Source organism: Sarcophilus harrisii, chromosome 4 (assembly GCF_902635505.1).
Source record: "Sarcophilus harrisii chromosome 4, mSarHar1.11, whole genome shotgun sequence".
NCBI lineage: Eukaryota > Metazoa > Chordata > Mammalia > Dasyuromorphia > Dasyuridae > Sarcophilus > Sarcophilus harrisii.
This window is the reverse complement of record NC_045429.1, coordinates 28,007,332-28,136,798: the sequence shown is the minus strand read 5'-3', so window position 1 is coordinate 28,136,798 and position 129,467 is coordinate 28,007,332. Positions and strand designations below refer to the sequence as shown.

Genomic DNA, 129,467 nt, shown 5'->3' with positions numbered 1-129,467 from the left:
CCAGAGGAGGACTAGCTCTCAGGAAAAGCTCCTAATGGAACTGGAGAGAGCTTGTTCAAACCCTAGATAATGGTGTTGGAATTCTTTAACCTGGGAAAGAGAAGGCTTGGGACTTTCTTGCTTTGCTTCTCTACAAGAGATTTTTCTCTTTCGGAGAAGCATTTCTTTAGCCCCATTCAGGTTTCCCTTCTCTCACCCCTCTCCTGACCCCTCCCCCCCTAGAAAGCAAGCTTCTTGAATTCAGCTTGTTTTTTTTTTTCTTTTTGTAGGCCCAATCTCTAGCACAGTGTTTGGCCCAAAGTAGGCTCTTAATAAATGCATGTTGAGCTGAGACTTGATGGCTGAGTTTTGAGATTAGCCTCTTTTGGCTGGGTTCCAGAGGACTAGAAGGATTTGGAGCATTAGTGGGTCGATGGGTGTGTGGATGGAGCCCCAGAGACAGACTTTAGTCCGGTTGCTTCCAGATAGCCAGGAGAGTCAGGGGACTCCCTGGCATGGAAGCTGTCCAGAGTAGTTTGGCCTGATGCCTGAGGCCCCTTCCAGCTTTGGGCTCTTGGGAATCTCCCTGAAGGTCCACTGAGTCCAACCATGTCACTTTATAATGATGAAGTCAGAGAAAGAAATAGGATGGCTAGTATTACTTCAACATGTAGCATGCTGGTGCTCTGCCCTGTGTTGCCAACTGCCTCATAGAGAGGAACACATATTACTTCTGCTTGACAAAACAGGTTTGGAGGACTGGACCAAGCCTAGGGCTACCTCTAAGAGGACTGGGTACACAGAGTGTACCCTTCTCTCCCTGGGCCTCCAGCCCTGCCTCCTGGCTTACACTTCCTTGGCCTGTCATTGGCTGTGCCAGGAGGTGGGTCTTTTCTGTCTCTCATTGGTCCCCAAAAGGATTTTCAGCTCCTCCTCTGACTTGGAGCCACTGGCGACTTCCCTATGAACTGACCTTAGGGGGAGAGCTAACAAAGAATTCATCACTGACCCATGGCCAGATCTTGTGACAGTATATAAAAGACAAAGAATGCACCCTCTTCTAGAGTGTCCTGGCTCTGTACACTCCTGGGAGAAAGCTTCACTCAGTACTATGGGCATTGGCTTGGGCTCAGCCTGGCTCCTGGGAGACCTCACCAGCATCCTCCAGATCTCAGTCCTGCTGGGCCTGGTCCTACTGCTGCTGAAGGGTGGCCAGTTGTACTGGCACAGGCAGAGGTTGCTTCGAATCTTCCAGAGCTTCCCAGGCCCTCCTTCCCATTGGTTCTATGGGCAAAACCTGGAGGTAAGCAAAGCCCAGAAGGAAGTATGGAGGGAGTGGGTTTTGAGGAAGGTAAGGAAACTGAGGCTCGAGGGGACTGAAATAACTTGTTCATAGTCATATAGTTGACAAGTGGAAGGAACATGGACTCAAGGCAGGTCTACTTGACTTTGGTAGGAGGAAAACCTTTCTCCCACTACAGCACAGTGAGGTTCCCCTGAGACTCCTGGTTTGGAGATCTGAGTTTCTGGGATCTGTTGCTAAGAATGAGGATCAGCTACACTAAGCTGTAGAGAACACATGAATTTTGTAGCTAGGATGCCAAAGACCACAAGTCCACTGGAGCAGAATCAAAGACACTCAAACTTCCCTCCTACCTACAATGAACAGCAAGTTGTTGATCTCCAGAAACTGAATTAGGGACTTAATTAACTCTGTAACCTGTAGCTTGAATGTTTGTGGGTTAGGGCCAGAACATGGCCAAGCTCAATTTAGTCAGTGAATAACATTTATTAAGTGCTTGCTGTATGCCAGCCACTGTGCTAAATTTTGGCAATATAAATACAAAAAAAGTTAATGTTTTCCCCCAAGGAGTTATAAAGTCTAATGGGAGAGAGGGGAAGAGACAACATACAAAAGGAAGTTAAAAAGGGGATGAGGAGAAGTTAAAAAAGAGTGCAACTGGTATGAAAATGAAGTTCTGGATATCCTGGGCTGTCCTTGAATAGAGCTTTGGGAACAGTTCTACCATCCACAGTCCATTCAGAGGTGTCCTAGGAGTAAAGGGTATATTGAAGTGTAGCACATGGACTGATGGGATCTCACAGGATGATGAATTTCTTGGGGATAGAATGAAGATGAGTAATCAGTTTCCCAGCTATCACTACTACCCATATCACAAAATGACTGAAGGGAACACTGTGGAAACCTGAACCAATCTGACTGGTTTGATTATTCCACCCTCTCTTCCACTTACTGTCTGCATGCTGTGGATAAAATGAATTGGTCTTTATACTCCAGACACTTATTGTGGACTTTCCCCTCAACAGTCAAGGCTCAATTCCCACCTTAAATGTCTCAAGGAAGCCTGCCCTGATTTTCCTAACTAGCAGTGACTCTCCCTTCTGAACTCCCCAGTGCTGTACTTGTGAATCTCTTAGAGTCCGAATCACACAAGGTTATAGTTTTTGGAATTGTAAATGTCCTTAGAGATCAATGAGGTCATCATTATGTTAAAGATAAAGAAATTGAGTACCACAGAGAGGAATCTGGAAGACCAGTCCAAGGTGCCACCAATAGGTGGCAGAGCCAGAATCAAGAGACCTGAATTGGTTTCTTAAAGATTTTCTCTCTCACTCTCACTCTCATTCTCGCTTTCTCATTTGCTCTCTATCTCTGTCTCTCCCTCTCTGTCTCTCTCTCTGTTTTTCTGTCTTCTCTTCCTCCTCCCTCTCTCCCATTCTTTCCTACCATTACTGAATAAAAAACACACCTAAAAATAAAACCCTCATCATATACGTGTCTAGTCCCTATATGTTTGTCTCTCTGAATTTTACATTGACATCTCTTGCATGAGGTGAGTGGTGAGCTTCACCTTCTTCAGTAGTTTGTCATTTCGCTGATGAGTGTCCCAAAGGCTTTCAAAGTTATTTAAAGAGACCTGTCTTTGCCACATGGGACATGTATAACTTTGGCCAAAAGCATTTAAACTTTCTGATCCTCTGTTTCCTTCTCTGTCAAATAGTGACAACCCATCCCTATTACCTGAGGAAAAACTCTTTATAAATCTTAGAGTACCATGAAAATAGGACTCTTTGTTATTTTCTTTTTTAAAAAATAAATTTTATTTATTTTGTTAAATACTTTTCCATCACATGTAAAGCAAATTTTTAGCAATCATTTTTCAATCTTTTGAGTTCCAAAATATTTCCCTACTTCCCACTCCTGCCTCCTCCTTGAGAAGACAAACACTGATTTTGATTATGTGTGTGAGGATATGAAAAGCATTTCCACATTAGCCATGCTGCAAAAGAAAACAGAAACAAAATAAAATTAAGAAAATAAAGATAAAGTTTAAAAGTCTGCTTCAATCTGCAGTTAGAGCTCACCAGTTCTCTATTTGGAGGCGGATAGCAATTTTCATCATATTTATTTTGGAATTGTTTGTATCATTGTCTCAATCAGAGTAGTTAACACTTTCACAGTTGATCGTTTTTGTAATATTGTTACCATATACAGTGTTCTGCTGGTTCTGCTCACTTCACTTAGTATCAGTTCATATTATAACTCCCCAGGTTTTCCTGAAACCATTCTGCTCATCATTTCTTGTAGCACAATAGTCTTCCATCACAAACATCTACTATTCCCCTTCTTTACAATTCTTTGCTACCACAAAAAGAGCTGTTATAATAATTTCTGTACACTTTGCTCTTTTGGGATACAGATTAGCAGGGGTATTGCTGGGTCAAAGAACACACACAATTTTAAAGCCCTTTGAGTTTACTTACAAATTGTTCTCTAGAATACTTGGACTAATTCACAACTACACTAACAATGCATTAGTGCATCAACTTTTGTCTGTATCAGCTCCAGCATTTGTGATTTCCTTTTCTGTTGTGTTAGACAAACTGATAGATGTGAAGGTACATCTCAGATTTGTTTTAATTTGAATTTTTCTAAGCAGCAGCTATTTAGAGTATTTTTTCATGTGACTATTAATAGTATGGGTTTTCTGAAAACTTTGTATTCATGTCCTTTGACCATTTAGCAACTGGGAAATGGCTCTTTTTTTTTTTTAATTTGTGAATTGTGAATACGTCCAGTCATTCTGGAGAGCAATTTGGAACTATGTTCAAAAAGTTATCAAACTATGCATACCCTTTGATCCGGCTGTGTTTCTACTGGGCTTATACCCCAAAGAGATATTAAAGAAGGGAAAGGGACCTGTATGTGCAAAAGTGTTTGTGGCAGCCCTCTTTGTAGTGGCAAGAAACTGGAAATTGAATGGATGCCCATCAATTGGAGAATGGCTGAGTAAATTGTGGTATATGAATGTAATAGAATATTATTGTTCTGTAAGAAATGACCAATAGGATGACTACAGAGAAGCTTGGAGAGACTTACATGAACTGATGCTGAGTGAAATGAGCAGGACCAGGAGATCATTATACATTTCAATAACAGTATAATATGAGGATCAATTCTGACGGAAGTGACTTTCTTCGGCAATGAGATGATTCAAATCAATTCCAATTGATCAGTGATGAACAGAACCAACTACACCCAAAGAAAGAACACTGGGAAATGAGTGTGGACCACAACAGAACATTTGCTCTCTTTCTGTTGTTGTTTGTTTGCATTTTTGTTTTTCTTCCCAGGTTATTTTTACCTTCTTTCTAAATCCGATTTTTCTTTTGCAACACGATAACTGTATAAACATACATACATATATTGTATTTAATATATACTTTAACATATTTAACATGTATGGGACTACCTGCCATTTAGGGGAGGGGATGGAGGGAGGGAAGGGAAAAGTTGGAACAGAAGTGAGTGCAAGGGACAATGTTGAAAAATTACCCATGCATATGTTTTATCAATAAAAAGCTATAATAATAATAATAAAAAGAATAATTGTTTTTTTAACTTTCATTTTTATTCATCTCTCTGATCTTTAGAATTTCTATTTTGGCATTTAATTGTTCATTTAAAATTTGTTCTACTTTTCTCTTAGTTGCATGGCCATTTCATTGATATGCTTTTTATCATTTACCAATGTGTGCATCTAGAAATATAAACTTTCCTCTCATTACCATTTTGACTTCATCTCACAAATTTTGGAATATTATCTCATTATTGTCATTCTCTTTAATGAAATTATTTATTGTTTCTATGATTTGTTGTTTGATTTACTCCTTTAGAATTAAATTATTTAATTTCCAATTAGCTTTTAATATATGCTTTTACAGCCTTTTATTAAATGTAATTTTTATAGCATTATAATTTGAAAAGGGTGCATTTAATATTTCTGTTTTTGTATGTGTTGTGTTATGAGGTTTTCATGCCCTAATACATGGTCAATTTTGGCACCATGTACAGCTGCCAGAAAGTATACTCCTCTTTATTCTCCTTCAGTTTTCTTTAGAAGTCTATCATATATAACTCATCTAAGTTTCTATTCATCTACTTTATTACTTTCTTATTTATTTTTGGTTAGATTTATATCGCTTTTAGAGGGGAAAGTTGAAGTCTCCAACTAGAATAGTTTTACCACCTATTTCCTCTTGTAATTCATTTAACTTTTTTCTTTAATTTGGATGCTTTTTCTTTTTGGTATTTAGTATTATATTACTTCATTGTCTATGGTTTCTTTTTAGTAAAGTGTAGTTTCCTTACTATCCCTTTTAATTAGGCCTCTTTTGGTTTTTGCCTTGTCTGAAGTTGTGATTGCTACCCTTGCCTTTTGTACTTAAGCTGAAATATAATAAATTCTGCTCCAATCCCTTATTCTAATTCTCTGTGTCTCTCTGTTCCAAGATTGTTTCACATAAATAACATGTAGTTGATTTTTAATCCATTTGCTATCCATTTGTATTTTATGGATAAGTCCTTCCCATTCCCATTCACAGTTATAACTCAACTACATTTCTCTTCAAAATATTTTCCCCTATACACACACACACACACACACACACACACACACATATGTATGTATATTTTTTGAACTAATTTACATGTGAGAAAGGTTCAAGCATTGCCTCTCACTCTCCCTGCCATTTTCTCTTGTAATGTAAACATTTTTCTTTGTCCACTTCTTATGTGACATAATTTTCCTTATTCTTCCTCTTCCTTTCTCCTTCTCCCAGGGTATTCCTATTTCTGTTTTATATATTTTTTCCACAATACCTCAACATAATTACCTCACTCCAGTACCCTCCTTTTATGTAAGATCCTTCTAATTAGTCTGATGATGACAAAGTTCTTAGAACATGATTATCACCTTCCCCTAAATTTCTGTAGCTACAATTTAGCTTTTTTGAGTTCATTTATTTTTCTTCCATCTTATCTTGTTATGCTTCTCTTGAGTCTTGTATTTAAAAGTGAGATTTTCTATTCAGTTATCATTTTTTTTCATCAGGAATATTTGAAAGTTCTCTATTTCATTAAATATCCATTTTCTCTTTGAAGATTATACTCAGTTTTTCTGGGTAAATTATTCAGATTCCAGGTAACTCTTTTTGGCACCCAACAAGAATACCTTTGCTTTTGGCCCTAGGTCTCTGAACTTTCAAAGACTTCCAGATGGACTTCAATTTCTGATCTTCAGCAGAAAGCATGTATTTTCCTTTCTTGTTATTCTAGGAATTCTAAGAATGAAACTTCCAGGTTTTACTTATCCTTTCTATCTCCCCCAGCGAGGGTTACAGGGTCCTCCATAGAGTAGGGATGTAACTAAGATAGTTGAGTTAAATTAGTCTTTTTTAAATTTAAATTTTCAGTTCCAAATATTCTTCTTCCCATTGAGAAAGCAAAAAATACGATATTTGCAGAGGGCCACTATTGGTATATCCATGTACAGGAAGGGTCCAGTTCAGGTATTACTTGAGACCTGTTCTCTGTAAAGGCTACTCACAGTTCAAAACATTGGCTCACCATCTTCCCTGACAGTGACTAAAGACCTGCTTGAGATAAATTTAAGGAATCTTGGTGGACAATGCATCTAATTGGAACAAGGTATCACAAAGTATACAATTTATGACTTTGTTACATAAGTAGTTCATTACTGCTAATTGCTCCAATTTGTGACTCTGTTAGATAAACAGATTATTACTACTAGTTACTATTTAATGTTACTGTCAAGCTAGAATGTCAGAAATGATGTGTACCTGTAACCTTGGAAAGTACACTATGTAGAGTGAAAAAAATTGTGTTCTTGCATATTAGTTTAGAGAGTATATAAACCCTGGCTCTCAGATTAATAAACGGAGCTGCCTGAATGGTTTCTGCCTGACTCGTGTATTTTCCTTTTCATTTTCACACTCATCCTATTCATTAGAGCTGGTCTTCCACAGATACCTTTATGCATATCAAGAAAATTAGATTTTCAATATGGATAGAAATACATCAAGTTGGCCATGGGATGTATTCCAGTCTTAGGGAATGGCATGAGCAAAAATGATGAGAAAGGAAAGTGAGCTTGGCTCCAGATGCTGAGGGGTCTGAATGTCAAATGAAGTTCTATCTTTATAGGCAATAGAGTTTAAGAGTTTTGACCAGAAAACTGATCTGATCCTATATAGAACGAGATTGTTCTCGTTTGTATATAGAACGAGATTCTGGCAGCTGGTGCTGGCTGGGTTGAGAAGAGAGGCAAGAATACTCTCAGGAAACTAGGGCAGGCAAATGCCAGCAAGAGGGCATCCTAGAGTGGTGGCTGCAGCAGTAGAGAGAAGGGCCTGGAGAAGGGACATCAACGGTGTGTGAGAGAAGAACTGATTTTCATACTTTCCCAGATCTCCTTTTCTTAGTCTAAATTCTTCCATATTTAATTGCCAGCCTTTGGATCCCAAAACTCTGAGTTAATAAAGTTAATCAAGACAGCTCCAGAAGGCTGATATCTCATTGGCTTGTTACATCTCCAACCAGAGGTCACTCACTCACTCAACAATTATTTATTAATCATCTTCTCTGTGCCAGTCCCTGTGCTTGGCTGTACATATATGAAATCAAAAATAAAACTCTTATTCCTCAGTGAGTTTCCACTCTAATAGAAGAGCCAGCATCTTTATTTATGTCTATCTATATATGAGAAGCTGAGGGGTGGAGAAGGGAAAAGGGAAGTAAGGAAGGTAATCATATAGAAAGTCATGCTTGCCCTGAGTCTTGAAAGAACAAATAGATCTTTTTTGTTTTTAAAAATCAAGTACTATTTTATTTTTCCAAGTAAATGCAAAGACGATGCTAAGTGAAGCGAGCAGAATCAGAGATCATTATACACGGCAATAGCAAGATTATGGGATGATCAGTTCTGATGGACGTGGTTCTCTTCAACAATGAGGTGATTCAGGCCAGTTCCAATGGTCTTATGATGAGGAGAGCCATCTGCACCCAAAGAGAGGACTGTGGGAATTGGGTGTGGATCACAACATAGTATTTTCATCCTTTATTTTTTTGGCGGAGGTTATTGGGGTTAGGTGACTTGGCCAAGGTCACACAGCCAGGAAGTATTAAGTGTCTGAGGTCAGATTTGAAATCAAGTCCTCCTGACTTCAGGGCTGGTGCTCTTTCCACTATACCAACTAGCTGTTCTATTTTCATCCTTTTTGTTGTTTGCTTATATTTTGTTTTTTTTTTTTCTCTTTTTTCCCTTTTGATCTGATTTTTCTTGTGCAGCATGATAATTGTGGAAATATGTATTGAAAAATTGCACATGTTTAACATATATTGGATTACTTGCTGTCTGAGGAAGAGGGTGGGGGAAGGGAGGGAGAAAAAAATTTGGAACACAAGGTTTTGCAAGATTGAATGTAGAAAATTACCTATGCATATGTTCTGAAAATAAAAAGCTTTAATAAAAAAAGAAATGTAAAAATAAATGAGTAGAATTGTCAGTTAAGAAGAAAGGAAAAACAGACAAGATAGAGGAAAAATAGCCCTACCTTCCCTTCCAAATGGAAAAAAAAGACTATATGTCTGGCACTGTACTAAGTGCTAAAGATACAAAAAGAGAAAAAAGACAGTCTCTGCCTTCAAAGAGTTCCCAGTCTGATGGAGGAAGACCATGTGTAAACAAACGTGTAAATAACTCTCTACAAATTATAGACAGGATCAGTCAAAGGAAACTCAGTCTCAGTTTTCTTGTCTGTAAATCAGGGTAATTATAAGAATCTACATTCCAGGGTTCTAAGAATCAATTGAGACTATGCTAGTTATTATTATTATTGTTATTTTATTACTCAATATATTAATATCAATTAATTAATTGAGTAATTAATCACTCAATATATAATATATAAAATATAATTAATTTAATTAATTACTCAATATATTAATTGAATTTCCAATTGAATCATCAACTTGATTGATCAATCCCGGAGGTCCTGAATTTGGATTATGTACAAGACTCAGGACTAGGGGCTAAGCAAGAAGCAGAGGGCACAGAGAACCAGGAGGACTGACATCTCCCCTCATAGCGAATGAGGGCTGGAATCTGCTGAGATCACAACAAATCCCACAGGTTGTGTCACTTACTGGACACATTGGAGCCTCTCCCTTCACCTATGGCTGTTTCTTTTGCAGCTTCAGAAGAAAGAAGAATTAAAGCTGATTGTGTCCTGGGCAGGGAAATTCCCTTGTGCCTTCCCCCGATGGTTCACTGGGTTTTTGGCCAGTCTCCTAATCTATGACCCTGACTACATGAAAGTTGTTCTGGGCAGATCAGGTGAGAAGAGCACCCCTATATGTCCTTTTCTCATTTCCTTCTCCTTCAGGACACTTCGAAAATTCCATCTCAATTCTCTGACAGGTGTCCTGTCCTTATCCACTCCCATATTTTCTGCTCAATCCCCACTACTCCATCCCCTCCCATTTTCTTTCCCTTTAACCTCACAGGTAATTGCTCCAAATTATGTCTCCATCTGGCCCTGGGGAGTATCTCCAAATAAAGGGGAGTTTGGGAGGGCTGCCTTTCCTATCATGTGTACCCCCTTTTCTGTTTTTCAGATCCAAAAGCTAATTCCACCTACAAATTCTTGGTCCCCTGGATCGGTATGTTCAAGCCCCCAAGTTTTGGGGGGCCTCATTTACTATTTGTGCTCTGTTAAGTTCTTGTTTTTCCCTATACAAATTCCACCCACATGCCACCACCTTATTCTGGCCTTGCATTAATTCTTGTTAGACTGTAGACCCATTCTGCTAACCAGCCTCCTTACCTGCTGCCTGTTCTCCCTCCAATCCTGCCTCTCCTTGCTCAGAAGCCTTCATCGGTTTTTCACTGATGATGTGGGAAGATCTAATAAGATCATATCTGTAAAGCTCTTAAGACAGTGCCTAACACCTGGTAGGTACTTGACCAATGCTTGTTTTCTTCTTCCTCCTCTCCTCATTCTAGAGTAAAGCCGACAGTACATAGACCTCCCATAGAATCTAGACACACATCCTTTCTAGACTTCTTACATGGTCCCACTTTCCCCCTCACATACATTGCTACGCTAGCCAAATGACACCTTTCATTAAACCTTGGACACAACCTGGGATTTCTATTTAAAGCACTTTTATCCTTCCCTTTTCTTAAAACACCCTTGCTTCTCTGCCTGTCTCCCTCCCACAATCCCATGTTTCTGTTTGTAAAAATGCACAGGGCACAATTCTTTTATTTATTGATTCATTTATTCTACAAATATTGCATGCACTCCCACAGTGTTCAGTTTTGGGGTGTGTGTGTGTGTGTGTGTGTGTGTGTGTGTGTTTGTGTGTGTGTGTGGGTGTTGAAGAGGGGATATAGACATGTTCATGGTCTCTGTCACAAAGAGAAATCACAGTTTCTTAGAAAGGTTATTTAAAATTTAATGGCCAAGTCACAGGATGTAAGAAGAGTTGAAGGACAGTGTTTGGGAGGTACAGAGGAGGGAGGGAATGCCGCCAGGGTAAAAGAATTTCCCCTGGGGGAAGGTAACATGATACCTGCCCTTGAAGGGTAGGGATTTAATGGAGAAGGGGAAGGATTTAAGGGTAAAAATGTCAGTGGGGCCAGTGGTAGGGGATGTGTTCAAGCCCTTGGAGAGTCCTCCCCATTCTTCTTCTTAGACCATTAAACTTGGGCCTTTTGAGGCCTCACCGGCCTCACCTTTGACCCTTTGTCTGTATTTTCCTGGCCAGGGAGAGGCTCTGATCTTGAATGGGCCAACCTGGTTCCAGCATCGGCGGGCTGCCGGACGCCTGCCTTCCATTAGACATCCTGGAAGTCCCATGTGGTACTAATGGCTGAGTCTGTCCGAGGGATGCTTGAGTTCCCCGTGGGTGCCTCCAGGTGGAATATAGACCCCTCACGGCCAATGCACACTGGACACAGTTACATCAACCCACAATGCCCTTTCCTTTTCATAAAAATTCGAGTTGGAAGGGGACTTGGGAAGAAGTTAGAGCACTCCATACCTAGAGATGAAGCCCCATCAATTATCCAATAAAAGAGGCTGCCCAGCCTCTACTTGCAGACCCAGTGAGGGGGGTGTTTGTTAGTATAACCCTTTGGGCAGTCATGGTAAACCCCGGAAGTCCCCATCTAACCATACACTGAGGCAGGGGAGCAGGGTTTGGGAAGAGGCCATCCACTCTCCCTTCCTTCCAATGAGTTTTCATGGTTTCAAGCTTCTTTGACCCATGGTACTCACTGTTCATGGACTGTCCTGTCCTGGGGAGGAGGAGGGACCAAAAGGCAAAGGCAGCCAGTGTCCAAAGCCCCCAGCCAGAGATGTTGGACTCAGGGTAGGTACCTGGGACCCTGAGCTGGAAGAAGGGAAATGGAATTCAGTCATGGTGAGAGAGTGGAAATTGCTAAGGCAAGTAGGGAGGTCCACATCATTTCCCAAAGGGAAATGGAAATGTCCAAGGAAGGACTGTGGGAGCTGAGGTAGACGGTAGGAAGCAAAGAGCACCATTGGGACTGTGGAAATGGTGATGGAAAGAAAGGACAGTATCACCAGACCCCTTGGAAGTGGAGAGCAGGCATTTAGGCATGAAAGCTGAGGGGGCAATGGAGCCTGACACATGTATATAAGCCTAAGGTCAGACACAGACCAGGTCAGCTTGGGGATAGCCATGGCAGGAGAGGGATTCTGTCAGCCCTCTTCTCTACTTCCAATCTAAGGAAGAAGTTAATATTGAATCAAGAGGAACCTGTTATAATAGCCAAAAACTGCTTCTCCAATATAATCACACGGCTTTGGGGGCTTGACTTTCTGAAAAATCTGTTGTTTTGGCTCTTTAGTTAAGGAATCTTTGGTAAGCATAGCATCCTGCTTGGGTTACTCACCCAGCCTACATTTGTATTGCTAGGCTGAGTGGGCTGCTCGCTCCTCCTCCTCAGGGTTCTGAAGGGGTTAGATTTCTGGTATTGTTGCTCATGAACCCCCATTAACTATCAGACAATTTTTTTTGGCTTTTAGCAAAGACATTTATTAAGACATTAACAAGAATAGAAGTTACCAAAAACATTCTCCTCCCTAGTCTGGGGTACATTCTTCCATGAATATACGTAGCACCCATGGAGAGAGTGGGCACAATCTTAAAACACAAAAGTAGTGAAGCATATATGCAAAGGGCATATGTAACAAAGGGGCAACTCACAACTCTTGGTTGCAGTTAGTCCTTTGCTCCTTTCAGAGAGGTTTTCTCCTGGCTTTTGAGGCCTTTGAGGGTCAGTGTCTTATAGAGTTCAAAGCCAACACTTTGGGGGCTCACATTCCCTGATGCCATCTTTCTTCAGTGACAAGTGCTCCTGGTGCAAGGTGGTTTTTTTATGCTCCAGTCTCTTTGATTTCCAGTCATATGCCCTTACTGGCTGCTACTGGTTTAGTCTCTCCAATGACATGGTCAATGGGTAGAGTAAGAAAGAAAAAAATTCTCAACTCTTTCCCACAACCATCATCATCAAAAGTCAGTACCCTATAAGGACCTCAATTCCAGTTCTCAGAGATTATAAAAAAGCGAATCCTTCCTTTGACTGATTCTGCTGGATTTATCACTGCTTTGCTATTTTTATAGGTAGCCTAAAAGGTGTGACTAGACCTTTGTAACTATTTGTAAGATGCTTCCTGTATGATTTCATCTGTATTTTGTCCAATGGTCAAAATCCCACAACATTCTCAAACAAATTATGGATTTATTTATACTCTATTTATATTTTGATAGTTGATTCTATTGAGGCATCTGGGCCTTTTGTGATTCCATTAATGCAGGCAGAACTGCATTAATTGTGTGTGTTCCTTACACAAGGAAAGGGGCCAAGTACTCCCCCCACCTTTTTTTTATTATAGCTTTTTATTGACAACATATATGGATGGGTAATTTTATAGTATTGACAATCACCAAACCTTTTGTTCCAATTTTTTCCTCCTTTTCCCCCACCCTCCCAGATGGGGTTGACCAAATACATTTAAATATTTATAAAGTAGAAATTAAATACAATATAAGTATACATGACCAAACTATTATTTTGCTGTACAAAAAGAATCAGACTTTGAAATAGTGTACAATTAGCCTGTGAGGGAAATCCAAAATGCAAGTGGACAAAAATAGAGGGATTGGGAATTCTATGTGATGGTTCATAGTCATCTCTCAGAGTTCTTTTGCTGGGTGTAGCTGGTTCAGTTCATTACTGCTCTATTGGAGCTGATTTGGTTCATCTTATTGCTGAAGATGGCTACGCCCATCAGAATTGATCATCATATAGTATTGTTGTTGAAGTATATAATGATCTCTTGGTCCTGCACATTTCACTCAGCATCAGTTCTTGTCAGTCTCTCCAGGCCTTTCTGAAATCATCCTGTTGGTCATTTCTTACTGAACAATAATATTCCATAATATTCATATACCACAATTTATTCAGCCGTTCTCCAATTGATGGGCATCCCCTCAGTTTCCAGTGGGTCAAGTACTTTTTCAAGCCTGCAGAGAAGTGTTGAAGAGAGTCCTTGTCTTCTCCTCTCCCCTAGCACCTCTTCTCCCACTGTTCCAAATAGCTAGAAGGGAATTGAATATCCACAATAATTGCAATAGGGCCCAATATTGATTGCTATGTAGGCAAGCTCCTAATTGTTATGCCCCTATGGACTACTCTAACCTGGTAGCTCCACTTTGAGCTACTCTTCATGCCTGTTCGTCAACGGCATGGCTAGGCCACATTTACCCGTCTTTGGGCACCAACCCGGATCCCATGGAGATAGACCACCAGTAGGTAAGGGTGAAGCTAAAGAGAACTTTATTCTTAGATAGCATATATTTATACCCTGAGGTTCTGGGGGAAGGGGGAGGTCCTCTAGGAACCTGACATAATGGGATTGGTCCTAGAAGAAGGAGGGGGGCGTGCTAGGCTTTGAGAGCACTAAGGAGGAAGAAGTGGTACCTGGGGTCAGACACCGCCTCCTGGGGCTATGCCCCACCTCCGCGTAGGACTCCCTGCGTCTTGGTACCTCTCATCCCTCAGGTCCTCTCACATGCCTTGAATTGCATTCCTTGCTTCTAGAGGCTTTTGAACCCTTACACTAATAATACTTATATTTGAACCAATTAGTCAATAGTCACTTATGAAATTACAAAAGCAAAAACTAGCTAGATTGGGAAACACATGAGGGGTGGATCATGAAGCTGGGGTTATGTTGTGAAAGATTTTAAATGTCAGACAATCCTCCTCCTCCTCCTCCTCCTCCTCCTCCTCCTCCTCCTCCTCCTCCTCCTCCTCCTCCTCCTCCTCCTCCTCCTCCTCCTCCTCTCCTCCTCCTCCTCCTTCTTCTTCTTCTTCTTCTTCTTCTTCTTCTTCTTCTTCTTCTTCTTCTTCTTCTTCTTCTTCTTCTTCTTCTTCTTCTTCTTCTTCTTCTTCTTCTTCTCTCCAGAAAGCCTGAGTGTAAGTGATCCACCAGCCTCAGCCTTCCCAGCAGCAGGGACAATATGTGAATACTATCTCCCAAAGCCACTAGAACGTAGTGAACAGAGGAAGAATATGTATGGCTAGATCTAATATTTTGGAAACTCATTTTGGTGGTTGGGTGGAGGACGGAGAGAGAGAGACTAGTTAGGAAGCTATTGCAATAATTTAGGCATTGAGGACCTGAACTAAAATAGCTATGTTAGGAGTGGAGATAAAGAGATAAATACAAGATTTGATTCAATAGTAGGATGGGTAAGACTTGGCAACTGATTCAATATGGTGGGAGGTGAAAGACTGAAAAGTTGGGGATGACTCTTAGGTTACAAATCTAGATAACTGAAAGAATGGTAGCATTCCTGACAATAATAGGGAAATTAGGAGTAGGGGTGGGTTTTTGGGAAAAGATACTGAATTCAGATTCGGACATGTTGAGTTTAAGACACCTTTAGGACATCCGGGTGGAGATGTGTAATGGAAAGTTGGTGATGTGAGACTAGAACTCAGGAGAGAAGAGGATGATTAAGAGTTGTGGTGAGACTGAGAGATATAGGGACTGAGGAAACACCATTGGATCTGACAATTTTCTAATTTTCCTAAGGGTGCTACTTTCTGCTCAGTTATCACAGCATCACAAACTAAGTGTCATCTTAGACTCCCCAGTCTATGTTTTTGTAATATCTCTATTAATACCTCTATGCTATCTTTTCTATCATTCTGGCATAGATCTTATTCACCTCACGCTTTGAGTGTTGCAATAGCATGCTGATTGTTCAGCTTGCCAGGAGGAAAGGGTTGGATCAAGAGAAGGGCTATTATTATTGTTTGAAAGGATAGGGGAGACCTGGATAAGTTTGTATGTGGCAGAGAAGGAAAAGTTGAAAATCAGGAAGAGCAGGAAGGAAAGAATGAAGGGGAAGTTGCTATGGGAAACAGAAGGGGACAGAATGAGATTAAGGGCTTGGCTCTGACAGAGAGAAAGGCTACCTTCTCCCCTAAAACTGAAGGAAGCAGAGTATAGGGAAAATAAGAAATAATGTTGGAGGGATTCAAGGAGTGGAATGGGGTAGGAGAGAAAGCTCAAGGCTGATAGCAAATGTTGAGGGGAGGTCCTCAACTGAGAGGAAGAAGGAGATGGTGTTTCAGGAGACCTACAGAGAGATGAGGAGGCTTGGTACATCTGTTCGAGGGAACCATTCAGAAGTGACCAGGAAAGAGTAAGAATACTGTCATGTAGCAGGGTGGGCCAGGGTGACATGGGAGAACCTTGTTGGGTAGTGTGCCTCGATCAGCACAGTGACCTATACAGAAATCTCTACCTCTTCAAGACTGAGCCCATCAAAACACATGTGCACAAGTGCATGCACGTGTGTGTGTGTGTGTGTGTTTGTATGTGTAACTTCAGGTAACATCTCCAACTCTGTATAAATTTTGAACTGATAAAATCAATGAATTACTGAACCACTGAAAGGATAATGTGCCCTGAAAAATCATAATTCACTTCAAGTGGTGTACCCTCCCTAAGCATATCCTGTGAACGCTTCTCTCCACAACCTGAAAGACCGGGACAGCTTACAGACACAGGACTAAACAAATGAACTTGATTAAAAAGCTATTTACTAAATGAGTAATCCGTACAAGGCCCAGAGATAGCTCCTCTCCAAGAATTTATAATCTAGAGGCCAAATTAACAAACATCTTTGATTCAAAGGAGACCAGGGAATCCTGCTACCTATTGTCAGTTATTCTCAGGGTAGTGTGATAGTGTTCCTTCCTGGATATCTGCAAGTAGACTGAATAATTAAGCCTTAATCTGATGAGGCTTGAAGCAGATGTTTCTCCATCCCTTGCCAGACCTGGTATCCCCTATTCCAAAATCCTGTTCTGACATCCCATTTTATAAGGTCTCTTCTTGCTCTGACATTCCCTGTTCTATGTTCCCTCCCAACTCTGACATTCCCTGTTCTAAGTTCCCTCCCAGCTCTGAAATCACTTTTTCCTAAGGCCCCTCCTAGCTCTGACATTCCCTGTTTTAAGTTCCCTCCCAGCTCTGACATTCTCTGCTCTAAGGCCACTCTCAGGTCTGACATTTTTTATTTTTTATGGTTTGTATTTTATTTTTATTCCTTTCCCTCTTATCTGAGCTTTTAGGATCTGGGGCTTTGTCTCTAATCAAATACAAAATATCTAGACAACAGATAGTGTGGAGCTTAAGAAGGGGATGATCCTTTTCTTCTGTGGGGATGGAGGGTTTTCTAGGGGGGCTGTGGCAACCGAGCTGGGCTTGGAAGGAAGCAAGAGGCTTGGGAAGGTGGGGGGAGTAGAATACATTCCAGGCCTAGTGGATGTTGTCAGCAACCTCAGGAGAAGGGAGGAGAGGTGGAGTATGGGATATCCATTTTGCCAGGGATGGAGAACATGGGAAAGGGGATGATTTGCCTGTAGCTGGGGAGCCATGCATGCTGAGAGCTGCCTTCTTCTGTGCAGAATAAATGGGAAAAGCTCGTCAGCCAAGGCTCAAACCTGGAAGTCTTTGATGATATCAGCCTGATGACCCTGGACACCATCATGAAATGTGCCTTTAGCCAAGAGAGCAACTGCCAGATGGAGAGGTCAGTGATGGCCGGATTAGCCACACTCCCCAGGCAGCCCAGGTGCTACTGCTGGTCTGGTCCCTGTTTTCCCTTCCTTTAAAGCCCAGCTCCTTCATCACCTCCTACAGGAAGCCCAGCCTGCTGTACCTCCCTTACTGCCAGTGACCAGTGCTGCCCCTCTCTCCAAGTCACCTCCCAGAAATAATTGGTCTAAGTTCAATTTTCTTTGTCTAGGCTCTCTCCCCAATTTCCCTGCCCTCGGACAAAGAACCCATTTTTTTTACCTTTTATACATATCCCCAGTACCCGGATGTCAAAATTTGGATAAAATGCCTAGAATTGAAATTTCATTCTGACAGTAAGGAAGGGGACAAATGGCTGGACCTCCACAACCAGTTCCCTGGAATCAAAGCTTCCAGTCTCCAACATGAAAATGATTAGGTCTGACTTGAAATCACCACCTCCAATGCTCCAAGCCTGTTCAAATTTTTAGCCAAAATGTTGACTGGCATCGGGAAAAGACTTTTACACCGGGGTCTTTATGCCAATGAAATGATAATAGCAGAATGGCTAGCATTTACACGACACTTTTAGGTTTGCAAAGACTTTTATATGTTACCTGATTTCATCATCACAGGCCCAGTCTCTGTCCCTGCCCTTCCTGCCACACAAAGTGCTCCTTCCCAACTCTGGCTGGTCTGGGCCCTTCACCCACCCAGTGCCATTCTTCCCCACAGGAATGGACTATTCATTCCAGGCTGTGTGGGAACAGTCAGCCCTCCAATTTGCCCGCCCGGTTTGCCCTCTATCACAATGATTTCATCTACTGGTTGACTCCCCAGGGCTACCGGGCTCGCCAGTCTGCTCGCCGGGCCCATGAACACACAGGTACTGGTTGCCCTTGTCTGCTGTCTGAGAGCAAAAGTAATTTGTGCATTGAGGGATCTCAGAAGGGATAAGACACCAACCAGTGAAGAACCCCCTTCTCCACTATCCCTGGCAGGTCCTCATCTAGCTTCTGCCTGATGGGGATGTTAGGGACTCCCAGGCTGGCCTATTGCTTCTCATGAGCTGACAATGGAACGCTCAGTTCTAGGTTCTAGGCCAGATCTGTACCACAGCCCTTCTGATAGTTGGAACCAGGGATCCTAACTTTGCTGAGTCTTCTTTCCTCCAGGATGACTATCTGAAAACAGCTGATCCTCTCATGAGCCACTCGACTCTGAATCTCTATTGAGAGGCTTAGTCTTCTCCACCTTCCTCACTGAGCCTAGTACCCAGTACATCCAGGAAAAGATTTGTGGAAGGCAGGGTTGCAGAAATGAGGTGTGGCTCATTTCCCAGAGTATGACCTTTGTCTCAGAGGGAACACTCTATTCAAACAGTCCTGTCTATTGGGAAACTAGTTTTGGATGAACAGCAAGAAATCTTTGCTAATAACTAAACCATGGCAATGTGTCAAGTCTGTTAGGGTGTGTATTTGTGTATTTGATGGGTCTTGGCTCGAAGATCCTATCATTCCGACACCACTTGTGAAACACCACTTGTCTCACTCATTAACACAATACCTGGTGATACTTAATTAAAACTTTTTTCCTATTGATTCATTGAGGTCCCATAATTGTGTAAGCCATAGCTCAAGCCAATGGCATGAGATACCTCATTGGTGGAGACTGATTGGCTGGTGCTCTGATTTTGCCTGAGGGCAAGAGTTTGAGAAAACAGATGCTCCCTCTTCCATCTCCCAAGTTAAAGAGAGAAGATACTTGCTTCCAAATTCTCTTTGGGATCTCTCCACCAATGAGGAGAGTCTCATGCAACTGTATTTTTTTTTTCAGGGTTCAGATGTTTTTTTTAAATTTAATAGCATTTTATTTACAGGTTATATGTATGGGTAACTTTACAGCATTAACAATTGCCAAAGCTCTTATTCCAATTTTTCACCTCTTACTCCCCCCTCCCCCAGATGGCAGGATGACCAGTAGATGTTAAATATATTAAAATATAAATTAGATACACAATAAGTATACATGACCAAACCATTATTTTTCTGTACAAAAGAATCAGATTCTGAAATATTGTACAATTAGCTTGTGAAGGAAATAAAAAATTTGAGGTATAAATATAGGGATTAAATTAATGTAATGGTTTTTAGTCATCTCCCCAGAGTTCTTTCTCTGGGCGGCTGGTTCAGTTCATTAATGCCCATTGGAAATGATTTGTTGATCTCCATTGTTGAGGATGGCCAGGGCCATCAAATGGTCAATAATAGATTGTTGTTGAAGATATAAGACTTCCCTGGTTCCTGCCATTTCACCAGCACGCCTTAAAAGTCTCCCAGGCCTTTCTGAAATCATCCTGTTGGCTTTTAAAGAACAAAAATATTCCATAATATTCATATGCCACAATTTATTCAGCCATTCTCCAACTTGGATGGGCATCCACCAGTTTCCATTTAGCCACTAACAAAAAGGGCAGCCCAAACCATTCGGAATAACAGGTCCTTTCTTTTATGATTCTTTTGGGATATAAAGTCCAGAGTAAATTCAAGGGACGGGTATGGCCAGTTTGATAACTTTTTGAGCATAGTTCCAAACTACTCTCCAGAATGTTTGGATTTATTCACAACTCCACCAACAATGCATCAATGTCCCAGTTTTCCCACATCCCTTCCAACAATCATCATTATTTTTTCCTGTCATCTTAGCCAATCTGACAGGTGTATAGTGGTATCTTAGAGTTGTCTTAATTTCATGCAACTGTATTAAGACCCCAGTTACATTTGTACATTCTCATATAAACAACTTCATGAACATATAGACACATGTTCATACAAACATATTAACTTCATATTCATTAATAAAAAAGATTGCAGTCCATTAAACATCTGCTGTGTGCAAAGCACAATGTAAAGTTTTTGGGAGGTAAAGGAAAGCAAATGCTCTTTGAAATTCAATTCAAATCAAGCCATTCTCCAATTGATAAATGGTCAAAGGATATGAACAGACAATTTTCAGATGATGAAATTAAAACTATTGCCACTCATATGAAAGAGTGTTCCAAATCACTATTGATCAGAGAAATGCAAATTAAGACAACTCTGAGATACCACTATACACCTGTCAGATTGGCTAAGATGACAGGAAAAGATAACACCGAATGTTGGAGGGGATGTGGGAAAACAGGGACACTGATACATTGTTGGTGGAATTGTGAACATGTCCAGTCATTCTGGACAGCAATTTGGAACTATGTTCAAAAAGTTATCAGACTGTGCATACCCTTTGATCCGGCCGTGTTTCTACTGGGCTTATACCTCAAAGAGATACTAAAGAAGGGAAAGGGACCTGTATGTGCCAAAATATTTGTGGCATCCCTGTTCGTAGTGGCTAGAAGCTGGAAACTGAGTGGATGCCCATCAATTGGAGAATGGTGGGGTAAACTGTGGTATATGAATGTTATGGAATATTATTGTTCTGTAAGAAACGACCAGCAGGATGAATACAGAGAGGATTGGCGAGACTTACATGAACTGATGCTGAGTGAAATGAGCAGAACCAGGAGATCATTATATACTTCAACAACGATACTGTATGAAGATGTATTTTGATGGAAGTGGATTTCCTCGACAAAGAGACCTAACTCAGTTTCAATTGATCAAGGATGGACAGAAGCAGCTACACCTAAAGAAAGAACACTAGGAAATGAGTGTAAACTGTTTGCATTTTTGTTCTTCTTCCCAGGTTATTTCTACTTTCTAAATCCAATTCTCCCTGAGTAACAAGGGAACTGTTCGGTTCTGCACACATATATTGTATCTAAGATCTACTGTAACCCATTCAACATGTATAGGACTGCTTGCCATCTGGGGGAGGGGATGAAGGGAGGGAGGGGAAAAATTGGAACAGAAGTGAGTGCAAGGGATAATGTTATAAAAAATTACCCTGGCATGGGTTCTGGCAATAAAAAGTTGTTAAAAAAAAAGAAAAAGAAAAAAAAAGAAATTCAATTCAAGAGGCATTTATCAAGTGCCTATGATATACTAGGTACTAGGGACATGTACAAATATACAAATATACATACATGACATATACAGGGTAAATGGGAAGTAATTTCAGAAACAAAGTAATTGGAATCCCAATCTCAAAGATAACCTCTCATCAAAGAGTACACATATACACATGTACAGCATTACTCCTAGAACTCCTCTGTGGAGAGGACATAAAAGCATGAGTAGAGAAGATGATAGCATGATTTCAAGCTATTGAATCCAACCCTCTCATTTTACAGTTGATGAAACCATGGCAGAATAACTTGCTCAGGGTCATACAGCTAGAAAGTGTCCAAGGTAGGATAAGAACCAGATTCTTCTTGATTTAAAATCCAGTGCTCTCTTCCCCAAGGAAGCAGCACAAGGAGAGTTGTGTGTGTGTAACCCAATAATGCATGGGCACAGAGCTCACAGCTTGACAAAGGAATTTGTTCTCTGACCACTTTCCTGCAGATAAGGTGATTAGGAAGAGGAAGGAGTATCTCCAACAGGAAGGGACCTTGGAGGCAGTCTTGAAGAAACGACACTTGGATTTCCTGGACATCCTCCTCTGTGCCAGGGTGAGAGTTGGCCAAGCCTGGGAGTTGCCTCTAGGTGGGAAGAAAATGGTTTCCCATCCTTTCTCCATTCCTCTTCTTTTTTTTTTTTCTTTCTGCTTTTGGTGCTTCCCTTTCCCTATGTTGATGCCCTGAGAGGTATTGGGACCAGAGTGAACTTGGGTGACCTTGTGGGAGTGTCCCTTCTTATCAGAGGCATTATGTAGTTGATGGGACTGGCTACATAGGATATCTTAAATCATCTTCTCGCTGTGATTCTTTCCTCTTAGAACCTTGCCACAAACAGGTTCGTTCTGATTTAGTCACAGGAAGGGAAAGTTTGAGTTGACTTGGCTGCCCATGCTTTGATAAAAGAAATCTCTTCTTCATGACCCCCATGGTGCCGATTGGCAGTCCATCCATTATTGGGAGACTCATTATATATTTCTTCCTTAGTGAGTTACCCAAGAGGAATTGGGTCTTTTATAGATTTCTTTTGAAATTTCAAGAAAATCAGTGGATCATTTAGGCCATTAATTATTCTCACCATTTATTAAAGTTTTTTTTCCTTTTTATCTTAATTGGTTTTATCTTTTACCCTGAGCTCCATTCTTGCCCCTAGATGATTTTTTGGATCTAAATGGATTTTCTTGTAGCTTTCTTAAATTCAACATCTCAAATAGAACCATAATCTGTATTTCAAACTACTTCTTCTTTCCCACTTAATTCAGTAAGCACTTATTAAGTATAAGGTAATTTAATACAAAAAAAAAAAGTATATTTGAATGCCTGAAATGGGTGCCATCTCCCCTCAGAAAACTTCTTGTAAGCCATCATTGTTCCACTTTTCGGTAGCTTTTAAAGTTCCTGCCTTGGGTTTCGGGACTTGCTTTATCCCCCAAGGGTTTTTTATTTCAGGGCAAAAGTCTGGTTCCTTCAAGATCTTTTTAAATTTCCTTCCTTTTCCGGGACAAATAGCGGGGCACATGGCAGACTCTTGATAAAGGCTATTGTTCCCCGACATTAGTGGTCTTCTTCACCAGGAAAGAATGGAGACAGCTTGTCGGATGAGGAGCTGAGGGCTGAGGTGGACACTTTCATGTTTGAGGGTCACGTACATTTCCAGTGGCATTCCTGGCTTTTCTATTCTTCTTTCCAGAATCCTTGGCCCAGGAGAAATGCCGGGAAGAGATCAGGGGCATCCTGGGAGATGGGAAGTCCATTACTTGGTGAGTACCTCTGGGATCAGGGTCTGCTTTTTTCCCCTGTTTGTGCTCCAGAGGAGCAAATTTTTGGTTCCCCAGCTGTCCTTTTTCTGGTCTGAACCTCTCCCCATCCCTCCCTCTATCTCCACTCTCCCTTCCCCCCTCTCCCCACCCCCCAACCCGGTTTCCATCCTCAGGCTCTTCAGCTCATGGTTTCCTTGTGCTTTCAGGGAGCACTTGAGCCAGATGCCATATACCACCATGTGCATCAAGGAATCCTTCCGCCTCTATCCTCCAGTACCAAACATCTCCAGGGAGCTCAGCAAGCCCATTACCTTCCCTGATGGCCGCTCCCTACCTGCAGGTAATATGACACACCCACTTGTTCATTCTACTAGCTCATGGGGCCCTCGATGTGTCTGGAAGATTGGACTTGACAACCTTGAGGGAACAGTGGTGAAAACTCTTCAAAAAGTAAATCCTAGGACCTTCCAGGTCCCACAAAGTCCCCCCACTGAGTACTCCCCTATTTAAGAGCACCTAATATGTGCCAAGAACTATGCTAAGTACTTTACAAATATTATTATGCTTCTTTTATACCTGAGGAAATTGAGACATAAGGTCATACAATGAATATCTGGAGTCCAATTTGAAGTCAGGTTTTCCTGACTTCAGGCCCAGTACTCCATCTGCTGCTTCACTCCAATGCCACTCATAGCTCTAAGAAAGGGTCCCCTTCAAGGGAAGAGGATGGGGAATTATTGGGAGGAGCAAAGTGAATCCTGAGAGCCACTGACTAGAGCAAGGTTGGGAATGATTACCCTGTGTGTTAGGGGAAATGACTGGGAAAACAAAGGTTTAACAGTGAACAGGCAAACTGATTTCCAAATGGAGGAAAAATCAGGGATTTTCCAAGTTAGGAGTGGGAGAATGAACTGATGAAACCTTTTGGAAATCAGAAAAGAGGGTCCCAATTTCTCCCCAAGTGCCCTAATCAAAAATAGAACAATAACTAACTAACCAATTATGAGACCAGGTGCAGGATAAGAAATGAGAAATCGTTTTGGAACCTTGGCTTTTTGTTCAGCATAACTGAAAGGTCCTTTTAGTTAAGGGTTTCTAAGGGTGTTAGGAAGATTCCAGCCCCCCACAAAGGGCACAAAAAAATCAACTTAATTCCAAATTGGAAACACAAGACAGAAAATGGATTAGATCTGTAACTGAATAGAAAGGGAACCAAATTGGCTCCAGAATTTAGTCACAAGATGGAGTCAATGTGGTCAGCCTATTCAATTCCCACCACCCCGTGCTATTTTAATGTCCCCCTGCCTCCCTGCAGCCTGAAGAAGGAATATGATCTCTTGTCTTCATTTGTCTGGAGGGCTATCTCATGGTAGATTGAATTTTTTTTTTAAACTAGATTTGTGTAGTATATATGTATCTCAATCTGATGTGTATCTTTTTTGTTTGTTTGTTTGTTTGTTTTTGGCAAAGCAATTGGGGTTAAGTGACTTGTCCAGTGGACTTATTCTTGGCGACAGGGTGGGATATTTTAGATATGCAAGTTTAGATCTGACATCAGGAAAAACTTCCTCCAAATCAGAGAGATCCAAAAGAGGAAAGGGATATCCTCCAGGTGTATTAATTGAGGTGTTCTAGATTCACAGCTGGTTGAAATCTTATAGAGCACGCAATCCAACCTGGTTCCTTGCCTCTGCAGCTCATGGAGTGTGAGGGAAGTTGGTACCCTTTTCAGGGTCATTGCCTCTTACTGTTGCCTCTCTGACCCACAGATTACCAGCCCAGTCTCAGAGGTTAATAGTAAAAAATAGTAAAAGAGGTAAATAGTAAAAGCGTTCCTCTAGTCCGTGGACCTTGATCTCTGGAGTTTACTGATCTCCTGTCTAGACAGAGACAAAGTACAGGGGTTGAGGAGAAGTGACCCTGAAATCTAGTTATAGAAAACCCTTATCCTAAGGATGTCCTGTGTCTCCCCCAATGTTTTCTCAACCAGCACGGCTGACACTTTCCACCCTAAGAATGTCTCATCTTTTTTCAAATTAAATTAATGCCAATAATTGGGCAAATTGTTGATCAATGTGTGTTTGCCATTGGGGTTGGAGGAATTCTTGTATAGGGCAAGAGGAAACAGGTTGAGTTGGGAGGAAAGAACATTAATTGGAAAGTTTAGGGTTAGTGTTGTGGGATTGTGGAGGTCTAAAGACTGGAGGGAGCCAAAGTCCATTGGTAGCCCTGAAGCCAGCCTAGTAGAGTGGAGAAGCCTAGATGAGAGCTGGAAACTTGGGTTTAATGCAGCCTCTGCCCTTGACCACTAGTTGTGTTACCTTATATGTCATTGCTATTTTTTCACTTTCACATTGGGTGAATGCAATGAAATTTTCTTGCAGTGCCAAGTCCTATGGTCCCATGGTGTTCTGAGGCTAAGCAGGGATTTCCAAGGGCCTGATCACTTTTATATATATATATATATATATATATATATATATATATATATATATATATATCTTTTATAGCTTTTTATTTACAAGTTATATGCATGGGTAATTTTACAGCATTGACAATTGCCAAGCCTTTTGTTCCAATTTTTCCCTTCCTTTCCCCCACCCCCTCCCTCTGATGGAAGGTTGACCAATACATGTTAAATATGTTAAAGTAGAAATTAAATACAATATAAATATATATGTCCAAACAGTTATTTTGCTGTACAAAAAGAATCGGAGTTTGAAATAGTGTACTATTAGCCTGTGAAGGAAATCAAAAGTGCAGGCAGTCAAAAATAGAGGGATTGGGAATTCTATGTAATGATTCACACTCATCTCCCAGAGTTCTTTCACTGGCTGAAGCTGGTTCAGTTCATTATTGCTCCATTGGAACTGATTTGGTTCATCTCATTACTGGAGATGGCCATGCCCATCAGAATTGATTATCATATAGTATTGTTGTTGAAGTATATAATGATCTCCTGGTCCTGTTCATTTCACTCGGCAGCCTGATCACTTTTCTAATATCACCCAATCTGGTGCCCTGGCTACCTGTATCCCTGCTTCCCAACTCACAACCATGACTGGAGATGGTAAGGTACCAGTGGGATCTGGCTAGGTCCTAGAAGCTTTTATGACTATAATACATAGGAACTGGAGCCCTCCTGACCAAATAGCCAGGCTCACTGACTGCCTGGCTACTGCCATGAAGCTAGACTTTGTGCCTCCCCTGCTCCCAGTTGGGTGGACTGAGGGCCCAGTACCTATGAGCTACTAAGTAGAACAGCAGAAAAACTATTGGACTTGGATCAGGTAAACCTGAGTTTGACTTTTGCTATGGCCACTTTGCTGAACAAGTCACTTAACTTTTACCTTCCTCAATTTCCTCATCTGTAAAAGGAGGATGCTAAAGGGGTTGAAAGGGCTTTAGTAACTTAAAAGTGCTTTTCAGATGCTGGCTATTATTATTGCTATTGTTGGGGGCGTCAGTGTCTCAAGTGCTGCTTCTTTTTGCCTCTCCAGGAATACCTGTCTCCCTTAACATATATGCCCTTCACCACAATCCCGCTGTGTGGCCGAAACCAGAGGTGTGTTTACCCCCCAATGGGATGGGCTCAAGTGTCTGTTATAATCGATGGGGAAGAAGGGAGGTAGGAGAGGCTGACTGACAGAGGAAACCCTGGGTAAATAAAATGGTGATGAAATTAAGGCATTGTGAGACCTGCTGGGTTTGCCTCCCAAATGTGGAGGAAATTTGAGGAATGGAGAAATATTGGGATGAGGAGAATAAGAAAAGGGGTTGGGTGTCTGAGGCTGGACTTGGATATAGAAGGAGGGGAGAAGCCATGACTGGTAAGCTAGGGGGATGAAAGAAGTAATTAATGTAAAGAAAAGAATTGGGCAGTAGGGGCCATGGATCAGGGAGGGTCATGGAATCCTAAATCTAGAGCCACAAAGGCCCACTCCCCTCATTTTACAGGTGAGGAAACTGAGGCTTAGAAAGTGATATGACCACTGAGCATCAGAGACAGGAGAGCCATGAATCTGTAGGTGAGGGAATCAGCTCCATTTCATGATTGCCTCTGGAGTAGCCCAGGAGTAGGAGCATAGAGAGTAGCTTATGGGGGTGGAGGGGTCATCCAGAGAAGAGGACCTGCAGGGCAGAATGAGGGAACTGAAGGGATTCTCATTTAGGGTGTAGCAGCTAATGAGATGTTGAAAGGGCCAACCAATATGGAGCAAAGCCAATGTGGAGGCAGGTGGGGGGTGGCAATAGGGAGTGCAATGAATGGATTGTGGAACCAGGGAGGGGCCAGGTAGCTCAAAGTCCCTACTTAAGAGTAGCCTTAGATTGGAGCTGAGAGAGGCAGGATTGGCGGCTGTAGTTGGGAAGAAGAATTTCAGACTTCACAATCTTGGTCATGGTGTAGTTCAGAGAGATGCAAGGTCTGAGATCAGTGTGAATACTGAAAAACTGGAGGATGAAGAGTAAAGGGAGAGGGAGGAGAATGCTTGGGAGCCTGGTGAACAAGTCCTGGTACCATCCAGGGGTTGGCAGAGGATGGCATCAAATCAAAGAGAGGGAGGTCCAAGTAGGATCCAAGGATGGCAAAGGTTGGTGGTAAGCAGGGCCTGAGCTGGCAGAGGAGTGGGCCAGGGGGAGAAAGGCCCTCCTTCCTTCCTCCCATTGATGCTGGCTCTGATTGGCAGGTGTTCGATCCTCTGCGGTTTTCGCCAGAGAACTCAGCCTTCCGGCACAGCCATGCCTTCCTTCCCTTTTCTGCTGGTGGCAGGTAGGTGTCTGGGTGACCATCTGTGTGTTATGTACATCTGGGTGTGTGGGCTCCATGCACCCATGTTGAGATTCCCCCACAAGTCTGGCCCCAGCCCCAAACCACTTGTTTTCTGCTGGCTCATCCTCACCTGTTGATCCAAACTTTTCATTAGCTTCCTCTCTCTCTCTGTGGCGGCTGCCTGTTTCTTCCCTTTCCAATCCAGCTCCTAGTTGGGTAGACATTAAATAGACATGGCATGGTGTAGTTGAGACAAGGTGGCTAGGATTTGCTCAGACACAGGGGAGATCAGTAGAGATTGGAAATCAGGGAAGGCTTCCTGGAAGAGATGGGCCTTGGAGAGTGTGTGGGAGGGGAGCAGATAGAGAGTAGAGTGACCTGGAGTCATGGAATCTAGAGGAAACCCTGTGTGAATGTTTATGGTAGAGGAAATTGAAGTGGGAGGAGATAAAGGGGAATTGTGAGCTGGGGTTGGGGGCAGGTTTTAGAAGAGTTCTGCTGAGCCTGCCTTGCTTCTCTTCTCCTTGGCCCACGGTCCTTAGGAACTGCATCGGGCAGCAGTTTGCCATGGCTGAGGTCAAGGTGGCTGTGGCTCTGACCTTGCTCCATTTCCACCTGGCACCTGATGACACTCAGCCCCCAGAGCTCACCTTCAAGCTGATCCTCAGGTCTACAAATGGGATCCACCTGAAGCTGAAGAAGCTCTGAGGAGGCTGCCCTAAAGGAGGAAGATGGCTGTCTTCCTCCCTCCCCTCATCTTGACCCAGCCAGCCAGCCCTGCCCAGGCTCACCTGGGGGGAAGAGAGCTTCATCTACCTGTCCTACCCCAACCCTTAACCCAGTCAGCCAACCAGCCCTGCCCAGACTCAGCTTTGAGGAGGGAGGAGCTTCATCTACTTGTCCTCACCACCCTTGACCCGCCCAGTCAGACTCTGCTGTGGGGAAGGATGCTTCATCTATCTGTCATCTGTCCCTTTTCTTCTGTTTACCCACAAATATTTTTATCTGTAATAAAAATTCGTCACCCAGAGCACAGTTCTAAGGCTTTCTGTGGGCAATGCATGGCTGTTGTTAAAGGAAAGAAAAGGAGAGAATGATTAAGAAAAGAGAACAGAGACCCCAGACCATGGGAAGCAGAGAATGGAGAGCTGTTGGCAACCTGAGCAACCTTCCAAGGATAGATGGTCCCTTCTCTGGTTTTGGCCAATAAGAGTCACTTGGAAACTATCACCAAGACTTGCCCATCTCTTGCCTGTTACCTTGCACCTATAATATTGTAGAAATCATGTTCATGTGGGAAAGAGTTGGGAGTTTTAGAGCCTGGCAAAACCAGTATAAGTCAGTAGTGTGAAGCTAAAAGCCCACCTCCTACAGGAAATCTTTCTGATTATCCCTTAATGCTAGATTATTATTAATATCAATAATGTTGAATATTTCCAATTTATTCTCTCCATGGCTTGCTTATACAGGGTTGTTTGCATGCTGTTTTCCCTGGGAGCTCCTTGAGGGTGGGAACTGTCCCTTTCTTTGAATAACGATGCCTTAATATTTTTAGTTGACCAACTACAGTTGGGAGAACATTGGATTTGGAATGAGAAGAGAAAGGTTTGAATCCTGCCTCTGTTATAACCTGTGCACTCCTGCCCTCTCTAAGTCTTTGTTCCCACAACTATAAAATGAAGTGCTATGTGGCCTTGATGATCCCATGAAGCTCTGGAGCTGATGAAAAATCCAGAAAATTGAAGTGAATGTATGTAAACCTACAATGAATTCAACCTGTTTGAAGTTGAGGGAGATATGTTGGGGAAAGAAAATGCTCAAAGTTGGAGGTCAAATAGCAACTTAAGAATGGGCTTGAATGAGGACAGGTAATTAGTGCCAGATGTGGAAGGGGGCATTCCTAATCAGACCCAGAAGTGATGAAGAAATTCACTGATTGATTCCAAGCTTGGTTGGAGTTCAGGCCGGCAGAGTTTCTTTATTGGTGTAATAGGCAATGAAGCATTGCTCTCTCTTTAAGATGTGCCACAAAGACTGTATGCCACATCATTTGTTAGGGTGGGTCCAGGAGGTAAAAAGGGGCTTGGCCTCTGAGGCAGGAGGTTGTGTCTGGCAGGAGTTAAAGGAACTACTAAGAGGTTTCTTGAGATGGCAAGATCTTGCTTGATCTCTTCCTGGGATGAAGCACTAACTCCAGAATCCTCCTTCCTGTCTGAGGGCTCCACCTATACAGTTCTGAGTGGGTTGGGCATGTTAGAGAGGCAGCATAAATAGACAGCCCTGAGCAGAGCTTGCTCTCTTGCTCTTGCTCTCCTGTGCTTTTATGCTCCTGTCCTCTTGCTTTCTGCTACCCCCGAGAGGATGACTGAAAAAAGACAGAATGGTTGCACCTCCTGGTCCATCTGTCTCTGTGTGATCCAGATTGGAGCCTGAAGGCAAGTAAGCTGGCCTAATTGCTAGCCCACCAACGAGTGTGTAGATAGAGTAACCTTAAGGGACTCTACAAGTGGTGACCGAATAGGGACTATGTGCCTAGGACCTCACCATGTAGCAGGTCTACAGGGTATGAAGGATATATTACTTTGCTCTAATGGGTGGAACGTTAGGTACGGGACAAACTATAGTGAGGGTCCCAGACCAGGATGTGCTAGGGAAAGAAGTTTATAGAACAGTAAAGCAAGCAGGATTGGAAATTTATTTTTAAAGGTGGGAAGTAATAGGTAATCAGATGGCTTCCTATGATAAGGAAATGCTGGGAGCCATCCAGGAACAGCATCATCTCATTTATCAAGCGATTAAAAGCACTTTAAGAGGTGCAAGCAGGGGCAGCTAAGTGGCACAGTGGATAGTGCACCAGCCCTGAAGTCAGGATACCTGAGTTCAAATCTGGTCTCAGACACTTAATACTTCCTAGTTGTGTGACCCTGGGCAAGTCGCTTAACCCCAATTGCTTCAACAACAACAAAAAAAAAGAGGTGCAAGCAGCACTCCACTAAAAGAAGATAATGAAATGCAAACAGAGAGTCATTAAATAAATGAATGTCATAAAGCAAATGAGGGTCATAAACTGGCACTCATTAGGACTAGCCCTTCCCATAAAATGGAGCACATGGAAGTTAGCTGTGGGAAAGAATCAGGAAGTAAACAAGAAAGGGAAGGAGGTGGATATGACACCAAAGGAAGTAATAGTGAGAAAGAGGCAGGAAGTAAAGAGGAAGAAGCAGGAAATGGATATGATGGAACAGGAGGAGGAAGGAAGAAATAAACAGAGGGACATATGTCCTCAGGGAAAAAGACTGTGATAAGAGGAAGGAGGAGAAAGTGAACAGAGGGAAGGTTGCCTCTGTCTCAGAGGCATGGATTTCTCCCCCAATCCCCATTCTCCCTGAGGAGATATATCTCCTGTCTGCTCCCTCTGCACTAGACAAATAATACAGAAAGCAGCTTTGGAAGAGATGATAAAGAGATGTGAGATCTAAATTCCTCATAAATGGATGCAATTTCACAAAGGATGCAACTTATAAAATCATGGCTCTCGCTTATAAATCTGAAACAGCAAGGTGGGACCCCACATGTCCTGTAGAGGTCTCTTTAGTAGACCAAAAAAGTCCTTTTGCAGTATTACATCAAGGTAGTAAAATTTTGGAATATATGTATATGAAAAGACCACAGAAGATATTACCAACCATATTGAAATGCTGAGAAAACTTGCCCTTGAGGCAGTAAAAAGAGCTTCTCATCTAACAGGGAAAAGACCCATACCGTATTTACCCTTGGAACCAGAAGCTAGAGAAGTCATGATGCAAACTTATTGGCCATGGGCGTATTGTGCTCAATGGGCTACATTAAGCTAGCATACTACTTGCTTACTTCTTCCCTTGTTGTCACATATTATGGTATAGCCCCCTTGTAAGACAATTGTTGATGAGCCTGTACAAGGCACAAATGTCTTTACTGACATCACTAAGAGTTGCAAGGCCTCAATTTATCATGAGTGCTCAAAAGTGATTCTGGTGTAAGAGACTCCTTATGAATCCACCCAGGAAAATGAGCTTTTTGCTATCCTCCATTCTTGTAAAAGATACCCTGAGCCCATTAACATCACATCAGATAGCTTATATGCTGTCTGAATGGTCAGAGGCATTGAGGATGCTAAATTACCACCTCAGAATTCTTCAGTTGTTAACCTTCTTGTTGAATTCCAGCTGATTTTACAGGTTAGGAAACATCCCACTTATATCCTGCATGGATACTCTCACCAATGATGTGCAGAGGTATATTTGCAGACAATGAGGTAGTGGACTGTGCTTTACAATGCTTCCTTCTCATGGTCACCACACCCCCTGAACGTGCCCATGGCCTTCTCCATTTACATGCTAATTCTCTACGTCACCTTTATGGCCTCACCTGGGAACAAGCCCGATAGATAGTGAAGCAGTGTATTCAGTTTCTCCTTCCTCCACCTAATAAAGGAGTTAATCCCCGGGGTTTAACCCCCAATGATTTGTGGCAAATGGATGTGACACATGTGGGCTGTGTGGCCATCCATGTCTTTATTGATACCTTTTCTAAATTCCTTTGGGCCATGGTGGCTTCCTGTGAGAACATTCCTTTGGTCATTAAATATTTGTATAGTTGCTTCTTCTCTCACAGAGTTCCTAATACTATAAAGACCAACAATGGTCCAGCTTATACCTCTAAGCAGATGGCCACCTTCCTCGCCACATTCTCCATTAAACATGTTACAGGGATTTCCTATAACCTACAGAGTCTGGCCCTAGTGGAATGGGCCCATCATTCTCTTAAGGCCACCCTTATTAAATAGAAAGGGGGAAACAGTAGACAGAGTCCTCAATGGCCCACACAGGCGGACTTGGATAAGGCCTTATATACTTACAATTTTTTTGTGCCTGGATAGTAATAGCAGGATCTCTCCAGGAATGATTCATTTAGCACAGTCTTATAGACAGAACAGAAAACTAGGCTCCATGAAAACAGCACTTTAAGTGCCAGAGAACATTCAAAAGGTCCTTTGGAAGGATGAAGAAGGACATGGGCAAGGTCCATTCTTAGTACTTTGGAGAGGGCCAGGATATTTATGTCTTGCAGATCCTGATGGGGAAGGCTGCTGGATTCCAGAAAGAAGAACAAGGAAAGTTGATCTTATTAAAACAGGGGCTGAAGAAGAAGAGAAGGATATGACCTAAGAGACTACTGAGGGTGAAGAGATGACCACCATTGCTAGAGTGGCTTAATGACTGGATCCAACATACTTCCTTTCTCATTTCCTTCTATTGTATTCTATGGGTTCTAGATAGCCATTTTTGTACTGTTGCTTCTTTTGCTTTTGCCTACTTTGCTAGGATGCTTTATGTGTATTCTTAAAAATTCTTTAGAGGTGCTTAAGGAAGAGCTTCTCATTCATCAACATGAAAACATTCGGTCTTATTAATAAAAGGGAGGGAGATGTAAGGGGCAATGCAGTATTGCTCTCTCTTTGAGAAGTGCAGCAGAGCCTATATGCCATGTCAGCTGGTAGGGCGGCCCCAGGAGGTAAAAAGGGGCTTGGCCTCTGAGGCAGGAGGTTGTGTCTGCAGAAGTTAAAGGAACTGCTAATAGGTTTCTTGAGATGGCAAGTGGTATGTCCTTTTGCTAGATCTCCTCCTGGGATACAGCACTAACTACAGAAGCCTCCCATCTGAGGGGTCCGCCTATGCAGTTCTGAGTGGACTGGGCACAGGCAATCCTGGAAGAAAGGCAGCATAAATAGACAACCCTGAGCAGAACTCACTCTCTTGCGCTTGCACTCCCACACTCTTGTGCTCCTGTGCTCATGTTTTCTGCTACCCTCACTGAGAGGATGACTGAATAAAGACAGAGTGTTTGCACCTTCTGGTCCATCTGTCTCTGTGTGATCCAGGTTGGAGCCCAAAGGCAAGTAAGCTGGCCAAGTTGCAGGCCCACCAAATGGGTGGGAAGATAGAGTAACCTTAAGGGGTGCTCCAATTGGGACCCAAAATTCAGAAAGGATCTAAGCTAATTGTAAAGCATCAGGGTAAAAAAGTCACAGAGCAGTTTGGAGCTTTGCTCAAATGTTATGGGCCAAAACTCTGTATTTGAAACAAGGATTCTTACAAGGTGCTAACTCAGTGGAATTGATGAGACAATAGTTATCTAGTTTAGCATGGTGATTAATACTTCTCTTTTCAGTTCAGTATCTGTGACGACTGTGCTAGCACCCAGGACACCCCAGAATCGGCTGGAGTCAGGATAAGTAAAAGTCCTTAGTCTTTATTCTTGGTCTTTAGATGCAGGATTGAACAGGATGGAAGCAGAATCTCCCTGACTGCCATCTCCCTAGTCTGCTGCAAAGAGTGACTCTGGCTAATCTTACTCCACCCCCTAGTCCCTCCTACAATCCTCTGTATACACTAATCATTGAGCCAGCACAGGATAGTGGGAATGACCATTTTCCAAGCATATGCCCATAGAGTATTGTCCAATCGGTAGTTAGCCTCAAGTGCTCGGCAGTCCTGACCTCAGTGCATCGACTCAATAGTTTCAGCCCTCTACAAGTATCAGTATAGTTGAATTAACCTTACAACAAATAATGGTTCCTTAGTGATATAATGATTGGCTTATACTCAGTATGATGAATGGATTTAACTGTAATAGAGCATATAAGCTGGGACAAACTTAGCCAGGGTGAGACTGAGAGACAGATTCATTCCATTGTCCACCTTTGTGGTGGCTGGAGTCTGAAGCACAAGCCCTCAGATTCAGAGAGATTCATTCATCCCATCTCACACCACTGTGGATGGCAGGGCTCTCCTGCTTAGCTTCTCTACTAAAATCAAGACTCCAGAAGGCCTCTAAGAAAGCTAGCCCGGGCCCCAAGCAAGTAAATTAGATTGTGAAGGAGATAATAAAGGATTTAGACTTTAACACCTGGCTATTCTTATAGTGATTATTCTACTGAAAAGAAGGCTGCTCTCAAGACCTCCAGAAAACCAACAAAAAACATTACACTCAAAGGGTTATAAAACTGTGCACACCCTTTAATCCAACAGTGCTACCTCTGTGTCTGTATCCCAAAGAGATCATTGAGAAAAGGAAAAGAATCCACATATATCAAAACATTTGTAGCTGCACTTTGTGCAGTAATAAGAAACTGGAACCTGAGGAGATGCCCATCAATTAAGCCATGATTGAATGAAATTGTGGTATAGGAATGCAATGAAATACTATTGTTCTATAAGAAATGATGAACAGATGGATTTGAGAAAATATTTACATGAATGCTTTTGAATCAAGTGAGCAGGAGAATGTTACATGCAATAATAGCAAAATTATATGTGATGATCAAATGTGATAGACTTAGCTCTTCTCAGCCAAGACAGTTATGTAAGATAATTCCAAAAGATTTATGATGAAAAATGCCATGCACATCCAGATAAAGAACTATGGAGACTGAAAGCAGGTCAAAGCAGCTTATTATCACTTTTTTTTGTTCTTGTTCTGATTCTTCTTTCACAACAATAGTAACATGGAAAACTGTTTACATGATTGCACTTCTCAAGATTGCTGTCTTGGGGAAGGGAGAGGGAGAGAGAAAATTTTGGAACTCAAATTTTTACAAAAAGGAATGCTGAAAATTATCTTTACATGTAATTGGAAAAGTAAAATACTATTAAATTCAACATAAAGTATGAACAGAGAAATAATACTTAGAAATCACTGCAGTGGGTCAAGAGTTTGACCAAATCAGAAGCTTCTAGCATCATCTACCTAACAGGATGAACATCCATCAAAACAGTGGAAAAGTGTAATTCTATCTGCCTTTGCATCATTTAAGTGAAGGGTAAAGAATATATTGAGAGAAGAAGCGCTAGAGACATCATATAACTTGCCAGAGCTGAGCCCAGGACTTCAGATGAAGTCTGACAAGGAAGGTTGCCTCCTTACTTCTGGAAACAATGTCCATCCAAATAGATAAATCATATTGATAACTCATGTTAGATTAGATTCCATATGAAATTAATAGTGCAATAATTTTCTTACTTTCAATTTTATTAAATTCCCCTTTTATTTTCAGAATTTCAAATTTGGTATTAATGGGTGGGTTTATTTGTTCTTTTTCTAGATTTTTTTAGTTGTCTGCCTACTTCATTGATCTTCTCTTTCTTCTTTATATTCAAGTAAGCATGTAGATATATAAAATTTCCCCTAAGAGATACTTTGGTTGCATTCCATAAATTTTGGTATGTTGTCTCATTATTGTCATTCTCTTGGATGAAATTATTGATTGTTTCTATGGTTTGTTGTTTCATGCTCTCGTTCTTTAGGATTAGATTATTTAGCTTCCATTTAATTTTTGGCCTATTTCCCCCAGCCCTTTATTACATATAATTTTTATTGCATCATTATTTTAAAAAGGTATATTTGGTATTTCTGTCTTTCTACATTTGATTTTGAGGGTTTTGTGCCCTAATATATGGTCAATTCTTGTATAGTATATTTTTCATGTACTGCCAAGAAAAAAAGTATATTTCTTTCTATCCCCATTCAATTTTCTCCAAAGGTCTATCACACATAACTTTTTAAAAATTCTATTTACCTCCTTTATATCTTTCTTATTTGCTTTGTGGTTCAATTTATCTAGTTCTGATAAAGGGAAATTGAGATCAACCACTAGTATAATTTTTCTGTAAGAAGTTTCTTCCTGCAATTCTCTTAATTTCTTCTCTAGGAATCTGGATGGTATACCACCACTTGGTGCACACATGTTTAGATATTACTTCATTATCTATGGTACCCTGTAGCAAGTAATAGTTTCCTTCCTTATCTCTTTTAATTGGATTAATTTTTTGCTTTTGCTAGATTTGAGATAAGGTTTTTGCTACCCCTGCTTTTTTTTTTTTACTTCAGCTGAAGCATAATAGATTCTGCTTTGTCTTTTACCTTTACTCTGTATATATCTCTCTGCTTCAAATGTGTTTCTTATAAACAACATATTGTGGGATTCTGTCTTTTGATCCAGTCTACTTTTGCTTTCATTTTATGGGAGAGTTCATGCCATTCACATTCACAGTTAAAATTACTAATTTTGTATTTCCTGCCTTCTTGTTTTTCCAAACTTACATTTTTCTCTTTCCTTTCTCTCTTTCCTTCCTCACTAGTGATTTGCTTCTGACCACTACTTTCCTCAGTCTGCCCTCACCTTTTTCAGCCCCACCTCCTTCCTTATTCCTTTTCCCTTCTACTTCTGTTCTCCTTTTTATTAGCCTCCCCCTTTTCTTTCCCCTTTCCCTTTCTACTTCTTTATAGGATGAGAGAAGTTTCTATACCAAACTAAATATGTATCATATTCCCTCTTTGAGCCAAATCCAATGAGATTAATGTTCAAATAATGCTCATCCCCCTCCCTTCTTTCCCTCAAATGTAATAGGTCTTTTTTTTTTGCCTCTTCATGTGATGTAATTTACTCCAATTTACCTACCCTTTCCTCTTCTTCCAGTACAATCCCTTTTCTACTCCTAGTTTCTTCTTTATATCATCAGAATAAAGTCAAATTATATCTATACCCTCTCAATATGCCTTCACAAAGATACAGTTCTTAAGAGTTATACATATTTTTTCCATGTAGGGATGTAAACATTTTAATCTTAAAAGAACATATTTTTTCCCTTCCCTTTTTATGCTTCTTATGCTTCTCTTGACTTCTGTATTTGAAGACCAAAGTTTTTGTTCAAGTCTGGTCTTTTCATCAAAAATAATTGAAAATCCCCTATTTCGTTGAATACCCATCTTTTTTTTCCCCTGAAAGATAATGCTTAGTTTCTCTGGGTAGTTGATTTTGGCTGCAGTCCAAGCTCCTTTGCCTTTTGGAATATGATACTCCAGGTCATTCAATACTTTTAAGTGGAAGCTACTAGATCTTGGGTAATCCTGATTGTGCCTCCTCAATATTTGAATTGTTTCTTTCTGGCTGTTGCTTTATTTTCTCCTTTATTTCATAATTCTGGAATTTAGCTATGAAATTTCTTGGATTTTTCATTTTGGGCTGTCTTTTGGGAACTGATTGGTGGATTCTTTCAATGGCTATTTTACCCTCTGGTCTTTGGATATCAGGGCAATTTTCCTTGATCATTTCTTGAAATATGTTTTCTAGGCTCTTTTTTTCATTGTGGCTTTCAAGTACTTCAAAAATTCTTAGATTCTTTCCCTTGGATCTATTTTCCAGGTCAAAAGTCTGTTGATATGTGAGGTCCTGCATCTTATTGAGTTGTCTTTTACTAAGAACAACTAATTGTTAGCAACCATCACTCCTTTGAGAGAGTGCTGTTCCCATGACCAGCAGGCTGGCAACCAAGTGTAGTATGGAAGGCTGGCTTGGACTGACCATGTGTGTGTGAGCTGGTTGACCAAATCTTTGAAATAATGTTCATATTTCTTCATCCAGTGGTCTCCAAATGGCTTTGCAGATTTAAAAACGATTTGATTTTCCTACTTGTAATTCTCTTCAATCATATATGGATTAAGTATGGTCATCCAGTGGATTAGTAATGGAAGCATAGATCTTAACACATTTGTGGTATTAACTGCCAAATTCTACAAAGTTCTTCCATCTTGGAGGCTCTGGGGACATGACCAGTTCAGAAGTTTTTCCATCTTGTCTGGGTTAGTGCTTATGTCTTCCTATGGTACTGTGTAACCCACATACTTGATAGAAGGGCTCCCAAATGGGCATCTGTCAACGGATGACTTTCTGCTAGCTTTTTTTTTGGTAAAACAGTACCTTTAAATCAATCTTTTATATTCTTCCAGTGTCTTAGATAGGTAGATAAACAGAGAGAAAGAAGACAGAGCATTTAGTTTGTGCCAGATATTGTGCTAGGTACTGAGAATACAAACATTAAGCAAAAAGAAAGTTAGAACTTGTCCCTGAACAGCTTACATTCAAATGCAGATAGACTCCATATAAAAGGGAGCTGAGAAGCAGGCTTGGGATGATGAAAATCCTCATGGGAGAATAAGGTGAAGCACTTCAGTGAGTCATGAGCTTTGAAAAGAGCAGCAGTGAGAAATAAGTTAGCATGAGAAGAAGATTGCTGGGTGGTGGTGGAGAAGTCATCTGTGGAGTGATAGACTGGTCTTTTTAATAACAATGAGGTCTCTAGATACACCGGTAATTTGGGGGTGATTCATGTTTAGCTCTTTTTCTGGCACCATTTCTTAAATGGAAGGAACCTTGAGATTGTCATTGGGGACACTCTTAAACTGGTTCCAACTGGACAGATGAAAGCAATTTCTTTGAATTCCCTCTGCCATAGGAATTGGATAGTACCTGTTGCTCCCTGGTGGCCATTATTGATATTGCAAGGTGTGCCAGGAAACTGATACACATCCTACAAGCATTTATCTATCAATCAATCAACACTGTGTTAGGTATTAGGGATCTAGAGACATATTGCCTTTGGGAATGGTTGAGAAGATAAAGTAAGCACTGGAGAGTCTAAAGCTTCTTGAGTTTAAAGGAAAACAGAGAATCTAAAATGAATTATTAACTCAGGGGTGGATTCAGATCTTTGTGGGAAATGAGGGAAGGAAGAGATAGGGAAAGAGCTGAATTTCTCCAGGGGGTGGCAAAAGTATTAGCAGCTCTTTCTTGGCCTTTCCTCTATTAGTCATTCAGGTTTCCCCCAGGGCATCTTGGGCTCGAACCATACTGTTCATTCTTGTTCTAGAAGCAGCACCAAAATACACTTGTGCTCACCCAAGCCAGAGTTGGCTCTTCCTGGCTTTTCATTCATGTCTCTTGTTTGAAATTCCCTTCCCCTTGCCAGGGTTGCCTTACTTCTTGGTTCTTCTGCCCCCAAACCCCATTGAAATCTGAGGTGAGAGACACAAAGGGGGAAGACTAGGGAATTTGGCTGACATAATAATAAGTAAAATAAATATCCAAAGAAGGCATTATAGGAAGACTGCACCTTAAAGATAGGAAAGCTTTCTGTGTTTATGTGATGAGATGTAAGAGTGGGAATTAACTAATTTGTTAGTTAACAAAGATAACTAAAAAGGAAGTCATATAACCAGAGAATGGTAGTTTGCTTAATTAATTATGGGGATGGAGTGTGGTACAAGCACAGGACTGGAAGAAATCTGTTTTCAGATTTCCCTTTGATATTTATTTTGCCGTGTGACCATGGGAAAGACATTTTGGGCCTCAATTTATTTATTTATAAAATGGGGAAAAAAATAACTGGAGTATTTGTCCCTTGTGGAATTGCCGCGCAAATTGACTAACTTGTAATGTCTGGGCTAGCTTTCTGGAGGTCCTTCGGATGGGCCTTGGTCTCAGCAGGATAGACACCATGAGAATGGTCAGGCATTGACCAATGAGTCTAGAGTCTTTATTCTGTCCCAGTCTTGATCTTGGTGGAGGAGTGCAGGAGGAAGGAGAGCTACCAGGAGGATGGTCAAAAATAGAATGTCCCTTATCTAGTCTTTCTCAGCCCTTAAATACCCAATTACAATTACATCATGACAGCATAATGATTATGTGGGAACTAGAAAATCATCATATCATTGTGCTAAGTACTAAGTATATGTGTACTAAAGAACCATCATCTCATCAATTCCACTGAATTAACACCTTGTTGTAAGTATCTTTGTTTCAAGCATGCTTCTTCACAGTTCTGGCCCTTTACACTAACTCATCATCACTCTGATCCAGTTTTTTCTCAAATTGACACTCACCAGTGTGTTTGGGATAAATCTGGCTCAGAAGCATAAAATTCTGAATACGAACAAAAAGCTTGAAGGTGTCAAAACAAGATGTCAACTCTTAGTTTTTAATGTCAACTCTAGTACGGTCTTATGAGTGCTTTGATCGTAACCTGGAGAGTATACTTTTTATGTGAACTAAAAAATAAAGACAATCCTTATCTATTGAAAGGCAAAATATTAGGGAGGACTAGAAGGATTTGGAGCATTAGTGGGTCGATGGGTGTGTGGATGGAGCCCCAGAGACAAACTTTAGTCTGGTTACTTCCAGATAGCCAGGGGAGTTAGGGGGCTCCCTGTCATGGAAGCTGTCCAGAGTAGTTTGGCCTGATGCCTGAGGCCCCTTCCAGCTTTGGGCTCTTGGGAATCTCCCTGAAGATCCATTGAGTCCAACCATGTCACTTTATAACGATGAAGTCAGAGAAAGAAATAGGATGGCTAGTATCACTTCAACATGTAGCATGCCGGTGCTCTGCCCTGTGTTGCCAACTGCCTCATAGAGAGGAACACATATTACTTCTGCTTGACAAAACAGGTTTGGAGGACTGGACCAAGCCTAGGGCTACCTCTAAGAGGACTGGGTACACAGAGTGTACCCTCCTCTCCCTGGGCCTCCAGCCCTGCCTCCTGGCTTATACTTCCGGTCTTTTCTGTCCCTCATTGGTCCCCAAAAGGATTTTCAGTCCCTCCTCTGTCTTGGAGTCGCCGGTGATTTGCCTATGAACTGACCTTAGGGGGAGAGCTAACAAAAAATTCATCACTGACCCATGGCCAGATCTTGTGACAGGATATAAAAGATAAAGGTTGTACCCTCTTCTAGAGTGTCCTAGCTCTGCACACTCCTGGGAGAAAGCTTGACTCAGTACTATGGGCATTGGCTTGGGATCAGACTGGCTCCTGGGAGACCTTGCCAGCATCCTCCAGATCTAAGTCCTGCTGGTCCTGGTCCTACTGCTGCTGAAGGGTGGCCAGTTGTACTGGCACAGGCAGAGGCTGCTTCGAATCTTCCAGAGCTTCCCAGGCCCTCCTTCCCACTGGTTCTATGGGCATCACCTGGAGGTAAACAAAGCCCAGAAGGAAGTTTGGAGGGAGTGGGTTTTGAGGAGAGTAAGGAAACTGAAGCTGGATGAGACTAAAATAACGTGTTCATGGTCATATGGTTGGCAAGTGGAAGGAACACAGACTCAAGGCCTGGTCTACTTGACTTTGGTAGGGGGAAAATCTTTCTCCCACTACAGCACAGTGAGGTTCCCTTGAGACTCCTGGTTTGGGGATCTGAGTTTCTGGGATCTGTTGCCAAGAATGAGGATCAGCTACACTAAACTGTACAGAACACACGAATCTTGTAGTTAGGATGCCAAAGACTGAAACTTCAGGTCCACTAGGAGCAGAGTCAAAGACACTACAACCTCCTTCCTACCTACAATGGACAAGTTGTTGATCTCCAGGAATTGAATTAGGGACTTAATTAACTCTGACCTGTAGCTTGGATGCTTGAGGATTGGGGCCAAAACATGGCCAAAGTCAATTTATTCAGTGAATAAACATTTATTAAGCACTTGCTGTATGCCAGGCAGTGTGCTAAATTCTAGCAATAGATACAAAAAGAAGTCAGTCTTTGTCCCCAAGGAGTTTAAAGTCTAATGGGGAGAGAGAAAGAGCCAACATACAAAAGGAAGTTAAAAGGGGGATGAGGAGAAATAAAAAAGAGTTTAACTGGTGTGAAAATGAAGATCTGGATATCCTGGGCTGTCCTTGAATAGAGTTTTGGGATAAGTTTTACCATCCACAATCCATTCAGAGGGGTCCTAGGAGTAAAGGGTATATAGAGGTATGAGCACATGGACTGGTGGGATCTCACAGGATGATGAATTTCTTGGGGATATGATGAAGATAGGTAATCACTTTGCCAGCTATCACTACTACCCATATCACAGAATGATTGAAGGAGACACTGTGGAAACCTGAACCAATCTGACTGGTGTGATTATTCCACCCTTTCTTCCACTTACTGTCTGCATGCTCTGGACAAAATGGATTGCTCTCTATCCCCTAGACATTCACCATTGTGGACTTTCCATCCAACAATCAAGACTTGGTTCCAACCTTAAATGCCTTGGGAAAGCCTCCCCTGATTTTTCTAGCTAGCAATGAATCTCTCTTTTGAACTCCCATTGGGTTGAGCATGTGAGTCTTTTCGGGTCTTAATCACACAAGATGATATGTCCTTAGAGATCAATTAGGTCATCATTATATTATAGATAAAAAAAAATTTGAGCGTCACAGAGAGGAATCTGGAAGACCAATTCAAGGTCATATAGTTAATAAGTGGCAGAGCCAGGATCAAGACACCTGAATTTGTTTCTTAAAGATTTTCTCTGTCTCTTTCTCTGTCTCTCTATGTGTTTTTTCTCTCTCTGTATGTGTTTTTCTCTTTCTGTCTCTCTCTGTGTCTCTTTGTCTCTTTCCCTCCCACCTCTCTCCTCTTACCATTACTGAATAAAAAACACACACCTAAAAATAAACCCCCCATTATAAACATACCTAGTCCCAATATGTATGTCTCTCTGAATTTTACATTGATATCTCTTGCATGAGGTGAGTGGTGAGCTTCACCTTCTTCAGTAGTTTGCATTTCACTGATGAGTGTCCCGAAGACTTTCAAAGTTGTTTAAAGAGATCTGTCTTTGCCAGATGGGTCATGTGTAACTTTGGCCAAAATCACCTAAACTTTCTGATCCTCAGTTTCCTTCTCTGTCAAATAGAGATAATAACATCCCTATTACCTGAGGAAAAACTCTTTATAAATCTTAGAATACCATGAAAATGGGACTATTTATTATTTTCTTTTTTAAAAAACAAATCTTAATTATTTTGTTAAATACTTTTCCATTACATGTAATGCAAATTTTTAGCAATCATTTTTCAAACTTTTGGGTTTCAAATTCTTTCCTTACCTCCCATTCCTGCTCCCTCTTCGAGAAGATAAACACTGAGGATATGAAAAACATTTCCATTTTAGTCATGGTGCAAAAGAAAACAGAAACAAAATAAAATTAAGAAAATAAAGATAAAGTTAAAAGTCAGCTACATTCAGAGTTCACCAGTTCTTTTTCTGGAGGTGGATAGCAATTTTTCATCATAGTTATTCTGGAATTGTTTGTATCATTGTCTCAATCAGAGTAGCTAAGACTTTCACAGTTGATCATGTTTATAATATTGTTACCATGTACAGTATTCTACTGATTCTGCTCACTTCACTTAGTATCAGTTCATATTATGTCTCCCTAGATTTTTCTGATACCATTCTGCTCATCATTTCTTATAGCACAATAGTCTTCCATCACAAATATCTACCATTTCCCTTCAATTTACAATTCTTTGCTACCACAAAAAGAACTGCTGTAAACATTTCTGTACATATAGATCCTTTCCCTTTTCCTTTGGTCTTTTGGGATACAGATTAGCAGGGATATCGCTGGGTCAAAGAACATCCACAATTTTATAGTCCTTTGGATTTAGTTACAAATTGTTCTCTAGGATGATTGGACTAAATCAACAACTACACTAACAATGCATTAGTGCATCAATTTTTTTCTGTATCAGCTCCAGCATTTGTGATTTTCTTTTCTGTTGTGTCAGGCATACTGATAGATATGAGGGTACATCTCAGATTTGTTTTAATTTGCATTTTTCTAAGCAATAGCTATTTAGAACATTTTGTTTAAGTCTATATTTATGTGAAAAGTTTTTTGTCATTTTATTCACCTAATTCCTTGGTTTTTCTTAACAGATAGACTTTCAAGTATTTCATATTGTTTACAGTTATTTTAAATGGAATTTCTTTTTCTTTTGCTGGAATTTACGTAGTGTACAGGAATGCTGATGATTTGTGTCGGTTTTAAATAAATCCATATAATATATTCTGCAAGTTTCCTGAAGTTGTTAATTACTTCAATATTTCTCTAAGCATACCATCATATCATCTGAGGAGTGCTAATTTTGTTAACTAACAGCCTCATCTTTATTTCTTAAATTTCCTTTTCTTAATACTAAAGCTATCACTTGTAGAACAATATTGAATGATAGTAGTGTTAATGGGCATTCTTGTTTTATTCCTGGTCTTATAGGAAAGACTTTAAGTTTATTTCCATTGCACACAATGCTTGCTCTTGTTTTTAGAGAGCTACTACTTATTATTTTTAAGAAAGTTTCATTTATTCTTATGCTTTCTAGTGTTTTTAGTATGAATGGGTGTTGTACGTTGTCAAAGGTCTTTTCTTCATGTTTTGTTATAATCAGATTTTTGTTCTTTTTATCATTGATATGATCAATTATGCTGATAGTTTTCCTAATATTGAACCAGGCTTGCATTCCTGGTATAAATCACATCCAGTCATAGTGTGTGATTTTTGAGATTTTATAGCTGTAATCTTCTAGATAGTATTTTATTTTTAAAAATTGTTATCACTAAGACAATTTTTCTATCATTTTTTTCCTCTATTTTTGCTCTCACTGTTCTAGGTATTAAAACCACATTTATGTCATGGAAGGAATTTGGTAGGACTCTTATTTTCCAAATAGTTTATATAATGTTGTGATGAACTGTTCCCTAAATGCTTGGTATAATTCAGTTGTGAATCCATCCAATGCTGGGGATTTTTTTTTAGATAGTATATTTATGATTTACTCAACTGATTTTTCTAAGATAGCATTATCTAAGTATTTATTATATTTACTCTCCTGTTAACCTGGAGAAATTTAGTTTTTTTTTATAAATATTAATTGATTTCACTTCAATGGCCAATGGCATATTAAGTAGGCAAAATGACTCCTCATCATTACTTTAATTTCATTTTAATTTGTGATGAATTTATCCCTTTTCATTTTTATACTAATAATTTGGTTGTCTTCTTTCTTTTTAAAATAAAATTAGCCTATGGGTGATTGATTTTTTTTAGTTGTTTATAAAATCAAATTCTAATATTATTTATTATTTCAATAAAATTTTTAAACTTTCATTTTTATTCATCTCTCCTTTGAGGTTTAGAATTTTCATTTTGGCATTTAATTGGACATTTAAAATTTGTTCTAGTTTTCTTTTAGTTGCATGGCCATTTCCTTGATCTGCTTTTTCTCTCTTTTACTGATGTGTGCATTTAGAAATATAAAATTTCCCCTAATTATTATTTTGATTTCATCTCACAAATTTTGGAGTATTAGCTCATTATTGTCATTCTCTTTAATAAAATTATTTATTGTTTCTATGATTTGTTCTTTGATTCACTCCTTCTTTAGAATTAATTTATTTAATTTCCAATTAGCTTTCAATGTATGCTTTTACAACTCTTTCTTAAATGTAATTTTTATTGCATTATGATTTGAAAAGGGTGCATTTAATATTTCTGCTTTTTTATATTGTTTGAGGTTTTTATGCCCTAATACCTGGTCAATTTTGGCACTATGTACAGCTGATAGAAAGTATACTCCTCTTTATTCCCCTTCAGTTTTTTTTTTCATAAGTCTATCATATTTAACTCTTCTAAGTTTGTGTTCATCTACTTTATTACTTTCTTATTTATTTTTGGTTAGATTTATCTCACTTTTAGAGGGGAAAGTTGAGGTCTCCAATTAGAATAGTTTTATGATCTATTTCCTCTTGTAATTCATTTAACATTTCCTTTAAGAATTTGGAGGGTTGGGTTTTTTTTTGGGGGGGTTGGTATTTAGTATTTACTTCATTCTCTATGGTTTCTTTTTAGTAAGATGTAGTTTCCTTGCTACCACTTTTAATTAGGCATATTTTTGCTTTTGCCTTGTCTGAAATTGTGATTGCTACTCCTGCCTTTTTTTTTTTTTTAACATCAGCTGAAACATAATAAATTCTGCTCCAATCCCTTATTCTAATTCTATGTGTCTCTCTGTTTCAAGATTGTTTCACATAAATGATATATAGTTGGTTTTTAATCCATTTTCTATCCATTTGTATTTTATGGATAAGTTCTTCCCATTCCCATTCACAGTTATACTTAACTGCACATTTCTCTCCAACCTATTTTTTCCCTGTTCATCTTTCTCTTTTTATCCTGTTTGTCCTTTAAATTATTTTTTTTATTTCTGACCACTGCTTTCTTTTTATCACTATTCTTTCTCTTATCCCCTTCCTCTCCTACTTATCTGTTGGGTAAGATAGAATTTCTATTACCAATTTAGAATGTTATAACTAAAGTTAAAGTAAAGTGAGACACGAAGTTCTTATCATCAACAATTTATTATCAAAGAATAAATTTGCCAATAGGTTCTCAATCTTTTCAGTAAGACAAGATTCCAAATTAAGAATGATTTTTATAGACAAAAAAGAACTTCCAGAATTAGAAGACAATATCATAAATAGAGAAAACAATATGATTGTTTACAAAGTCAGAAACTTAGTAGATGTGGAGAGCAAAATAATTGGTTAGAAATTAAGAATGTGAGGCTAGCAACCTTTCTTCCCACTTTATCATTAGTTTATTTCTCTTCCATCTTACCTTTTTATGCTTTTCTTAAGTCTTGTATTTAAAAGTGAGATTTTCTTTTCAGTTATTTTTTTTCCATCAGGAATGCTTGAAAGTTCTCTATATTATTAAATATTCTTTTTTCTCTTTGAAGACTATACTCAGTTTTTTTCTGGGTAAATTGTTCAGATTCCAAGTAACTGACCCCTCTTTTTGGCACACAACAAGAACACCTTTGCTTTTGGCCCTAGGTCTCTGAACTTGCAAAGATTTCTGGATGGTCTTTGATCTTTGATCTTCAGCAGTAAGCATTTATTTTCTTTTCTTGTTATTCTATGAATTCCAAGAATTAAAGTTCCAATTTTACCTATACTCTCTATCTTCCCCAGGGAGGGTCACAGGATGCTCCACACAGTAGACATTTAATTAAGGTCGTTTATATAAAGTCCATGTTAGCTCCCTGGAGGGCCTCAGGACCAGTCAGAGTCAGGATTAATCAAAGTCCTGGGTATTTAGGGAGTGAAGTGAAGGAGGCAGGTAAGCTGCTATGCAGCTCGTCAAAGATGATTCCTGGACTCTGGAGGCTGGAGCCTTAAGTCTCTCTCATCCTAGTCCTGGGGCAGAGTGACTTTTACCTCTCTCCCTCAGGACTCCAATCCTTGCCTACATTTACCTCACCACTACACATTCAGCAAGTACCAATGGTGAGGAGAGCCAACACATCACCATCTCATCTAAATATATGTATATTATCTCACATCAAATAGGCAATTAGCCTTAAGTGCTCTTTTGTCTGATTCAAGTATACCTTTTCAGAGTTTCAGCGCGATACATCTCTCACTTTCTTTTGTTTTAGAACACAGGTGGTCATGCCCTCCCTGACTTCTCAGGAAGGGAGGTGAGAACCCCAAAAAGGTGATCACACCCTCCCTGAGTTCTCAGGAAGAGAGATGAAAAACACCAAAGGGAAGTGGGGAGTCAAACCAAATATTGTTAGTGGGTTTCTGGGCTGAAGGGTCTTACTAGAAACAAGTATATATAAATCCATCAGAATGGGAGGTATTACATAAGCACATAGCAATAAAGCACAGGCTATTAGTGATGACTCTCCCATTGTCAGTGCTGGCTCAATGTGGTGTAACAAACATGAATTGTACATACAAGTAGTGATATAACAAACAATATGAATCAACATGGTATTGTAAAAGATTTCCAGAAGCCCTAGAAGGAGGATATGTAAATAAGAACCACACATACCCCTCCTTCAGCAGCAAAGAGATAGTCCAGAACCAAGCTATTGTTCATTGCTGCATGTGTCAGGGAATCCAACGATCCCTGAAAGTTTTTGAAGTCCTGCAACAGTCTTATTATGTGTTAGGGAATCCAATGATTCCTGCAGATTTTGAAATCCTGCAACAATCTCATCATGTCTCAGGCAATCCAATGATTCCTGCAGATTTTGAAATCCTGCATCAGTCTCATTAATAATATTTGATGTCCATGAGTCAATTGCCATAACTGCCATGCTCTTTCAGTGATGGGCACAGTAAGTGATGGAACCATCCAATGTTTCTTGGGTCTTTTCCTTTGTTTCAAGGGTCTTCTCCATCGCTCTCTGATGGACAAGGTGAATATGGCTTGTTGGCACCATCTGATTCCTACTCCATCTGTAGAGCAGTTAACCTATCTGGTCCCTTTCATTCATCACTTTTTGGATCTCTCCACATCACCTGGCAATTATCTAAAGATAGTGGCGCTGCTTGCACTGGACATTGCCCTGCTGCTGGGTTATAAAACCTGTCTGCCGAAGCCAGTGCATCTTTATTAAAAAATCAAGAAGTTAATTGTATAAAGAGATAAATTTAGAAGTTCTCCCCCTTTCTTTTGTTTTTGGAGGAGCATCTTGATGTCTCTGTTTCTCCTCTTTGCTATTGCCTGTCCTTGAGTATTAAAAGGTATGCCAGTGGTGTGTAAAATCTGATACTGTGCATAAAAGTGTGCAAAATGTTTACAAGTATATGCAGGTCCATTATTTGTTTTTATTACTTGTGGCACACCCAAAATTGCAAAAGCTTGTATAAGGAATTCAGTGAACACTTGGGCTGTCTCTTGCTACTGGAATTGCAAAAGTAAATCCTGAAAAGGTGTCTACTACAACATGAAAAAAAGACAAAAGACCAAAAGATTTATAATGGGTCACATCCATCTGCCAAATTTCATTGGGTCTCAAACCACAAGGGTCCTTCCCTGGAGGGAGCATAGGATCAGGGAAAGGAAGGCTGTACATCTTGCCTTTTACTATGTACAGCCTTTTACTATGCTCCTAGCTTCCTCTTTTGTTAGCTTGAGCAGCCTGGTGATATTTAGAATGAAATTCCTGGGCTGCCTTAAATAAAGGACTATGATTAGAAAGAGATCTTCCTTTGAATTTCCATCAAAAATAGGACCTGGAAGTCCACTATGTGAGTGGACATGCAAGCTATAAATCTTACTTGGATATAAATTAGAAGCTATAAATTTTATTTGGGCTGTGGCAATTCTTTGTACCACTCTTACTGAAGAGGCCAAATCACATATTATATTTATATCTCCTGGATAATAAGTAATACCTAGGATGATTGCATGCAATTCATTCTGCTGAGTGGACTGAAAAAGAGTTTTGACTACTCTCTTTATAGTTAAGTCACGAGAGTATACAGCACAAATATTATGTTTGGATGCATCTGTAAAGATAGTTGGTCCTTTAAAAGGAATCTTAGAAACCTTTGAGGGATAAAATTGAAACAATACTTGATGTCTATAATCCAAAGAGGCCATTCTCTAGGCAACTGAGTAGGAGATGGAAGTCCAGACTGAAAAGTTCCCATAGTTTCCATCTGTTCATTTACATTTCTTAAATCGGTCAACATCCTCCATTTTCCAGATTTCTTTCTTACCACAAATACAGGGGAATTCCAAGGACTTAGAGAAGGTTGTAAGTGTTCTTGGTCTTTAGGGGGAGAAGTAAAGGAGGCAGGCAAGCTGCCATGCAGCTTGCCAAAGATGATTCCTGGACTCTTGAGTCCAGAGCCTTAATTTTCTCTCTTTCTCATCCTGGAGCAGAGTGACACTTACCTCTCTCCCTCAGCCCTCCAATCCTTGCTTACGATTACCTCATCACCACACATTCAGTAAGCACTAATGGTGAGGAGAACCAACACGTCACCATCTCATCTAAATATATGTATATAGAACCATTATTTCACATTAAATAGGTAATTAGCCTTAAGTGCTCTGCTGTCTGATTCAAGTATACCTTTTCAGAGTTACAGCCCTCTACAGGTTGAGTTAAATTAGACTTTTTTAAATTTAAATTTTCAGTTTCAAATTCTCTTCTTCCCATTGAGAAGGAAAGAAATATGATATTTGCAGAGGGCCAGTATTGATATGTCCATGTATAGGAACTGTACAGTTCAGGTATTATTTGAGACCTGCTCTCTGTAAAGGCTACTCACACTTCAAAGCATTGGTTCACCATCTTCCCTGAGAGTGATGAAAGACATGCTTGAGATAAATTTATGGTATCTTGGTAGACAATGCATCTAATTGGAACAAGGCATCACAAAGTATACAATTTATGACTTTGTTAGATAAGTAGTTCATTACTGCTAATTGCTTCAATTTGTGGCTGTTAGATAAGCAGATTATAACTACTAGTTACTATTTATCGTTAATGTCAAGCTTGAATGTCAGAAATGATAGTGGAAAATACACTATGTAGAATGAAAAAAATTGTGTTCTTGCATATTAGTTTAGAGAGTATATAAATCCTGGCTGTCAGATTAATAAACGGAGCTGCCTGAATGGTTTCTGCCTGACTCATGTATTTTCCTTTTCATTTTCACACTCATCCTATTCATTAGAGCTGGTCTTCCACAGATACCTTTATGCATATCAAGAAAACTAGATTTTCAATATGGCTAGAAATGCATCAAGTTGGACCTGGGATGCATTCCACTCTTAGGGGAATGGTGTGAACAAAAGTGATGAGAAAGGAAAGTGAGCTTGGCTCCTAATGTTGAGGGGTCTGAATGTCAAACAAAGTTCTATCTTTATAGGCAATAGAGCTTAAGAGTTTTGACCAGAAAACTGATCTGATCCTATCTTTGTATATAGAACAAGATTCTGGCAGCTGGTGCTGGCTGGGTTGAGAAGAGAGGCAAGAATACTCTTAGGAGGCTAGGGCAGGCAAGTGCTAGCAAGAGGACAACCTAGGGTAGTGGCTGCAGCAGCAGAGAGAAGGGGATGGAGGAGGGACATCAAGGGTATGTAAGAGAAGAACTGATCTTCATACTTTCCCAGATCTCCTTTTCTTAGCCTAAATTCTTCCATATTTAATTGGCAGCCTTAGGATCCCAAAAGTCTGAACTGACAAAGCTAATCAAGACAACTCCAGAAGGCTGATATCTCATTGGCTTGTTACCTCTCCAACTAGAAGTCACACATTCATTCACTCTACAATTATATATTAATCATCTTCTCTGTGCCAGGCCCTGTGCTTGGCTCTACATATATGAAATTAAAAATAAAACTCTTATTCCTCAGTGAGTTTCCACTCTAACAGAAGAGTCAGCATCTTTATTTATGTCTATCTATATATAAGAAACTGAGGGGTGGAAAAGGGAAAAGGGAAGTCAGGAAGGCAATCATATAGAAAGTCATGCTTGCCCTGAGTCTTGAAGGAACACATAGATCTTTTTTTGTTTTTAAAAATCAAGTAGTATTTTATTTTTCCAAGTAAATACAAAGATGATGCTAAGTGAAGCGAGCAGAACCAAAGATCATTGTACATGGCAACAGCAAGATTATATGATGATCAATTCTGATGGATGTGGCTCTCTTCAAAAATGAGGTGATTCAGGCCAGTTCCAATGGTATTGTGATTAAGAAAGCCATCTGCACTCAGAGAGAGAACTGTGGGAACTGGGTGTGGATCACAACATAGTATTTTTATCCATTTTTTTTCCTGAGGCAATTGGGGTTAAGTGACTTGCCCAGGGTCACACAGTCAAGAAGTATTAAGTATCTGAGGCCAGATTTGAATTTAGGTCTTCCTGACTTCAGGGCTGGTGCTCTATCCACTATACCAACTAGTTGTCTTATTTTCATCCTTTTTGTTGTTGTTTGCTTGCATTTTGTTTTCTTTCTCTTTTTTCCTTTTTGATCTGATTTTTCTTGTGCAGCATGATAATTGTGGAAATATGCATTGAAAAATTGCACATGTTTAATATATTGGATTACTTGCTGTCTGGGGGAGGGGGTGAAGGAAGGGAGGGAGAAAAAAATTGTAATACAAGGTTTTGCAAGAGTGAATGTAAAAAATTATCTATGCATATGTTCTGATAAATAAAAACCTTTAATAAAAAAATGTAAAAATAAATGAATAGAATTGTCAACTGAAAAAAAGGAAAAATAGCCCTAGCTTTCCTTCCAAAAGGAAAGGAGTAAACCAATAAATATTTATCTAAATCTCGTTTAATATTTACATATTAAGACTATATGTCGATGATGGAGGAGAAGGCACATGTGACTTTCTAAGCTCCTCTCATGCTCTCACGACCAGTTATTAAATTCAGTCTCAAAAATAGCACTTGACTAGTAAAACCCATGAAGTTTAGAAGCACAACAACTTACCAGCTGAAGATAATTTGGAAGATCTCCAGGAAAGGTTTGTCCTGAGGGACCATGAACAGATCAGTGGCAGACAGGGAGAGACTAGCTTCTGGAGCAGATCAGGGGCAGGGGTGACCTCTGGGGCTAAAAAAATTATAGAGACAACTCTGCTATAGGCTGACTTCTCTGCCTTGATTACAAAGCAGTAAACCAGCAGGGAAATTAAAGCCAGGGCAGAGGGTACTCTAAAAAATGACAGAACCTAACAAGATCTGGCTATACCTACCCAAAACTGGAAGTGAGGGACTCAGTACAGACCATAACACAGCTCTACAGCCACATTCCACAGTATGGGGTTTTTCCTTGGGGCAGTTACAAATCTGCACTGCAGATGGACACAGCCCAGGGCAGCCTCTAATCTGCACAGTGAGGGGTGCTTGACCTGGGGCAATAGAACTTCTGCAGCAAGATTGTGCTTCCCGGGGCAGAGACAATCCCGATTCCTGTGGGCCAGGTGCTAATATCCACAGCCACACAGCCCTATGGTGGGCTTTGGTCTGGGGTAATGACACTTTCTCTGCTCAACCTCTAACCTCAGGGCAGTAGCTAATTCGCACAGCGGGGTTCTTCACTGGGCACTTCTGCAGCTCAGCCCATGCTAACCAGGTCTGAATCACTTCCGGTGAGGGGGGGGACTTTTTTCCTAGAGCACTCCCATACCTCACTGCTCTTTGCATCCCATTTATACCTATTCCTGCTTTGCACAGGAAGCTGGTAACCTCCTTACCCCAAAGGCAGACTCTACAGGCTTTAAAAAATGAGTAAAAAAAATCAAAAGGATTATCAATAGCTTCTATACAGAAAGAGAACAGGTTTGCAATCCTGAGGAGACTAATAGCACACAGTCTCCAGAAAATACCCCAAAGGGGAATGTTACCTGACCCCCATCACATAACACTCTCCTAGAAGAGACCATTAAAAATCTTAAAAGAGAGCTAGAAGAAAAATGGGAAAAGGAAAGAGAAGCTATGCAAGAAAGTAACAACTTCCTAAAATGTGAATTAGAAAAGGTAAACAATTCCCAGGAAGTGCAGGGAAACAGAATTTGTGAATTGGAAAAAGTAAAAAAATCTCAGGAAAGTAGGATTTATGAATTGGAAAAGATAAAGAATTCTCAAGAAAATAGGATTTGTGAATTGGAAAAAGAAAAAAATTCACTAAAAAAAAATTAGTGAAATGGAAAAAATTCCATAGAGCAAAACAACTCATTTAAAAACTCAATTGGACATATACAAAAAAAAAGTAAAAAAAAAAGCTAATGAAAATAACTCATTAAAAATCAGAACTGAACAAATAGAAATCAATGATTCACTGAGACATCAAGAATCAGACAAGTAAAACCAGAAAAAAAAGAAAAATTAGGAAAAACGGTGAAATATCTACTTGGAAAAATGACAGACCTGGTAAATAGAGAAAGTAAATTGCTTAAATAGTCCCATTTCAGAAAAAGAAATGGAACAAGCTATTAATCAACTCCCTAAGAAAAAATCCCCAGGACCAGATGGATTTACATGTGAATTCTACTAAACATTTAAAGGACAATTAGCCCCAATGCTATATAAGTTATATTTATTTGATTTTTTTTATATTTGATATTTGATATCAAATATATTTGATATATTTGATAAATATATTTGATAAAATATATTATTTGATAAAATAGGGAATGAAGGAGTCCTACCAAATTCCTTTTATGACACAGATGTGGTACTGATACCTAAACCTGGTAGGTTGAAAACAGAGAAAGAAAATTATAGACCAATCTCCCTAATGAATATTGATGCTAAAATCTTAAATAAGATATTAGCAAAAAGACTACAGAAAATCATCCCCAGGATAATACACCATGATCGAGTAGGATTTATACCAGGAATTCAGGGCTGGTTCAATAATAGGGAAACTATCAGTATAATTGGCCATATTAATAACCAAACTAACAAAAACCATTGATCATCTCAGTAGATGCAGAAAAAGCATTTGATAAAATCAAACATTCATTCCTATTAAAAACACTTGAGAGTATAGGAATAAATGGACTTTTCCTTACAATAATTAGTAGCATCTATTTAAAACCATCAGTAAGCATCATATGTAATGGGGATAAACTGCAACCATTCCCAATAAGATCAGGAGTGAAACAAGGTTGCCCACTATCACCATTACTATTCAATATTATATTAGAAATGCTAGCTTTGGCAATAAGACTCGAGAAAGAGATTAAAGGAATTAGAGTAGGTAATGAGGAAACCAAATTATCACTCTTTGCTGATGATATGATGGTATACTTAGAGAACCCCAGAAGATCTACTAAAAAGCTATTAGAAATAATCTTTTTTTTTTAAAATAACTTTTTATTGACAGAACCCAGGCCAGAGTAGTTTTTTACAACATTATCCCTTGCACTCGCTTCTGTTCCAATTTTTCCCCTCCCCTCTCCCCCTCCCCCAGATGGCAAGCAGTTAGATACAATATATGTGTACAGAACCGAACAGTTTTCTTGTTGCTCAGGGAGAATGGGATTTAGAAGGTATAAATAACCCGGGAAGAAGAATAAAAATGCAAGCAATTTACATTAATTTCCTAGTTTCTTTCTTTGGGGGTAGCTGCTTCTATCCATCCTTGATCAATTGAAACTGAGCTAGATCTTCTCTTTGTCGAAGAAATCCACTTCCATCAGAATATATCCTCATACAGTATCATTGTTGAGGTATATAATGATCTCCTGGTTCTGCTCATTTCACTCAGCATCAGTTTATGTAAGTCTCGCCAATCCTCCCTGTATTCATCCTGCTGGTTGAGAAATAATCTTTCTTTAGCAAAGTTGCAGGATACAAAATAAACCCATATCAATCATCAGCATTCTTATATATCACAAAAAAATCCAGTATTTGGAGCTACAAAGAGAAATTCCATTTAAAGTAACTACTGATAGTATAAAATATTTAGGAATCTATCTGCCAAGAGAAAATCAGAAACTTTATGAGCAAAACTACAAAACACTTTCCACATAAATTAAGTCTGATCTACCCAATTGGAAAAATATTAAATGCTCTTGGATAGGGCAAGCAAATATAATAAAGATGATAATACTAACTAAAGTAATCTATTTATTTAGCACTATACCAATCAGATTCCCAAAAAATTATTTTAATGACCTAGAAAAAATAACAACAAAGTTCATATGGAAAAACAAAATGTCAAGAATTTCAAGGGAATTAATGAAAAAAAAATCAAATGAAGGTGGCCTAGCTGTGCCAGATCTAAAATTATATTATAAAGCAGCAGTTACCAAAACCATTTGGTATTGGCTAAGAAATAGACTAGTTGATCAGTGGAATAGGTTAGGTTCAAAGGACAAAACAGTCAATAACTTTACTAATCTAGTGTTTGACAAACCCAAAGACCCCACCTTTGGGAATAAGAACTCACTGTTTGACAAAAATTGCTGGGAAAATTGGAAACTAGTATGGCAGAAACTAGGCATTGACCCACACTTAACACTGTACACCAAGATAAGGTCAAAATGGGTTCATGACCTAGGCATAAAGAATGAGATTATAAATAAATCAGAGGAAGATAGGATAGTTTACCTCCCAGACCTGTGGAAGAGGAAGGAATTTATGATCAAAGAAGAACTAGAGATCATTATGGATCCCAAAATAGAAAATTTTGAGTATATCAAATTGAAAAGTTTTTGACCAAACAAAACTAATGCAGACAAGATTAGAAGGGAAGCAATAAACTGGGAAAACACTTTTACAGTCCCAGGTTCTGATAAAGGCCTCATTTCCAAAATATAGAGAGAATTGACTCTAATTTATAAGAAATCAAGCCATTCTCCAATTGATCAATGGTCAAAGGATATGAACAGACAATTCTCAGATGAAGAAATTGAAACTGTTTCTAGCCATATGAAAAGATGCTCCAAGTCATTATTAATCAGAGAAAGGCAAATTAAAACAACTCTGAGAGAACATTACACACCTGTCAGATTGGCTGGAATGATAGAGAAAGATAATGCAGAATGTTGGAAGGGATGTGGGAAAACAGGGACAATGATACATTATTGGTGGAATTATGAGTACATCCAGTCATTTAGGAGAGCAATTTGGAACTATGCTCAAAAAGTTATCAAACTGTGCATACCCTTTGATCCAGCAGTGTTACTACTAGGCTAATATCCGAAAGAGATTTTAAAGAAGAGAAAGGGATCTGTATGGGCAAGAATGTTTGTGGCAGCCCTGTTTGTACTGGCCAGAAACGGGAAACTAACTGGATGCCCATTAATTGGAGAATAACTGAATAAATTGTGGTATATGAATATTATGGAATATTATTGTTCTGTAAGAAATGACCAGCAGAATGCTGTAAAATGATCCATGCGTATAAATAAAATTTAAAAAAAAAGAAAAAAAGAAAAAATAAATAAAGTAAAAAAGAAATGACCAGCAGGATGATTTCAGAAAGGCCTGGAGAGGCTTATAGGAACTGATGCTGAATGAAATGAGCAGGACCAGGAGATCATTATATACTTCAACAACAATGCTATATGATGATCAATTCTGATGAACGTGGCTGTCTTCAACAATGAGATGAACCAAATCAGTTCTGATAGAATAGTAATGGACTGAACCAGCTACACCCAGTGAAAGAACTCTAGAAGATGACTATGAACCATTACATAGAATTCCCAATCCCTCTATTTTTGTCCGCCTGCATTTTTGATTTCCTTCACAGGCTAATTGTACACTATTTCAAAGTCTGATTCTTTTTGTACAGCAAAATAACTGTTTGGACATGTATACCTATATTGTATTTAATTTATACTTTAACATATTTAACATGTATTGGTCAATTTGCCATCTGGGGGAGAGGTGGGGGGAAAAGAGGGGAAAAATTGGACAAAAGATTTGGGTATTGTCAATGCTATAAAATTATCCATGCATATAACTTGTAAATAAAAAGCTATAATTTAAAAAAAGACTATATGTCTGGCACTGTACTAAGTGCTAAAGACACAAAAAGAGACAAAAGATAGTCTCTGCCTTCAAAGAGTTCCCGGTCTGATGGAGGAAGACCATGTGTAAACAAACATGTGTAAACATGTGTATACAAATTATAGACAGGATCAATCAAAAGAATCTCAGTCTCAGTTTTCTTGTTTGTAAAACATGGTAATAACAAGAATCTACATCCCAGGGTTCTGAGAATCAATTGAGATTATGCTAGTTATTATTATTATTGTTATTATATTACTCAATATATTAATTTATCAATTCAATCATCCACTTAATTGATCAATCCTGGAGGTCCCAAATTTTGATTATGTACAAGACTCAGTACTAGGGACTAAGCAAGAAGCAGAGGGCACATAGAACTAGGAGGACTGGCATCTCCCCTGGTTGCTCTCACAGAGATTGAGGACTGGAATCTGCTGAGATCACAACAAATCCCACAGATTGCCTCATTCACTGGACACATTGGAGCCTCTCCCTTCATCTATGGCTGTTTCTTTTGCAGCTTCAGAAGAAAGAAGAATTAAAGTTGATGGTATCCTGGGCATGGAAATTCCCTTGTGCCTTCCCCCAATGGTTCACTGGGTTTATGGCCACTCTCCAAATCTATGACCCTGACTATATGAAAGTTGTTCTGGGCAGATCAGGTGAGAGGAGCACCCCTATATGTCCTTTTCTCATTTCCTTCCCCCTCAGGACCCTTTTCAAAAATTCCACCTCAGTTTTCTGACAGGTGTCCTGTCCTTACCCATTCCCCATATTTTCTGCTCAATCCCTACCATCCCAAACCCTCCCATTTTCTTCCCCTATAGGCTCCTCCCCAATCTCATGGGTAATTGCTCCAAGGTGTGTCCCCACCTGCCCCTGGGGAGAATCTCCAAAGGAAGGGGAGTTTGGGAAAGGCTGCCTTTCAGATCATGTATATTTCCTTTTCTGTGTTTCAGATCCAAAATCTAATTTAATCTACAGATTCTTCATCCCCTGGATTGGTATGTTCAAGTCCCAAAGATTTTGGGGGACCCATTTACTACTGGTGCTCTTTCAAGTCCTTGTTCTTCCCCTATATTACCTTCAACCCACCTGTCGCCACATTGTTCTGGCCACTCATTAATTTTGTTTCTTGGCTAGGCACTTCTGGTTAGGTGATTTGCCCAGAGTCACACAGCTAGGAAGTGCTAAGTATTTGAAGTCGGATTTTAACTCAGGTCCTCCTGAATCTAGGGCCAGGGCTTTACCCTCTGTTCCATCGAGCTGCCCCATCTCCCTCTCTCTTGTTAGACTATTGATGCATTCTGCTAACCAACCTCCCTACCTGCTTCCTGTTCTCCCTCCAATCCTGCCTCTCCTTGCCCAGAAGCCTTCATCAGTTTTTCACTGATGATGTGGGAAAATCCAGTGAGATCATATCTGTAAAGCTCTAAGTACAGTGCCTGACATCTGGTAGGTACTTGACCAAAGCTTGTTTCCTTCTTTCTCCTCTCCTCAGCCAAGAATAAAGTCCACAGTACATAGACCTCCCGTGGGATCCAGCCACAACATCCTTTCTAGCCTCATACGGTCCTCCCTTCCCCCTCACATACATTGCTATGCCCGCCAAATGACACCTTTCATTATCCCTTGCACACAACCTGGGCTTTCTATTTAAAGTACTTTTATCCATCCTTTGCCTGAAATACCACTGCTTTTCCCCATACTTCCCTCCCACAATCCCATGTTTCTGTTTGTAAAAATGCACAGGGCACAATTCTTTTATTTATTGATTCATTTATTCTACAAATATTGCATGCACTCCCACAGTGTTCAGTTTTGGGGTGTGTGTATGTGTGTGTGTGTGTGTGTGTGTGTGTGTGTTGAAGAGGGGATATAGACATGTTCATGGTCTCTGTCACGAAGAGAAATCACAGTTTCTTAGAAAAGGTATGGGCTGTACCCATGATGCATGTCAAGCATCATGTAAGAAGATGTAAGAAGAGCTGAAGGAAAGTGTTTGGGGAATATGGAGGAGGGAGGAAGGCCTGCCAGGTAAGAAGAATTACTTTCAGGGGAAGGTAACATGATACCTGGCCCTTGAAGGGTAGGATTTTAATGGAGAAGGGAAGAAGGCATTCCAAGGGTATAGAATAATGTCAGTGACTGGCCAGTGGTAGGGATGTGTTCAAGTTTCTCCTTGGAGAGTCCTCCCATGCATTCTCCTTCTCAGAGATTGGGCCACCTGGACCCTTGAGGCTCTCACCGTGCCTCACCTTTGACCCTTTGTCTGTATTTCCTGGGCTCAGGGAGAGGACTCCTGATTTTGAATGGGCCAACCTGGTTCTAGCACCGGTGGCTGCTGATGCCTGCCTTCCATTATGACATCCTGAAGTCCTATGCGGTTCTAATGGTTGAGTCTGTCCAAGTGATGCTGGTGAGTCTCCCATAAGGGTGCCCACATGTACAGGTGGATATATAGACCTTCATGGGCCAATACACACTGACACATTTACATCAACCCACAATGCCCTTTCCTTCATAAAATCCCGAGCTGGAAGGAACTTGGGAAGTTAGCTAGAGTACCCCTCATACCTAGAGATGAAGCCCCACTACAATATCCAACAAGAGACCGCCCAGCCTCTACTTGCAGACTTCCAGTGAGGGGTTGTTTGTTAGTATAATCTTTTGGGCAGTCATGGTATACCCTCAGGAAGTGTCCATCTAACACACATTGTGGCAGGGGAGCAGGGTTTTGGAGGAGGCCATCCACTCTCCCTTCTTCCTCCAATGATGTTTCTCATGGTTTCTTGAGCTTCTTTGGACCCCATGGTACTTGCTGTTCATGGACTGTCCCCAATCCAAGAAGAGGAGGATGGGAGACAGAAAGGCAAATGGCAACCAGTGTCCAAAGCCTCAGATGTTGACTCAGGGGTGAAGAAGGGAAATGGAATTCAGTCATGGTGAGAGAGTGGAAATGGTTGCTAAGGCAAGTAAGGAGGTCCACATCATTTTCTGAAGGGATATTTTATGTCCAAGGAAGGATTGTGGAAGCCAAGGTAGACGCTAGGAAGCAAAGAGCACCATTGGGACTGTGGAAATGGTGATGGAAAGAAGCAGGGGACAGTATCGCTTGTGACCACTGTGAAGTGAGAGCAGTGCATTTAAGCATGAAAGCTGAGGGGGGAATGGAGCCTGACAAATGTACATAGGCCTAAGGCCAGACCCAGACCAGGTCATCTTGGGGGTAGCCATGGCAGGAGAAGGATTCTGTTGGCCTTCCTCTCTGCTTCCAATCTAAGGAAGAAGTTAATATTGAATCAAGAGGAACCCATCTTACTAGCCAAAAGCTGCTTCTCTAATATAATCACATGGCTTTGGGGGCTTAATTTTTCCCAAAATCTGTAGTTCTGGCTCTTCAGTTAAGGAGCATAGCATCCTGCTTAGGTTACTCAACCCAACCTACATTTGTATTACTAGGCTGAGTGGGCTGCTCGCTCCTGCTCCTCAGGATTCTGAAAGGGTTAGATTTCTGGTACTGTTGCTCATGAACCCCCACTAGTGTGCTTTCCATTAACTATCAGGCAGATTTTTTTGACTTTTAGCAAAGACATTTACTAAGACATTAACAAGAATAGAAGTTACCAAAAACATTGTCCTCCATAGTCTGGGGCACATTCTTCCACGAATATACATTGCACCCATGGAGAGAGTGGGCACAATCTTAAAACATAAAAGTAGTGAAGCATGCATGTAAAGAACATATGTAACAAAGGGGTAGCTCACAACTCTTTTTTTTCCCCTAGGGAGGATAGTAACAGAATGGATCTATTATATACTTTAAAAAAAGAGCAAGTTGTACATTACAGATATTCACAATATCAAGGACAATCTTCAAGATAAAAATTAAATCTATGATTATAAAAACAAAAGTCATATTGATTCTTTCCTGTGTGGCATCAGGGAAGAAAAGGAAAACAATCTCTCCATTACTCTAAAGAACTGTTCTGCATAAGAACAATAGATTCAAAATGCATGCCAGAGATAAGAGAATAGCAGGGTGGAGTAAGTAATGAAGAGACTGGTCAAGCAGTGTTAAGTCCATGGTGCATGTGCAATATGTGTTTGCCTGCTGGTAATCAATGTGGAGGTCTGGGAATTTGCTTCAAAGTCTATGATGAAGCTCTGTTAGCCCTTGTGCAGATATGCAGTGACTTGAACACTTATTCATATACATTCCCATTCCTTCTATTGGTACTGTGTAGAATTTCACAATCCTGTAACTCAAAACTCTTGGTTAGTTAGTTCTTTTCCCCTTTCAGAGAGCCTGGGTAAAATTCCCTTTAGACCTGGATTTCTCCTGGCCTTTGAGGCCTTTGAGGGTCAGTGACTTATAGAGTCCAAAACCAGTACTTCTCTCCATCAAGAGGGTTCACGTTCCCTGAGGCAAAAAAAGTTCTCAACTCTTTTCCACCACTGTCATCACCAAAGGTCAACATCCTGGACCTTGATTCCATTTCTCATACAGAGATTATAAAAAAGTGAATCCTTCCATTTTTGACAGGTTCTGCTTGATTTACCCTCTGAAGTGCTTTGAAGCACTTTTTGAAGGAAAGAGTAAGAATATTGTCACTTAGCAGGGTTGGCTCAGGTGACACGAGAGAACCTTGTTATTTAGTGTGCCCCATCAGCACAGTGACTTATATAGAGCTCTCTAGCTCTTTAAGACTGAGCACCATCAAAACACATGTGCACAAGTGCATGCACATGTGTGTGTGTGTGTGTGTGTTTGTGTATGTGTAACTTCAGGTAACATCTCCAACTCTGTGTAAATTGTGAACTGATAAAATTAATAAATTACTGCATAAAACCACTGAAAGGACAGTGTCCCATGAAAATTCACAATTCAATTCAAGTGGTGTACCCTTCCTAAGCATATACTGTGAGCACTTTATTCCACAACCTGAAAGATCAGGTCAGTTTTCAGACAGAGGTCTAAACAAATTAACTTGATTAAAAACCTATTTACTAAATGAGTAATCTGTACAAGGCCCAGAGATAACTCCTCTCCAAGAATTTATAATCTAGAGGCCAAATTAACAAACATCTTTGATTCAAAGGAGATCATGATACCCTACTACCTATTGACAGTTATTCTCAGGGTAGTGTGATAGTGTTCTGTAATGTTGTGGTTAGTTTTCTGGAGGTCTCTGGACCAGCCTTTGTTTCAGCAGAGTAATCACCACAGTAATAGCCAGAAGTAAAGACAATAAAGACTTGTCTCCTTCACAGTCTTGTCTGCTTACCTGCCATCCTGGCTAGCTTTCTAGAGGTCTTCTGGAATGTGTCTTGGTTTCTGTGGAGGAGGCAGGAGGATCACCACGATGGTCTCTATCTTGTAGTCTCCCTGAGTCCAAGAGCTTGTGCTCCAGCTTCCAATCCTTTGTCTTCCCCAAGTCTGTTCTAGTCTCCCCTCTAGGTCTGACTCTGACCTCTTAAATATTCTATTATAATTAAATCCATTCATCATACTGAGTATAAGCCAATCATTATATCAGTAGGGAACCATTATTTGTTGTAAAATTAATTCACTCATACTGAACTAGGGAACTAGTAATCACTGCTAAACTAGATAACCATTGTTTTATCAATTATATTGACGATACCTTTCTTCAGAGTTCTGGCCCATTACATCTCTCGCTTTCTTTTGTTTTAGAACATAGGTGGTCACTCCCTCCTTGACTTCTCAGGGAGGTGAGGACCCAAAAAAAGAGGTGATCATGCCCCTCCTGACTTCTCAGAAAAGGGGATGAAAACACCAAAAAAGAAGGTGATCATGCCCTCCCTGACTTCTTAGGAAGGGAGATGAAAACACCAAAGGGAAATGGGGAGTCAAACCAGATTTTGTTAGCAGGTTTCTGAAGGGTCTCACTTGAAACAGATATACATAAATCCATCAACATGGGAGGTATTACACAAGCACACAGTCATATAACACAGGCTAGGAGTGTTACAAATAAATGAATCAACATGAGAAATTATACATGTCCAAATCCAATCTATTGTCCATTACCTCACATGTGTAGGGAATCCAATAATTCCTGCAAGTTTTGAAATCCTGCAATAGTCTCATCATGTATCAGGGAATCCAATGATTCCTGCAGACTTTGAAGTCCTGTATCAGTCTTATCATGTCTCAGGGAATCCAATGATTCCTGTGGGTTTCGTAGTTCTGTTACAGTCTCATTATCAGCCATGCTCTTTCAGTGTCAGATGTTTCTTAAGTCTTCTCCTTTGTTTCAAGGTTTTTCTCTTTTTTCTGTCTCAAGGTGCTCATTGGCACCCATTAGATTCCTTATCCATCTGTAGAGATACAAGCAAACCCTCTCCACGAAGCAGTTAACCTATCTAGATGGTCCCTTCAATTCACCACTTTCTAGATCTCTCCACAACACCTGGAGATTATATTGGAGCTGCTTACATTGGACACTTCCCTTCTCTCAGATTAAAAAGCCTGTATTCTCCTCAGTTGTAATCTCTTTCTCCCATCTGATTGCTTCTCTGCTGATTGATCACATCAGAGTCCTGAACTTCTAAAGACTTTCTGGGTATAACCTCAGCTGCCATCATGCCCCACCTATTTTTTGTTTGAGGTCTTGGAGCTGGGTTCTACCTCTCATTTCCCTGGGTCAATCTACAGTCTGAGGCCCAGTGAAAGCCCTTGTTGCATGTTGGATATAGGGTTTGGGGTCTTGTTCTCCCACCCTATCCTCTCTATTTCTAGGCCAACATTGAGCTTTCAGATACCCTACTTTACCACATTAAAAGCATTGATGAGTCTCACTGTGAGTCCCTTGATAAGAGGAACCCTGTCTTCCCATGTTCTGCATCATAGCCTGGTATAAAAGGTATTTGTCCCCACTGTAGTACAGTGTCTTATGATCTCCCCTAAAGGAGCATCTTTGTGTAGTCCCAGTATAATTCTTCTACAAACCTCATTAGCATTTTCTTTAGCAAGTTGTTTTATCATTATTGTTGTTGCTGTATTTTCACCAATAATTCGTATGACAGCTGTCTGCAGACGTCCCACGAAATCAGCAAAAGGTTGATTTGGACCTTGCTCTATTTTCATGAAGGCTTCCCCTCCATCTTGTTTTCTCTGGAGGGTGCCCCATGCTTTTATAAGCAGCAGCAGCAATTTGCTCACATGTTATCAAAGGGTAATTAATTAATATGTACTGAAGTCTCTCCATGCTGACCTTTACCTGATAGTTGATTAAAAATAACTTGTATACATAAAACTCCAGTTTGACTATTTCATTGGCCTTGATTCTACATAGTTCACTATACTCCAAAAGCCACAAGTTTTGTCTAGGTTCTAAACATGTCCTTGCTATAGATTTCCAATCACTAGGGGTTAAAATTTCATAATCCAAATTTTTAATATCATCTTAACGTAAGAAAATATAGCCCCATAAAGAGTACAACTCTTTTTCAGATCTTTGATAATTTTCAGATCAAAAGGAGTATATCTTCTCCTTTCTTGACCTGAAGAGTCAAACTCTAGAATAACAGGGTATGCTTCTATTAAATCAGATATATCCTGTCCTTTTTTAGCTTTAACTAGTGCCATTTGTAATCTTGTCATAGGGGGTGGAGAAAGCTCCTGCATGGATGATGCTGATGATGTCACTGCCCCTCCCCCTCCTTCTTCTCCCCCTATCCATGAAGTGTTAATTGAGGGGAGTATGTCAGGGTATGGGGAATGCCCTAATGGCTCCTGCTGTGAAGCACCACATTCCTTAATTTCATCAGCATTATACTTAACTCCTTTTTTGTCTAATTCTTTATGTTTTTCACCTAGTTTGCCAGTATCCCCCTTCTGTTCTTTCTCCTTTTTCCTTCTTTTAAAACTTATGTAATTCCTTAAAGCCAATTGTATTAAGTTATATGTATAGAATGTTTCTTCAGGAATTGAATCAGAACCATTATCACTGTAATATTCAATTAATTGCTTTCCTACTAGTTTCCACTTCTCTAGCTCTAATTCTTCCTTAGCGAACCAAGGAGACGAGTACTGTAATGTTTCTAAAAGTTCAATGATCTGCACCCAAGTTACAATCAAACCTTGGTTTTTTTTTATTAGTCTAACAATGCTTTCTACATACTATGGAGAAGGCTGTTTTCTAAATATTTGTCCCATTTCAGCTGAAACACTAATTTAGTCTTTAACAAAGTTTCCTTCTTGTCTATTTCTGTACTCACCCTAATTTCATGGGTCATGGAGACTTTTTCACTGAACTCAGGATCGTGTCAGTCTGGACTTCTGAGTGTAAATCCTTAGTCCCACGGTTGGACACCAAAATGTAATATTCTGGTTAGTTTTCTGGAGGTCTCTGGACCAGCCTTCATTTCAACAGAGTAATCACCACAAGAATAGCCAGAGATAAAGTCTAAAAATTTTTGTCTCCTTCACAGCCTGGGTTGGGCTAGCTTTCTGGAGGCCCTCCAGGAATATGTCTTGGTTTCTGTGGGGGAGGCAAAAGGATCACTATGATGGCCTCTGTCTTGAAGTCTCCCTGAAGCTGGGAGCTTGGGCTCCAGCCTCCAGTCCCCTGTCTTCCCCAAGTCTATTCCCCCCTCTAGGTCTGACTCTGTCCTCTTAAATACTCTATTACAATTAAATCCATTAATCATAATGCATATAAGCCAATCATTATACTACTAGGGAACCATTATTTGTTGTAAGATTAATTCAATCATACTGACCTAGAGAACTATTATTACCATGCTAAATTAGATAACCATTATCTTATCAAATCCACTGAGTTAATACCTTTGTCCAGAGTTATGGCCCATCACAGTGTTCCTTCCTGGATATCTACAAGTAGACTGAATAACTACAGCCTTGATCTGGTGGCTTGAAGCAGATATTTCTTCAGCTTTTGCCTGACCTGGTAGCCTGTTCCAAGGCCCCTTCCAGTTCTGACATCCCCTGACATTACCTGTTCTGTGTTTGCTCCCAGCTCTGACATTCCCTGTTCTAAGTTCCCTCCCAGCTCTGAAAACACTTTTTCCTAAGGTCCCTTCTAGCTCTGACATTCCTTGTTTTATGTTCCCTCCCAGCTCTGATACTCTCTGCTCTAAGGCCACTCTCATTTCTGACCTTTTTTATTTTTTACAATTTTTATTTTATTTTTATTCTTTTCCCTCTTACCTCAGCTCTGAGTCTAAGGCTTTGTCTCTGATCAAATGCAAAAAAAATCTAGACAACAGATACTGGGGAAGTTGAGGAAGGGATGATCCTTTTCCCCTGTGGGGATGCAGGGTTTTCTAGGGGGAGCTCTGGCAAATGAGCTGGACTTGGATGGAAGCAAGACCCTTGGGAAGTTGAGAGGAGTTGAGAATTCCAGGCCTGGTGGATGGTGTCAGCAACCACAGGAGAGGGTGGGAGAAGTGGAGTATGGGATATCCATTTTGCCAGAGATGGAGAACAAGGGGATGATTTGCCTGCAGCTGGGGAACCATGTATGCTGAGAGCTGCCTTCTTCTGCTGCAGAATAAATGGGAAAAGCTCATCAGCCAAGGCTCAAGCTTGGAGGTCTTTGATCATGTCAGCCTGATGACCCTGGACACCATCATGAAATGTGCCTTTAGCCAAGAAAGCAACTGCCAGACAGAGAGGTCAGTGATGGCTGGATTGACCACACTCCCCAGGTAGTGGAGGTGCTACTGTTTGGTCCCTGTTTTCTCTTCCTTTAAAGTACATCTCTCTCATCACCTCCTACAGGAAGCCTAGACTGTTGGATCTCCCTTACTGCCAGTGACCAGTGCTGCCCCATCTCTCCAAGTCACCTCACAGAAATAATTGGCCTCACAACCAGTAAGATCTGGGATCAAACTCAGTCTCCAACATGAAATGATCGAGATGTGACCCCAGCAAATCACCTCACTTCTCAATACTCCATGCTACTCTAATTTTAGTCAAGATGCTGAATGGCATCAGGAAAAGACTTTTCACATCAAGAAGTTCCCTATGCCAATGAAATGATAATAGCAGAATGGCTAGCATTTACATGACACTTTTAGGTTTGCAAAGACTTTTATATGTTACCTGATTTTATCATCACAGGCCCAGTATCTGTCCCTGCTCTTCCTGACACGCAAAGTGCTCCTTCCCAGTTCTGGCTGGTCTGGCCCCTTCACCCACCCAGTGCCATTTTTCCCTACAGGAATGCCGACTACTACATCCAGACTGTGTGGGAACAGTCAGCCTTGATATTTGCTCGCCTTCGGTTTGCCCTCTATCACAATGATTTCATCTACTGGTTGACTCCCCAGGGCTACCGGGCTCGCCAGTCTGCTCGCCGGGCCCATGAACACACAGGTACTGGTTGCCCTTGTCTGCTGTCTGAGAGCAAAAGTAATTTGTGCATTGAGGGATCTCAGAAGGGATAAGACACCAACCAGTGAAGAACTCCCTTCTCCACTATCCCTGGCAGGTCCTCATCTAGCTTCTGCCTGATGGGGATGTTAGGGACTCCCAGGCTGGCCTATTGCTTCTCATGAGCTGACATTGGAATGCCCAGTTCTAGGTTCTAGGCCAGATCTATACCACAGCCCTTCTGACAGTTGGAACCAGGGATCCTCGCCTTGCTAAGCCTTCTTTTCTTCAGGATGACTATCTGAAAACAATTGATCCTCTCATGATCCCCTGAACTCTGAATACCTATTGAGAGGTTCCAGTCTTTTCCATCTTTCCCACTGCGCCTAGTATCTGGTAGACCCAGGAAAAGATTTGTGGAAGGATACATGGCTCATCTGGGTATGAAAAATCTCCCAGAGTATGACATTTGTTTGTCTCAGAGGGAAGGCTCCGTTCAAATAGTCCTATCTACTGGAAAACTGGTTTTGGATGAACAGCAAGAAATTCTTGCTAATAACTAAACTATGGCAATGTGTCAAGTCTGTTAGGGTGTGTATTTGTGTATTTGATTGGGTCTTGGCTCTGAGATTCCATCATTCGAATACCACTTGTAAGAATTTGTTTCACTCCTTAACACAATACCTGGTGGTGCTTAATTAAAACGTCTTTTTTATTGATTCATTAATGGATACAAATAGGGTCCCATAATTATGTAAGCAATAGCTCAAGCCCAATGGCATAAGACACCTCGTTGGTGGGGACTAATTGATTGATGCTCTGATTCTGCCTGAGGGCAAGAGTTTGAGAAAACAAATTCTCAATCTTCCAGCTCCCAGCTTAAAGAGAGAAGGTACTTGCTTCCAGATTCTCTTTGGGGATCTCTCCACCAATGAGGAGAGTCTCATGCAACCAAATTAAGACCCCAGTTACATTTGTACACTCTTATACACACACCTTCATGAATACATACACACATGCTCATATACTCAAATACACTCAACTCAACTCAATCTTCATTAATAAAAAGGAAGCAATCATTTATTTATTAAACATCTGCTGTGCAAAGCACAATGCTAAGTCTATGGGATGCAAAGGAAAGCAAATGCTCTTTAGAATTCAATTCAAGAGGCATTTATTGGGTGCCTATGATGTATTAGGTATTAGGGATATGTATAAATAAGCAATTATGTACATATATGATATGTACAGGGTAGATGGGAAGTAATTTCAGAAATAAAGTACTTAGAATCCTAATCTCAAAAATAACCTCTCATGAAAGAGTACACACATGTACAGCATTACTCCTAGAACTTCTCTGTGGAGGGGAGATAAAAGCGTTATTTCAGAAGATCATAGATTGATTTCAAGCTATTGAATCCAACCTTCTCATTTTACAGTTGATGAAACCATGGCAGACAGGGGTGGAATAACTTGTTCAGGGTCAAACAGCTAGAAAGTGTCCAAGACAGGATTAGAACCTCATTCTTCTTAACTTCAAATCCAGTGCTCTCTTCCCCAAGGAAGCAGCACAAGGAGAGCTGTGTGTGTGTAACCCAATAATGCATGGGCACAGTGCTCACAGCTTGACAAAGGAGTTTGTTCTCTGACTACTTTCCTGCAGATAAGGTGATTAGGAAGAGGAAGGAGTATCTCCAACAGGAAGGGACCTTGGAGGCAGTCTTGAAGAAACGACACTTGGATTTCCTGGACATCCTCCTCTGTGCCAGGGTGAGAGTTGGCCAAGCCTGGGAGTTGCCTCTAGGCTGGAAGAAAACGGTTTCCCATCCCTTTTCCATTCCTCCTTTTTTTTTTTCTTTTTTTGGTGCTTCCCCCTTCCTTATGTTGATGCCCTGAGAGATATTGGGACCAGAGTGAGCCTGGGTGACCTTGTGGGTATGTCCCTTCTTATTAGAGGCTTTATGCAGTCGATGGGACTGGCTACATAGGATATCTTAAATCATCTTCTCATAGCTGTAATCTGCTCTCTTAGAACCTGCCGCTCAATACCAGGAATTCGTTCTGATTTAGTCACAGAAGGGAAAGCCTCTGAGCTGACTTGGCTAAGCCCATGCTTTGATAAAAAGAAATCTCTTCTTCATGTACTCCCAATGGTGTTGATTGCCTCCCATCCATGGTATAGGAGACTCTTATAGATATTTCCTCCTTAGTGAGCTCACCCAAGAGATTGGGGTCTTCCTATAGATTTCTTGAAATTTCAAAAAAATCAGTGGATCATTTAGGCCAGTCATTAATTATTCTCACTATTTATTAAAGTTTTTTTTTTTTCCTTTTTATCTTATTGAGCTTTATCTTCTACCTTGAGGTCCATTCTTGAACCCCTAGATGATTGTTTGGCATCTTAAACTGGATTTTCTGTAGCATTCTTAAATTCAATGTCTCAAATAGAACTCATAATCTATATTTCTCAAACTACTCTTTTTTCCTACTTCAATTCAGTAAGCACTTATTAAGTATACCAGGCACTCTAATATACAAAAATAAAAATAGCATATTTGAATGCCCAAATGGAGTGCCATCTCCCCTCAGAAAACTTGCCTAAAGACACCATTGATTTACACTTTTCTGTAGCTTTTAAAGTTACTTGTCATTGGAGTTTGGCATTATGGGCACTTGACTTTTATCCCCCAAGTGGGCTGGTTTAGGTTTCCTCAGGGCAAAGTCTGGGTCTTTGCTAAGATCTCCTTTAAATTTCACTCCTTTCCTGGCACAAATAGCGGGCACATGGCAGACTCTTGATAAAGGCTGATTGCTCCCTGACATTAGTGTCTTCTCTTCACTCAGAAAGAGAATGGAGACAGCTTGTCAGATGAGGAGCTGAGGGCTGAGGTGGACACTTTCATGTTTGGGGGACACGACACTGTTGCCAGCGGCATCTCCTGGCTTTTCTATTCTCTTGCCATGAATCCTGAGCACCAGGAGAAATGCCGGGAGGAAATCAGGAGCATCCTGGGAGATGGGAAGTCCATCACTTGGTGAGTGGCTGTGGGATCAGGGTCTGCTTTGTTTTTCACTCTTTGTGCTCCAGAGGAGCAAATTTTTTGTCCCCCAGTTGTCCTTTTCCTGGTCTGAAACTCCTCCATTCTCATTCTCTTCATCCCATGGTTTTCTTGTGCTTTCAGGGAGCACTTGAGCCAGATGCCATATACCACCATGTGCATCAAGGAATCCTTCCGCCTCTATCCTCCGGCACCAAACATCTTCAGGGAGCTCAGCAAGCCCCTTACCTTCCCTGATGGCTGCTCCCTACCTGCAGGTAATATGGCACACACCCTTGTTCATTCTACTAGCTTATGGGACCCTCAGTGTGTCTGGAAGATTGGACTTGACAACTTTGAGAAAACAGTGGTGAAAACTCTTCAAAAAGTGAGTCATAGGACTTTCCAGGCTCCACAAAGTCGTCCCCCCACTTAGTACTCCCTAGGGAAGGTAAGGACATAAACATTTATGAGCACCACTATGCTAAGTGCTTTACAAATGATATCATGATACTTCTTTTACATTTGAGGAAACTGAGGCATAGGTTATACAATGAGTATCTGGAGTCCAATTTGAACTTAGGATTTCCTGACTTCAGACACAGTTCTCCATCTGTTGCTTCACTCCAATACCACTTATGGCTCTAAGAAAGATTCCCCTTCAAGGGAAGAGGATGAGGAATTATTGGGAAGAACAAAAATGAGGCCTGAAAGCCAGTGACTGGAGCGAGGTTGGGAATGGTTACCCGAGTGTTATGGGAAGTGACTGGGAAAACAAAGGTTTAACAGTGAGCAGGAAAACTGATTTCTAAATGGAGGAAAAATTAGGGATTTTCCAAGTGAGGAGCAGGAGAGTGAATAGATGAAATTCTCTGAAATCAGAAAAAGAGATGTCCCACTCTCCCCAAGTGTCTGCAATCAAAGGAATAGACAACTAACTCATTAACTAATTAACCAGTATGAGACCAGTGGACAAATAAGACATATAAGTTACACCACTCTTTGCTGGGTTTCTGTTCAGCGTAACTGGGGTCCTTAGTTAAGGGTTTCTAAGCAGCTCGTAGAAATAAATGGTCCAGCTTCCCACCATTTAGAGCTAATTTCAAACAGTTCAATACAGTGTTCTTGCAATTCTTACAACTGAATTAAGTTTTTACACAAGACAGAAAATGGATCAGATCTGTAACTTAATAGAAAGGGAACTGAGTTGGCTCCAGAATGGAATCAGTGTGGTCAGCCTACTCAATTCCCACCATTCCTTGCTGTTTTTATTCCCTCCTCCCCCAGCCTCAGAAGGAATATGATTTCTTGTCTTCAGTTATCTGGAGGACTGTCTTATGGTAGATTGGATTTCTTTTTTTTCAACTAGCTTTGGGGAGTGTATATATATATATATGAATTTGATCTGTGTGTGCTTTTTGTTTTGTTTTGTTTTTTGCAAAGCAGTTGGGGTTAGATGACTTGTCCAAAGTCACTTATTCTTGGTGACAGGATGATATGTTTTAGATATGCAAGTTTAGATTTGACATCAGGAAAAACTTCTTCCAAATCAGAGAGATCAAAAAGGGGAAGGAGTATCCTCCAGGTGTATTAATTGAGGTGTTCTAGATTCACAGCTGGTTGAAATCTTAAAGAGCACACAATCCAACCTGGTTCCTTGTCTCTGCAGCTCATGCAGTGTGAGGGAAATTGGTACCCTTTTCAGGGTCATTGCGTTTCACTGTTGCCTCCCCGACCCACAGATTATCATCCCTTCTCAGTAATAATAGTAAAAGTCAGTGTTCCTCTAGTCCCATGGATCTTGATCTCTGGAGTTTACTGACCTCCTGCCCAGACAGAGGAAGAGAACAGGGTTTGAGAAGTGACCCTGAAATCTAGTTATAGAAAACCCTTATCCTGAGACTGTCCTCTGTCTCCCTCTATGTTTTCTTTACCAGCAAGGGTGGAATTTTCCACTCAAAGAATGTCTCATCTTTCTCAAGATTAGAGAATATATGTCAATGATTGGGCAAACTTCTGATCAGGTATGCGTTTGCACACTGGAAGGTTGCAGGAATCCTTGCATAGGGCAAGAGGAAACAGGCTGAGTTGGGAGGAAAACCAACATTAACTGAAAAGTCAGATTGGATTCTCCAATTGATAAATGGTCAAAGGAAATAGACAATTTTCAAATGATGAAATTAAAACTATCTCCACTCATATGAAAGGGTGTTCTAAATCACTATTGATCAGAGAAATGCAAATTAAGACAACTTTGAGATACCACTATATACCTTTCAGACTGGCTAAGATGACAGGAAAAAATAATGATGAATGTAGGAGGGGATGTGGGAAAACTGGGACACTGATGCATTGTTGGTGGCATTGTGAATGAATCCAACCATTCTGGAGAGCAATTTGGAATTGTGCTCAAAAAGTTATCAAACTGTACATACCCTTTGATTCAGCAGTGTCACTACTGGGCTTATATCCCAAAGAGATCTTAAAGGAGGGAAAGGGACCCACATGTGCAAAAATGTTTGTGGCCACTCTGTTTGTAGTGGGCAGAAACTGGAAACTGAATGGATGCCCATCAGTTGGAGAATGGCTGAATAAATTGTGGCATATGAATGTTATGGACTATGGATTGTTCTGTAAGAAATGACCAGCAGGATGATTTCAGAAAGGCCTGGAGAGACTTACACGAACTGATGCTGAGTAAAATGAGCAGGAACAGGAGATCATTATATACTTCAACAACAATACTATATGATGATCAATTCTGAGGATTGTGGCCCTCTTCAATGAGATGAACCAAATCAGTTCCAATGGAGCAGTAATGAACTGAACCAGCTATACCCAGGGTAAGAACTCTGGGAGATGACTAAGAACCACTACATAGAATTTCCAATCCCTCTATTTTTGTCCGTCTGCATTTTCACAGGCTAATTGTATATTATTTGAAAGTCCAACTCTTTTTGTACAGCAAAATAACTGTTTGGACATGTATACATATATTGTATTTAACTTATTCTTTAAAATATTTAACATATATTGGTCAACCTGCCATCTGGGGGAAGGAGTGGGGGGAAGGAGGGAAAAAGTTGGAACAAAAGGATTTGCAACTGTCAATGCTGAAAAATTACCTATGCATATATCTTGTAAATAAAAAGTCATAAAAATAAAAAAAGGAAAAAAATATAAAAAATCACTTTAGGATGAAAAAAAAAAAAAGAAATGACCAGCAGGATGAATACAGAGAGGCTTGGAAAGACTTACATGAACTGATGCTGAGTGAAATGAGCAGAACCAGGAGATTATTATATACTTCAACAATAATACTGTATGAGGATATATTCTGATGGAAATGGATAACTTTGACAAAGAGAAGATCTAATTTAGTTCCAATTGACCAATGATGGACAGAATCAGTGGCATCCAGAGAAGGAACACTGGGAAATGAGTATAAACTGTTGGCATTTTTGTTTTTCTTCCCAAGTTATTTTTACTTTCTGAATCCAGTTCTTCCTGTGCAATAAGAGAACTGTTCTGTTCTACACACATATATTATATATAAGATATACTATAACTTACTTAACATGTATAAGACTGCCTGCCATTTAGGGGAGGGGATGGAGGGAGGGAAGGGAAAAATCAGAACAGAAGTGAGTGCAAGGGATAATGTTGTAAAAAATTACCCATGCATATGTACTGTCAATAAAAAGTTATTAAAAAAAGAAAAGAAAAGTCAGGCTGGGTTAGTGTTGGGGGGGTCTGTGGATCATGGAAATCCAGAGGGTAGAGGTAAGCCAGGAAGTCCATTGTAGCCCTGGAAGCCAGCCAAGTAGAGTGGAGCAGCCTGGATGAGCAGTTGGAAACTTGGGTTCTAACACAGCCTCTGCCCCTGACCGCTGGGCAGTTTTCACTGGCATCACCTTAGGCATGTCACTGCCATTTGGTATCCTTCACTTCTACATCCATGGGCAGAATACAGTAGTTTTCTTACAGTGCCAAATCCTAGATCCCATGGTGTTCTAAGCCTAAGCAGGGATTTCCAAGGGTCTGAGCACTTTTTTTTTTTTAATTTAATAGCCTTTTATTTACAGGATATATACATGGGTAACTTTACAGCATTAACAATTGCCAAACCTCTTGTTCCACTTTTTCACCTCTTACCCCCCCCCCCCTCCCCTAAATGGCAGGATGACCAGTAGATGTTAAATATATTAAAATATAACTTAGATACACAATAAGTATACATGACCAAAACATTATTTTGCTGTACAAAAAGAATCAGACTCTGAATTATTGTATAATTAGCTTGTGAAGGAAATCAAAGATGCAGGTGTGCATAAATATAGGGATTGGGAATTCAATGTAATGGTTTTTAGTCATCTCCCAGAGTTCTTTTTCTGGGCATATCTAGTTCAGTTCATTACTGCTCCATTAGAAATGATTTGGTTGATCTCGTTGCTGAGGATGGCCTGATCCATCAGGACTAGTCATCATCCAGTATTGTTGTTGAAGTATATAATGATCTCCTGGTCCTGCGTCTGAGCACTTTTCTAATCTCACCCAATCCCCCCAAAACCGGTGTCCTGGCTACCTGTATCCTCCTTTCCCAACTCAAAACCATGCCTGGAGATGACAAGGTACCCGTGGTATCTGGCTAGGTTCTAGAAGCTTTTATGACTCGGATACCATAGGAAGTGGAGCCCTCCTGACCAAATAGCCAGGCTCACTGACTGCCTGACTACTGCCATGAAGGTAAACTTTGTGCCTCCCCTGCTCCCAGTCAGGTGGACTGAGGGCCCAGCACCTATGGGCTACTAAGTAGAACAGCAGAACAAACTATTGGACATGGAGTCAGGTAAACCTGAGTTTGACTTTTGCTGTAGCCACTTTGCTGAAGTCATTTAACTTTTACCTCCCTCAGTTTCCTCATCTGTAAAAGGAAGATGCTAATGGCATTGAAAAGACTCTAATAACTTAAACATGCTCTATAGATGTTAGCTGTTATTATGTTTGTTGTTGTTAGGAGTGTCAGTGCCTCAAGTGCTACTTCTTTTTGCCTCTCCTGGAACAGCTGTCACTCTCAACATATATGCCCTTCATCACAATCCCAGTGTGTGGCCAGAACCAGAGGTGTGTCTGCCCCCAAAGGGGATGGGCTCAAGGGTCTGTTATAATTGATGGGGAGGGAGGGAGGTAGGAGAGGTTGACTGACAGAAGAAATCCTGGGTAAATAAAATGGCGATGAAACTGGGGGATTGTGAGACCTGCTGAGTTTGGTGACGTCTCCTTCCAAATGTGGAGGAAATTTGAGGAATGAAGAAATATTGAGCTGAGGAGGATCAGAAAGGGGGTTGGGTGTCTGAGGCAGGACTTGGAGGTGAAAGGAGAGGAGAGGCTATAGCTGGTAAGGAAGGGGACTTAAAGAAGTAATTAATGTAAAAAGAAGGATTGGGCAGTGAAAGCAACAGGGAGGGTCATGGAATCCTAAATCGAAAGCCACAAAGGTCCATTCCCCTCATTTTACCGGTGAGGAAACTGAGGCTTAGAAGGTGACATGACCACTGAGCATCAGAGGCAGAAGAGATATGAATCTGTAGCTGATAGAATAGAATCAGCTCCATTTCATAGTTGCCTCTGGGGTAACCCTGGAGTAGGAGCACAGAAGGTGGATTATTGGGGGGGGGGTCACACATGGAAGAGGACCTGCAGGGCAGGGCAGAGTGAAGGAACTGAAGGGATTCTAATTGAGGGTGTAGCAGCTAATGAGAGGTTGAAAGGGCCAACCAATATGGAGCAAAACCAATGTGGAGGCAGGTGGAGGGATGGCAATAGGGAGGGAGAGGAATGGACTGTGGAACCAGGGAGAGGCCAGGTAGCTCAAAGTCCCTACTTAAGAGTAGCCTTAGATTGGAGCTGAGAGAGGAAGGACTGGAGGCTGTAGTTGGGAAGAGAAATTTCAGACTTCACAATCTTGGTCATGGTGTAGTTCAGAGAGATGCAAGGTCTGAGATCAGTGTGAATATTAAAAAACTGGAGAATGAAGAGTAAAGGAGAGGGGAGGAGAATGCTTGAAAGCCTTGAAAGAAATCCGGTACAGTTGAGGGTTGGCAGAGGATGGCATCAAATCAAAGAGAGGGAGGTTCAAGTAGGATCCAAGGATGCCAAAGGTTGGTGGTAAGCAGGGTCTGGAGTTGGCAGGGGGGGGTCAGGGGAAGAGAATGGCCCTCCTTCCTTCCTCCCACTGATGCTGGCTCTGATCGGCAGGTGTTCAATCCTCTGCGGTTTTCGCCAGAGAACTCGGCCTTCCGGCACAGCCATGCCTTCCTTCCCTTTTCTGCTGGTGCCAGGTGGGTGTCTGGGTAATGATCTGTATGTTATGTACATCTGGGTGTGTGGGCTCCATCCACCCATATCGAGATCCCCCCACAAGTCTGGTCCAAGCCCCAAACCACTTGTTTTCTGCTGCCTCACCCTCACCTGCTGACCCAAACTTCCCATCAGTACCCTCTCTCACTCTGTGGCTGCTGCTGCAGCTCTCCCTCCATCCCCCTCACAGCCCTGTTGGATCCCTCTCCTAATGCTTCTTCCTGCATCCTATTTGTTCCCTGATCAATCCAGCTCCTGGCTGGGTAGACACTACTTAGATAGGGCAGAGTGTAGTTGAGATAAGGTGAGTAGCATTTGCTCAGACACAGGCGAGATCAGTGGAGACTGGAAATCAGGGAAGGCTTTCTGGAAGAGATGGGCTTTGGAGAGTGGGTGGTAGGGGAGCAGATAGAGAGAAGAGTGACCTGGGGTCATGGAATCCAGAGGAAACCCCGTGTGAGTGTCTATGGTAGAGGAAAGTGGGAGTTGGAGGAGATAAAGGGGAATTCTGAGCTGGGGTTGGAGGCAGGCTTTAAAAGAGCTGGGGGGCCCAGGCTCTACTGAACCCACCCTGCTTCTCTTCCCTTTGGCCCATGGTCCTTAGGAACTGCATCGGGCAGCAGTTTGCCATGGCTGAGGTCAAGGTGGCTGTGCCTCTGACCTTGCTCCACTTCCGCCTGGCACCTGATGACAGCCCCCAGAGTTCATCTCCAAGGTGATCCTCAGGTCCAAAAATGGGATCCACCTGAAGCTGAAGAAGCTCTGAGGAGGCTGCCCTGAAGGAGGAAGATGGCTGTCTTCCTCCCTCCCCTCATCTTGACCCAGGCAACCAGCCCTGCCCAAGCTCACATGGGGGCAAGAGAGCTTCATCTACCTGTGCTACCCCAACCCTTAACCCAGTCAGCCAACCAGTCCCGCCCAGACTCAGCTTTGAGGAGGAGGGAGCTTCATCTACTTGTCCTCCACCCACCCTTGACCCTCCCAGTCAGACTCTGCTATGGGAAAGGATGCTTCATCTATCTGTCATCTGCTGTTCTTCTGTTTACCCAAAAATATTTTTATCTATAATAAAAATTCATCACCCAGAGTACAGTTCTAAGGCTTTCTGTGGGCGATGCGTGGCTGTTGGCAAAGGAAAGAAGAGGACAGATTGATTAGGAAAAGAGAACGGAGACCCCAGACCATGGGAAGCAGATAAGAGAGCTGTTGGGCACCTGTGCTGACCCTCCAAGGATAGGTGGTCCCTTGTCTGGTTTTGGCCAATAAGAATCACTTGGAAACTATCACAGGGACTATCCCATTTCTTGCCAGCTACCTTGCACCTACAATATTATAGAAATCATGTTTTTGTGGGAAAGAGTCTGGCAAAGCCAGTATAATTCAGTAGTGTGAAGCTAAAAGCTCACCTCCTAAAGGAAATCTGCCTGATTATCCCTTAATGCTAGATTATTATTAATATCAATAATGTTGATTATTTCCAATATATCCTCTCCACAGCTTGCTTGCACAGGATTATTTGCATGCTGTTTTCCCTGAGAACTCCTTGAGGGTGGAAATTGTGTTTTTCTTTGAATACCAGTGCCTTAGAATTTTTAGTTGACCAACTTAGTGATACAGGGGGAAGAGCCCTGGATTTGGAGTGAGATGAGGAAGGTTTTAATCCTGCTTCTGTCATAACCTGTGTGATCCTGCCTTCTCTAAGTCTTTGTTCCAAGAGATATGTTAGGGAAAGAAAATGTTCAAAGTTGTAGCTCAAATAGCAACCTAAGAATGGGCTTGAATGAGGACAGGTAATTAGTGCCAGATGTGGAAGGGGGCATTCTTAATCAGACCCAGATGTGATGAAGAAGTTCATTGATTAATTCCAAGCTTGGTTGGAGTTCAGGCCGGCAGAGTTTCTTTATTGGTGTAAGGGGCAATGAAGCATTGCTCTCTTTTTGAGATGTGCTGCGGACACTGCCCAGGAGGTAAAAAGAGGCTTGGCCTCTGAGGCAGGAGGTTGTGTCTGGCAGGAGTTAAAGGAATTGCTAATAGGTTTTTTTGAGATAGCAAGGGGCAAGTACTCTTGCTAGATCTCTTGCTGAGATGCAGCCCTAATTCCAGAAGCCTTGTGTCTGAGGGCTTCACCTATGCAGTTCAGAGTGGATTGGGCATGGACAGTCCCAGAAGACAGGCAGCATAAATAGACAGCCCTGAGCAGAGCTTGCTCTCTTGTTCTTGCTTCCTGCTACCCCCACTGAGAGGATGACTGAATAAAGATAGAATGGTTGCACCTCCTGGCCAGTCTGTCTCTGTATGATCTAGGTTGGAGCCCAAAGGCAAGTAAGCTGGCGTAGTTGCTGGCCCACCAACGAGTGTGTAGATAGAGTAGCCTTAAGGGACGCTACATGTGGTGACCAAATGGGGACTATGTGGCTAGGACCTCACCATGTAGCAGGTTAACATAACTATTGGTAGTTTTGATTTCTTCTTTTGAAAACTCCTGTTCATATCCTTTAAGCATTTAACATTTGGGGAATAGCTCTTATTTTAATAAAATTGCCTCAGATTTATATATACATACTTGAGAAATGAAGATTATTGTAAAATTTTCTTCATGATCTCTTCCCTTATCCAAAGATCTGATGGGTAATTTTTTCCATGACCCTGTAATATGCCTATGGTATCATCATTTATGTTAAAATCATATCTTGGTATACAATATGAAATATTAGTCTATGCTTAGTTTCTGCATATTACTTTTCAGAAGTTTTTCATTGAATAATGGATTCTTGTCTCAATAGCTTAGATCTTTGGATTTATCAAATATTATGTTACTGTAGTCATCATTGTGTACCTAATTATTCCACTAATCCCCTCACTTTATTTCTTATCCAGAATTGCTTTAATGATCACTGCTTTGTAATATAATTTGAGATCAAATATTATCAGGCCCCCTGACTTCATTTTTTTTTTCATTGATTCCCTTGATATGATTAACCTTTAGTTCTTCTAGATGAATTTTACAATTATTTTTTCTAGTTTTATAAAATAATTTTTGGTTGATTGATTGATATCTCCTGAATAAGTAGAATAATTTAGGGAATATTCTCATTTTTATTACATTGGTATGATCTGCCCATGAATAATTAATGTTTCTTTAATTTTTTAAATCACTTTTTACGTATGTGAAAAGTGTTTTGTAATTTTCATACATTTCCTAGGTATGTCTTGACAGATAAACTCCTAGTATTTTATATTATCTGCAGTTATTTTCAATGAAATTTCTCTTTCTATCTGTTCCTGCTGGGTTTTGTTATTAGTATATAGAAATGCTAATGATTTGTGTTGGTTTGTTTTTATATCCTGCAACTTTGCTAAAGTTGTTTATTGTTTCACTAGACTTTTAGTTGACTCTGTAGAGTTATTTAAGTATAACATCATATCATCTGCAAAGAGTGATAGCTTTGTTTTCTCATTACCTATTCTAATATCTTCAATGTCTTTTTCTTACATTGCTATAGTTAACATTTTTAGTACAACATTGTGTATTAATGATGATAATGGACAGCCTTGTTCCCTTTCTCTCCTCTTCACTTCCATCAATCTTACTAAATAGACATCTAATTTGTCCCTGTTACAAGGTTGCTTTTAGCTATATACAACTTATAATTTTAAGAAAAACTCTATTTATTCCTATGCTTTTTAGTGTTTTTAATAGGAATAGATAGCCCCTCTCTTTGAGGAGAGCAGAATGCCCTTTGTCCCTGACTTTGTTTCCTTCCCTAACAAGAATTAAAGCTTCCCTTGGAGAAGATTGGTAAGGCTAAAAATGTTTATTCTGCCCCTCGTTGAACCACACAACAGCCTCTTGCACTGACAAGCCTTATTATTCTGTCTGTAGTCCAAAAGCATTCTATATGACTTTTTTTTAATTAAAGCCTTTTATTTATGCATGGATACATATGCATGGATATGCATGGATAATTTTTCAACATTAACCCTTGCAAAACCTTGTGTTCCAATTTTCCTTCCCCTTTACCCACCCTCTCCGCTAGATGGCAAGTAATCCAATATATGTTAAACACTGTGGAAATGTATACTAAATCCAATATATGCATACATATTTATATAATTATCTTGCTGAACAAAAAAAATCAAATCAAACAGGAAAAAAAATGAGAAAGAAAATAAAATGCAAGCAAATGACAACAAAAAAATTGAAAATACTATGTTGTAAACCACCTTCAATTCGCACAGTCCTCTCTCTGGGTATAGATGGCTCTCTTCATCACAAGATCATTGGAACTGGTCTCAATCATCTCATTATTAAAGATAGTTACTTTCTTATACCACAAATTAAGAGGATATTGGAAAAGGACGTTGGGTGTGAATGTCTATCCCCTGGGCACCTGCCTTGATGCTATGACTAACTTATATCAAACTCTGGCTGTCAAATTAGCCCCTTCTCCCCTCAGCTAAGAGGAAGGACTCAAGCCATGGAGAGGAGCGTCTGCAGACTGAGCACACAAGCAGGAGAGAAGCTCCAGGTGTGGAATGGGGAGTAGCTCTACCAAACAGTAAGAGAGTATAATCTATGGAGAATAGTTGCCATGGAAGCCAGATGGGGTTAGAGATGAAGTAGATGAATTAGGGTCATGAGATTCAACTAAGAGGAGCCTGTTTTTGCCAAACTGACTCAATGGCTGAGGCCCAAGGCTAGTGATTTCTCATTCCTATCCATCCTTTCCTTCCCACCCTGAACTCCCCGCACCTGCTTCTCTCTTCTCAGGAGTGTGTCTATGTGTATGCTTCTAAAAATCTATCTCTGTTCCTTTAAAATGTATTTACCTCTTATTTACCTCTCTTTAAAGGCAATTTTTAAGAGATGTGGCTAATAATTATGACATAGATCTGTGAGTTTCGTTACTGAAATGCAGCAGAGAAAGACACTGGGGGTGAACTACAGGGAGAAAAGAGAGAAACATTATTTTTCCCAATTGTGACACATCTTTACCAGGGCAGATTTCTTGCCTGAGGCCTCAGAGCTATAAATGGAGAATTCTTGATTTAATGTTTCTAATACAGTGCCTGACACTTAATAGTAGGCATTTAATTAACACTTGTGGATTGACGGGTTCTTGAATTGGCTAGGAAGCACAATAGATAAGTTAGTCTGATGGCAATCTATATCATGGAAAGTGGCAAGAATGGGGGCTTTCTCCTGAGGGAGCCAAAGTGAGAAGGAACTCAGGGCAGTTGTCTGAGGTTCCTGAAAACATGATTTGCTGGCATGTGGTGCTGATAAAACCTGATGGAGAGGTGGCCTGAAGCTTGTTCCAGCCCTGCTCGATGTTTATCAGTGAAAGGATTTACATCTTGGAAACAGGGAAACATCATAAATTTGTTATTGATTCATTGCTTCTTTGATTGTCTAGACTTAAGAAAATGATGGGCAAGAAAATAATACAGCTTAATCTTAAAAGTATGTCATGGTCCCTCTCCCCGATCTCTGAGAGCTGGTTGTTATACATTTACTAATCTACCCCTGTGTGACAGCAGGGTGATTTAATGTTCCTGTTGATGTTTAAGGAATAGATCCATCTGGCTTCTCATTTTTGATACACTGCAGAAACCTTTGTAAGCAGAATTTTAGAAAGAACTCAACAGATTTAAGAAAATGATGATTATGCTTGTGTTGAATATAGGGAGTGAGAGACGAGTTGAGGGTGACGTCTAGATTGTGACTGGGTTACTGGAAGGATGATGGTATCTTCAATAATAATAGCAAAGTTTGGGAAGGGGGAGTGTCCTTTTGGGAACTTAATTTTGAAGGTGTTGAGTTTAAAGATATCCAGTGGGACATCCAATTGAAATTATCCAAAATGTAGGAGATGAGAAATTGAAAGTCAGCCGAGGAGTTTATCAGAGAAGATAGATTTGAGAATCATTAGCATTGAGATGGTAATTAAATCCACAAAAGCTGATGAGATTACCATGAAATAGTATAATAGAAGAGAAGAGGCCCTAGGACAAAACCCTATTAACAACCCATGATTAATAGGTGCGATCTGAATGAAGATCCAGGAAGAGAGATAGAAAAACTTTCTGACAAGTAGGAAGAGAACCAGGAAAAATCAGTGTCATGAAAACCTAGAGAGAAAAGATTATATAGAAGGAAAAAAAAAGGTGACAGTGTCAAAGGCAGCAGAGATGTCAAGAAGTATGAGGCAATGAAGAGATCACTGGTAACTTGGAAGAGAGTACCTTTGGTGGAATAAGGATGTTGGAAGCCAGATTGCAGAGAGTTAAGAAGAGAATAAAAGAAAAAGAAATGGAGATACTTACTGGAGATGACCTTCTCAAGAAATTTAGCCACAATTACAATATAGCATTTCACTCTTTTTGTTGTGGTTTGCTTGAATCTTATTTTCTTTCTAATTTTTTTTATTTTTTTGATCTGATTTTTCCTGTGCAGGAAGATAATTATATAAAAATGTATGCCTATTTTGGATTTAACATATATTTTTACCATGTTGAACATATTTTGGATTACATGCCATCTAGGAGAGAGAGTGGGGGAAAGAGGAGAAATTGGAATACAAGTTTTTCAAGGATCAATGTTAAAAAAAATTATTCTTGCATATGTTTTGAAAATAAAAAAAAGAGAAACTTAGCCACAAAGGCTAAAAAAGATAGAAGAAAATGTCAGAGATGGATGGATCAAGCAAAGAGGTTCTGAGGATAGGAGAAGCATGAACATGTTTGTGGACAGAAAAGCAACCAGTAGACAGGGAAAGATTGACAATAAGTAAGAAAGTGAAGATGCTCAGAGAACAGTGCAACTTCTGGAGATTTTTGTCTTTGACTTTGTGTTTGTTATAATTACTTGTACATTATGTTCAATATGTCAACCTGGGATAGTAATCAACACTGCAGTGAGTTCTGGATGCAAATAATCTAGTTGTCACTCAAATATACTTCACTTCTCTATAACCAGTTTCAGCCTAGGAATTCTGACCAAAACACAAGAACGGGGAAAAGATATCCATTATACCACCACTTTTGTGTGCCCTCATCCTTCCCTGCCTTCCCTTCCCCCTTTTTTCTCAGGGACTGATCATCAAATACACATCATATGCTTTATTAGGAAGGGTGGAATCTGAGCTTCTTAGCACAATCCCTGAGCACCACTGCTCTGGTCCTGGTTCTTGTCTAAGTTGCTCTCAGGTGATGACCTTATTCTGTTGTTAAATTATCCTGTATAGTAAGTAAGGGTCCTTCCCCTGGAAGCCACATGTGAAGTTATACAAAACATTTCCATAAAAGTCATGATGTAAAAGAAAATTTAAATCAGAAAAAATAAAGTTTAAAAAAGAGAAAAAGAGAAAGGGAGAGAATCTGAAACTCAAAGTTATAAAAATAAATATAAAAATTGTTTTATATGTAACTGGGGAAAATAAAAAAAAATTAAAGAAATAAAATTCTAAAAAGAGAGAGGAGAAATGTGTCTAGCCACAAAAGGTTACTATTACTAGTTAGACAAAAGATAGGAAGACAAAAAAGAAGAAATGACTGAGTCCCATAAGAGCTTAAAAGGGGCTGGGATCAATAGCGGAAGTGGAGAAATTGATCTTGGAAATTTCCCAGTTCTTCCTCAGAGACTGGAGCAAAAGTCGAGAGAACAGATGGTTGTGTTCTCTTGAGGTTTACTGGCTTCTTTCTTTGGGGCATATTTCTTTTGGAGACAGTTCTGGATTTCTGGGCAGTTCATCAAAAAGAACAAAGTTCTTTCTCAGAATCTTTCCTCCCCACAGTCTGTATTATGAGCTAGTACTGGGATCCAGTTGGAGATAATCCTGTTTCCCGGGTGTGGCCAAGGGATACAGTACTGGAGCTAGTCAGCTGGGGCATGAGAGGAAGGCTGGCAGTGAGAGGGCAGTGCCTATGTCCAGAACAGAGCTCTTCATGTTTTTGTGGCTCTCCTCATGGCTCCCTGTGAGCCTCCCCACGCTGTGGCTGTGGGCAGTTTCCCTGATCCTGACCCTGGGCTTGCTGCAACTGACCCGGCTCCTGACTAAAAGGCAGAAGCTCTTCCAAGCCCTGAAGAGCTTTCCTGAGCCTCCCACCCACTGGCTCTTTGGGCATGCCATGGAGGTAGGTCCGGGCTCTAGTTCAGGGGCAAAGGCAAGAGGGATGGATTTTAAGAGATGGAAGAAAGGTATACTTAGAGAGAAAAAGGAAAGGGGAGAAGGAAAGGAGGAAGAAAAATAAGGGGAGGGGATGATAAAGGAAGGCAGAAAATGACTTACTGTAATCCTTTCCCTATTAGCCCAGCTCTCACTGTTAGGACATCTCCTGATGTCCAGATGGCATCTACTTCTCTGCAATAATCACTTGTCCCCACTCCCAAATTTTCCCACTTCTGGCCTTGGGAAGAGAGAAAAGCGAAAGAGTGGGAAGAAGTGAGCCCACACATTGCTCCCTTTGGATAAGCTGGAGCTAGAGCTAGAGCTCAGATTGAAGGGAAAGAAGGGGAGGACAAAGGAAAAGAAAGAGTCTTGCAATAATACAATGAGAGAGAGGAAGAGGGGGTAGCAAGGAAAAAGGAAATAGGAGAAGACTGCAGAGAAAATAAAATCTGAGAAGAAAAGAGAAAGAGGTGGGGGAGTACAGAAGGGAAAGAGGAGAAAGTAAGGGGGGAAGAGAGGAGGTTGTGGGGAGAAGAAGGAAAGGGGGAGGAAGAAAAGGAGATATGGGGACAGGGAGAGGATGAGGAGAAGGAAGAGGACTATTTGTTTTGTGGCTGAGAAATGGGGTTTAGGATTTTCTGTGTCAGGAAATCTGATGGCCTTTTTTCAGTCTTTATCCTCCTTGAGTCTGACAAGCCCCACCATCATCTGAATATTTGGTCATCTCTTGTCCGCTGTTCTTTTCCTCTCTACTGTTTTTCCTATTTCTTTGCTGTTTTTTTCTAAGCCCTCTTTATTGCATCAGTGTTCAAGTCCTGTTTGCTCTCTTATAGGAAGCTTCCAAGTTTCTGTCCTGAGCTTTTTCATCTGCTCTCTACATTCTCTCCCTTGGTGATCCCATCAACTCCCACTGGAGTTGGAGTTCTCTTCTCCAGAAGAGAAACTGGAGATGGTTTAACTGTCATCTCCATTCTGATGGCTTTGACAAATGCATCTATCCATCCTGTTCCCACAGTTTTGTGGCTTTTCTGTCAGGCATTCCTGAAAGTCCTTATCTCCCCTTTCTTGAAATCTCAGGATAACCTCCTTAGACAAGAGAAAGGCCAGCTTTCTGCTGGACTCCTTAGAGAGTTGCAAAATTCCCTCCCCCTCATGTTCCAAATGAGAAATTCAAATCTTCTAATCTTTTGCTGTTCATAAGATTATTCTCTGGTCAGAAAGGGAAATAGGAGACATGAGCTCTCCTTTTCTTCCCCTTAGCAGTTTGTCAGGACCACTCTCCTCTCCTCCATGTACAGCCTTGAATGCTAGAATTTGGACTGTCTTTGCTCCTATATAAGCCTAGGACATGGACATAACTTTATGAATTTCTTTAACCAACCCTGATACAGTTCCTATAAAAGAATAATTTCATTTACTCCTACTCAAATTGATGAACTAGTTTCCTTTGCTGAATCAGTGTCCCTTCACAAGAACATAAACAAGATTCATCCCAGACGACTCCTCCTCCTCCTCTTCCTCTTCTTCTTCTTCTTCTTCTTCTTCTTCTTCTTCTTCTTCTTCTTCTTCTTCTTCTTCTTCTTCTTCTTCTTCTTCTTCTTCTTCTTCTTCTTCTTCTTCTTCCTCTTCCTCTTCCTCTTCTTCCTTCTTCTTCCTCTTCTTCTTCTTCCTTCTTCTTCCTCTTCTTCTTCCTTCTTCTTCTTCTTCCTTCTTCCTCTTCTTCTCTTTCCTTCTTCCTCTTCTTCTTCTTCTTCTTCTTCTTCCTTCTTCTTCTTCTTCCTTCTAATTCTTCTTCTTCCTCTAATTCTCCCCCCCCTTCTACTTAGTTGCCTAATAAGATTTTATGGGTTCACGCTTATTTTGATGCCCCTGACAGACTGACTAATTGAAGTTTTCACACATTTTAATCCATCCCTCACACAACTCCTAGAACAAGCTTCTTAAGGTACAACTCTAATCATTTTGCTATTTTGCCTCTAAACTGTGAATGCTTTCTATTGCCCAGAAATAACAAAAGGTTGGCACTTAAGGGGGCATTAATCCCCAGTTGACTCCCAATTACCTTTCCAGCCTTATTTCATACTACTCCCTTTTCTGTTCTCTTTGTTATTGCCACACTCAACCTCTAGCCATTGCCTGATTTAAAACCTTTTCTCCCATTTCCCAGTATTTGCATAAGCCATCTCTCCTGCTTGGGAAGAACTTCCTCAGTTTTCCTTTTTGATTTCTTTCTCCAACCCCCAGCTCAGAAGTTCCCTTCTCAGTGAAGCATTTTCTGATTCCTCTGCCTCACATTTGGTGATACTTTCTCTTTCCTTACTCTAAAGGATAGAGTGTATTGATAGACAGTCTTGTTCAGTTGTATCTCACTCTTTGTGATCCATTTTCTTGGAAAAGACATTGAAGCAGTTTGCCATTTCCTTCTTCAACTTACTTTATACACGGAGAAATTGAGACAATCACCCAGCTAATAGGCCTGGCACTCTCTCCACTGTGGCACCTACTTGCCCTAGATATTCTTAAAGCCTATGATAAACAGGTCTAACTTCCCCTCTTCCCCAATATCTTTGCAATAAGCAGACATAACTACTGAGTAAAGTCAAGACTCAAACATGTTCAAACCACATGTCAAGTGTAACTGAAGGGAGTTTGCCTCTAAACTTGTGAAGTGGCCAAGATACAAGTAGAGTAAAAAAAACCCATTGGTGACATCCATCTGAATTCATCCTCTGTCATGGCGACAAAGAAGTGCTAAACCAATGGCTAAGTTATGGCCATTGATAGAAACAGGAGTTTATGGTGGCAATTCTGAAACATATCACTACTTTAAGAAACTAGTATAAGAAATACATATTTAAATCTCAATGTAGATTATACAAGGGAATATACAGACTAGGTAATGCATTCCTGTGTAGTTAAGAAGAAAAATTCAAAACATATTTAAGCCTAATAAAACATGACCTTGTGGATAGAATTACACATAATATGTTTACTATTCTTCACTGACATACAAGAGACAAATTCCCACACAGAAGTAAAAGTAATCTGAAGAACTCAAGCACTAAAGCAAATTGAAACGAATCTATTATCAGACATATTCTATATAACCTGCAATCTCCTTGATATGATATTCATTAAAAAAAAACCATTAAGAGCAATGTTTTTGATAGGTATTACGATGCCAGTGTAATCATACCTCATGAAAGGACTATCTCTAGTGAGGTCTATGTATGATGAGGGCTCTCTCCCTTCCTGTAGCATGGAGAGTATCACTGTGTGGCTCCAAGGGTTCAGAACAGACATCTTTAACGTCTTTTCCTCCCACTCTTCTTCAATGGAGACTTTCGTTCTTACCAGGAAGGCAAGCAGGAGGTGGGGATGGAGGTTACTCTCTCTCCTCAGAGTGACAGGGCACCTCTAGAAGTATATCTATTGTTAGTCTACAGAATATGATCAGATTTAATCTAACTTCTGATCAGTATCATTATTAATGAGGAAGCAGGACCTCAAGTTTTACAAGACCTGATCCTTTCCCCACCAAATGTCACTTTTACAATGGCCATGTGGCAAACAACAAAGAAACACATTTATCCAAATGGTAGCAAGACAGAAATTAAAACAGTGACTCAATAAGGGATGAGTTTACCTCTTTATGTGCCCTTATTAATGACAAAAAATTATTTGTTATTTTTTTTTCACCAAGTAATAGGCTTTCTATCTGAACCTTGTTGGAAAAAGGAGATAAGACAATAAAAACCACAATGATAATATTGGGATAATAATGCTAAACAGTTTAGTGGTGAAGTGGATAGAGTTCTATACGAAGAATCAAGAAGACCTAAATTCAAATTCTACCTACTAGCTCTGTGATCCTGGGAAAACCTTCTATTTATCTCAGTTTCCTTGGGAATAGGGCTGATAATAATAGTACTTACCTCCCAAGGTTATTATGAAGATAAAATGAAATAATATTTGGAAGCACTTCACATACCTTGACAACTAGCTATTATTTGACAAGGCAGCTAGGTGACATGTGGAGAGAGTGCTGTGACTAGAGTCAGGAAGATTATGATAGTGTACTTCTCATGTCTCGCAATCAATATTCAATCAATCAATGTACTTTTCATGTCTCACAATCAATATTTAAGAGTGAGTTTCCTTATGTTGCTTCTTCTGATCTCTGTGTGAGCGTTTGCCTTGTGCAAATTCTTTGTAAAACAGTTATTTAGATTAATGTATATTTGGTATTCAAATAACATGGCCAGACCACCAATGTGGTGCCTCGTTTATGTAAGAATTCCCCCCCCCATTTTATCTCTCTCTTTTTCCTGTGCATCATTCTTTCTTATCACTACATTCTTTTCTTGAAGATCATCTCAATATAATCACCTGATACCCAGTCCATCTATTTATGATCTCCTATTTATGGAGATGCCCTCTAACTCCCATAATAATGATAAAATTCTTAGGAGTTACACATATTATCTTCCCATATAGAAATGTAAACAGTTTAACTCCATGGAGTCTCTTATGATTTTACTTTCATTTTTACCTGTTTATGCTTCCCTTGAATCTTCTGTTCAAATGTTGAATTTTCTATTCAGCTCTGGTGTTTTTATTAGGAATTCTTGGAAGTCTCTTATTTCATGAAATTTACATCCCCCCCCCCCCCCCGCCAAGAATAATACTTAGTTTTTCTGCATAAGTCACTCTTAAATATAATCCTAAATTCTTTACCCTTTGGAATATCATATTCCAAGATCCCCACTTTAATGTGGAAGCGGTACTAAATCTTGTGTAATCTTGATACAAGTTTATCTTAATTTTTAAATGTAACTTTAATAAGTTACTTCTATATCTATCTTATTCTCTTTTAACAACTCTTTTTCTTCCTCGCTGAAATTGTTTCTTTGTATTGTTAGAATTCTGTCCTTGAAGAAATACAAAAAACATTGTTGCCATAGAATGACATTGGAGATACAAAGAAAACAAAAAATAGTCCTCTCAAAGGACTCACAATTTAATGTAACAATTAGATAAAAATAAGAAAAGTTCAGGATAAATTGAGAACTAAGATAAGGAAGACTGAGAGAGGCTTTCTGAAGAAGGGAGGACTTTAGTTGATAGTTGGAGAAAGCCAGGGAAGCCGAGGCAGAATGAAGTGAAAATAAACAAGATGGGGCCTAGCCAGGAAAACCAGGAGTCAAGAGATGAAGTGTAGAGTCAAGAATAAAGAGCTGATGTCCGATTGTTGAGCAGGAGAGGAATGGTATATAAGAAGATGGGTTAGGGAGGGGCTGGTTTTTTTTTAACAATCTATCTTCCAAATGTTTTTTTTTTCTTTTTTCTTTTTTCATTTAGCTTTTATTTATAAAATATTCATGGGTAATTTTTCAAATTGACCCATATAAAAACCTTTTTTCCAACTTTTCCCTTCCTGGATGACAGGTAGTCCAATACATGGTGTTTTTTCTGTTTAAAGGCATTTAATAAAATACTTGTTGAATTATTTAACTGAAAGAAAGGAGGAAAGGGAAACCAAGACAAGAAAGACCTAGTGGGGAATATTGAACCCTGCTCTGGATCTTAAACTAACCTAGGAAATTACTTTTAACTGTTAGATTTTTAAAGGTACTAAGTCATGGAATTGATGAGATAAATGATTCTTTAATTTAATGTACTTAGTATTACTATAATTCCACAAGATTCACATTAAGAGAGATATATAAGGAGGAGCCGGGAAAGGAGGAGAAGCCCACTAGAGGACAAGCCCACAGAAGGTCCTCAGAGGAGGAGACAGATTTTCCATCTTCCACCTTGTGCTGGTGAGACTGAAGCAGAAACCTTTGAGTCTGGGAGATTCAAACCAGAGCTCAAGTTCCAGAACCAAGACTACAGAAGGCCCTAAGAAAGCTTACGGGCCACAGGAAAGGAGACAAGATTGGAAAGAAACAAAAAGGAGTTGGATTTAACTTGGCTGCATTTGGGTGATTACACTGAACTGAAAGAAGGGCCCCAAAGGCCCTGAAGAACCTGTTCCCAGAAAAACTCTTCCCAGAGGACAAGCTTTCCGCCTCTGTCTTGTTGTTCCGTGTTACATTGATGGTAAATAGAAACCACAGAATCAAAAGGGAAATTATGGGATCCCTTTTTGTGCAATTCTTTATTTTTAGTTTTATTGACATAAAGAGGGATTGAAGAATTTTAAACTCCAAATAAGGTGAGAAAAAAGGGTGAAATGTTTATTTATTCCTTATGGTTAAGTATATGAAGAGAAAAATTTTTAATAAAGAAAAACCTGGGAGATAGCCCATATTTATTATTATCCCCATTTTATAAGCACATAAAAAGGAATTTAGAACAATTTATAAATTTATTATAATTAGATGAGAGGTTAAGACTTTTATAAATGACTATCAAGTCTTTCCTAACCCAAGGTTGAATCCATTACCGAATGTTTTGGTTTTCCCTTCCTGGATGCATTAGCAACCCTTTTCTGAGACATTATAATGAAAGTAGCAAAATGGAGAATCATTTTCAAAACTATTTATCTGGCTTTAGGATGGGTTCTTCTGTTTTTAAAAAAAACCCTAAATAGTGTTTTTAAAGGTTTATGAAGCATTTCCAACAGCCTTGCAAAAGTCACTTGCCCAGTGATCCTCAAATGAAACCAAAGAACTTTTTGACTAATTTTTTCCAGCTGCCAGAGTATCCCCAACATTCTGAAACCTGAGAAAAGGTACCAAATAAGAAACCTGTAGAAAGATTTGGGGTTTAGAGGAATTAGAAACTGGTGTTTTTCCATGAGCCCTCTCCCTCCCTTCTAACCAAAAAATGTACAAGGCCACTTTTTCACAACTTTTTCTCAGCTTTTTTTGTCTAATTAGTAGCTTTTAATAGGAAGAATCTTCCAATTTTTCCATCTTGGGCCCAAAGACATTATTCAAAGGAGTAAAAAATGGAGTAAATAAGGAGAAGGAAATGGAGGAGAGTCTGTCAGGATCAGAATTATCAGGAGGAAATAAAATTTGGGGTTTTTCACAGCTTGGTGTTTTTCTTTTTCAGCTGAAAGGTGGACTAAATATATTCTGAAACCCTTTGTAATGCTGAAATTTTTAGGGAGTCCATAGGATAGTTTGAACCCAGAAAATCTTATTAAGAAACCTGGTTAATGCCTTTTTTTTTTTCCATCTTTTTTCACAGAACCACTTAGGCCCTATAGGATGGCTGCCTTAGTCCTGGATCCATTTAGTTATTGATAAAAGATTAATTTTTGGAAAGTTACAAAAATACATTTAATTTGAAGTTTCCATAATCCCAATGTTATCCTTTTCCTGATCTTTTGGAATTTTACAGTAGTTTTTTAATTTTTCAAAAATATGCAAAGAATATGCAAAGAAATCTGCCCCAGAGAACGATCATATTTTTGAAAAGAAGAGAACACCAAAGTTTATTCACCCTCAAAACTTTGTGTTCCAAATTTTCTCCTCCCTCCCATCTTCCTCCCAGAAAGCAAGTATTCCAAATAGGCTAAAATGTGCAGTTTTCAAACATATTTCCATTTTACCAATGCCACAAGAAAAATATGTCAAAAGGGGGAAGTAGAAAGAAAAAAAAAGAACAAGCAACAACAACAACAAAAAGGTGAAAATATTATATGGTGATCCAATTAATCCCTAGTCATCACCTGGACAGATGGAAAAAGGATTCATTTTAAGAACCTGATGTCAATCTATAGCAAAAAGATGGAGGTAAGGACATGTTGTTTGTTTCGATTTTAGGAGTTATCATGTGAAGAGGAATTAATAATTCAAAAATCACCCATTGTCAGAGTTATAAGAGATCTGAACTACTATCAATACAATCTGGATTTGAAAAAATTTTCCAAGAACATTTCTAGTAAATGGTCATCCAGCATTTACTTGAAAATATTTGTGAGGAGGAACCTAAAGTAGCCCCATTTTTATGGGGGAGTTTTTGCTTTTATTTTTTTTCATTGTAATTTATTCATTGTGATGATTCTGCCTTTGTAAGAAAGAATAAAAATCCCCATTCCATGATAGCCCTTTCAAATATTTGAAGTTGGTTTTTCTCCCCATCTGTCTTTTATTTACGTTAAAACAATTTATTAACTAAAGTTCAAGAAGAAATTATTTGTTTCTTTGGGTTTTCTAAAAATAACAAATCAGTTCAGAACCAGACATTCAAGTGTGGTACTGCCATCAGAATTGGCTTTAAGAGAAAAATTTCAGACATATTCAATTTATGGTGAAACTTCTCCCACCTCATTGAAAAGTGAGAAGGGAAAAGTGAAAAAGGAAGAAATGTCAGAAGGGAATAGGAAACTGGAGGGAAAGGAGGTGATAGGGGAGGAACCCCAAGGTGGGGAGGGGGGGGGGGAAGGTCAAAAGGAGGGGCTGTAGAACAAGTAGTCTCAAAATTTAATACTGGGAAAGGGGGTAAGGGGGAAAGAAGGGAAAAGAAAACAGGGGTTAACAAGATGGCGTAATAAGAATTGGTAATTTAACCATAAATGTGAAGAGGAATTAAAAGAAGAAGCAGAGAGAATATTAAAAGCCAGAATCCCACAATATGTTGTTTATAGGAAACACACCTGGAAGCAGGGAGAACATGCAGAATAAAGGTAAAAGGTTGGAGAAAATCTACTATGCTTTCAGGTGAAGTAAAAAGAGGAGCATCCTGATCTCAGATCAAGCAAAAATAGAAATTGATTAATAAAGAGATAGAAGGGCACTATATCTTGCTGGGGGTAGATAGATAAGAAGCAATATCAAATTAAAATATATAACCAAGGGGTAGCATCTAAATTTAAAAAGAGAAATTGGAGAGCTGAAGAAGAAATAACAAACTATAATATTGGGGAGATCTCAACCTTACCTCAGAATTAGATAAACAAACCAAAAAAAATAAAAAGAAGTCAAAGAGGAAATAGAATAAAAATAGTTGATATGATAGATCTCTGAGAAAAAAAAATGGAACAGAAAGGAGACATTTTCTTTTCAGAGTTCATGGAACCTATACAAAATTGACCATATATTAGGACATAAAACCTCAAACTAAATGCAGTAAGGAGAAATAGTAAAGCATCCTTTTCAGACCACGATGCAAATAAAATTACCTAAAAAACCAAAAGTAGACCAAAAATTAATTGGGGAACTAAATAATCCTATACTAAAGAATGATTGGGGGTGAAACAGCAAATCATAATATAATTAATAACTTCACCCAAGAAAACGACAAAATGAGACATCATACCAAATTTGGATGCAGCCAAAGGAAATAAGGGGAAATTTCATTCCTAGAGGATTGCATAAAATAGAGAAAGAGAGGTCAACGAATTTTTCAAAAAAAAATTGAAAAGGAACAAATTAAAAACCCAGTCAAACACTAAACTTGAAATTTAAAATAAAAGGAGAAATCAATAAAATTGAAAGTAAAAAAAACATTGAATTAATTAAAAAACTAAAAGTTGGTTCTATGAAAACCAACAAAATAACAAACCCTTAGTAAACTGATTTAAAAAGGAAAGAGGAAAATCAAATTGTTAGTCTTAAAAATGAAAAGGGAGAACTATAATGAAGAGGAAATTAGAGAATAATTGGGAATTACTTTGCCCAACTTTATGGAATAAATTGAAACTTAAATGAAATGGAAGAATATTCAAAAATATAGCTTGTCCAGGTTAAAGAGGAAGAAGTAAAATCCAAACAGTCCCATCTTAGAAAAAGAAATAGAACAAGCATTAACCAACCCCTAAGAAAACCCAGGAAGATGGATTTAATTGAATTTACCAAACATTTAAAGAAAATTAACCCAATGCTATATAAACATTTGAAAAAATAGGGATTGAAGGAGTCCACCAAACTCCTTTTTATAACAGACATGGTAATTGATACCAAACCAGGTAGGTGAAAACAGAAAAGAAAAATTATAGACCAATCTCCCTATGAATATCGATGCTAAAATCTTAAATAAAATATTAGCAAAAAGATTAAGAAAATCATCCAGGATAATACATGTGATCAAGTAGGATTTATAAGGAATGAGGTTTTAATAAGAAAATATTAGATAATTGACTATATCAATAACCAAATAAAAAAAATAAGATCATCCAATAGATGCGAAAAGATTTGATAAAACCAACATCCATTCCTAATAAAAACATTGAATATAGGAAAATGGACTTTTCTTAAAAAAAGGGGATATATTTAAAACCATCAGTAAGCATCATATGCAATGGGGAAAACTGAACCTTTCCCAGTAAGATCTGAGGAAGCAAGGTTCCCATGTCAATTATTATTCAGATTGTATTAGGAAACACTAGCCCTCAATAAGAGTAAAAAAGATTAAAGGAATCAGAAACAATGAGGAAACCAAACTATCACTCTTGCAGATGATATGATGGTATACTTAGAGAACCCCAGAGATCTTACTAAAAACTTTGAAATAATTCATAATTTAGCTTGGGTTAAAATAACCCCATAAACCTTAGCATTTTTACATCACCAACAAAATCCAACAGCAAGAGATACAAAAGAGAAATCATCAGAATAACTGTCGAACATAAAATATTTGGGAATCATTCCCAAAGGAAAGTCAGGAACTATATGAGCAAAAACAAAACCTTTCCCAAAAAATGTAATTAAATAATTGAAAATATTAAAGGGTCTGGATAGGCAAGGAATATAATAAAGATGAAATATCCCAAACTAATCTTTTATTTAGGTATACCAAACGATTCCAAGAAAATATTTTAATGATCTAGAAAAAATAACAACCAAATTATGGAATAATAAAATGAGAATCTCAAAAGAATTAATAAAAATCAAATGAAGGTTCTATTACCTGATCTAAAATTATTATAAAGAAGTCACCAAAACCATTTGGATTCAAGAAATAGATTAGTTGATATGGAAAGGTTAGGTTCAAAAGACAGAATAGTCAACTATAGCATTTAGATTTGACAAAACCCAAAGATCCAACTTTTGGGATAAGAATTCATTATTTGACCAAAACTGTTGATAACTGGAAAACTAGTAGGCAGAAATTAGGCATACCCACACTTAACACCCAAATACCAAGATAGATCAAAATCTATGATTTGACATAAAGAACGAGATTATAAATAAATTAAATATAGGATATTTATTCCTCAGAATTTGGAGGAGAAAGAAATTTGTGACCAAAGACGAACTAAGAGACCCATTATTGATCAAAAATAGAAAAATTTTGATTACATCAAATTAAAAAGTTTGAAAACAAACTAATGCAAACAAATTAAAGGGAAGCAAAAACTGGGAAAAACATCTTCAAGTTAAAGGTTCTTATAAAGGGCCCATTTCCAAAATAATAGAGAACTGACTTAATTTATAAAAAAACCAAGCATTCTCCACTTGACAAATGGTCAAAGGATAAAGGCAATTTTCAGGATGAGAATTGAAACTATTACCATTATAAAGAGGTTCCAAATCATTATTAATCGAGAAATGCAAATTAAGAAACCTGAGATACCACCAACCCCGTTGATTCTAAGATGACAGGAAAAATAATGATGATTGTTGAGGGGATGCGGGAAAACTGGGACACTGATACATTGTTGATGGAGTTTGGAATGAATCCAACCATTCTGAGAGAACAATTATGCCCAAAAGTTATCAAACTGTAACCCTTTGACCCAGAGGTACCACTGGGTTATAACCCCAAGGAGATACAAAGAAAGAAAAAGAGGACCCCCTGTATAAAATGTTTGTATGTTTGTAGGGCTAGAAACTGGAAAATACATGGATGCCCATAATTGGAGAATGGTTGGGTAAATTTTAATGAATTTATGTAAAAATTGTTCCAAGAAAACCAAGGATGAATAAAAGGGAGGCTTGAGAGACTTAAAATGATGCTATGAAATGAGCAGAACCCAGAGATCATTATATACGGCCAACAAGATACTGTATGAAGATGACATGAAGTGGATTTTTACAAAGAGACCCAATTAAATTTCAATTGATCAATGATGGACAGAAACAGCTACAAAAGAAAAAACATGGGAAATGAATGTAAAGTTTTATTTTGTTTTTCTTCCATTATTTTACCTTTCTGAATCCATCCGGCAACAAGAAAACTGTTTGGTTCTGCCACATATACGGTATCTAGGATATAATGCATATTGAATATATAGACTGGACATCTTAGGGAGGAGGTGGAGGGTGGGAGGAAAAAATGAACAGAAGTGAGTGCAAGGGATAATGTTGTAAAAAAACCCTGCCATGGGTTCTGTCAATAAAAAATTATTATAATAAAAAAAAGAAAAAAAAAGAAAGACGTCTTAGAAATAAGGAAGATAGTTTCACTGTATCACTGTTTCACTAGATTTGGAATATTGTGTTCAGTATGCCTTCTAGAAAGGATGCTGATGAGCTGGTAAGTGATCAAAGAAGACCAATTAGATGAGTGAAAGATCTTATATTCATACCTTGAGAAAAGGAGTAGGGATATTCAGCCTGCTTGGAAAGAAAAGGTACAGGAGGATAGCTATCATCATATAATTGAAAAGCTGTCATGTGGAAGACTATGTGTCTGGCCCCACCAGGAAGAACCAGGGGGGGACAGGAATTGGTTTAAAGAGACAAATTTAGTTTTAACATAAAAAAATTCCTCCCATTAGAGCTATCCAAATGTAGAAGGGTTACATTATGAGGAGTGGACTTACCCTCATTAAAAAACCAAGTGGCCATTTGGCAGTATGTTTTAGGATTTCTTTTTAGGATATAGACTATATCAGTGATTGATGACATCATTTTCATCTCAGATTCTGGGATTACTCCTTCCCTAATTTCTTTCTTATTCTTAATCTCTCTTACTTTCTTTTTCATCTTTTCTTATCTCTTTCTTTCCATATCTTTTCACATCTTTCCCTTACAAATCCACTTCTCCCAGAACTTCTTCCTCCATCTAATCTTTCCCTCGGATTTCTTTTTTTGTTGTGACAGATAGCTTGTTCACTGATTGGGACTGAAAGATATGCCATCTGTCATAATATATGTGGAATTCTCTAACTTGTTAGAATTTGTTTTTCTCCTCTTCTGACCATCAGTAATGTGGTTTCTGTGATTTATATTCCTTTCCTCAATTGCAGATCAAGAAGGAAGGAGAATTGGACAAGGTTCTGTCATGGGCTAACATCTACCCTTGTGCACACCAGCTGTGGATGGGAGGTTTTATTGGTTTTCTGAACATCTATGACCCTGACTACACCAAGGCTGTGTTCAGTCGAGGAGGTAAGAGAACTTAAGACTTCCCAATGGGATCTATATCTAAGAAGAAATCAGAAGGGTAAATATGGAAAAGAATGAATAGAGAAAGGGAATGGAATAGAGAGGGACCCCAAGCATGGGGATGGACAGAGGGCTGAACTTTTAGTTTAGTTAGTTTAGTTTAGCCTTGAGTGAGATAGCAAAGATGATAGTTGTCATTAGGGCTTATGTTTTCTTTGGCAAAAAGAAGGATCTGTGGACCAGAAAGAGTCAAGAAAAACAATGGCAAATAGAGAACTGAAGACCAAGATAAGTAGGGAGATACAGTGCTTAGCTGCTTTTATGAAGCTCAAATCATTCATCAAGACAAATTCCTTGACAGGGCCCTAAAAAACTGGTACATATGAACATTAAACCATTGGTAATGTGTTTTGGAGATTGTGGAAAATGAAAGAAGTACAACGGATGAGGAGAAAAGGAAAGATCCCAGTTGTTAAAAGCATACGTTAGAACCTGCAAGTTATAAGCCAGTGAGCTTGACTTCAATACTTGTCAAGATTATAGGATGTATTATCAAAGAGATAGTAGGTGAACATCCTGCAAAGAAAGCAGTGACCACAAAGAGCCAACATGGTCTTGCCAAGAACAGGTTATGCGAGACTAATTGATTACTTACTGATTACTTGATTACTTTCTGACAGCATTCCTAAATTTGTAGCCCATTCTTCTGAATCCCACACAGAGGTTATCATTTTCTTGATCTAGCCATCACTCAAAAGTGTTTTACCGCTATACAGTCTTAGCATAGTGTTTGGTACATAGAACACATCATATGACTGCTTTGTTTGTTGACTTACTCTGAAATTCTTCTTCCTGACCAGATTTTATTCTTCCATCTCTAATTTTGTCTCAGTTCTCCTAACCTGATTGGGACCTCTAGTCACTCACCTTCTCTTCCCTCACAGTCTACTAAACATACTCTGGAATTAACTTCTCTCCCTTTGGATCATTGTTCCTATGCTTAACCAGTTTGACTTCTCCTTGTTCTATGTTCTTAAGGTCCTCACTTTCTGCTCATGCCTTTGCTAAATCCTAACTCTGAGCTGCCCTTCCCAGACATCTTCTCCACTTTGACTTGAGTGCTGCTGATGGGCACTGAACTGAATCACACAATCACGGTAGTATAGTTCAAGTCTACATTTCAGGACTGAGGAAGTGATGGTTTCCTTTTTCTCTGCCCCAGAGACAGTCTTGTGTTCAATTCTTGGGGATTCCAGTTTGGAAAGGACATTGATAAGATGGAGAGTGTTCAAAGGAGAGTGACTAGATTAGTTGACTGTGAGTTGATGACATATGATGACAGAATGGAAAAAGCACTGAATTAAGAGTCAGAGGAACCGACTTCAAGTTTGCCTCTAGTGTTGCCTGTGTAATCTTGCATATGTCATTTCCCTCAAACTATAAAATATGGGTTTCAAAACAGTTCCCAAAGTCTCTTCTAGCTCTAAATCCATGATTCTGTTCAGTGGAGGCATTGTCTCGGACAAATCTGGTCTCAGATACTTATTATCTGTGTGAACCTCAGCAAGTATCTTCACCCTCTCTGGCTCAGTTTCCTAATCTATAAAAATGAGCTGGAAAAAGAAATGGAAAGCCTCTCCAGTATCTTTGTGTAAAAAAACCCACAAAGAATCAGACAAGACTGAAAAATGACTGAAGAACAACAACATTCATTAGAAATGTTTAGATTGGAGAAGAGAAGACTTAGAGGCAAGATTATAATTTTCTTCAAGAATCTGAAAGGCTCTTATTAGAAGAGGGATCATCTTTACTGTGATTGTTGCCTATGAGTGACCTAAATGCAATGGGGATAGAGTGGGGGAAGAAATTGCACAAGGGCAGCTTTCATCTTGATGTCAATGTGGCAGGTGCATAGGGTGATCTACCTACAGTGTAGCTTCTCATGTCTCTCACATAGGCATGAGGCCATCCACTTATTCTCTGAGCCGGTTATTGTACTGCCTGTCTTCCCGGATATATTCCATTACTTTGTTGTTACACCAAAATTCTCCCAGATTCCTAGAAGTAATTCTATTAAGGGGCAAATTCACTCTTTCTATCTACCATTCAAGCTGTTTAGCTCCTACCATACATTTCGATTTGAACAACCAGTCATTCAAAATAACGCTTTCAGATCCTTAACAGAACTATTAGCTTAGTAATAAAGCAAAAAATAGTGGTGATAGTGTTAAAGATACTCGCGTAATAAAGCAAATAAATATATCACAATCCACACAAAACCAAATCTTTATCATACACTTTAATAAAAAACAATAAATATTTACTGCCAAGAATGGATACACAACTTAGAGAAATCTGCCAAGGAGAAAACCCATATGCCGCATATGCTCAAGGTAACTCACAACTCTAGAATAGAAAATTTAATGTGTTCTTTCTGTATTAGGAACTGTTCATATAAGTTCTTTGATGAATGTAATTTCTGTATTGAAAAATTATTTTAATTTATAAATTCAATTGAAACTGTATTTGACTAATACCTTACTGGGTAACATTTCAACCACTATAGCTGATAAGGTTCTGAAACCTGTTCATTCTCTCTCTCTCAACCCTACACGCTTCCTCTCTCTCATCTTTCTTCCCTCTGTTCCTGCCTCTTATTACATTTGTGTTCTGGATTAGACTATAGTCAAATTCATTATATTTGTCCCATAAAACTACAACAGCCCTGGCTTTCATATTTTCCTAATTATTAATCTAAAAGTTGTTCCAATCACTGAAATTGATTGTGTTTTTCATTTACACTAAATTTCAAAAAACTGTTACCATCAAAACTCGGCAACAAATGGCTCAGAATTCTATAAATCTCATTGGCTTCTGAGGAGGCTCAACTCAGCAACAAGTCAACAAGCATTTGTTTATCAACTATTTACTGAATCCCAGGCCTGGTGCTAAGGGCTGGGGAGGCAAAGAAAGGTAAGAACAGCCTTTGGCCTCAAGTTGTTTACATCTAATTTTAATCTTTAAGATTAAACTTTTAAGGTACTATATAATAATTAAGAAAAAAAACTCCCTAATGCCATTTGTTATGGATGCTGGGAAAGGAGCTTCTTAGCTGGCGTTGAATTCAACAGACACTGGAAATCCTTCATCCTTGAGATGCTCTGTTTGTATCTCCAGGTTAATGGCAGAATTGGTTCTATTCTCTGCCAGTCTGATCCTGCTTTGGCTTCTCGGAGTTGACATTTGGGAGAAGCTTCTCTAACTACACCTTTTTTCCTCCTCTACAGATCCCAAGGCCTTCGATGTATATGGTTTCTTTTTACCATGGATTGGTGAGTGGGATTCCTCTGCCTCACTTACTTCTTTCACCGACCTTGGCTAAGTTAGAGATAGCAGAAGTAAGTGCAGATCTGGGGTACCTGGACCTGGAGAAAGAAGCAGGAATATCCAATCCCTTCTTCCTCTCTCTTGACATCAGTCTTTCAGTCCTCAACTCACCCGCAGTCCTAGGCTGGTGCCAAATCCTGGCTGGACCTGGCAGAGACTGGGGTCTTGCATTCCAGAAGCTCTTAGGTGCCTGAGGAGATAAACTTCACATACGCCATCTTTCTAAGCTTGAGCAAGGCCTTAAATGGGAACTCAGGAAAACTGGGTCCTATTCCTGGCTCTGTCCCCACATTACCATGAGATCTTAGGCAAAACTCTCCATCTCTGGTCTTTTTTCTCCTGTCTAATAGAGGAATTATTATTCCTCTGGTCCTCTGGTCCTTTATGGGCTGGCTGTGAAGAGAACACCCTGACTTCTTGAAGAATAATAACTATGAAATATCAGTATGATCTGTCAAAAGATCATATCAGGTTGCAGGATATCCTGGGGCCCTACCCTTCCTTGCTCTGTATGTTGTCTCTATTCCTATCTGTGACACTCTATATGTGCCTTCCTGGGATCATCCTCTATCTCTCCTCCTTTTCACAGCCACAGTTATTATCTTTACTCATCTGTTAATACCTTGCAATGACTTCTCCATTGAATTTACTTTCCCTGAGATTATCAACGATCTCTTCTTAAATATTCTATCCAGTGGCCTTTTTCCATCCTTCTCCTTCTAGATTTCTCTGTAGCTTTCATATTTATTTTATTATAATATATATTACAAATTTGTATTTATTCCCACCTTCTGGATAGTCTTTTTTACCTTTCTATCCATGAAAATTCTCTTTCCTCTTTCTTCTGCTCTCTCTTTGACTACTCCCAAGTCTTTTGCTGGATTAACATGCAGCAAAGTATCCTGTTATTTTCAATAAACAATCGACCAATACTTGTTGAATTGGATTGAATTTGTGATTGCCTCAGTTCTCTAGTTTTACTTTCTAAATTATATCTACACATACAGATAGATATATAGATATGGATATAAACATTAAACTAGCAATTATTTATGAAGCACGTACTATAAAGATACAAAGACAAATATGAAGCAGTCTCTGCTCTGTGGAGCTTACATTCTTGGGAATGCAGAGAATAACATGAACAAGGTATGTATTAAGTATAATTTCTAGTGGTGTAGGAAGACCTTGTGTCTGTGTGTGTTTGTGAAAGAGAGAGACAGAGACAGAGACAGAGAGAGAGAGAGACAGAGACAGAGACAGAGAGCTTTCTAGTCTTCTTTTTATGCACACATTCTTGCTAAATTTCTTCCAGCCTTTCTCTGTACCTGCTATTTTACAGGCAATCTTTAACTTGGCAGGGGGAAGCTTCCTAAAAAATAGCACAAAGTTAAAAAAAAACATAAATGTTGCTACCTTGACCATGTGGGAATAAGGGGCTAGGTATCTTTGAAAATATCAGCTGTGGTCTTTCCCTAGTGATTGCTGAAGATTTGCTTTCCTGCATTCGGCTCTCTATAATAAAACTTGAATTCTGATAATATGTACTTTCTGGAGCAGATTCAGGAACACTTTGATTTTCCTGGGTTTTGCAGATATAACAAATCCTTGATTCTTTAACACCAAATTCAAGGCCCACAGAGGGGCAGACATTATCTAACCTTCATTTGCTCAATGTTCCACTTCACTGACTTTGCTTAGTCGAACTTAGGGCACAATGTTTTGGACACGTGATTGTGATATAAAACACGAGTTTTAAAGGCAAACAATGAAAATATGAAATGAATGCCTGACGAACCCTTTGTTCCATGCTGACAGGAGTCAGTGTGCAGGAGGATACTAACTGCTCCCCCAGTTCACGTCATACCTCTCATTTTTTCTCTACTATGTTTAGTGGGGGACGTGTGCGATCCACCCACACAAAAATGAGAACCAAGTTACTTGAAGTCATGAAAGTTAACTGTGAATGCTAAAGCCTGACTGTGCCTCTGTGTCTTTGCATCAGACTTTTTGTGCTCACCTCCACTCTTGGAATTTTCAGTCTCTTTCACCACTCAGCTCAGGGGACACCTTCCATAGGAAGCTTTTTCTGATCTCCTGTGACTTTGCATTTACTTTTCTGGGGGAGATTATAAGCTCCTTGAGGAGACTGTCTTTTGCCTCTTTTTGTATCCTCAGAGCTTTGCAGGGTGCCTGACACACAGAAGGCGTTTCGTAAATGTTTATTGATTAACTGATTGATCAATACTTTTCACCTGCCCCAGGAGAATGTAACCCCTTTGAGTATGGAGACTTGAAGCAGTCTCTGTGGAGAAAACAAGGATTTTTGTTCTTTTATCCATATAGTGCTATGTGTTTTAAGCTTTAGAATTCTCTTTTTTATGTTCTGGTCTCTTCAAATTTGAATATTCTGTGTTCTGTGGCTCAAGGTCATCTCCCAACTTGCCATTCTTTCATTCACTTTGTGTTTTCTTAAGTAGGTTAAACTTCTCCATTGAGGTTTTATTCCATGTTTTCAGAAGACCCCTTCGATTTCCATTATACTGACGACTGACTATATGCTCCCAGAAGGGGATATGGGCTCCTTGTCCCTCTGAGTTGTCATGTGCGGAGGGATCCTGTGCTGTCCCAATGAGGAAGTGCTGCTCTCTCATGTGTTTTTCTTTCTTATCCCAGGGAAGGGACTATTGGTTTTGGATGGGCCCAAGTGGTTTCAGCACCGGAAACTGCTCACCCCTGAATTTCACTCAGAGGTCCTGAGGCCCTATGTGGACCTGTTTGCTGAGTCCACCAAAGCTATGCTGGTAAGAAGTCACTTGAGACCTGGGTCCAATCCCTGACTCTCCCCCTGGAGATAAAACTAAGGTTGGGCTAGCTTGGAGGGGGAGATTAAGTTGTACTGGACACATTGTCCTTTGGAATAGATCAGAGAAGGAAACTGGACAGCTGGAGAAGGGGTGCCGGGAGAGAAGTGAGCCCTGGGAACAAGCCTCGTAGGTCTATGGGGCTTAGGACTAAAGGGGGTCTCTGATCTCCTGTCTTTCTCAGAACAAATGGGAAAAGAAGATTCAGACTGACAAATGTGTGAACATCTTCCCAGATGTGGGTCACATGACTCTGGATAGTCTCACTAAATGTATCTTTGGAAGGAGCAGTAAGACCCAGACACAGAGGTTAGCGAAAGGGCCCTGAGTATACTGGGGGAGCTACCTTTATCTGGCCCAAGGGAGCAAGCCCCTGGTTTGAGGGGAGACACAGCCCTGCCCTGGGGAGCCCCTGGTCTAAGGGGAGACACAACTCAACTCTATCCTGGGCAGTCCCTGGTTAGAAAAAGAGAGACACAAATCCCACAGGGAAACAACACTGAGGCCTGGGTTTGGGACTTTGAGTGACCCCTCAAGACAGTGCTCAGTCTTTTCAAGGTGTCTAGGTATAGGGTGGGGAGGGGAATGATTACTTAAAATGTCAGCACAGACCATCCTTCTTCCCTCCTCCCTCACCTGTTGCTTCAATTCTTCCACTCCTTGGCCCCTGCAGTGACATCGGATACTTTCAGGCCATCGGGCAGCTCACCTTGTTGATGCAACAGCGATTGGCAAACTTCCATTATCACAATGACTTGTTCTACTATTGGCTCACACTTCATGGCCGAAAGTTCCTTCAGGCCTGCAAGGTGGCTCATGACTACACTGGTGTGTCTCCATCCTGGGGCTGCCCTTCTTTTATTCCTCCTTTTCTCTCTCTCTCCCTCCCTTACTCCTTCTTACCTTTCTTTTCTTCCCTCCCTCCCTTCTTCTCTCCCTTCCTCCTTCTCTTCCTTCTTTTCTTCCTCCCTTCCTTTTTCCCTCCCTTCCTCCTTCTCTTTCTTCTTTTCTTCTCCCTTCCTTTTTCCCTCCCTTCCTCCTTCTGTCCTTCCTTCCTTTTTTTTCCTCCTCCTAATTTTCCTCCTCCTTTTAAGTTAACTGATTAATGAGATCCAGAGTGATTTGTGCTGAAGGCATGGCTCTTAAGAAAGAAATCTGGGTGGTAAACCTCAAGATACCTTGCAAGGTTTCAGTGATCAAAATTTACATTCCTAGGGCAGAATACCTGTAGGTAGCCTGATGTGCTTTATGTGGACAGAAGGAAGAGAAGGGAAGGGAAATAAGAAAGAAAGGAAAGAGCCCCGAGGAGTGTGAGAGGCTGTCCAGACCTGACTGTTCTATCCACTCCATTTGCTCCCATGACTTTGTCACAACCACTTCCTCTAGCTTGGATTTCGTTTCCCCTTTTGCAGGTTGGGTGTTTGAATATATGACTTCTTTCACCTTTTCCAGTACTAACACTCTGATGTCCTTGCACAGACAAGGTGATTAGGACCAGAAAAGCTGCTCTGAAGGAGGAAGAGGAGCAGAAAAAGATTCAAAGAAAGAAACGCCTGGATTTCCTGGACATTCTTCTTGGAGTTGGAGTGAATCTGGGGGTTTCTATGGGATTCGATTCAGGGAAAGCCAGCGTGGATCTTGAAAGTCCTGTTCCACTCTCCTTGTTCCAATTAGTGTCTCCTCTCTCTCTCCTAATTCTGCTGCTGTTCTTGTGCATTTGCTCTTCATCACATAGAAAGGGAGACCAGTGGAGAAAAGAGACTGCTTACCCAGAACTTCCTGGGGGAACCAGGGAGGGACAGGTAATCTCATGCTTATTTCTACTATGTAGAAGCTCTTATTGAAGGGAAGTTCTCTCTAAAGTCTACTTTAAATCCTTCCTGTTATGTCATCCATCCATTTTTTGTCACTTCCATTCCTTCCTAAAGGATGAGAACAAGATTAAGTTGTCAGATGCAGACTTACGGGCTGAAGTGGACACGTTCATATTTGAGGGTCATGACACTACCACTTCTGCCATCTCCTGGTTCCTGTACTGCATATCCCTCCACCCAGAGCACCAGCAGCGATGCCGGGAGGAGGTCCAGGAGATCTTAGGAAATCGTAACACCATCCAATGGTGAGCCCTGGGCCTGCGTTGACTCAATACTTACTGAGAAATGTTCCAGGAGCTGCAGGGATGCTGTCAGGGGTTGATCTGCTCCCTCAGATTCTGCCATTTAGTAATGTTGTGGCCAGACCAAACCTTTTCCCTTTTCTGAGTATCATTTTCCTCTTCCATAAAATCAGGGGATTGGACTTACTTGATCTCTAAGGAATCTTGGAGGATTAAATGTCCAATCCAATGATTCCATTCCCCTGGTTGATTCTAATGGCATAGTAGCCCCCAATCTGTCCCATTGGCAGAGTTTGAGGGAGCTCATCATCCTCCATGAGTCTACCCTCATGGGATAAGTCCTTCTCCTAGATCTTCATATAGCCCTCCTGACCATATGAGAAGCTTTGGGCAAATTCCCTATTTGAGCTTGAGGTCTCCTGGCAGTGGGACTGCAGCTTCCCAGGGAATCATCGCATCTACTTGGGTCTATTTCAGTTTCTAGATCCAAGGCTTCACTGTTTTTCAAATCTTCCTAATCTCTGAACCTTTCCTTGACTATGCAAATAGTCTCATGCTCTTCCCAGAATCACAGAATTAAAGATTTGAAAGTGATTCCAACAACAATCCCAACTTGTGCATGAAAAGAACCTCTACCTTAACATACCCAACCAAGAGATTGTGTCTCTGCTTGGAGAATTCAGTTCAGGGCGAGCCCACGAGCCCTGGGAACAGCTCACTCTATTTTGTCACAACCTATTGTTAGAGAGTTCTTTCTGATGCCCAGAAGCTTTTGCTACTTTTCTCCCTCCTTCTCATTCTGACTTTTGAAGGACAAGCAGGACAAATCTCATCCCTTCTCCACAGGATAGCCCTTTGAATACTTGAAAACAGGTTCCTCCTGAGTCTTTTTTTCCCCAGTTTGAACAATTTTTTCAGTTCCTTTGACTGCTCCCCATGTTTTGGGGCTCAGAGTCCTTTCCCATTCTAGTTTGCCTCCTCTAGACACTCTCCATTTTATCCATGTCCTACTTAAATCACAGCACCTAAAATTAACATAATATGCTGGAAGCTATGCTAGCATCTCTAGTGCTTTAAAGTTTGCAAAATATTTTGTATATATTAAATCATTATGGCCTCATAACATCCCTCTGAGATCAATTCTATGATTATAACCTGCATTTTGCCAATAAGGAAACTGAGACACAGAGAAGTTAAGTGATGGTTCAGGATCCTACATATAGAAAATATCTGAAGCCAAATTTGAACTTGGATCTTATTGACTCCAAGTCCAGTGACCTAAACACCCCACTTTTTAGTTTTATATTATCCTCCCTTAATCTAACCCAAGATCATATTAGTTATTTGAGCTCCTGCATCACACTGATGACACATTTCGAGCTTGTAGCCCATTAAACCCCCCAGATCTTTTTCACAAATTTGTTGACTCTATCTGCCTCATCTTGTATTCACAGATTTTTTAAAACCAAAGTGGGATTTTATTTTTGTCCTCAATTTTCATCTTACTATATTCAGTCCAATGCCCTGGTCTATCAAAATCCCTTTGGATCCTATTATCCCTGGTTTAGCTCTTCCTTTCAACCATGTGCCATCTTTATAGTTGGTGAACACGCCATCTGTGCCTTCATCCAAATCATTACTACAGCCCACGTTCAAGCACAGATCCCCTGTACCATCCAACTGGGAGCTTCTTCCCATACTGGACATCTACTCTTTTGAGTCCTGCTATCCATCCATTTCTGAAACCATCTAATTGCATTAGCATCTAAATCTACCTCTTTCTATTTTCTCCACCAGACTAACAAGAGATAACATTATCAAAAACTTGGCTGAAAACTGAGTAAATTGTATCCAGAGTGTTCCCTTTAACCACTTAGTTTAGTAATTCTATTCAAAAAACAAGCTACTATGACCACCTGTACTGGGATCACTGCTTCCTTTTCTAGATGTTTGCCAATCACAAACATCTTCCTAAAGACTGATGTAGAGGAGAAGTACACTGGCTTAATGTTTATAGAACCTGTTCTCTTTCTCCCTCCACTCCTTAAAAAAAAGTTCCGACATTTGCCTATCTTTGTAGTACTTCCCCAGTTTTCCCTGACCTTTCAAAGATCGCTGACAATGACTCAGGTGGTTGTTGTTGTTTTAAGACCTGAAGATATAAAGTTCATCATTGTCAGAGGACTTTAACCCTATTAGCTACTTTCTTATCATCTCTTGCCAGGACAAAGGCCATTATTCCTAGCAAAGAAAATAGACCTGAAGTAAGAACTTTGCCTTCTGTCTGTTGGGAATCATCATCATCCCATTTATCCAAAGCAACATCCTGGCCCTTCTTGTTCTTTTTTCTTCCATTAAAACTAAACGAAAACACCTCCTTTTGTTCTTAGATTCTTTTGCAAAATCTTGGATTATTTTGATATTTACTGACACTATTTAAAAAAGAAATCCTCTACACGATTTTTACAGGCTTGTGCCAGAGAATTGGTTCTACTTCTGTCTTCCTTCCATTTCTTTTGTAAACCTAAGGGTTGGGAAGTGCCTGCATATCCTCATCATTCTCTTCAGATATAGCCCCTTTCCTTCACCTTTAGAAATGTTTCCTTTCATAATTTAGTTTTAATGTCTTTCTCCATTTTTATGTCCTGTTGTTTGCACTTCCCAACAACAAAACAGGATGGCGTCTCCTATTTCCTGCTCTCATTCTTGCCTCTTATTTTCTGAGTCTCTGCTTCCAATTCATGTCTAGTAGAGGAGATAAGATTTGCACTCCTAAGCAATACAGTTTTAAGGTCTTGAGATTTCATCCACAATGAGGGTCCTTCCCTTGCCAATACAAACTACAGCTCTCTATGACTTAGTAATTGCTAGAATAACAGGGCTGCCCTGTGGAGAAGGGTAGCTTTTCTACAACTGGAAAAGCCCTTTCTCTGCTGGCCCAGATTCTGGTAAAGAGCATCTTTGAGATGATCTGAACCGGTTCTTGGAAGATAGGACCATGGGAACGTCACATTGCCCACACTTTTTTGCCAAGGTTTTTTGTGTTCTAGCCAGGCCTTGGAAAATTCAGGGTCTCACCTTTACCTCCTTCATCACATCAAATAAGGCCTCAGAGGAAGACCCTAGTGTGCTTTATTCACAGGGCACTCTCAATTACAAGGCTATTGACCAAGATCATAGAATCATAGAATTTGAGACTCTCAGACCTAGGGGAGAATTCAGGGATATTTTGTCCAAGCTGTAATCAGATTCTGCAACATCCCTGACAAATGGCCATCAAGTCACTGGCAGAAGACCTCCAATGAGAGAAAACTTCTTACCTTCTGAGGCAGGAGCCCAATTTATTTTTCTCATCTCTAACACCATGGTACACAACTAAGAAGGATGAAGTCAGAATTTCTACCCATTCCAAATCAGGTTTTCTTTCCACTTCTATTCCCTGCTAGAAGGCATGGAGCACTTCCATTCTCTGTACTCTCAGCAACTTAGTAGAGGACTCTGTATATGATAGATAATCAATCAATGTTCAGCTGAACTGATGAAGGCCTTGTTCATTGAATTTTTCCCTTTCTTTCCTGAACCCCTTTCAGGATAACTCCATATTAAGCATTGAGGGAGTGAAGGGAAACATTCAGGGAACTTTCAGTATGATGGAAATAAGGAGGACGTGTCCAGGAGTTATTTGTGAGATCACAGGTTGAACCAAGGAGCACAGGCTCTGAGTGCCTGAAGGGCTCAGATGACACTTGCAGGGGGGCTCAGAGAGGACTCACCCCCCAGAAATGCATGTGCAGGACCATAAAGGGAGAAGAGTAAGAAATAGAGAAGAAGAAAGAAGACCTTGTAGGTGGGGTAACCTGGGTGAAGATATGGAGGACTAGCAGATAGATTCAGATTTAGGACTGAACAATTGGATAGGTCCATCACTAGAGGAAATGGGGGGGGCAGATTCCATACCCCTCTCCTTGTCTGCTCAATCTAGTTGGAAGGTGGGTCTAATCTGGGGTGTCTGGGGAATCCAGATGGCAGGACTGGGGGGCTGCTGCACCTGCTCCAAGCTGACTTGGAGATGGGACTCTTCTTCCATGCAGGGAAGACCTAGGGAAAATGACCTACCTTACTTTGTGCATCAAAGAGAGTTTCCGCCTATATCCCCCAGTGCCCCAGATATACCGCCAGCTCAACAAGCCCATTACTTTCATGGATGGGAAGTCACTGCCTGAAGGTAGGCAAGGGTGGCTGTTGAGCCTGGATGTGGGAGATCTGGGACAAGTCCTGATTACTCTGAATTGCTTGAAGTTTGACCAGGTCTTTCTCCAGGTGTCATGCTTAGAGAAATCCCTTCCATCTAAAATCCCAGCCACAAGTGTATGTAACTTAGACAACCCAATAAGCAGTCGCAGCAGGAACTGCTCCCAGCAATGATGAGTTCTCTGAGTCCTTATGTTGGCCACAGACACAGAGCTCTCCCCGCCAGAGATTATTGCCACATCTGTCCAGATCCAAACAGCAATAATAAAAATGACAGACATTGTGTGCCAGACACAGAGCTAAATGCTTCTGATTTTCTAACTAGCTCTAAAATAAGCCTCACACATCAACTCACACAATCGGACCCGATGGAGGGAGAGCCCAACATTTTGGAGCAAAGATCTGAGGGTGTGGGAGCCATCTTGGCTGTGAAAGCTGGAGAAGTCTAAGAGGTCATAACTGCCTTCACCTACATTGGGGAGTTTTGAAACATAGGTCTATGAACTTATTTTTAATTTTAAAAATTAAATAACTATATTTCAATATAATTAGGTTCCTTTGTAATTTCTTGTATGTTATTTTATGCATTTAAAAACATGACTTGGGGGGCAGCTAGATGGTGCAGTAGATAGAAAACCAGTCCTAAAGTCAGGAAAATCTAAGTTCAAATCCAGCCTTGGACTTGATTTATTACCTATGCCATCCTAAGCGAGTCACTTAATCCCAGTTGCCTTGCCAGTTAAAAAACAACCTTTAAACTCCCCCCCCAAAAAAACAAAATAAGAACCCCATGATTCTGAGGAGTCCATCTGCTTCCCCATTCTGCCCATGGTAGGGGATCCATGACATGCAACCAGGGTAAGAACATTGGATATAAATTGAGTTGAGGAGTCAGATCCAGAATGTCAGTGGGAGAGAAACTCTGAAGCTGGTTCTCATAATCTTTTTTTGGGGGGAAGAAGAGGATGTGAATAAGGAGTCTCAGCTTCCACTGTCTGACTCTCCTGCATTAGTTTCTTGGTGTTTAAATCACTGCCAGCTAAAGGTGCCCCAGAGGGGTGGGTGGATTGCCAAGCATGTGTATCCCACCCAGCCTGGCTCAGGAGGTGTGACCTGGCTCTCAGCCTGGCACTGTAGACATGGAGTCATTAGCGTTCTGGCACCTCCTCCCCTTCCCCCGGGGCCTCTTACTGATTCCTGCGCTCTAGGGATTCCATGGGGTCTTGGGTGACTCCCATGCCAGGTCTGGCCTGGCTAGTACCCTTGTGGATGCGACCAACATTGTTTTTTGTTGTCCATGTGTCCTTGTCTCAAGCCCTGGAAAATGGTTGCAGTCTCCCTCTCACTATCACGTCCCCCTCCTCTGTCCTTGGTCTGAAGTCAGTCCATTGACTTCTCAAGGTTCATCAGGATTTATTTGTGCTTTGGTTGTTTGTTTTATTGCCAACAAATTCAGGGATATTCAAATCCTGTCCCTACAGCTCTCCTTGTCCTTAAGTCTCATGAAGGTCCCAGTCATCTTCTTCATGAAAACCTGATCTGCCATCCCCATATACTCCTCATTCCTCCCAACTTTCCCAACAATTTGAGGGATTTATTGGGCCTTGGGGAGTCCAAAGAGGTCCAGTGCCCCCTCACAGAAGACTCTAGATCATTTTTCTCCATTCTGATATTTTCAGCCTGACAGAGAACCCTTGACTGGCAGTCAGGAGACTTTAGTTTGATTCCCCACAGAGCTCAAGACTGCCAGAATCACTTCCATTCTCGGGTTTTAGTTATCTCATGTAGGGTCTGAAGGAGGTTAGCAGTGTAGCCCATTGGAAGGAGGGCTGTGCTTGAAGTCAGGAAGACCTGGCTTCTGGACCAGAACTTATACCTTCTCAGGGTCTCTAAGACTTTTGTTAGATGTGAGCAGCCTATCTGCATCAGTGGAGAGGCTGAGCCCACCAGGAATTTCCCAAAGCAATGAAATCACAAGACTGTTCTCCTGGAATCTCTCTCTCCCTCTCTCACAGGTAGCCTGGTCTCTCTCCACATTTATGCACTCCACAGGAACCCAGCTGTGTGGGACAAGCCCGAGGTATCTCCAACATTACATCTCAAGGAAGAGCAAGATGGGCCAGAGGAGAGAATCCCCAGGAGGGAGGGGGAGTGAAGGGGGGAAAGCACGTGTTTATTGGGAGTAGGGAGAGACCTGCCTTAAACAGTTCCAGAAGCCAGGCTGAGGGGCTTGGGTGGGGGAGGGTTTGGGGGCTCCTTCTGCTAGAAAAGAGTCCATTAATTTTCCCACTAACCCACTCTCACTTCTACCTTCACTACCTCTCCCTGTATCTTCATATTCACTTCCTCTCTTCATGCTCCTAACCTTGAAGGTATTTTTGACTCATTCCTTTATCTCCTGTCCCCATCCAGTCATCTACTAGGGATCTATTCATTCCACCTCTCTGGCAGATGGGTGGATTTCATCATTCGAGTTCATCCCCCTTTCTCTATTTCCATATCCTTGGACAGACTACTGTGACCATCTGCCTGGCTTATGACCATTCTAGCCATGTGCTGGTCTGCCCTCATTTCCCCTTATATTGGAGGTGGAAGAGAAAGGAAGAACAGTCTTGCTTCTTGATAGGTCATCCCCAAACAAGTCACTCCTCTATTGAAAAATCTTTAGGGGACTCCTACTTTCCCCCAAGTGAGATTCAGATGCTTCTGCCTGACATCCTCTAATCACCCTGTTCTTATTCCTTGGCACCATATTGGCTCTCCAGGCTTCTGTGAGATCACTCACATGTATACATGTGCCCTAAGCCCCATTATGCCCCAAGCATTCCCTGCATCCTCAGCCAACTTCACCTTGGGTCTGGAATACATTCTGTCTGCAGAATCCCAGGGTCTTAGCCTGCCAAAGTGGTATGAGACATCAGGGACAATTCCTTGTCCAGTTCACCCACCTAGCAGGTGTCAGAGGAGGGTCTGACTTCAGGTCTTCCTCTTGTTGCAGGTGTTTGACCCCCAATGCTTCTCTCCAGAGAATTCCTCCACTCGTCACCCTTATGCATTCATGCCCTTCTCAGCTGGGCCCAGGTAGGTGCAGTCCCTGGCATTTGATTGGGGTGGGGAAAGCCACATCAAGGATTCAACTGGATCCACCTGTGTACTCTACCAGGACAAACGTGAGGGAAATCTGCCTCATTCTCAGCCCATCCTACTCCTCCAACACATGCTACTTGGGGTGGGTCTCTGAGTAAGGATGGCTTCCCAGGAGCCTTGGAAAAGAGAGAGTTTGAGGGGTGAAAGGATGTTCTGACCTCAGGGTATAGTTGAGGGTGAGGGAAAGGGAATTTTGCTTCTATTTGAGAGATGCCATAAAGCCTCAGGAAGATTTGAGTTCAAATTCTGCCTTCAAATTCTGCTTTTGATGTCTGTTAAGTTTACAGCCTGCTTGTTCTCCTGCCGGGCCCTAGGAGCCTGGGCTTTTTCTGTCTCCAGCGGTGGAGCAATCCTACTAAGGAAGCTGATTTTGTACTTCTCTCCCTCTCTGACTGCAGGAACTGTATCGGGCAACAGTTTGCCATGATGGAAGTGAAGGCCGTCACAGCCCTCTGCCTCCTTCACTTTGAGTTTTCTCCAGAGCCCTCGAGGCTGCCCATCAAACGGCTTCAGCTCATCTTGGGTGCTAAGGATGGCATCTACCTTAATTTGAAGAAGCTGATGTAGGAAGGAGCTGAGTCTGGCTGCTTGTGTGTGGCTGGGAATGGGAGTGGACAGCGGCGGTGGTGCTGAATCCTATTTGCTGATGCGATCTTAACATGGTCTTGGTGCCCCGGGGAACTAGGTCCCAGGATGTTGATTTCTGTCTCTACTTGGACACACACACACACACACTCTCTCTATATATATATGCAAGAAATATCTTTTAATAATATAAAAATATATCATCTTCAAGATTGCATTAGTTTGCAAGAGCTCTTTAAGGTTTATAATTTAAGATCTTTATTTTACAGGGGAGGAAAGTGAGGTGCTGAGTTACCTGGCCTTCCTTCTAAGCCTGGTTCATGTGCTACCCCCTACAGGAAGCCTGGCCCAATCTCCTTAACTATTAGCACTTATCCTCTCTTGATTTATATTGTATGCTATTTTCTACACTTAGCAGTTACTTAGTGACATTTTGTATTCCCTAAAGAATGGAAACTCTTTGAAGGCAGGGCCTGATTCAGTTTTGTCTTTGTACTCCCAATGCCTTTTTCACACAAGAGAGAACACCCATAAGTTTTTGAAGTAACTTGGAAAGGGAACAGTGTGGACAAAAGCGGAGAGGTTGGAGAGCAGTGGGTGTTTGCAGGATGCAGAGAGTTTAGTTTGGCTGGAGCTTGGAGAACATGATCTGTCTATGTGAGGCTGCTTTTGGGAGAAGGAATAATAGTAATAAAATAGCTAAATTTGTATATCCTTTTGACATTTGCAAAGTGTTTTATGTATATTATTTTACCTGAGCCTTGAAACAACACTGTAATATAAGTGGTGTTGATAGCTCTATTTTACAGATAAGGAAACTGAGGTTGAAAGAGATTAAAGGCCTGGACCAGGACCACAAGATAACAATGTGAGAGGGGATATTTGAACCCAGGGCTTCCTGATGCCTTGGAGCAGCTAGTTGGTGAAATGGATAAAGGGCTGGACATGGAGCCTTGAATTCAAATCCAGCCTCAGATTCTTACTTGTTGTGTCATCCTGACCAAGTCACTTAATCCTGTTTGCCTTAGTTTCCTCATCTGCAAAATGAGTTAGAGAAGGAAATGGCTGACCACTCCAGTATCTTGGCCAAGAAAACTCCAAATAGGGTCACAAAGAATGGGACATGACTGAAAAAATGACTAAACAACTAGACTCCAAGACTGGAAAGATAGGCTGGTATCAAATGTGGAAGTCCTTAAATATCAGAAAAAGTCCAAATGGTCCAAATGGTAACAAGGAACCACTGAAGTTCTTTGAGCAGAGGACTCTGCTTTTTCCCAAACCTGTGCATTAGTAAGATGAGATTAGTAAGATGTGCATGAGTAAGATGAGAGTAAGATTAGTAAGTGAAGAATGGATGAGGGAGGGAGGGACTTGTTAGGAGTCTCTGAATAGTAATGGAGAACATTTGTGCTCCCGAGTTGGCCATGGGAATTGAAATGGAATGATCAATGTGAAGGGTGTAGAGATAGAATTGATGGAACTTGGTAACTTAGTGGATACGAAAGGTGAGGAATAGGAAAATGGAAGAGTCTTTCAGGTTTGACCGTAGAAAGGTGGATGACAGATGAAATGAGGGAATCAACAAAAACAAGTTTCAGGGGAAAGGGATGAACTTGGTTGAGAACATTAGATTCATGGGTATCTGAGTGGAAAAGGAGCAGAAGTCAAGGAGAATCCCCACAATGAGGGGCTAGGGGACAGGAAAGAAGCCAGTATCAGAAACAAAGAAGGAGAGATTAGGTAAATGGGGTGTCCAGAGATGAACTAAGAGGAAGCATCCAAGGGCCCTGTAGAGATGTCAGACATGGAGTCAGGAAGCCTTGTGTTCAAATCCTGCCCCAGATATTTTCCTAGCTGACTCTGAGAAAATCATTTTCCTGTTCTGAATTTGAGTCATTTAGGGATAATAATAATAATAATGATAACCCTAAGAGGCTCAAGAGGGTGAGGATCAGATACACAGTGTAAGAATGAGAAGGTGTAGAGGCTAGAAGGGAAGAAACATTTTCCAGGTCTTTTCATAAGGTAGGGGCTTAATATAATGTCTATGGGATAGAATGGAAATCAAGTTGTTTTTCAGGTAATTCCTATAAGCTACCTCCACCCATTGATTCTTCTCCACCTATCTTCTCCCAAACATGCACACAACACACTGCAAGGTAAAAGAAGACAATTTTTTCAGTTGGAGAGACAAGGTCTGTAGATGTTGAACCCATTGGTTGCATGTCACACTCTAAATTCTCTTTTCTATGCTTTAATGCTCCTTTTCCAGAAGCATTGTACAGTGCTTGGAGTCAGGAAACACTTGGACCTTAATCGTAATAATCAATTACTGAAGGCTGTAAGGTGCCCCCCTCCCATTCTGAATTCTAAGCTCCCTCCCAGCTCTCACATTCTGAATTCAAGGATCCTTTCCAGTTTTCATGTCCTAGTTCCCCATCTCCCATTCTAGATTTTAAGATCCCTCCCAGCACTGACATTTTAGGTTCTAAGATCCCTACCATGTTTCACATTCTGGATTCTAAGATCATTTCCAGTTCTGACATCCTAAGTTCTAATATCCTTTCCATTTTACATTCTGGGTTCTAAGATCCCTTCCATTTTCCATAGTCTAGCTCTTTGTTTTGACATTCTAGGTTCTAAGATTTGCCCCCCTCCACACCTCCAGCCCCAACTCTCAGATTCTCTATTTTCTTTTCTGATGCTCAGAAAAATCAGATCTTTTCTTCTTCCTGCCCAGGCCTCCAGTTTCCCTTTTTGTGTTGCCTTTCTTCATTAGAACACAAGCTCCAGTTCTATCCTTTTACAGATAAGGAAACTGAGGCCCAGGATAGTTAAATAACTTGCCCAAGATCACATAACCAGTAACAATAGCTAGTCTTCACATAGTACTTTAAGGTTTATAAACCAGCTTACATATTCCTCACACCAACCCTGTGTCATCTGTAAAAACCCACTTTACAGATGAAGAAACTGAAACCAACAGGGATCACCCTTGCTCCCCTCATTAAGGTTCCTGAAAATTCTTTGTGTGACTGAAATCTCTTTTTATTCCACCTCTCCCTATGACTCACTCCTTCTAGCCCTAAAAAGAACTAGATGAGGATGTTTTCATCCTCATCATTCCTTCCAGTCTTTCTATACTCAATAGTCACCACTGCTTTTGTTCTGGCTTCCTACTGCTCTCTTCCCAATCTTAATGTTGCAGTTAGAGTTCCTGAAGGCGATCTCCAGTGTCCTGATCCGCATCTTGCAAATGGGCCCAGATATTTCCAAAGCAGAAAATGAGGCTGGTGACCTTGAAACTCTCCCTCACTCAAATCCAATTCACTTGCATATGATCGCATCAACTCCCTCACTTCAATCCCAATTCACTTGGAGGACAAACAACAGCAGCAAGAGTTCAATCAATGGAATTCTCCATTCTTTTTCATCCCTTGCCCCTCCTTGTCTGTAACATATTCATGGTTTAAACCTGCATGACTCTCACTACTGGCCCTCTCTGCCCTTATTCTTGTACATAGCAGGACAAAATCATGCAGTCCAGCTGCCATAACAAATTTAATCTTTTTTTTTTAGCTGAAAGTACCTTTATTTACAAGAAGGGGTTATGGACAAAATAAAGAGGTAAAATGGACCCAGGAGAGGTAAATATGAAATAGATTGGGGAGAGCATCTAGTTAGCAAGGAAATGGGTTTATATTACCGAATCTTAAGATGTTTCATAGTACAATGATTATAAAGCAAAGGAGCTATGAAATATACTGATTGTGTTACAGTCCCCTGTGCTCCAAGCAGTCCTCAGACATTGTTCATAACAAAGTGTGTGCTGATCTGTATGGGGAGAGAGGTTCTACTTATCCTGAGTTCCCTTTGCCCATGAAGTCACAAATCTGGTAGAAAAAACCTGATCTTGGCTCTAACTGCCCCAATGAACTCCTTTAATGGCTTTCTAAATGATTCTCCATTTCACTGAGACAATTCCAAGCCTGCCCTTCTCTCCTCAAGGTTTCCACCATCTCATACATTTTCAGGAGAAGACCTAGTATCATAATTTACTGAGAAATCAGAGACTTGGTTCTTTGTGGTCATGTCAAAATCAACTTACATTCTGTAGCCACTGATGCCAAAGCTTCATTCTTAACCAGGAGAGCTCCTCAGTTGCCCAAAATATTGTTCATATTTCTATAATATCTTTGACCTCTGACTTTTTTTCTACTTATTCGGTTGGAATATGGCAATAGCCTCTCAATCGGTCCTTTTTCAATTCCCCTCTATCCTCAAATCAGTCCTCCATATAACTCCCAAAAATGATTTTCCTAAGGCATAGATCGAGCCATATCATCCCATTTCTCAAACTCTAGGGGCTGCATATCACGTCCAGGATCGAAGTTTAAAAATCTTCTGCTGATATGTAAAATACTTCACACCTTAGTTTCAACCCAACCTTTCCAGATGGATTGCATATTACTCCCCTCCCCTAAAATAGTTGGCACAGGAGCTCTGGCTCAGACATGGCATTCTGAGGCCCTGTTGAGTTGACTGACACACTACGTCCAAGAAATGGTTTATCCAGTTTACCCTAAAAATAAAGCACCAAACTTTTCCTTCCTTCTTGACTCAGTCCTGGCAGTCTTTGTTACCAGCATCTCCAGCCTAAGAGAGCTTAATGGAACTATCTGTGCTGAAGAAGAGGCAGCAGCTCCTAAGGCTGGCCACATCTGACTCTTTCTTCTGCCCTGCTCAGCCCTGCCCTGCCCAGGCAAAACCGTGAGTTGAAGAGCGTTTCCTGGATATAAGTTCCAGAGGCACCTAAAAAGGGTGGAATATGTCTGTCATCAATGCCCTAGTTAACTGTCAGCTTAATATGAAAACCTGCGCATCCAATGCTAGTTTGTTTTTTTTTTTTTAATGGGAACAAGAACTGGGACAAGAAGTAGTTTTTCTCTATGTGTCATTGTTGAATTGTTTTATTCATTCTACAATTTTTACATAAAATAATTGTTTTGCAGTCACCTAATCCTCCTTTGCCAAAGTAATGATTTCCTGGGGACCATTTCCATCTTTTTACAAGACATCCTCTAAGTCTTCCCTAGCATGTGTGATGCATGTGTGAAGTGATCCAATCTTTACAGGCTCTGTACAAAAATTCATATTCATATATATGTGTGTGTGTAGTCCACCATCTCCAAAAGTTTTGCAGTATATTGACCTTTCATGTACTTCTGATAAGATTTTTTAATCATATATTCACATTATTTATATATATTTTTAATCATATATTATTCAGGAGTTGAACAAAGAGATGTCATTCTTTTAAAATTTACTACAATAAAATATAAATGATAGAAACATTTTAAAATGTTTCTTCAAACTAATTCCTATGTCTTCTCAGTTTTTTCCTGAGACTGTGTCTTTCATAATTTCTTATAGTACAGTAGTATTCCATCATGTTTATATATATGATTTGTTCAGTCATCCTCCAATTAATGAGCCCTTCCTCTGTTTCTAATTTTTTGCCAGCACTAAAAGAATTATAAATGTTTTTGTACATATAGGTTTATTTCCACTTTGATCTCTTTGAAGATATAGACCATTATTGATATCAATGGGATGAAGAATAGGTACAGTTTAATGGCTTTTTGGGCAAAGTTCCAAATTGCTTTTCATAATGACAAGACTAATTCATAGTGCTAGCAAAAGTGGATAAATGTGCCTGTTTCCCACACCCCTTTAGAATTTATTTTCCGTTTTTGTCACCTTTGAGAATCTAACAGGTATGAAATAGAGCCTCATTTTGGATTTTTTAAATTACAAGTGATCTAGAAAATTTTTCTATATGGTTAATAGCTTAAATGTTTTCTTCTTGAAATTGCCTGTTTAAACTCTTTTACCATTTATCAGTTGGGGAATGACTCTTGTTCTTATACATTTGAATCAATTCCCTTTGTATGTTTGATGATGATATTGATGATAGTATTTATTAGAAAAACCAGAATCTAGTCTCATTGGAATCTTTTTTTTCTTCTTTGGAGCATCTCCACCAGTCTTATCTCAGATTACTCCCAGTTTCTGGTGCAGACTTTTCAGGACATAGGGGAACATGCTACTAAAAGGGAAAAGACAGGAACATGCTACTAAAAGACCCTATAGATAGAGTGAGAAGAGAAGATGGAGATGGAAAAAAGACTGTGGAACTCTGATTCCAAATTTTACAACTGGTGTGGGTTTGAATTATTCTTTCTATCAAAGTGATAGAATATGGAAATGTCTTCAATGTCCTCTCTGGGATGAACTAGAGGAGAAATCTGTCTAGAGAAAACTTATATAAGAGCTTGAATACAGTGTCTAAGTAGCAGACCTCCTAATATGCCTGAAATGACTTCTTTTTCCCTTTCTATTGAATTCCTATATGTCATTTATATTCTATAGTTAAAATACTCAGGCTGACCTGTGATTTCATCGATTCAGACTCCATTACTCAAATGTATTATACTTCCTTAATTAGAAATACCTACATTAAGCTATATGAAAATACTTTCTCATGATTCTATTTCTCCCAAAGTGTCACCCTTCCTAAATCTATTCTTCACCTTCTTTGAAGTTTCTGGTCCCTCCACCTGTCTGTCACCAGTTCTGGCTTAACTTTCTTCCCTTCTATTTCCAACCCTATAATTAGTCATTCACCTCTAAACTGCCCTCTTTCCTGCTGATTGCTGCTTATTTTTTTTTTGCCAAATCTCAATCCTGGTTACGCCTACCATCTCTTTCTTCAATTCCACTTGTGACTTGAGTGAAGTAATGTAACTGTGCTGATTGAGTACATTGTAAATCCATGTTGTCTAACTTGCACTGGGCATTGCAGTAAAGCACTTATTTTATTCCTGTCTAATTGATTCCTTGACTCATTCTCTATAGAAACTCTTCTAAACATCTTCCATTTTCAAGCCTCCTCCACCTCTTCTTATCCTTTCTCTCAGCTTAGGACCTCAGCCTTTTCCTGGTTCTCCTCTTCCTTCTCTGATCTCTTCTTCTAAGCTTCCTTGGCTGGAACAAGGTCATACCTGCTAAACATGATTATTCTCTTGGGCTCTGTCCTGGATCCTCTTCTCTTCTCTTTCTATGTTATTTCCTTTGGCGATCTCATCAGTTCTTCTGGTTTCAATGATCATTTCTATGCTGATGATACCTAAATCTACTTCTCCAGTTTTAGTCTCTCTATTGACTTCCATCTCCAACTACTTATTGAGCATCTCAAACTGGATGCCCCAAAGACATCCCAAACTGAACTTTATTATATTAGTGTCCCAGTTTTCCCACATCCTCTCCAACATTTATCATTTAGATTTCATTTTTTTAAAAATATCTCTTATAGACACCCTCTTCTTTCCCCTCACACAACCACCATCCTTGTCACTTCATGTCTGGCCTATTGCAATAGACTTCTGGATGCTGTCTCTGCCTTAAGACGACTTTCAGTCCTGAGTGCAGGTCTGACCATGGCCCCCTTCACCTCCCCACTCACCAAACTCCAAAGACTCCCCATGACTTCCTGGATCAAACATAAAACCCTATTTTTAGATTTTAAGAGCCTGTGTGATCTGCCTCTCCCCTATTTTCCCAGTCTTTTTATACTTGTCCTTTCCAATATACTCTGTGGTCCAATGACATAACTTCCTTGTTCTTTAACTCATATGCTCCATCTCCTGATTCCTGGCTCTTTCTCTGGTTGTCCTCCATGTGTGAAATGCTCTCCCTCCTCATCTTTATCTGTGGACCTCTCTGGCTTCTTTCAAGTCTCAACCAAAATGTCATCTTCTACAGGAAACCTTTGCTGATTGCCCCTTAATTCTAGTGCCATCCCTTTGTACAAGGTATCCCTCTCTTCCATTTTTTGTATGTAGTTGTTTGCATGTTGTCTCCTCTACTTGACTGTGAACTTGAAAAAAAAGGACCATCTTTTGCCTTTCTTTATATCCCCAGACTTAGAATAGTGCTTGGCACATAGTAGGCAAGAGCTTTTTGACTCACTGATGGATGGTGCATGATAGATTCAAAATCCAAAAGGATTTCAACAGATCCCACAACCTTGGGCTGAATCTAACAAGAGGAAATTCAGCAGAGGTAACTGTAAAGTCTTGTACTTGGGGACAAAAAGCAAACAAATTCCATAGGAATAAGAAAGCAATCAGAGAGAGGCAACAGTCTGAAAAAGACCTCAGGTCTTTAGAGGACCATAAGCTCCAGAGGCAAGGGCCTCTAAATCCAAGAGAATAGTAGATGATTAAGCAGCATCTGATCTAGGAGACTAGTGAGACATCATGGAGCATGTGCTATGGCAGCATCAGGATAGCATCAATAAAAAACATCAGGATCTTCTCAATATTGGATAAGTTCTTTCTCCCTTCACACTTGGTATACATTAGGTGTTTAAATAAATGATTATTGAATTTCTGACCTAACTGCAACTGTTCTCCCAAACCTCCCTCTCTGTTTCTTTCTCTGTCTTTTTTTCTCTCCCCCTTCCTCTCTTTCTCCCCTCCGACTTTCTGTCTCTCTGTCTCTTTCTGTCTCTCTCCGTGTTTGAATGTCTCTTTAACAACATCTTTAGCTTCCACGAACTTAATTTTCATCTCTATGCAGACAAACCATCCATTTATATCCAGCCTGTTTTTCACCTGAACTCTACTCCTAAATCAGCAATTGCTTACTGGATATTTCAAATTGGATGTCCTAGAGATATTGCACTCAGCATGTCCCAAACTGAAAACATCTTTTAAGATAAGAATTGATGCTGTGTCTCACAGCCCCCATGGCATTTAGACATGATGATAGAACATAGAAAAGGGCCAGGGATGTGCCCAAGCACCGAGGACATGAAGACTGTCCGCCACATGTGAATACGTAAGGTGAATGAAGAGTCCAGGGTAACACAGGAGTTATTGGTAAGGGAGATTAGGAGGACAAGGCACCCTCAAAAGGGATCAGCAAGTTGCTAGGGAGAACAATGGATATAGCATAAGATCTGGAGTCAGGAAAACCATTAAATTCACTTTCAGCTACCTGGATGACCCTGGCTAGGTCACTTCTCTCTCAATGTCAGTCTCTTCATCAGAAAAATTGGGATAATAATAACCTTTACTGCTCAGGGTTGTTTGGGGATCAGAGATATCTGTTAACTGCCTTCAAGCCTTAAAAGTACCATACCAATTCTAGTTATTATCACTATTACCATTATTATTGTACAAATATTCAGGATCAGTTGAGTGTTTGGATTCAAAGAGGAGATATTTGAGCTTCAATGTCAATTTAGAAGATGGTACCTGGAGAAAGGTCTAGGACTCTGCAGATCGCTATGTACAGTTCAATATTTTTATCAGTGACTTAACTTGAAGCTTTCAACTGGATGAAGCTCACCCCTCAAAATTCAGAGGAGTCAAAGCTGAGTTAAAAGCAGAAAAGTTTAATTAGGAAAATCAGATATTATTTCCGAGGCCCCCAGGGAGCCCACAACCCAGGAGAGGTAGGGGCAGTGTATCTGGAAAACTACAAAGGGAAGGTTCAGAGAGAGGTTGGGAAAAATAATAGACAGTCTTTCCCAGGAACAGGTGGGACCCAGAAGCAGGATGTTTTGCTGGAACAGTTGACCCCAAGGCTGGTTTGGGCCAATGTGGGGGCGGTGCACAGCTCGGCAAAGTCAGCCAACGAACACCAGCAAAGGCATCTGGGAATGAGCAATATTTTGGCTCATTGTGGGCTCCTAATTGCTCCTTTCTTACTCTTACATCACATTCTATGTCCAGGGCATCTCATAGAAAACAGACATGTTTAGGGGTTCTCTTACAAGGCTTAGACAGAATCATGAATATGAGGTGATAAATATGTCATCATCAGATGTGGGTATTGAGTGTGGATCACAACATAGCATTTTCACTTTTTATTGTTATTTGTATTTTATTTTCCTTCTCATTTAAAAAAATTCTTTTTGATCTGATTTTTTATGTAATGTGATAAATGGAAATATGTATAGAAGAATTGCACATGTTTAACATATGTTGGATTACTTGGGAAGGGAGTAGAGGGAAGGCAGAGAAAAATTTGAAACACAAGGTTTTGCAAGGGTGAATTCTGAAAATTATCTATGCATAAGTTTTGAAAGTAAAAAACTTTACTAAAAAAAGAAAAACACACACAAAAAAAACATTGGGCTGTGTCTAATAAGACAAAATTCAATAGTAATAACTACAAAGCATTACATGTAAGTTCAAAAATTATCTCCCCAGTTACCTGATGAAAGCAATGGTGTCAGAAAATAGTCTGTGTGGGGCACCCAGGGACCCCTCTAACTTTGAGGGTGAGTCCTCCATGTGTCATAGTATTCTTCCCCTAAAACATAGCCCACAAACCCCCACCCATTTGTTTACTTGTAATATTCATTCAGGGATAAAAATGTTTAATGAACTGGCAACTTAAGAAAAATAGGAACCATCCCATCTTCCCCTGACAGAAACTCAAAGCAAATTCTATTCACCGATAGAAAGTGTTCTAAAAGCTATTAAAGTTTTAAACCTGCCATGGGCAAAGTAGACAAACACATGCAACACACATAAAAGGAAATACATTAGGAATTGGTATCATCAGGGTACATGCAGGGAGAGATGCTTAATGGGGGGCCCACATGAACAGGTCATAGACTTGAAGGGGTAAATCACGTGGCCCATATTTTCTAGTCATGTCATCCTGTGGCTGCCACATGGATCCCCTGCTCCTAGACTGGATGCTGCTCAGTCAGCTGTTGTCCCCCTGGATGTGACTTTCTGGCCATTGCTCAGAGGATGCCCTTGGGATTCGACTCTTGGCTCTGCTGATGCTCTTTATCTTCTCTTCCTCAAGGGAAGAAAGCAGGCACTAGTGTATTTCTTCCTCTTCAGCTCAAGCATTTACATTTTCCCTCAACATTGTTATGCTATTTCTTGAAGAGGGCCATGACATCAAGGAGGTGATATCATGGTGTGCAAGTGAGTTGGATTTAAGAGAGGGTGGTCTGTGCAAAGTCACCTGCCTCACTTTCCCCTCCAGAGCCATATGGGTCCAGTGGTCACATATAGATCAGGATGACTAGAGATTGTCCTGGACATAGTGGGAGACCTTGATCTTTTTAAACTAAGGTCTTTAATGGGTCTCAGTTTGATTGAAGTAAAGCCCAATTGATGATTCAAACATGCTATCGGAATCTATCCAAGCACCAAGAATATTTGCATATTTAAATTAAAGCAGCTTTAATTCTGTCAAATGCTGTGATTATGCCCCATTTATTTTATGGAGCATTTTTTGAGGTACATTTTGGAAGATTATCTTGTTTGAAAAGTAAATGGCATCTGGAATGTTGGTTCAAGTTCATCACCATCTAAGCCAGGGGTCCTCAAACTTTTTAAATAGGGGGCCAGTTCACTGTCCCTCAGACTGTTGGAGGGCTGGACTATAGTAAAAACAAAAACTTTGTTTTGTGGGCCTTTAAATAAAGAAACTTCATAGCCCTGGGTGAGGGGGATAATCGTCCTCAGCTACAGTATCTGGCCCGAGGGCCGTAGTTTGAGGACCCCTGGAACTCTAAGGCGCCTATACCGAAGCTTTGCCTTGCTCTTTTAGAAAGGAAACAAATCCTTCACTGGAACCATCAAAAACCCTTCCCATTGGTTCTCTAGTTCCCTTAAGAGCCTTAGCTAGAAGTCTCTTAGCAGATGCTGAGTCACCCTTCCCCTCCCTCCCCAAATGCTTTCAAACAAAGAATTAAGTGTTCCCATATGGCTGTGCTCTCATAAGCTCAGGTTTGGTCTTTTCTTAGGTCTTCCCCATCCTTGGACCATGGAAGTGAGGGTCTCAATAAGCTTCTGTTCAAATCATACCACAAGTGTTGTGTTCCATTCAAGACACCACACTTCAGGAAGGAAACTTAAGAAAAATAGGAAAAATATTAAATTTAAAAATTAAATTAATTAAATTAAAAATTAAATTTAATATTAAAATATTTTTAAAAATTAGGAAAAATAGTGGATAAACTGGGGAAGGTCCAGAGGTGGATGATCAAAAAGATCGGGACCTTGAATTCATGCCACATTAAAAAAAAAAAACTGGCAGAAAAGATGGAGGGAAGACATGAGAGTCATGTATGAGTATTTGAAGGGCCAGGTCAAATGCAAAAAGGATTAGATTTACTCTGCTTGGCCCCAGAGTGCAGAGCCCAGATCATTGTGGGAGGGAGAGAGGGAAGAAAGGTATAGAGAAGAAGAGATTCTTTTACATTTATGTAAAGAAATCATCCCATTGTGTCCAAGCTATTCCAAAATAGGATGCACGACTTTGGCAAGAAATACCCAGTCATCAGTCTTTCCCTAGAAATTTGACTAGAAAAGGGGGATGTTCTGTCATTAGGAATTTCCAGGAACTGTGGAATGATCCCCTCATGACCCTGAGATTCTCTGACTGTGAAAAGCTCAGTATAAGGCCCCACAGACCTGGGACAAGCACCCAGGACGATTGATTCCTCCTCTGTGCTTCCCCTTCCCATCTCCTCAGCCTGCTAAAATACTTCTTCATAATTAAAATGGAGCCAATAACATAAGTCCTGCCCCACTGCCAAGGTTTCTGGGAGGATTTAAAGAGAAAATGGATGGGGAGGGCTGTGTGGGCCACCGGACTCTAAGATAGAAGACCATGGCCTAGTGGATAGAGAGGGGAGGGACCTTAGAGTCAGGAAGATGTCTCTGATACTATTGATTGTGTGATCCCAGGCTAGTCCCTGACTTTTGAGGGCCCCAAGCATTTTTTTTTTAGGCTGTAAGTAAAAGTGGTCAATCTGCTTTGCGGGAAAGAGTTTGCCCAATGGGAAGTTCTGATCTCCCTTATAGCCATCTTCCTGAGTTCAAATCTGGCCTCAGACACTTTCTAAATATGTGATCCTGGGCAAGTCATTTAATGCTATTTGCCTTAGTGTCCTCATTTGTAAAATGAATTGGAGACAGAAATGGAAAACCATTCCAGCATCTTTGCCAAGAAAATCCCCAGTTACTACATGTAACATGTATTTGGAAAAACAAAATACTATTGAAAATTTAAAAAAAGAAAAATTTAGCAACAGTAAAAGATATCAAATATTCCCACAGGATTTGATTTTTTATGTAAAAATAAACAAGCATCTCCATCCCATTAGTATGCAAATTTGCTTTTTCCTTGAATAAATGGTAAAATTTTAAAACAAGAATTCCTGTTTTCCAAACTATTACATACAGTGAGAAAGACAGTCCCCTGAGTAAGCTCATCAGTCCATTTATAGCACATAGATTTACATTGAGAGGGACTTGAGCTTAAAGGAGAGAGAGAGTACAGGCTAGATTGTGTTTGGGGAATTAACAATTCCTCAACACAAAGATGACCCCTGATAGCTCTCATTTTCCCACCCTTCAAACACTCACACATGGCGCTCATGTCTTCCCTCCATCTTTTCTGTCAGTTTTTTTTTTAATTCACCAAAATCATATCCACAGGAGACCCAAAAAGATGCATGGCAGAAATGAGAGGAGCGACACATATTGATAGCCATATGATACAAAAGACAAAAGGAAGGGCATTCATGTCTGAAAAAAGAGTCAAGCCAGTCCTGTTGGAAGAGCAAGGGATGGCAGATGAATAGAAAGCATGGTACACTGACATTCGTAATGTCTCCTGAGATGCACCAAGTTGGAAAAACCACCCAAAATGTTCATGGGGACTATTTGTGTCTGACTTGTGGCAGAACACTCCGAGCTCATGTTAGTCTG

At 40.2% G+C, this 129,467-nt stretch overlaps 2 protein-coding genes and 1 pseudogene across 2 annotated transcripts; all 3 read left to right on the top strand.

Annotated features, from left to right (window-relative positions):
* The first annotated feature begins 299 nt into the window (after nt 1-299).
* On the top strand, nt 300-29,108 carry LOC100925023 (cytochrome P450 4A6-like). Its single transcript, XM_031968555.1, is given in 15 exon segments — nt 300-1,282; nt 9,557-9,698; nt 9,980-10,024; nt 10,155-10,258; nt 11,135-11,188; nt 11,191-11,261; nt 17,384-17,509; nt 18,264-18,379; nt 21,996-22,108; nt 23,127-23,241; nt 23,244-23,307; nt 23,514-23,647; nt 26,808-26,872; nt 27,996-28,078; nt 28,621-29,108. Coding segments are annotated over 15 exon segments (1,653 nt in total). The 5' UTR covers nt 300-1,027; the 3' UTR covers nt 28,787-29,108.
* An 11,586-nt stretch (nt 29,109-40,694) lies between these two features.
* Nucleotides 40,695-78,890, top strand: LOC111720855 (annotated as a pseudogene).
* A 6,649-nt stretch (nt 78,891-85,539) lies between these two features.
* LOC100925276 (cytochrome P450 4B1-like) lies at nt 85,540-116,642 on the top strand. The gene is made up of 12 exons (XM_031969172.1): nt 85,540-85,973; nt 99,159-99,300; nt 102,585-102,629; nt 105,361-105,488; nt 105,733-105,857; nt 106,222-106,376; nt 107,028-107,350; nt 107,477-107,667; nt 111,756-111,889; nt 113,931-113,995; nt 114,914-114,996; nt 115,461-116,642. Exons 1-12 carry the CDS (start codon nt 85,764-85,766, stop codon nt 115,627-115,629), a joined length of 1,770 nt encoding a protein of 589 aa, XP_031825032.1. The 5' UTR covers nt 85,540-85,763; the 3' UTR covers nt 115,630-116,642.
* Nucleotides 116,643-129,467: the final 12,825 nt, after the last annotated feature.

Coding starts and splice junctions, on each gene's coding strand:
- LOC100925276 (XM_031969172.1), top strand. CDS start 85,764: ATGTCCAGAACAGAGCTCTTCATGTTTTTGTGGCTCTCCTCATGGCTC. Junction 102,630..105,360: donor TTTCTTTTTACCATGGATTG/GTGAGTGGGATT, acceptor TTCTTATCCCAG/GGAAGGGACTATTGGTTTTG. Junction 107,668..111,755: donor AATCGTAACACCATCCAATG/GTGAGCCCTGGG, acceptor TCTTCCATGCAG/GGAAGACCTAGGGAAAATGA.